This window comes from Scleropages formosus, chromosome 15 (genome assembly GCF_900964775.1).
Source record: "Scleropages formosus chromosome 15, fSclFor1.1, whole genome shotgun sequence".
NCBI classification, from domain to species: Eukaryota; Metazoa; Chordata; class Actinopteri; order Osteoglossiformes; family Osteoglossidae; genus Scleropages; species Scleropages formosus.
The window spans coordinates 10,071,533-10,215,711 of NC_041820.1; the positions used below are offsets into that span (position 1 = coordinate 10,071,533).

Genomic DNA, 144,179 nt, shown 5'->3' on the forward strand with positions numbered 1-144,179 from the left:
CATCTGCGTCGTTTTCAATATTTCATCTCGTCCTGCCCCGGCGTCGTTTCTACTTCGCAAACAGTTGGAAGTTTTTTGTTTTGTAAGTCGGCCATACATGTCGTGCCGGATGCTGAGACGCTCGTATTTCTTAAACCGAAGCATTAGAAATAGCATTGAAATGGGGAAACCTCCCTAGGTGGCTGAAATGAGTGACTTCATTTGCAGGGCAAACCCTCTTTAATATGCACCTTTTGTCCTCGTAGCCCTTTGACATTAGCAAAGGCCTACCAAGATGTCGCGCATAAATAGCGGCGTACTTGTGTCTTTTTGTTAAATTTCACCTTTGTCTCCTGTTTCCTTGCCATTTTACATATTTACATCTCGCGCGTGTCAAGGCAAAATTAGCATGCAGCGGCGCGATAGCCTCCGTCGGAGGACAAGGCCGGACAGACGGCTAACAGCGGGGTGCTAAATGAGCTAGTGACACCTAGCGGCGGAAGTAGGGCCGCAGCCCGGGTGCCCAGCTAATCCTCATTTAAACCGCATTGGGGGGCGGTTAGACCACAAGCCTTCCTTTAATTAACAGCCCAGTAAGACCATTAAAAACAGTCAATAGAGCCTTTCTAGTGTGCGAGGGCTTGTGAGGGGAAAACAGCCTTGAGCACTTCCCTTTCAACTGGCTTCTGTTGTACTTCCACGTCCTTTCAAATTTGCATTTTCAAAACAGCACAGCGGGATTTTTTTTTATTCCCCCTGCGCCACACCTACTCTATTTATTTGTATTTATATATTGATTTGTGAGGTACTTGTCTTGATGCGAGTGTGCAAGGAAGACGTGCTCGTGTAAAGCGCGGCGTTAAATATCTCAGCATTTTTTCCATGCATGTTTGCAACAATAAAGGAAACAGGAATATCTATCAAAGTGGTTTAACTCAGGCTTATACTTCTGCTTTCCTTCTGAATTTGTTTCTTTTTTTTTTACTATGTTTGTTTTTTTACTATGAAGTATGCTCAGTAACAGCCAAATACCCGAATATTTAAGAAACATAGGGACTGCTCATTGTTCAGTTATGTAAAATTAAAATCAAGCCGTTAAGTGGCGATGACCATTAAGTTACATATACATGTACATTTATTCATTTAGCAGACGCTTTTCTCCAACTCGAAGTACATCTCATAGAAAATACAATGTGTGCATTACATTAGGAGAAAGAGAGACACAGATGCCGGTGAGTCATTCTAAAGTACAGTTAGTTTGTTATTTTACACCATATGACGTTATATGTGTTTATGAGTATTAAAAACAAAGGGAAACAGAATCACAAAAAAACCTGTTAGACCTCATTTTCAAAAAGCAGAAGAGTGACACCAACATGCAGGCATATTGACTTAAGAAATCGATATGCATTTTTTTGTAAGGTAAATACATTAAAAAAGCGTTATTTAAAAACCAGCCCACCATTTCTTTGAAACAACCTGTACTCATGCTTCTTTCAAGCACAAAATATCAGTGACTAATTTTCTGAGTGTTAAGTTGAAGTCGGCTATCATTATAAATCAGATGATTTTTTTTCTACAAAAAAAATCATTCAGACTGTCAATGAAGGCATGTTCGCTATCCTTCATGTCAATGAGTTTCTTTTTTCATCCAGCAAAGAAATGTATGAACGGATCTTCAGGCTAGGTGTCTAGATTTTTAAAATGTGTTTTAGACCTATGAAAAGGTAAAGAGGATCATAGTCTTAGCTTTTCATCATATCACTGCCCAGAGTAATTTCAGATCAGATGAGGATTTATATATTTAAAGTGAAATGGGCAAAGAGTACTCGCAGGGGGCATTTCATTACAGGAATATAACGTTTAGCTCAAGCTGACATTAATGGGTTAGTGGGCCTTTGGTAACAACTAAAGTGAGGTGAACCTCGTCGCCCAGGTTAAGTAACATAATAAGATTACGTAAGCGGATTAAGGTGGCAGCCTGTCTCCCTGAAGGGCTGCTCATTTCTTTGTTAATGTCTCCTGATGATCCGCTCATTGAGTTGCTCAGTCCCCCATCTGAGGATTATCAATCACTGTAATTGTGTCTCCTTTAAAAACACATCTCTTTACAAACATATACGCCTGTCTCACCAGTTATGTCATATCTGGTTTTTCAATTATCAGCTTGCAAGTTTTGTACCACAGTACCTTTCTCCGTGAACATAAAGCCAATATCTGTTGGAGAAATGCACTTTTGTTTGCGCCGAATTGCATCGCTTTGGATAAAAGCGTCGGCTAAATTAATAAATGTAAAGGTAAATATTTCACCTATTTAACGCTGGTGCCGTGGAAGATGCTTTTAAAATATTAAAACGTTTTTGCTTTTTAGCTTTTGATTTTTTTAAATAAATAAAATGTATTCACAGATGGTAAAGGAGGAGAAGAAGAGAGAAATCACTGCATAGTTCATTTAGATTTTTTGTCATTTATTTACTTTTAGCCAAATGTAGTTTTTTTTTTCACCTTCCAACAGGCCCCACAAGTGTATATGTTAACATAATGCCTACATGCTCAGAGTGTCTTTAGGGACTGCTGTGACATGTCATCAACGTCATTAGTGTCATAGCTGTAACCTCTATGTCAAAGTAAAGTGTTGACAGTTGTCACACCATATTCCCTCTGCTTCTGATGCTTGCTGCCATTTTTTCTCCCATGATACATGACATAATATGCAGTTACACCACCAATTGTATAAACCCCACGTGCTGGGTTTAAAGCTGACATTTTACGTGGGAAAAGTTATATTACCCTTCCATAAAATTCAATCAAGATTTTGGATTTTCAGTGCGGTTTTCCGATTTGGTAAATGCGATGGGTGTGACATGTTCCTACCACACCCACTTCTGCTAAATGATTACAAATAATGAAGCTGTGACTGAAGAACACTAGAAGGAATTAAAAATGAACAGAATGTGGGTTGGTGGAAATGTTGGCCTGTTACACGCAACAGTGTTCTGCAGAAAAGTCCAACTGATTTCCCATAAGCTCCCAGTCCACAGGTGCTTGCTGGCAGTGAAAGCTGCTGTCATAGGCGACACAAATCCTCCATGGAGCTGAGCTCCAGAGGGCATCACCTCCAATACATGACATTGTCCAATGACATATTAGTATTCCCCTGAACTTGACCATGGAAGCAGCTGCCAAATGCATAACAAAGTCTTCCTGCAGTCATAATGCCTCATAATCCAAGGCAAGGACTTAATAGAAGTTTGTACGCTAGTAAGAAGTCTAAGTAAAGCATAAAATTACTACAATATGTTTATCTCAGTTCATAAAAACAAATCAGTTGCAACAGCCTTTGATCAATTGCATATCCAGTGTAGGGTTAAGGTGGTCTGGAGCCAATCCCTGAAGCAAAGGGCACATGGCAGGGAACACCCTAGATGGAGCCCCACTCCATTACAGACAAATAACAACAGCCATGAAATTCAAATGAGCTGTTATAACATGTTTTTGTATTTTGAAGGTCTGTTTTTCAGGGTTCTTATGACATAAAAAGTAGTTGTATTATGCACTGCATTGCACTGTTCAGTAAATCTCAATTTGATTAACACTAAAACCCATTATTGAAAAGGAAATGCAACATTAACATTATAATTATGTAGTTACATACTCTCACAGATCTCATAAAGGTAACTTCCGCTTTGTCCTGTGTGAAGACTTCCACATAAGAGGCAGGAATATTTCTCTATTTCATCACTCCGGGTTTCACTGCCAGTCTTGATATTCCCACACCTGAATCAAATCAACATAAAATCTCCTTATTACCTGAATAAAAAAGATGAATTTCCTTTAATCTGTCTTTATATTGCTGGCTGTACACAGTCTGGATTTACACACAGTTCCATCTCTACAGACTGAATTCTATAACTTAAATTGACTAAACTGTATAATTTTCCAATTTACAGTCAAATACGGAAAGGCTTCTGCTGAAGAACATGATAAAACCTATCCACTCTGATCAGTATTTGCACTCTTCTTCTTCCAAGGACCTGCTGGTCCCCATCACAAGAACCCCAAAATAAAAAGCCCATCAGTTCTGTCTTTGCCCTGCTGTGGTGGAAAGAACTCCCTCTGCCCCTCAGAACTGCTGATTCCCTTCCAGCATTCAAGTGTCTCAAAACACATCTCTCTGTGAATTTTCCACCTGTGTCTGTGAAACTTTGTTAGTCCTTCTCCACCTGGCACTCTTTATCTACATATTTTCATATTCATGTCACTTCAATAGGTAGCTACATCACTGTTACAGTAGGTAGCAATACTGTATGTGTGTTATGACAACAGCTGTATACAAACAAGCTGTGCTTCAATAATTCAGATTTTTTTTCTTTGAGCCCTCTATCCCTCGCGAAAAGCACTTTTGTTTACTGCGAGCTGTGTGTTGCCTTGGAGAAAGGCATCCGCCAAATGCATTACTGTAAATCTTCCTGTAAATCTGCATAACTATTACAATTGAAATGTCTAAACCTCAGTCTAGTTAAGCACTCTACTTACATGGCTGAACAATTTCTATTATTACTTCTACCGAATGAGTGATCTAGCTTTAAGCACAGTCACAGTATAAATAAGTATAACCCCTTGCTACCGTGCACATGCATCTGTAATTGGAAATAATAGAACAAATTATTAAACAAACTTTTAATATCAGTAACAGTTTGTTTCTTAGACCTGGCACACATACATATATTTTCTGAACCGCTTGCCCCATTTGGGGCCGCAGGGAGCCACAGCCTAACCTGGCAACACAGGGCATAAGGCTAGAGGGGGAGGGGACACACCCAGGACAGGATGCCAGTCTGTTGCAAGGCACCCCAAGGGGGGCTTGAACCCCAGACCCACTGGAGAGCAGGACCCAGTCCAACCCACTGTGCCACTGCACCCCCCCTTCTTAGACCTGGCAGTATAATCAAAATGGTAACTGCTGATACAGAAACACATCGCAATGTGTCACCTGGTTCTTAAGAAAGGACAATAATGCAGATTCATTTAAAGAGTTGCGATGTTTAGGTCACAGGTGTGACTGACACTTCATCGACACAATCGGTTAAAGGAAACCAGCTTGGGAGTGTGTGTGTGTGTTTGGATGGGGGTGTTGACACATGGAACTGGGCCTGTGGGAACTCAGGTAGATTTGGCTTCTGTGAGGCATGACAGATGCTCCACAATGAAAGGTGGCTCTATGTACCTCTGTCTCCCCTCCACAGACACGCGTGCGCGCACACACACACACACACAGACACAGACACACACACACACACACACACCCTTCAAGCTCATTTGAAGAGATAAGCCCTGACAGTTCCGCTGGACAGCCGGCCACTCTTCCGTATAAAAATTTTCCCACGTTTCCCCTCTCGCTCTTGTGGGTTGGAAGACGTCTGCTTGACAAGTTGTAAGCGTGAAGATTTGTATTCACCATGAGTGCTCAGCGCTTACTGCAGACAGTTGTTAATTTCTTTTATAAAGCGCTTGTTGTCATTACATCAGTTTATACTACCAGCCTGTTGTTCTGTCTCACAAGGTTGCGCAAGAGTTGGAGCGGTGCGGGGGCGGGTGTGTGTGTGTGTGTGTGTGTGTGTGTGTGTGTGTGTGTGTGTGGGGGGGGGGGGGGGGGGGGGGCAGTTTAAGCGCTGTTGTTCAACACACGCTCGCCACACGTAGTCCCCGCACCTTTCCTGCTGTCAACACACTCCTTTCCTGCCACATCACACCCTCTCTCTCTCGCTCGCTCTCTCCATCCAAAGTCCACACCTTGCCGCAGCTGATCCCGGCGGACTAGGTCCGAAATACATGCTTGCACCCAACAGTCTCGGCAATACATCTCATGACTGTAGTGCAATTAAACTGAATTTACCGGGATTATAAATCCTTTAAACAATCCAGCCATCATGTTTCCCCTTCTGCTTTACGGTATGTCTCATGCACCGATGCTGCTCACACTGAAAGCCTCTGAAGCTGAAAGATGCAGAAGACAATGACAGCAAGTCAAAATTAATCAAAAGTGAATATTTTACGCCATTATCGATTTTGAAAAGCGACACCCCGGTCGAAGCAGGATAAACTCTTGCTGACCTATTTCACCATGACACCGTGTACAGGTGAAGGCTTAGTACCAAATCACCCTATAATCTAATGATGTAATTCCAGTTTAATTATTTAAATGAAAATGGAGCATTTAGCAAATTCCCCTTAACAGTAAAATATTGCAATTGCAATATATCTACATGAAACCCCTGTTTCTTATACAGTACTGTACAGTATAACAAGTATATTATAACCTCCCTCTCACCTCCACATGGGGTGGTGTGCATGTGCCTTCCTCAAGCTCGGGTCCTCTACCAGACAACTTGGAGTTTGAGGGTTCTGCGCAATATCTTAGCTGTTCCTAGGGCTTCACTCTTCTAAACAGAGACTTTATATGCTGTTCAAGGAAACTACTGGAGCCACTCTCCCAGTTTGGGGGTCACAGCTCCGAGTGCTCCTGTTACCACTGGGACCACCCTGGACTTCACCTTCCACATCCGTTCCAGCTCTTCCTTCAGCCCTTGGTACTTCTCGATCTTCTCATGTTTCCTTCTTTCCGATATTGCTGTCACTTGGGATTGCCACGTCTATCACAACTGCCCTCCTCTCCTCCTGGTTGACCACCGCTATGTCTGGTTGGTCGGTCAGCAACTGCTTGTCACTCCGGAACTTGAACTCCCACAAGACATTAGCTCTGCTGTTTTCAACCACCTTTGGTGGTGTCTCCCATTTAGACTTCCAGTCCATATTCTGCACAGATGTTCCTGTACACTATCCCAGCCATTTGGTTATGCCTCTCAGTGTACGCTGTCCCAGCTTGCATCTTACACCCTACTACTAGGTGCTGAACTGTTCCAGGGGATCTTTACACAGCCATATGTATAATATGTGGGTGTGTGTACATATATATATATATATATATATATATACAGTATATGTATATACACACACACACACAGTGTCTGAAACTGCTTGTCCCAAGCAGGGTCAGGGCGAACCAGAGCGCAACCCGGAAGCATAGGGCTGGAGCAGGGGGGGAGACACACCCAGGGCGGGACATCCGTCCTTCAAACCCCAGACCCACCAGAAAGCAGGACCTGGCCATACCAGCTGCGCCACCATGCCCCCATGCCAAAAAAAAACAAAAAGGTCTTATTCTTACTAGACATTGTGTCTACAAGAGTTCCTTTTCACAATAATGGTGACAATGCTATGTGATCAATGTGAGAAAGTATTACAGCCGTATTAAAAATGAAAACAAAAATATGGGCTTTACAACTTTTTTTTTTTTTTCCTGGGGGAAGAAATGAGCTGATTGAACAAAAAAGAAACAAATGTGATCAACAAAAGCTAATCCTGCTAAAAAATCCCACCTTGTGCCAATCAAGTTCACAGCAGTCATGGATGCGAGGCTCTACTAAAGGCATCACACTGTGACTTTCAGAGTTTAAGTTATGAGCAGTGTTGGGCCAAAGTGGGCTGCATGGTGCTGAAGCAGTAAGACCGTGAATATTTACCCTGACAGCTGCTTGCAGCAATGTGCCTGTATAAAGACCTCTTACCCCCACAACCCATTGTAGCCAGGCCGGTTTGTGCCAAGGGATTTCATTCGTCATAAAGCGAATACCAGCCACCAAACCTGCCTCTTCGGTCGTCACTATTAATAACTAGGCTTTTTCTACTGCATAGTACAAGACGGTGGCTGTCACGTAAATGGAGCTGAACAATGTTGGTCGTGTTGGAGAGAAGTGTCAAAAAAAGTGCTAAATAAATCAAAGTAAATGTTCAAGCAAGCCTAATTCCAACCCCCAGCATACTGTGTGTAACTGCTCTGCTACTATCGGTAGTATTTTCGGTCCTCCCCAATGGCTGAAAACTTATTACGACCCGAACTAGACACCTCTTAGAAAAGTCTGACGTGTCTAAACCCGGAGCAGGCTACTTCCAGGAGTTTCTTCATCAAAAGACTTACGTTGTCAATAATGTGAGCGAGTGCAATGATTCATTGAAACGTGTTTGGTTTTGCCTGCTTGGCTGTCTGGGATGCCACATCGGTTTTGCCTGAATCACATGACACTTGAGTCATCTGCAAGAATGGATCTTTTCTGGGATCTATATTAGGCTGAACTGACAGATAGGTTGAACACACAATGCCTCCGATGCCTGGCACACGGAGGTTGCCGGGTAACGGTGAAAACACTGAATCATTCATGGAAGAGGCTCAATACTGTTTAGTTGGTATCGCACAGCTGTTCCTCTGGCTATTTTCATAAGTCAGGGGTATAACAGCTTGTCAGGTGTTGGGGGAGCAAAAAAATGTACGTTAGTACTCAGTGGAGTTATATACGAATTCTGAGTTGCTGGGACGTTACACCAGCCCCCCCCCAATATCTATGTCATAAGTAAAATTTGGCCAAGTGAGGAATTCTGGAAAATCGTAGTAATTTGACATATGGTTCCTGTGCCTGGGCAAGACAACGTCTAGTATATGAAAATATATTTTTTTTAAATTTAAATTAATGTGCTTGCTTGTCGGGGGGGGGGGGTGTGGTAGCGCAGTGGGTTGAACGGGGTCCTGCTCTCTGGAGGGTCTGGGGTTCAAGTCCTGCTTGGGGTGCCTTGTGACGGACTGGCGTCCCATCCTGGGTGTGTCCCCTCCCACTCCAGCCTTATGCCCTGTGTTGCCAGGTTAGGCTCTGGCTACCCGCGACCCCGTATGGGACAAGTGGTTCAGACAAGGTGTATGTGTTGTTGGGGGGCACAGTGGTGCAGCAGGTTTGGCCAGGTTGTGCTCTCTGGTGGGTCCTGGGTTCAAGTCCTACTTGGGGTGCCTTGCGATGGACTGGCATCCTGTCCAGGGTTTTGTCCCCTCCTCCTCCAGCCTTGCACGCTGTGTTGCCGGGTTAGGCTCTGGCTCGTTGCAACCCTCCTTGGAACAAGCAGCTTCAGACGGTGTTTGTTTACCTGCCTGGAAGTTAAGAAGGATGCATTAAAATGAAGCAATGAGCCTTGCAGGACAAAAAAAAAAAATACAATAAAATCATAGGCAGCAATTAGCATCGAGACTGGCGCTGCGTCCTCCTGTAGATCACAGGATCAAATCCCACCTCCTGCTGCTGTGGCCTTGATCAAGGTAATACCCAGAATTGACACAGTAAAAGTTACCCAGTTTTACAAATGGGCAAATAATAATAAGTAGCTAAGCACTGTTACTTGCCTTGAAAAAAGTATCAGCTAAATGAATAAATGTAAAATACCTGGTATTGATCATGATACTGAAGATTACATGCAGGGATGTATTTGAGCCTAAAACCTTCTGGAATTGTGCCCACGTTTCATGTACTACTCTGAGGACACGAGTCAACTAGTCAACAGTGGATGGTTGTCAAACGTGAGTTTATGATGTACAGAGACCTCATTCTGTGGTTAACAGTGCGCGTGAGAGACGGGAAACTGACGCTTCCTCCTGGTCACAATGTGCCTCCGCGGCATGTTCAGAGGGCATTCGCTGGAGCCGTTTTCAGCGAAATTACGAATCTGTTCAGGAAAGCCTCATTAGGATATTAAACAAGATTTAATAAGTGAAAGTGATTTGCCACCAATGATTTTCATGCCCATTAATCAAGCAGGTCTGTGTCTCCACAGTGTGTTCCCTGTTTTATCATTAAAGCCTCTTAAGTTCTTGAGCTTCTTAAAAAGCAGATGCCACTCTGTATCATGCTATATATCAAGCATGTTATTTTTGTCGGTATGTATACTTCTCTTATCTAATTTGTTCAGGACATAGTCCTGAATGTTTACTGTTTTGAGCAATCAGCTCATTAAGACTGTTCACAAGAGAAGCTTCCTTTGGAATTACCGCAAGAGTCTAGGTACCATAAAAAGAATTAAATGAACATACTGTCATAGTGAGGGGTGCAGTGGTGCAGCAGGTTTGGCCTATGCCTGCTCTCTGGTGGGTCTGGGGGTTGAGTCCTGCTTGGGGTGCCCTGTGATGGACTGGCATCCTCTTCTGGGTGTGTCCCTTCCCCCTCCCAGCCCTACACTCTGTGTTGCTGGGTTAGGCTTTGGCTCGCCATAACCCTGCTTGGGACAAGTGGTGTGTGTGTGTCATAGTGATTGTGTCACAGAGGGTGAAGACATTTCGCTCATGGGTGTTTATGATATAATCATATACATAATACAGGTGGCACGATGGCATAGCAAGTGGAACTGCTGTCTCAGAGTGCCTGAGTGGTGCGACAGGTTGTTGGTTTGATCCCCACTCAGTCTGTGTGGAGTTTGCATGTTCTCCCCATTTCCGTGTGGGTTTCCTCCGGGTGCTCTGGTTTCCTCCCATAGTCCAAAGACATGCTGTTCAGGTTCCCCCATAGTGTGCGAGCAACACAGAGAGAGTGTGTTTCACTGATGTACGGATGAGTGACTCATTGTAAGTAGTGTATCTAGCAGTGTAAGTCACCTTGGTGAATAAGATGTGTGGGCCCATAATACTACATGGAGCTCATTGGAAGTCACTTTGGACAAAGTGTCTGCTAAATAAAGAAATAAAGTTTACCATTATTAGCAAATGTCTGATCATACTTAAATGTGTACACCTTATGTATAAAAGATAGTAATAAAAGCCATCAGGTGAGGTTGTGGTTAGAGTCTTGTACTGAAAGGACCTGGGTTTGAGTTCCGAAATGTTTAACCTAAATTGCCCCAGTAAAAATGACCCGGCTGTTTAAATGGGTACATAATTGTAAGAAACTTAACATTATAGGTATATCTTATAGAAAAGTGTCAGCTAAATTAATTGATGAGAATAATAGTATTTGAGCTCAGGATTTGTCTATTCTGAGTTTTATGCAGCTACTCCGGCGATGAACATTGGTGCATATAGCAGAACTAAATAAACTAAGTTTACTTAAGAACCACACGTCTGCAACTATGTCTCTCTTTCTCCTAATGTAATGCGCAAATTGTATTTTCTGAGACGTACATTGCTTTGAAGAAAAGCATCTGCTAAATGAATAAATGTAACGTAAATGTAATGATCTCCTAAATCAGTGAGGATTTATTTTTACCTTAATTGATGATCATGATTGGTTGAGAATTTTAATGTGACACAGAGAAAGTAGGAAGTACATACAGTAGTAGGTTTTGTTACAGAAAAATTGTGACCACGTTAAAATGATTGAAATATATTAAGGACCCTAATTTCAGGGTAATTTATAAGTTTTTACACTAAATTTTTCCAGATAATAAGAAGATAGCTGCAGCTGAGGGACAGACCCATTGGATTTATGGCACACCTGTGCATCACTGCTCCAAAATTCCTGACACAAGCCTGTACGCTGAACAAAATACCTACTATGGAAGAAAAATGACCATGTAAAGGAAATGTCTTTGGTGGTGGGAACCAAAAAAATATACCCAGTATTATTCATTGGATCTATATACAAATATATGGGGACATATTAGGCTTGTTTGAATACTAGGGGGATATATTCCGGTTACCCAGTTGTTGCACCTATGGAGTGTCCTGTGCATATTTCAGTGCCCAATCATTGTATAGAGAAAAAGTAATATTTTATCAAATAATTCAGGATGAATGCAATCCCCAAAATAGTGAAATACAATTCAAAGCTCAACCAATTCATACATAAAACAAGCTATTTCTCTATATTAAAATATGCTTTGGAGCTTCTCAGATTGATGTATGAAAAAAAATGAATGTTTTTAAAAGCCCAAGTCAAATTACTGTATAAGGATTACCTTGGAAAGTCTAGCAGGAGCAGCTCTCTGTGTAATAGCAAAAAGCAGAAATTCAATAAGCACACAGAAATAATAAGATATTTCATAAAACTTAATCCTTAGTGACAAGCTTCCCTTGACCTATGTTTTAATCCCAAGAAAGTTTTCAGTTTTTCATCAAGCACTTCACTGGACATGCACAATATAATCATAGCTATTGAATCAAAAGAAAGACCGTGTTGTCATTATGCCTAATGTACATATTATTTTCGTTAATATACATAAAATACTTTGAATTAAGCTTCACTAAGCAATACATGTTATTATACGGTAGAATTTTCCTTGCTCTATTATTTTTGCCATGTCAGAGAAGAATACATCTGATGCATTTAAAGCTCTCCCTTTAACAAACACTAATTAAGTTAAAAAAAGGAATGTAGTAAAATCTTGTTGACACATCTTGGCAAGGGGACGAAAAAACAATTTGCACAGGAGAAGAACCCATTTCCAAAAACACTTGTCCCTTCCTTTTTACCATTCAGTTATCAAGTCCAACGAAGTTTTCTAAAGAACATCTGTACAACAGGTCTTATCTTGAACATGGCTGACGAGAGATTAGATGGACTCACCAACACAATATCAGTATAGCTCTATGAGATCCTTAAAATAAGGACTTAAATTAAGTTCTCAATGCCGTACTGACGTGCAGCCACCTCCGAGGAGGCCAGCCGAAAGCCGTGATGAATCGGACTTGTAATTTTTGGGTGTTCAAACCCCAGTTTGTTAGAAATGTGCTTGGAAATGATGAAATCTTTTTATGAAAATATACATTATTTTCCCTGTTTTCTGTGATTGGGTAGTGCAGCCAGTATTGCTGGTACTCATAAATCATGTAGTGGGCAGAAAACAAAGAAGAGTCAATTTATTAGAGCAAATGGAGCACATCTGTTCCTACTGGATTTACCGGCAGAATCAATCAGCAAACTGCTGTCAACTTAGCGGTGCACTTCAGCAGCTGTTTCCGTGTAAACAGGCCTGTGGATAAGTGCTAAGCCCCACAGTGAAAGGAACAATTACTGGAGGGGATCTGGGCAAAGCGCTGACATTCTCCCCTTTCCAACTTAAAGAGGAAAAGCAGAATGAAAAAGGGCGTCTTTCCAAGCTGCCGACACAGTGTCCTACTGAGGAGGCTGTCCTAGAAAAAAAAACTGCATTGCACTGGGTCCCATGTTTAGTGCTGCCTGCAGGTCCAGTGAAAATCCCACTGTCACGTATCCCTCCAGAAAAGACCACATGCTGAGATTGAAGTACAAGCTAATCTGTTCTCCAGCACCTACAGGACCTGATCGTTTGCTATGCCCCAACCAGACTGCTACAGTCCTGTTCCTTTGGAGGGTCCCACAGACAACAACTTCAAAATTAAAACCAAAAAAAGTCCTTGGTTCTGGTGGTGGTGGAATGACGCCCCTCTGTCCCTCAGAACTGCTGAATCCTCCCCAACTTTCAAGAAGAGTCTCAAATCACATGTCTTTCAGACTCACTCTGCTGCAGATCTCCTATCTACTCCATAAATTTTCATCAGATTATATGTAACAATTACCTCTGTATTTTCCTATCAGCTCTTTGCTGCTACTCATGTCATGTTGTTAACATTAGAAAATCTGAAAAAATGTTGTTCTCCCAGGGGGTGCGGTGGCGCAGTGGGTTGGACCACAGTCCTGCTCTCCAGTGGGTCTGGGGTTCAAGTCCCGCTTGGGGTGCCTTGCGGCGGACTGGCGTCCCGTCCTGGGTGTGTCCCCTTCCCCCTCCGGCCTTACGCCCTGTGTTGCCGGGTAGGCTCCGGTTCCCCGTGACCCCGTAAGGGATGAGCGGTTCTGAAAATGTGTGTGTGTGTGTGTTGTTCTCCCTACCAATTCTATCTACCAATACTAATGTAATGTTTGATGTTTTAAACAATGACATCAAACAAACTGTTGAGAATCAGCAATAACCTATGATTACTACCTAAGTTCTGTTCTGGACACAAGAAGGTAGAAGATTTAATGAAATAAGTATATCACCATTAGAACTAAACTGTTATCCCCTGGTCTCAGTGTAACGAACTAACTCAAGAGTCTATTAGAACATGTCCTGGAATGGAAGGGCCCCTTGGAAACACTGGACATTATAGGACTGGCTAACTTGAAGTCATGCATAGAAGCCATGTGAGAGGTCTGGAGACCATCTGAAATTAGATTCAGAGGTCAAATATGATGCATGTAGTACTCTATGATGTCAGAGGACAGCACCACATTTGGTGTGAAGAAAAAGAGTATTACCCAGTAACTCCATCCATTTTTACCAAGCGTGGTGGTGGCAGCATCATGTTATGGAGAACTTTTTCAACAAGACACACAGTGGCACTCATTGTCATTATCTACAGGATGGACACAGCGAGATGCTGGCAATTTTCTATCCATTTTCACCCTGGAAGAGATACTGTATCTGTGAAGCGTAAAGAGTCCTGTTCCAAAAAAAAAAAAGAATAATCTGGACCGGCCCAGCCAAAACTCAGAGTTGAATCCTAATGCAACCTTTGGTATGACCTGAAAATTGCTGTGCACCAATACCCTCCTTCAAACCTGGCAGAAGCGAAACAAATTTTAAAGGAGGAATGGACAAAAATGTCAAAATGTCACTGTACAAATTTCATACAAAAGTACTGATGATGACTCAGAGTTGCAAATGTTGAACTAACTCAGCGCTAAGCACTAACTCACAGGGGAGGGGCTGTTAAAAATGTAAATATTTCATTATTAGAAAGAAAAACATATATTTTTGTATCCCAGTATTGAAATGAACCGAATACCGTTCCCATGAATACAAAGTTTATGTTTAGGGGGTTATTGCTTTCTGACGATTCGGCATGCACAATGCAACGGCAAGGGTATCTAGTGGCTTATATTGTACTCATGCAATGAAAGTAATATTTTAAATGTTGCAATCTGTCAGTCAGTTTAAAGGAAGTTCAGAGAAGCGAGATGTCAGACGTCTGAATTGAACGGGATCAGGGCAATGTTAAGGTGAACATGCTTGTCCTAAGGAGATTTAAAATATAAAAATACACCCGATGCCCGAGTTCTCGGCACAGATTACAATGTTTTTACTTAACCATGTCTCTTAGAGAACTAATCTACTTATGATTTTTGATTCCTTACCCCTGTCTTCCTTCCACAATGTCAGTCCAGAACACCTAATCCATCTTCTATTTATTTATATACTTATATATTCAAAACAATATATCTCAAATCCTTTGTACTTTCGACAGAAAATTGATATGGGATTTGAGCAGGAGCTCTAGAGAAATCCCAAACGGCAGTGAATCATTTTGAAAAAATTCTCTTATTAATCAACACAAGACATATTAGTAATAGCAATTCTCAGAAATGAAAATGCCCTCCACCTTTGCCTTGATAGCATTAAAAACGAGAAATACATCTTTAGAGTGGAAAGATCGAAAAACAAAATTGAAATAAAAGCACATCTGGGACAAGTGGTTGGATAAACCCTTTTAGACGCAGATGTGAATCTAATCTTTGCATTCATATGGAGATGTATTGTGAAATATAATATTTGGAGGAAACGAGGACATAAGAAACACAGGTCAGTGCTGTGTCCTTCACAAACGGAGCACTATTTCTTATAATGAAATCACTCAGGTTAAATTAAACCCACATGGGTAAATTTAAAAATCTTTATATGTTCACCGATATAAGAATACACACATTGTTGTAATGCTAAATTGCCTCCCTGTAACAGAACATGGATCGAGCTGCTCGGATAAATTTAATTTCAGCATTCTCAGGGGTATGTTTGTCACCGATGGGGACACGCAAACTCTGGTTTTCTTTCCCTCATTTTTGTCCAGTATGTCTGTCTGATCTGGGGGGTGTGGTGGCGCAGTGGTGCAGTGGTGCAGTGGGTTGTACCAGGTTTTGCTCTCTGGTGGGGCTGGGGTTCAGGCGTCCCATCCTGGGTGTCCCCCCCCCCACTTCCAGCCCTTCGCCCTGTGTTGCCGGGTTAGGCTCCGGCTCCCCGTGACCCCGTGTGGGACAAGCGCTTTCCTTTAGGAGAGGTTTCAGATGATATGTGTTTGTGTGTGTGTGTGTGTCTGTCTGCTTATATTACTTTTATTAATTGCATTTTGTTCACTTACCCATACGCTAAAACTTAAAAAGTTTGGAGCAGAAGGCACAGAATGAGCGCTTACCCAAGGACACCATATTTACGTCACCAGTCATCGCTCTATACTTCAAAGTGTGTGTATACACTGCTGCTGGCTGTACTTTGAGAATGAAAAGGCACTCTGCAGTAAACCTGCTCAATGCCTCTGTGTCCAAACATCTGACTGTGATTCCAACGTGCAGTTCACTTCCATACACTCACTATTCCTCCTAAGGATCAGCCTCACACACCTTGCTTGCATGTACAGTATGGGGGGGACAATTTTTTGTGTTTCGTACAGTGAAACTTCCATTAAGGCCACTAGATGGCAGTACAACAACATTAACTCTAGCAATGTACGTACTGTACTTCCATTGAAAACGTTTGGGTTTAACTCATTAACATGTTTTACTAAAAGACTAAAATAATTAATACACCGATTAGAATTAAAAGAAAATACTGTAGGAAACTTTTCATAAATAACTATTTTTTGCTCCCTTTCTTGACTGGGGTATTCCAGGAAATAGTGCATACTGGTGAATAAATTATTTGCTCTTAGTTCAAAGCCTAAACTAAATACACTGAAGAAGCGAACTGGAAACTCATTAGAAAACTATTACTCGAACCACCGACCCAAAACCACAGTAAAGCGGTGTGAGCGCTCCGAAAATGCGAGCGTGAAGGTGCAGTTCCTAAACCTGGCCACAAGATGGCAGTGCAGGCAAATTATAGTTTAAAAAATTTTTTTTTTTTTTTTCTCTAAGATTTATTTCATTTCATAATTAAGAGCAGACCAATTCATCGCATAAATATGAATATTGTTATTAAACAGGGACACTCCAAAGCAGTAGACACAGACTGTAAACACTGTGGAAGGAAGCTGAAAGCAGTCAGTCACAGACTTATTTTCTGTTTGGGTGCCTGTTACTCCAAACAGTTTAAACTTTAAAATACGGATAAGTGAATAAAATGTAATTAACTGCATAACCTGGGAAAATCTTATTTTTCAGCATACTCAAGTTTTACTTTTCCAGGTGGATTTATGTCACCTGTTATCAGTGACACAGGAAATATGGATAAATATGAAATAGTATTTTACTTTTCCTCCAGGAGCACTAGTATGTCATAACGTAGAGTATTTGCTATAATAAATGGATAGTTAGGTCCCAACTGGCAGTTTGCATTCTACTTGTGGTTTTTATTGTGAGATTTTTTTTTTAATGTGTTATTCATCTGTCATTTTTGTAAAACCAGCTGCAGTCTTGACATTTGTGCTTAAGGACAACTTTTGAATTTGTGCCAGATTCTTTGTACAGATTGAACTTTCAACACATTGTCAAAAAAAAGGCACCGCGTAAATGATATTTTGTGACTGCGTGTTGTGAATTTTATTTGGTACGAACGTCTACTTTCCCTCTTCAGGAACAGCAACGAAAACAGCATTTCGGTATTGAGATGGTGCCCTGCCAGACTCTCAGTACCCTCCAGTGTTAAAGCATGTAGGAGTTTTTCATGTGTTTTCTGTTCTTTTGTTTTTTTTTTTTTTTTTTTTACTGGCTAACATGAAGAGAAACAGGAGAAAAACTATAAAATAGTAAACCTGTAGAATATTCTAATATCGCATATACATGTACCATGTGCCTCTTATAGTTCTGTACCATTAAACCTGCATATGAAATATCCATAATCCCAAAAACAACGTGCACTTCAGTCCAGTGCAGTTAAAGATTTTTCAAGCACTCTAGTCGAGGGGTAACGTGCATAAGAGGAGAAAGATTTGCTCGCACACTGTATAACACAGGGCCTTTAGCTCTTGCAGCCTGCATGTAATACTGCTGAGTAACATTGGTTTAATACTCAGTCTTGACCTGGTGAAGCAACCTGCATGAGTCCAGCATCTCTCATTGACATTGTGCACGTCAGCGCTTAGAGCGGCACCGGGGCTCAGAGCGTAGCACCGGCTGGGTTGCGGGTTCGAATTCGGCTCAGTCGGCGCGGAGCTTGCGTGCTCTCCCCATTTTCACTGCGAGGGAAGCACACAAGCACTTTATTAATAAAGAATTATTGTCAGCACAAGGGGGGCGTGGTGGCGCAGTGGGTTGGACCGGGTCCTGCTCTTCAGTGGGTCTGGGGTTTGAGTCCTGCTTGGGGTGCCTTGCGACGGACTGGCGTTCCATCCTGGGTGTGTCCCCTCCACCTCCAGCCTTACGCCCTGTGTTGCCGGGTAGGCTCCGGTTCCCCGTGATCCCGTATGGGACAAGCGGTTCAAAAAGTGTGTGTGTATTGTCAGCACTTATTACGTGCCGTGGGGAATCCATGGTAATGATTTCTCTCCTCTGATGTTTCGCATGTGGCTCGACAGCACAGTGACGGCCTGGAAGAAAACCGCGGCCTGGGCCCGGAACACCTTTGTGGCCTCCTTTTGTTTCATCGCTGAGGCGTCACACTGGCCAGTAGCGCCAGGATCACAGCCACAAGGATGGCTGATTGTGCTGAGTTCACACATCATGCCACTAATGCAGCCATGGGTGGGTCAACTTGCCAAGCACAACCCCTCCCTCTCTCTCTCTCTCTCTCTCTCTCTCTCTCTCTCTCTCTCTCTTTCTTTCTCTCTTCCATGGCATCTCAACTGCACATGCAGGACCTTTTGCATGCTCTGTTGTCCCACATTTCACTTGAATGCACGCAGCAGGAGGACACGTTGAAAACTTCACGCGGTAGCGCCCAGGAACGTGCTCCACGCGCAAACAATGCGGCAGAGCCACGCTGCAGAAGAGTGCGCAGTGCCGCGGTGCCCGGTGAGCGGCGGGCTCTAGGACCGCGCGGACCCCGCCGCCCTGCCGTACTACAGCGCACCGGCCGAAGCGACCATTTATGTAGTTTACAATGAAGGGGAAGCGGCTTCCTCCGGCGCTCCAAGGATCCAACTAACTGAGCGAACGCAAGAGAGACGCCTTTTCTCCCGCTCTCCTGGCCTGTGCGCTGTCGGGGCGCTCAGTCGGGCGACTGTTGTGCTGCTGAAGGCAGCCGCCGGAGATGAAGACGGACGGGATCGAGGGGACGGAGCGCTTCCTGAGCCCCGGAAAGGGGAGAGGGCTGCGCGCTCTCAAGCACTTCAAAGTTGGAGAGCTCGTGTTCACGTGCCCGGCCTACGCGTACGTGCTGACGGTGAACGAGCGGGGCAGCCACTGCGAGTTCTGCTTCACCAGGTCAGTGTGGCCGGCGGCGGCGGCGGCCGGGCAGGCGGGCGGGCTCCTCGACCCCACACACCCGCTTCCAGGCAGTCAGTGCGCTGCGTCTTCGGGTTTCTATCCCGAGGGGCTCGGGCTCAGGCTCAGGTTCAGGGGAGCAGCGAGTTCGCACGCGGCGCACGACAGCAGCATTGCAAAGCGCCGCCCGGTCGGCACGTGCGTACTTTCCCGAGCGCTCGAGTCGCGCTTATTCGCGGGGTTAACTTGGCGGGAGTGGGGTGTGAGGTGCGCGCGCGGGTACGGTGACGTTAAGTTCGTGCGGTGGATGAGGTGAACCGGCAGTGCACGTGAGCGCGCGGGCTGTACAAGAGGTCAGAGGTCATCACGTCTTTAGTTTTATTTAGGATCATTTCTTCTTGTGAGGTTTGCTTGGTCGATGAAAAGAGAACAGTAGTAATAATTATTATTACTTTTTACAAAGTGTAACTTAATACCAATAGGAGTTAATCGGAAAAGTATTATAATTCTTAATGGAACACAAGTGAAAGAAAAAGTGTTCCCTGAGTAAACGTACGTGAAAATATTTTAAAAAAATCGCTTTCTTAAAGACTTAATATGAACTACTGTGTGTGTTACAAAATGTTGCAGCGTCGGGTGTGTGATTGTTGTTCAGTTCGAACTGTGTGTTCCCACTTGACTTGTGTGTGTTACTTGCTCCTGAGCAGCTGAACACACAACACGTGGGCTGAGTGTGTGTGTGTGTGTGTGTGTGTGTGTGGTGAAACCCTCTCCAACCACCTGGACTCGGCACCAAAATGGAGCCAAGGCAACCTAGTAGAGTGTTAGTAACTTTACACTGATTTACTGTGTACATGCGTATCGGTTCGGCGTAAGTATCTTGAACAAGGGCACGTCCGGAGCGGGATTCGAACCCGGGACCCTTCGGCAGGCATGACTAGGACTCTCCTTGCTGTCCCTTTACACATCATGTACGTGTATTCATGTAGCTGATGCTTTTCTCCAAGTGCAGCGATGATTATGTAGTATTCGTCTGACGCCTTTTACCAGGATGATTTACACTGCTGGATACACTGCAGTAAACCCCCTAAAGAACATGCAGCCAGACTGAGCAAGGATCAAACCCGTGTCCAACGGCACTGTCCCGTTGCTGTGCGAAACCAATAACCGACTAGTTGGATTAGTCAGCGGAATAAATGTGCGGGTATAGGTGACGCAACATAGAGGCTCTTTTTGTCTAACCAGTCCCCTTAGTCCCCTAATGTAACATGACTAAAAGGAGAATGAAATGAACGCCACCATCTCTACCAAACGGGATTTAAAAGCACCGCTCCAAATGCGCCACGGCAGGGTGAGGAGGTCAGCGTCACCTGGTCTCCGAGCACAAGGCATTCTGGGAAAGGCGCCGTGCGTTTTTTGGGTCGTTGCCGAGGACGGTATAATGAAGCAGTCCGGGTTTGTGTGTCGTTCACCTTCAGCAGGACTGCACTTCACCGCAGTGTGGAATATAGGGGGGGGCGGACCCTAGCCTGGCAACACAGGAGGGCATAAGGCAGGAGGAGGAGGGGACACACCCAGGACGGGACGCCAGTCCATCGCAAGGCAACCCAAGTGGGACTCGAACCCCAGACCCACCGGAGAGCAGGACCCGATCCAACCCGCTGCGCCACCGCACCCATATTAAACGGAGGTTTACGACTGATCTTTAACCGTTTTTGTCAGTGAGCCCTAAATCGTACCAAGGCCTACTTTCCACCCACCTTTCTCTCTCGCTCTGTTTTATAAGGTGCGTTTCCTGGAGTTCTTATGCAGAACATCACCAAGGGTATCAATGGACACCTGAACCGATCAACTGATAGCAGAACGAGGATGGAGATGAGCTCGTGCCGTGCGAATGTGCGAGTTCTCCCCTTGAGTAACCCGTAACGGTGGGGTTTCGAGAAACAAACATTCTCTGGAACACTGCAGAGGAATCATCAAAAGCGGTGTGTCAGAGACTTGATAACCGGCAGAGAAATCGAACAGAAGGCTTGACTGCCCGAACGTAAAATCTTATCAGCAGACTTCCTGGTCATCAAAATTATGATGAAAATCTATTAACGTCTACAGATGGTGACTCAAGTCCTCGGTTCTGTGTTCATACATGGGTTTGAATCCCCTCTACATCTCTGTGGTGTTTGCATGTTCTTTGTTTTCATGTGGGTTTCCTCCAGGTGCTCTGGTTTCCTCGCACAGCTCAAAGACTGTTTCAGCCTTCTGTATTGTGTGTGTGTGTGTGTGTGTGTGTGTGTGTGTGTGTGTGTGTGTGTGTGTGTGTGTGAGAGAGTGATTGCCCTGTGATATAATGGCAGGGTAAACACAGCCTCACGCCCTCTGCTTCTGGGATAGGCTCCAGGACACCGTGACCCTGCATTGGTCCAAGTAGTTACTATTGATAATGAATTAATTAAATGTGTATTTATTTCTTGAGTAGATAATGGCATGTTTGCAGCAAGTGTCATTTACTCTAAATGTAACAAGGAAATGCGGTACAGTTGTTCATAAAATAACGTGTGATGTCACCAGTTAGTGGGAGCAATCTGTTGTGCTAAAGGAAATCTCTCCTCAGCACGTGTTGAACGAGGGACAGGACGCGTTTGCGTCTCATCGGGGTTCGAGACAGCTGCATTGCAGAGGCTCCGTCCTTCCTCGAGGAGCATCTTGCGCCACACAGAAGCAGCGCTTCTTTCGTTAGGCGCGGTCGTGACGTAGAATTTCCGCTCTTGGCTGAGAAGAATTCCGTCTGTGGAATATGAATATTTATTAGGGCAGCTAAAGGTATATTTAAAGGTGCTTTGTGAAAGAATCTGAAGACGATTAATAGCAGCGACTTTCACGTGACGGCGTTGCAGGGAGCAAACGAGTAGCTCCTCGGTTGGTCAGAAGGATGCTGCAGTGGCGCATCTCTGCCTCCCTGTCCTCCAAGGTGTGCGAGGACTTCGGAGCGGAAGCGCTCGGGGGTGGGCTGATCCAAAAAAGTGTGGGGTGAAGGTGCGTTTGCCAAGCAGAGTCGAGTCGAGGCCTTTACTCTGCTGAACCTTCAGCGTTTCTTCGGCGCCTGACTTCCTTTCTCCTTTCATCTCTGTGCCACGGAAGTGTTTTGTCGCTTTTTTGTCACAGTTGAAGTTACAGTCAGTAGCACTGGTGCCTCAGCTTCTGGACCGCGGGTTCGAATCTGGCTGCCTGTAGAGTTTACGTGTTCTGTTTGCGTTACTTTCCTCCGGGTGCTCTGGTTTCCTCCCACAGTCCAAAGACACGTGTTTCAGGTGAACTCGTGACTTTAAATGACCCGTGGTGTGAGTATCTGTGTGTGAGTGTGAATGAGTGTGTGTGGTTGCCAGTTCATCACAGGGCAGTCTGTTCAAGGTATGTTCTGCCTCACCCCCTTCGCTTCTAGAATAGGCTCTGGACCACCACAACCCTGGAGTGGACAAGCGGTGAAAGATAATGGACGTTGAAGAGGCAGTATTTTTTTTTTTTTTTTGTGATTTCATGAAACACTCCTTGCTGAACTGTCAGGAAATACCTCATAAATAGTGTAAAGCAATTTATTTATCATCCAGTGTAATTTGCTAAATTATTATAGCTGTGTTCTGGTGTCAAAAGTTGCAAAGCACTTATTTTCAGATGGCGTCAGGTCTTACTTTTGACCTCTTGGTTAAACCATGAACGGGTAGGTGCTCATATTTTCCACCCCATCCTGCATTTGAGTGCGGTGCCTTATTCACTGAACTTACTCGGTGTCATCCATCTACCAAAAATTACATTAATTTCTGCAGACCCGTCGTTTCTTAGGCTGCTGCTGTAAAATATGTTCTCATTGATATTATTAAACATCTCAGTCCAGGTTCAAGCCCTTGATATTTATTGATTGTTTTATGCAACCTTGTTTATTGCACAGTGTAATATTTGCTGTTGAGAGCTCTCTTCTTATGAATGATGATGGTGGGGAAATTGAAGAAAATGATCTCTTCTGAATTAGTTTACAATTTGTGTCTCCGGGGCAATTTCTGGGATCTTTATATATGAAACGCATCGAAAACGATAGGAGTAAATTGATACAGATATCATCTTTCGTTGCGTATCTCGTAAAAGGTGCGTCTCCGACTCTCATTCCGACTCATTTGCGTTTAACGGGCCTTGCGACAGAGGAGGCAGGAAAGGTGAGGCGCTCGGCTCTCGGCATCTTTTTTTAGGGTCGTGCAGGGGGAATAACAGCGGGGGAAAGAGGGGAACCGGGAACTGGTAGAGTGGGACGGTGCTTTGGGGTTGTGGTCGGGGCTGGGGTCATGGCTGGGACCAGGGTCATGGCTGTCTCAGGTTGTTCTCTCTCTCTCTCTCTCTCTCTCTCTCTCTCTCTCTCTCTCTCTCTCTCTCTCTCTCTCTCTGTCTCTGTCTCTGTCTCTGTCTCGTCTCTGTCTCGTCTCGTCTCGTCTCCCCACTGGCGGGTCCGGGATGGGAGAAATAGAGGTTGCAACTAGCCCCGGCTGCGACTGGCTTACCCCGGACTCCGCCCCCCTCCCTGCCCTCCTCGGCCTATTTTAACATAACCTGGTGTTGATCATCTTTGAGATGTGCGATCTGCCACATCGGGTGGATTTGAAAAGAAATTCAATACCTCGCCACCCCGCTGCCGACGAGAGGATCACGTTACGAACAGGCCAGCGGCTCGCTCGGTGCCTGCCTACATTGTGTGCTGTTCGTGCGGGTAAAAATACCAGGTTTTCCAGAGTACGAGTACCCCTTTTCTCACCGACTGGTTCAAACTTGTTTTTCTTTGTAAGCGCTCAGAGTGCCATTGCTCACTTTCTGCAGAATTCTGCTTTGGTTGCATTCGGGAAATGGCATAAAATATCACTTGCATTTCTCTCCAACCCGGGGTCATTAAATGAGTAATTAACGGTGACCTTGACGGGATGCTGAAGCTCTCGCTGGAAACCCTGGGGCAGCTGCTAGCCCAGTGGTTGCGGTTAGAGCTGCTGCCTTGGACCCAAAGGTCACAGGTTTGAATCCCACGTTCAGCTGTAGTGCCCTGGAGCAAGGTATTTACCCTGAATTGCTCCAGGTAAATTACCCAGCTGCATAAATGGGTGAATAATTGTAAGCAGTTTAATATTGCAAGTCACTTTTTTGCTTTTCTCCAAAGAAACATGATTTTCCAGTTTATACAGTTGGGTAGTTTTTGTACCTTGATCAAGGGTACTGCAGCAGGAGGTGGGATTTAAACCTGTGTTCTTCGAGCGCAGGGCAGCAGCAGTTTGCTGTATTGCTGACAGTATGTTTGTTAATTTTCCCTATTTTTATTAACCACTTCTCACATACAGGGATTCGGTGGTCTGAAGCCTATTCTGGAAGCGTAGGGCATGAGGTAGGGTACACCCTGGATGGGATGCCAGTCCGTCACAAGGCGGTCACACACACTCATTCACTCATCCATGGACACACGCACTAAGGGCAACTTGGAGCTTCCAGTTCACCTGAAACACAGACTTTGAACAGCGGGAGGAAACCAGAGCACTTGGAGGAAATTCTGCACGGACCAAGTGAGATTTGAGCAAAGCGCCCCTGCCACAGCCCAGAAGCTGCCTTATTTCTGTTACATGTATAACTCAGAATTTAGGCTCTGTGATGGCTTGTGCGTCTACATTTTGACTTCAGTTCACCAAACCCAAATTGGACAAGTAGTTGTGGAAAATAGATGCATGAACAGTACTGCATATCAAAATGATGTGCTACTCTTTACCCTTTTAAATTTAAGGGCATTTAAACAATTTTTCAGGTTAATGGAAATTATGGTTCTGGTTGCTTAATACATTTTTTTTTTTTTTTTTTTTTTTTTTTTTTTTTTTTTAAATGAATAGACTGCAGCAAATCTCCTTAAAGCATTTTTTTTGGGTTGATTGAAGTCATCGAGCGGAATTAACCTGAATTAATGTAGCGCAGCGATGATTATAAATGTAAGTAAAAGTGACATTGTTAAGTAAGAGTGACATCTTCTGTAATTTCCTTGTAGGTAAGAATGTGTCCATCCTCAGGAGTTTCATAAATTAGATTAAGATTTAAAGAATTATTATTGGAATTGGAAGTGTACTTAAGCAGGATCTGCTGAAGTAGGACATAATTAAAGACGCCTTGTATTGCCCTCAATATCCTGGCTTAGCTCGTTTCATTTGGGTTCGTTTCACCTCGGCAGACGGGATGTCGAATGCGCTCGCTCACACACACACACACACCATGGCTCCCTTTTTAAACGCAGTATGTAGGACAAAGTGCCGGTGCCTTCGGTACGTGGCCTACCTGCAGAGAAGTTCTCCTAAGGAGTGTACCTGCATCAGCGTTCTCTTGACATCCTTCACATTTGGTTTTGTGGTACTTTTGCCCCTTATAATTTCCAGTCCTACTTCTCGTACTGTATGGTTTGTTCGGGATGTGTCTCATAGTAATTACTATTTCCTCGTGTGGCTCTTAAAGATGTTTCTGTGCGCTGGTCCAGGTGGCGAAGTGGTTAGCGTTGCTGCGTTGCTGCTTTGCAGTTGAAAGATCCGCTTTTCGAATCTCATCTTCTGCTGTAATAAACAAGGTATTTAGCCTCAATCCATATAATAACAAAAATTACCCGGCTGTATACCATCATAAGTTACTTTGGCGAATGTTGTTGTCTAGATTAGTAAATGATTGTTTTTAGATTAGTTTTTTAAAATACTGTCCAAAGAACAAGAACGCAAACAAATACTGTATTTATTAATGCAGGTTAAATAAAACATACAATCTGAGGATTTGGTCTGAATCACTTTATATGCTGGACCCTAGAGATCTTGTTAACTGGACACTCAACCAGCAGAATGTCCCATTTGGTGCTAAACCGCTAAAGTAAAACTATTCTTTTCAATGTACCCTTTAGAGGCAGAAATATGTTTTTCCTCTTAACATCCCAAAGTACATTTGGTACAAAAGAGACAGGGTGGCTCAGCCTGGGCCGCGTTTTCAAATGTGGGTTTGAATTGTGCTCATGCTGTCCCTGTGTTCTCCTGGTGCTCTGGTTTCCTCCCACAGGCCGAATAAATGTGCTTCAGGGGAATTGTTGACTTTAAATTGCCTTTATTTTGTGTGTGTGTGTGTGTGTGTGTGTGTGTGTGTGTGTGTGTGTGTGTGTGTGAGAGAGAGAGAGAGGGAGAAAGACTGCCTGCCCACCCACCCTGCAATGAACTGGCATCCCCTCCAGGGTATATCCAGCCTCACGCCCTATGCATCCAGGATTGGCTTCAGACCACTGTGATGCTGCACCGAACAAGTGATTCTTAATAAAAGATTAATTAAATGTCCAACTTAATTGATCGAGTGCACTGTTTTCCCACAATGCTTTTCCTCTGGTGCCCCACAGGAAGGAGGGCCTTTCCAAGTGTGGCAAGTGTAAGCAAGCGTTCTACTGTAATGTCGACTGCCAGGTAAGAGGGCCGATGCTCGCAAAAGGGCCGCTGGGAAATGGTACGCGGAAAACAGTCCAGAGTAAACATGACACTGATTTTACATCCTATAGCAGGTTCAAATCTTAAGTGGGCAGCCATTCCCATAAGAGCTGCTTCTCTAAAGCACAGCAGCGAGCACAGTTTATCTTTAGCACAACAAACATAAACAAATGTAAAACAGTCAAATTTTTCTGCTGTTACACTATAAAGGTGTGAGAAATTCAAAGTGTCCAGTCTGGATTTATTCCGTTTGTGGAGCCGTGCTAAGTACGTTTTCTACTCCTGTAATTTCTGTGATATAAATAAGATTATATATTTATATAGTGTTTTTTTTTAAATGGGAAAACAAATACAAGTTGTCTTGCTTGAAAGGCTCTGAACTACAGAACTGAATCGTCCAGCTTGGTCTCTCCCCCCCCCCCCCCCCCCCCAGCTCCAGGTTGTCCTGTATTCAGAGTTGGGAGGGGTTTTTGTGTAGGAGGACAAAGGCAGGGTAGCCACATCTGGGATTTGGGACTGTTGCATTTATGAATTAAAATATAACAAACACGGAGCGGGGGAGGGAGGGGCACAAATGAAACAAATCACTGCTGTTCAAAATGCTTCTGTAACCGGAAAAAATATTTTTCACTGAAAGTCAATTTTGACAAGCAAACAAAGTTCTAACGTGATGCTGAACTTAAAATGATTTGTATGAAGTTCTGTATAATTCTCTTGCACACAGTAAATTAACATTAGGCTGTTCTGTATGTTTGTCCCCAGCAGGACCCAGTTCTGAACTGTTCTGTCATGGGGGGTAGTGGTTCGTAAACTCATAATAGGTGGGCCCGCCTACTGTTTTGTCCCTGTCAGGGACAGCTGGTAGCACAGTGGTTAGAGCTGCTGCCTTTGGACCCAAATGTCGCTGGTTCGATTCCCACCTTCGGCTGTAGTGCCCTTGAGCAAGGTACTTGCCCTAAATTGGTCCAGTAAAATTACCCATCTGTATAAATGGGTAAATAATTGTGAGCATCTTATCATTCTAAGTCGCTTTATGAATAAGTGTAGGTAGTCACATTATGAAAGATTGTACTGGGGGGTGAGAAGGACAGTCGGAGAGGGGGGTAATGCCAACCCCAGCCCCCCATAGCGCCGGCCCTGATCCGCAGCCAGAATCGCTGCTGTGATGGACCCTGGCACACTTAGAAGACTTGCATGGATTAGAGAGGCACTAATGCACTTTCGATATGCCAGTAAATGTCACAGGTAAACGATCCCGCAAGCGGCCGAAGGGGCAAATCCACATACAGCTCAATAAAATAATATTTCACTGTAACATATTCACGTATCCTTTTCCACGCTGGCATTTGGAGTCGAGCAACAAACCCTGCAATGGTGAGAATATCCACTGTGGCACAGGCTTTAGGTGCTATCCTGTGCTAAAAATTGAGCTCGATGCATCTTGTGGTCTCTTGCTGTTGCTATGACGATCCATTGTATAGCGCTGGGGATAAATTTCTGTCTCCTTGCCAAGATGCAGGATTTTGTATGTTATCTTATTTTCTGTTGCCAGCAAGGCAGCACCGATACGCTCGCGGCGCTACTTGCGTCCGTACCCCAGCGGCCTCGATGGCATGCGAGAGTTAATCGCGTCAGCCGCCAAGAAGGGGATAGTGTACTTGTGGGCAGCCCGTCTGAGTGGAACCGACGTTGTGCCCCTTTCGGTGCGGATGACTCCATCACGTGCTCCCTTCCTTTCTTCCACAGAAGGGAGACTGGCCCATGCACAAGCTGGAATGCTCGGCTATGTGTGCCTTCAGGGAAGACTGGAGCCCGTCGGAGACCGTCAGGCTGGCCGCCAGAATCATTACGAAGCAGGTGGGGATGGGGGCGATGGAGGTGGGGATGGGGGCGATGGGGGTGATGGGGGTGGGCGAGGCAACTCGATGACTTGGCGGACGGCTGGCTCGCTGGCTGGTTGGCCAGCTTGGCCATTGCCAGATGAGATCAATGAAATGGAAAGTATCTTAGCAGGTGGCAGGGTGCGAAACTTCTGTGTATATAATATCAAGTCTCCAAAAAGGATTTTGTGTGTGTGTGTGTGTGTGTGTGTGTGTGTGTGTGCGCTCTGGTGAGTTGGTGCCCATCCCTACCGGTGCTTACTTTCCCTTCACTCCAAAGGCAGTGACTTTTTTTTTTTTTTTTGTTCCATCATCCATTAAAATTAGCAGCGAGTCACAAGAACTGAGAGTGGAACATAGATGTTATTTTTATTTAATTTTTTTTTTTTTTTTTTAAAAAAAAACCTTGTTGATGTATCACATTACGTTGTTTGGATGATGTGCTCAAAGTTAAGTGGAAAAAGCTCATTACATCAGAGGAAGTCAGATTATTTCCTGCAATTTCAAAAAAGCTGCAAAGCAGGCTGGGAACGCAGGTACGACGCTTGTAGCGAGTCCGTCGCACAGCGAGGCTGCATTAGCGGTGGAAATGTACTAGTCAGTAGGGTTTGTTGCATGGCCCCCCCCTCGACAAGTTCTATTGCTGATGCTCAGGGTTACAGTAAAACTGGCGCCTCCTTGTACACCAGGGTGCAGAACAAATGCACACTATGGTACACTACGGTACGCTACAGTACCGGTCGGAAGCGTGAGGACACCTGGGCTACCTGGACAATACCTGCACGGGACAAACCGGACAGAAGAGCGAAAGCAAGTCGACCCACGAGCGTCCTGCATCTCTGGGAATTACTGCTGCAGAAGAGCTGGCGGGACATGTGGCCTCATTTACATTTATGTAGCGGTTAGAGCTGCTGCCTTTGGATCCAAAGGTCGCAGGTTCGAATCCCACCTCCGGCTGTAGTACCCTTGAGCAAGGTGCTCGCCCTAAATTGCTCCAGTAGAATTACCCAGCTGTATAAACGAGTAAATAATTGTAAGTGGCTTGGAAGGGATTAATGTAAATGTAATGTTGTCTTTAAGAGCCTTGCTGCGTAGTTACAGCGACGTTCGCAGGCTTTGTTTGCTCGCTAAGGGGTACGACATCCGTCCACCCCGTGAGCAAACTGCCGCTTTGATGTTCTATTTTTACAGTTGTTATAACAGCACGTGTGTATGTACTCCTGCATTTATTCGCTTTTTTTTTTTTTTTTTTTTTTTTTTTTTTTTTTTACAGTTGGTGAATGTAGTTTTTTTTTTAATGATGGCAAAATCGAAAATGTCCCCTTAAGAAGAATACAGAAGCAGAAATGGAGTTCAGTTGGATGAAATAACAGAGCTGTTGTTTATTCCTTCCTGGTAATTTAATGCTGGACAGCGCGAGTGGAGAAATGAGAAAGAAAACTGCTCCTCTAATCATTTTATTACATATTTATCCGAGCCACAGTTCTGACCTGCTTTTGACCTTCTTGCGTTTCGTTTAATTATGCATTTATTTTCCTGCTTTTTGCATGAAACCGCTTTGCGAACTTAATTCCTGCGAATTTTCCAGGGGGGGAGACGATAACCTTGCAGGTTACGGCCAGCATTGATGCCTTGGGCGGCACCTTCGGCGGCTCTGCTTCGCCCGGAAAACGCAAAGGCGCAGAGCGGAGAAAGCGGGCAGAGTTCTTTGTGTTTGCGAAATGTAAGTTAATAAACATATTGCGTGTGTCTTTCCAGAAAACGCAGACGGAGCGGACCGCGTCGGAAAGGTTGCTGGCCTTGAGGGAGTTTGAAGCGCGTAAGTGTGGTACCGGCGGAGCGCGGCGCAGGGCCAGCGCCGTGCACGGGGGACTCGCCGTGAGTCATTCCTCTGCCTCGGGGCTCTGAGTCAGCGGTCCAAATGCGTCTTTTTGGCTCCGCTCAATCCATTACACACAACAGATAAACAAAAGGAGTAATTTGACTATAAACAATGATATGTGATTTGAGTGATACGCCCTCGCCGGTAGGTTTAAATTTATCTCCGTAGGCAGAAAGTCAACGTGGCAGCGCGGTGCTCATTTTGTCCGTGTTCAGTAGAAGGGGGAAGAGCTGTCGGGGAATTTTTCCAGGCCACGCGTGGCTGGTGTCGGGTCCTGCGCTCGGGAAGGTGTGGGATCCGCTAATAAACCGATTTTAAAGGAAAGGCTCAAGATGTTGGGGGGAGGAGGAGGGAGGGAGGGAGGGAGGGATCGTATGCAGCAGATGCCGTTTGCCAACCTGCAGACAACGGGAGAAAAGTGCAACTGAAAACCAGACACAAGAGGCGCTGTGTGAATAATGACAGCTTTGACCCACATGTGTCCAGTGGAAGCTGCAGAAAACACATCTCCAGTCAGAAGTTTGAGTGCACCTTTGCAATGCCTGTATGGGAGTAACTGGACAGAAGAGTGAAAGCAAAGCAACATCAAGCGCGCTACGTTCGGGCCGTGGTTGCCCAGTGGGTACAGCCGGTGTCTCACGGTGCCCTCGGTAGTACGGTTGGTTGTGGGTTTCATCCCCGTTCGGTCCGCGTGCGGTTTTCCTGTGCGTGTGTTGGCTTCCTCTGGGTGCTCTGGCTTCCTCCCACGGTCCTAAGACGTGTTTCAGGTGAACCAAAGACTCTAAAGCACCCCTAGTGTGTGTGTGTGTGTTAGATTGCTGTGCTGTAGAAATGGATTCGAAACTAGGGAGTTTAGCAGGCCTAGCTTTTCATTTGGGTGGGGTGGACATGCTAAATTAATAACTGCAAATGCACATCTCTGGGAATCGATGCAGAAGCGCTGAGAAGACATGACACCTCATTTCCTGCTCAGACTCGTTCACCTAATATCTCATTACTTGTTTCTCGTAAGTGAAGTCACAATTGTTATGGGAATTTTTGTCATTTTCTTTTCTAGGCCCATGGGCCTAAGGTTAAGAACCCTGGACCTAGATGTTAGTTTGGCGAGTGAGAAGTGAAACGAAATGCGTTCAGTATGTAAGGGGACGTAGCACACGATCCCCGTGCAAGTAACGCGAAGCAGGGAAACGCTTAGTTTGCTCGTCTTGTGCACGGTGAGAACCGCAGGAGGCGGCGCTGCGGCGTCACTCGTCTTGTGTGCCCGGCGAGGAAGCTCGCTTCACACTGCTCGACAGTGCAGAGACTTCTGCCTTTGTTTTATATACACACACACACACACACACACACACACACACACACACACACACACACACACAGAGCTGCGGTCACCTCGCATTGCTCTGCAAACGGGCTCTGATCACGTCAGGCTGTCAGGAGAGGCGGACGGAGGCACAGCTACTTTTCGAATTTAGTGTCAGTCCCTTTCGAGGTTCACTAGCGCAACGCCTGCCAGCAGCTTGCGGGTTCGAAAGAAATGGCACTCGACGGACACCATTCCCTCGTGTGCCCCTCCGCCAACTCGTACCGTTGTGGGGCGCAGCAGGTGGCGTAGTAGTTAGGAGTGTCGCCTTAAAATCAGAGGACCGGGGGGTTCAAATCCCTGCCTCTTGTAATACCTTTGAGCTGGGTACTTAAAACTGATTTGATACAGTAAAAATTACAATTGTATAAATGAGTAAGTCTGTATAAGTAGCTTAATACTGTAAATCATTTGAGTAAAACCATTAAGTAAGTAAATGTAAAGAAATGAATGTAAATGAATGTGCACGTGCAGTTAGTCCCCCCTTATCCATGGGGGATATGTTCAAGACCCCCAGCAGATGCCTGAAACAGTGGATAGTACCGAACCCTATATATACTACGTTTTTTACTATACGGAAGAAGAAATAAAACTAAGGACCAATGCCCAGGTCCTCATAAGTATAGATTTTTTTTTTTTTTTTTTTTTAAGAAAAAAATGATTACTTGAACACAGCCACGACACCCCGACAGCTGACCTGATAACCCAGACAACTACTAAGTGACAAACAGGTGGGTAGCATATACAGCGTGGATACTCTGGACAAAAGGATGATGCACGTCCCGGTCGGGTTGGCGTGAGATTTCATCACGGCGCTCAGAACAGCGCACAATTTAAATCTTACGACCGCTAGTAACTGAAATCACGGAAATCGAACCCGCGGATAAGGGGGGACCGCTGTATCCGTTTTTCCACTTCTACTCTGACATTCTTCCCATTTTTTCGTTGTATTTTATAATTTTTAATTGCACTACTTCTGGTACTGTACATATCCTAAGCACTTATTATAAGACTTGGACCCCTACACAGTATATTTCCACGTGGCTGTTAATATTGATGTTTCTGTACACTGACAGCAGGTGCTGTAGTGGCTAAAAGTTGCTAAACCAGGTTTGAATCCCACCTCGATGCATTAAAAGTTACCCAGCTGTGTAAACAGGTAAATCGCTGTATGTGGCTTAGCACTGCAAGTCTCTTAGGAGGAACGTGTCGGCTAAACGGACGGAGACTAGCACTAGCTGTAATTGTACTGAAAGCTGCGTGGTAGGCTCACCCCGCAGGCTGTGGGAGTGGGCTGATGCCACTCAGACGTGTCATTTGGGCCCAGATGAGACCAGCTCGAGCGAAGCGTGTAGGAACCTCCAGCCTTTCGCTCTCCGGGGCACAGTGTTACAGCAGATGGACTTCAGCGTCCTTCCCTCGAACTGCCAGGTGGCTTAACATAAAGACATGCAATAACTAGCCCTGGAAGATGGTTTTTAACTCCAGTCCAGAGTGATGTTTCCACACAAGTAAATATGGGTTATTAATAAGTTTACACCAAAAAAAAGCAGTTTTTGCGCATTTTGGCTTTGCTGCCCCTGCTCGTGCCTCCTTCAGAGTTCAAGTGCTGTTCTGCGACGGGTAGCCACGTTACACGCGTGGGATGCTGCGCCAGCCGGCATCCTCTCCACGGGGGGTCGGCTTGACCGCGCCGGTCCACCATTTGCCCTCACAGATCTCGACAAGCTGGACAATGAGAAAAAGGAGATGAACCAGACGGACATAGCGGCTCTCCACCACTTCTACTCCAAGCACCTGGACTTCCCCGACAACGAGGCCCTCACCGTGCTCTTCGCCCAGGTGAGGAGCAGCCACGGTCATTCCCGTCTTCAGTTATACGGGGCTTTTTCTCATCACGTCTTACTCGGAGTCTGGACTGAAAGGCTGGACGCTGTGGAACAGACTGCTTTAAGAGCAGTTTTTGACCAAAGCACAGCGTATTACGACGACATGAATGTGGACGTGTCACGATGTTCAACGTACAAAATATTGAATGCGGAAATGTGGGACGTAGGCCATAACAAGCACTGCAGATTTAAATGGAATTAAAAAGCTGAATAAATGGAAAGAAGAGGCCAGGAACTGGATTTTGAATATGAAAGATTGATTTAAGTATCCTTGAAAATACAATTTTAATACATGCATTAGTATGTACTGATAAATTACACTTTTTTAAAAAAAATATAAAGTATTTGCTTGGGATGGCATTTTACCTGATAATCATAAATGGCCACATGATAAATATATCTTGGAATTTTTAGCTAAATCCACAATTTTGTTACATGGCTCAAAACCTGTAAAATATGTCCTCTTTAAATATTATGTTTCTGGAAAGTTTGTAAAATTATGCAAATTGAAAATAATGAAATCTAATTTTATATTTGACTGTTCTAGACAGATTAATTGGAACAAGCACCGCCAAAAGCAAAACGTCGTGACTGTAATTATTCTAATAATATACTGCTTTTCAGAGTAATTTAACTAACATGGTGCGTTAACAAAATTTCTATAATGTAATATGAAACGGGGCAATATGATGGTGCAGAGGGTAGCAATAGTGCCTCAAAGCTCCTGGGCTGTGGGTTCAGATCGGTCTTTGTGGAGATTGCATGTTGTTCTCGTCTTCATATAGGGTTCCTCCAGGTGCTCTGGTTTCCTCCCACAGTCCAAAGATGGGCGTTTCAGTTGTGTTGGTAAATCTAAATAGTTCTCTGTGTTTGAGACAGAGAGATTACCTTCTGATGGATTGGTAACCTCTTCAGGGTGTACCTGCTATGCTTCTGGGATAGGCTCCAGACCACTGTGAGTCTGTCCTGGCCAAGCATTTGCATTACATTTATTAATGGGGTGGCCCAGGTGGCACAGCCAGTAGCGCTGCTGTCGTGCGAGAGAATGTGGGTTCAATCCCCGCTCAGCCTGTGTGGAGTTTACGTATTCTCTCTGTGTCTGCATGGGTTTCCTCCGGGTGCTCCGGTTTCTTCCCACACTCCAAAGACATACTGTTCAGGTTCACCCATAGTGTGTGAGTGACAGAGAGAGTGTGTGTTTTCCACTGATACATGGATGAGTGACCCAGTGTAAGTAGTGTATCTAGCAGTGTAAGTCACCACGGTGAATAAGGTGTGTGGGCTCATAACACTACATAGAGTTCATTGGAAGTTGCTTTGGAGAAAAGTGTCTGCTAAATAAATGTAAATGTAATTTAGCTGATGCATTTTTCGAAAGCGACTTACAATGCTAAGGTATTTATAATTAATTAACCATTTATACAGCTGGGTAATTTTACTGAAGTAATTCAGGGTAAGTACCTTGCTCAGGGCTACTACACGTGGAGGTGGGAATCAAACCCACAACCTTTGGGTCTAGATACGGAATGTGATTGAAGGTTTCTTCCGATAGACAGCAGGGCAAGTAATATTACAGAGTCTGTACTAAAGTATGAACGTATAAAGGACACAAAGGACACTGAGCTGTTTCTTCACTTTCTATGTATAATAATGTCTGTGGGAAGAAAGGATTGGTCCAAATTAGTTTGCATGCCAAATAGTCACATCTTTGTTTGAAGAGTCTCTCTCTGGAATTTGAGCGATGAGGACACACCATTTCTTACAATAAAGGCCTTTCTTCCCTTGAAAACTCCCCTCTGGAGTGCGAAGTGGAAGCAACCGGTGTTACGTGCGCTGTGGTTCCTTCCCCCTCTCCTGCGTCACGCTGCCGCCGTTACGTCCCGGTGCTCCACGTGGAACCACGCACGCACTTTTTGCCGAAGTGACGCAAAAGTCACCGGAGGGGTCGGCGGATGTCCTCCAGCTGCTCCTGTTAAACGACTTGGCAGCAGGTTAGAAGTGCTGTCTTGCACTCAAAGGACCAAGGTTAGAGTAAAAGTGCTTCCCCTGAACTGATGTAGTAAAAATTACCCAGCTCTGTCGACGGATAAATCAGCGCAATACATATATATAAATGCATTGCCTACATAAAGAACAATAATGAATTGCAAATGTGCCTGTGAATATTTGTCTATGGTTTCTACTGGATTACACACTGAGCACTGTATGATCTGTTTGGTTCTCCTCAGGTCAACTGCAATGGGTTCACCATCGAAGACGAGGAGCTCTCTCACCTGGGTTCTGCCGTCTTCCCAGAGTAAGGAGGACGTCCGGCAAAGATTCCAGTCGCCCCACATGTTTCAGGGACTAGGTTCGCTGCTCAGATACCCATGTTCTCTTCTCTTCATACTTCACGCACGGGACTGGATCACACAACGAGACCTGTGATTTTGATTTCATATCTCAATGAGGTGGCGGTGACTGAATTTCATTAATTTCAGTCATATATTATACACGCTCGTTTTGTAATAAAGTACATACTGAAAAGCTAAGGGTATGAATGTGGTTTAAACTAAAATCCAATCCACTGAACATGATAATTCAAAAATGATATGATACCAAATATTAAAACACTTCAAATGGGTTATTAATGTTTCACATTTCTGTTCTTTCATGAGAATGAGAAACCTAATTAAGTGGCACCTGGAGAGGAAAAATTAAATAAGGTAACCGCATAGAAGGAAAGAAAAAATTGTCTTGTAAAAGAAGTTTTATGATTTTATGCAGCTGTGGTCCTTTAGTCAGAATGATCAGTTTGTAAACTGGGGGAAGTGCATATTTCTTTGTTTTATATTATTCATATGGAATTCATAACTAGTTGCGATATGCTGCGATACCCATTTTCAGATTTGCATCCAGCCGCCTCTGAGACAATAAAATATAATTAATTTTTTTTCGTTTATTCTACATGAAAGCACTAGCAAGCATTCTTGATGCAATTCAAATTGATTCCCCCTTCCCTGTATACTTTCTGGAAGTGAGCGGACTGCTGGCAAAGCCATTTTTGAAGGTAATTTCCAGTGTGGAAGCGCATAATGGAGGGGTAGTAATCGATGTTGTGGTTAGAAGCTGACACAAGCTCTTCCACACACTCTCTGACCTCTGGCAGCTCCTTTCTTTTTCTCTTGACTGCCTTCTGACAAAGTACGAGAAGGTTACTGTGTGTGTGTGTGTGTGTGTGTGTGTGTGTGTGTGTGTGTGTGTGTGTGTGTGTGAGAGAGAGACATGCTGGCTGTGAGATGATGCTGCCGTGTTTACGGAGATGGGCTCCCGTTGTGGGTGATCTGCTGACACCGAGCTCATGCTCACTTGTTCAGCTGTTATGAGTGCACAGGTTTGTTTGTGATGAGCGAGCATCGCTGCGAGGGAACATATTGCTCCTGCCAAGTGTTCTGGAGGCATATGTGCTTTTGACTGATAGTGAGATGTCCCTTCATGGTGCAGCTGTGTTGACAGTGATGCAGCTCTCTGCTAGGAGGAGTAATGTGGCCTGACACACGTTTCCCTCCGCAGCGTCGCCCTGATGAACCACAGCTGTAACCCCAACGTCATCGTTACGTACAAGGGCACCGTGGCCGAGGTGAGGGCCGTCCAGGAGATCAAGCCAGGAGAAGAGGTGAGATGCGCGTTTAGCGGATGACGGCTCTTCCCTCTGACTTTGAGCACATTTGGGCGCGCTGTCCTTTAGCAACGACTCACTGCGCTGCTGCTGTTCTGGTGCCAGTTTCTGTGGGCCGAGTGGGAGGCGTCACACTGACAGAATGAAATAAACATCTCCCACTATGCGTGAGCATTTAAGACATGGGACAGCTGGTAGCGTAATGGTTAAAGCTACTGTCCTTGAATTTAAAGGTCGCAGGTTTGATTCCCACCTCCAGCTGAAGTCCCCTTGAGCAAGGTACTTGCCCTAAATTGCTCCGGTAAAATTACCCAGCTGTATAAATTTTGGTAAATAATTGTAAGTAACTTAACATTATAAGTCGCTTTGGAGAAAAGCATCAGCTAAATGAATAAATGTAACGTAATGCCCCACACACACAGTTCCTCACCCATCCTCATACTAAGACCAGAGTCACCAGTTGACCTGAACTGCATGTCTTTGGACTGTGGGAGGAAACCAGAGCTACCGGGAGAAACCCACACAGACATAGGTAGAACATGCAAACTCCACAGATATTGAGCAGGGACTGAACCCATGTTCTCTCGTACCTCCCAGGTGCTGTGAGGCGGCAGTGCTACTCGCTGCGCCATCGTGCCACACTTATTCGCTTATTACCTGTTGCATTTCAGCATCTTTTGCTTTTAAACTTCGTTTTGCCTTTTTTAGTTCCATAATTTGTATTTAATTTAAAAGAAAAAGCCTTAATGTGGTGACATTTTGAAAGATCTGTGAAGTAACCTGTCAAAGCATGTCCACTGTGCCTCCCACAGATCTTCACAAGTTACATAGACCTCCTGTACCCAACGGAGGACCGGAATGAAAGGTTGACAGACTCGTACTTCTTCACGTGCGAATGTAAGGAGTGCGTCACCAAGTCCAAAGTAAGGAGCTGTGCTGTGAGGTGTGGGAAATACATGGTGAACAACAACACGCAAAGCGATGTGCAGGGGAATATTTAGTCCATTGAACAGTAGTTGAGTGTAGCATGGCGCATACAGGGTTTGTGGTTCCACTGCGGAGGGAGGGTTACCAGCCGCCTTTCCTCTGCTTTCCCCAAGGATAAGGCCAAAATGGAAATTCGGAAACTGAGCACCCCCCCAAAGCCGGAGGAAATCCGAGACATGGTGAAATACGCCAGGAATATCATCGAGGAGTTCCGCAGAGCCAAGCACTACAAGAATATCCTTGTCTGTTCCGAGTTCTCGGTAACATTGAGCTCTTGACCCGAGGCCTGCGCCTTTGTGGAAAAAGCGGCTCGTTACTGGTTGCAAAAGGCAGCATGTCAGATGCCACTGTGGCATTTAACGTTTTAGCTGTACTTCTATCAGCGTCACTTTTCATCCACTCCATCCAATGTGTCTGAGCGTGTGCACTTTGCTGCGGTATTTGTTGATTGTCAGCAGGGTAGAAGGGAGTTTTAGAATTTGTGCTCAGCGGCGAGGCGAAATCCTCTTGTCAAGCCCGTCACACCAAATCCTGCACGATGAGCAGGGTATAAAAGCTGCGATGTGACTCACTCTGCTCATGTCTGGCAGAAATGAAGGTGGGCAAGGTGCGGCGGAAGCACACGATCGCAGCATGATTATGCCAAGTCCGTTCAGATTTTTTTTTGGCTTGCCCTTAAAACAAAAGGACATTTTGGATCTCAGCCTAGGGGCTACATTGATCTTTTCTATTCTTCTGCTTCAAGTTACGAGGCACAAGATGCAGATTTTTTTTTTTTTTTTTTTTTGCTGATTGCGTGAGAGGATCTGTAGGCATGGGCCATAACGAGAGCTTTTGAGCAGTGGGTTCATGTTTGTTCCTTGACTCCGTAGCACCACCTACCGAACTGTTAGAGATCTGTGAGCTGAGCCTGGAGAAGATGGGCACGATTTTCGAGGTGACCAACGTGTACATGCTGCACATGATGTACCAGGCCATGGGCGTGTGCCTCTACATGCAGGACTGGGAAGGAGCCATGAGCTATGGAGAGAAGATCATCAAGCCTTACAGGTGATGTATAGTACGTGTAAAACACTGGTACAATAAGATGGGGAAGAAGTTTTAATTTTAACTGTACTGTTAGGTCTAAAACTTGGATTATTGTTCAAGCATATATACTGAATAAAACAGAAGACATATGCCACTTAGTGTAAGAATCCAGTTCTGATATTAGGTGCTTAGAACCCCACTGGTGTATAACTAAAAATGTGGAAGCTAAATAAAGCGCACGAGTTTATCACAATAGTTATATTTCTTGTAACGTGAGAAATGTGTTTTAGCAGGATGCTTTCATCAGTGTCCATAATAATTTACCCCCCCCCCCCCCCCGTGGAAATTTGCTTAACGATTTCATGAGATATTTCACCAATCCCTTACCTAATGGGGTTATATAAAGGTATAAATCCACATAAATTGTTCAATGAACCATGCACTGGAGGGAATGATTGCATTAATATATGTTAGATTGAGTACACAAATAAGAGCTGCAGTTTCTCTGACGGAGCACAGGCACAATGGGTTATCTGGTTTTGATAGAGAAGTTGCTTTTGAACTGGGAAAACAAGGTGTGTTCTCATATTACTAGATTTACAAATGTCTATGCTGTGTGAATGCAGAATGGTAGATTGCTCTTAAACTGTATGTAAAGCCCCTTTAATTAGAGTGAAGCAGTGTAAAATTAAAGTTTGACAGAATGGACAGTACAGACCACATGAGCTGGGACTGGATGTATAATCGTGTACTTTATAATGGTATTCATCTTTTCCAATCGGTTCAGCATGCACTACCCCGCCTACTCGCTCAACGTGGCTTCAATGTATCTCAAGCTGGGCAGGCTATATTTAGGACTGGGGAAGACATCGCTCGGAGTCAAAGCACTAAAGCAGGTATAAAAAAAAAAAAAAAAAAAAACCTTATGCAATTTGGGGTTGCCTCATGCCAACTCTTGGTGCTGCAAGTAGAAATGCACACACTTGACAGCACTACCTTGGTCTCACTCCCCCCAGGCATTAGCCATTATGGAGGTGGCACATGGGAAGGACCACCATTACCTGGCTGAGATCAAGAGGGAGATCGAGGAACAGAAGTGAGACGTCTAGGAGATTCCCCACCTTAAATGCTTGGTCAAAACACAAAAGCATTAACTTGTCTGTTGAACTCAACTTTTATCTTAGGTGCATTATTTTTACTGTTATGAAAGTGGGTGCAATGAGAAATGAGTAAAGCATGTTTTCATACTTTCTGCAAACTGTATGCTAATGTTAAGGAAACTATTGCTTAAAGTTGTCCTACAGTGGCAACAAATAGGCATGAGCTTTGACCAAGTCTGCTTTTTAATTGATGCATCAACATCCAGCACAAGACCAGTTTACCAGCCTCTATTTTACTGAAGTTTAAGCCTTCCAGCAGCTGTTTACTGTACATGTTTATAATACAGGAATTTGCATGTTGATTTTGTAAAAGGGTAAACTGGTTTGAAATCATGCAAGTTAAGCTTGCTCCAGCTGAGCAGTGGCAAGTGACTTGTCCATACTGCTTATAGCACTATAGAGGGTCTGCTTACACTGCTTACTTACAGAAGGGGAGGTGGTAAACTGCCTCACTGTCCTGTGTTTTGCTTTGTTGCAGTTTTTGTGGTATACAGGGTACTAAGATGGAGTAGCTGTTAATTGTGCATTTAAAGCTCAAGTATTCATGGTGCAGTAATAAAGTAAATAAAAATTTAGATATTTTCTCAATCTTTGTGTAAAGGTGTAGTTACATCATGACTAGCTTCATTAAACCATTCTTCTAGAGTGCTCTGGAAAAGTATTTCCCCCATCCTGATATTTCTGAAAATTTAATATACAAAAGAACTAACAAAAAGGCAACTTGGGTAAACAAGCTTTTAAATCAGTTATTGAAGCAGAAAAGTTACAGTACCAATTGAGCCTGTTAATTTGCCTCTACATTTCCCCAAATCTATGAAACTGCATTCATAAACAGGTTCAGGTGGACTAGATGCAACTGGGCAGCCCTGTTCAAAACACAAAACTACTTAAACTGGGTAGTTCTTAACCAGCAAGGAGGTAGATTTTTTTTTTTTTAAATTAAAAAAAAAAAAAAAAAAAAAAAAAAAAAAAAAAAAAAAACCCTGCTAACCCAGAACATTAAGGCATATCTGAATTTTGCCAGAACACACCTTGATGATCCTGAAACCTTTTAGGAAAATGTTCTGTAGACAGTTGAAATTGGAACTGTTTGGAAGATAGTGGTCCTTTTATATCTGGTGTCAACATGGAATTCTACAAAAAGATCTTACCTATAGTCTAGCATGGTGGTGGCAATGCTTTGCTACTTCAGGGCCTGGGAAACTTGCAATAATTGAGGGAAATATGAATTCTGCTTTCTACCAGAAAATCCTTAAAGGATTATGTTCAGTCTTTAGTCTGGAAGTTGAAACTCAAGCACAACTGGATTATGCAACAAGACTGATCCAAAGCATGGGATCAAGGCCACCTCTGAATGGCTCAAAAAGACAGACATCTGAGGGGCCTAGTTGAAGTCCTGACTAGACCCCAATTGAGATGCTGTGGCAGAATGTTAAAACAGGCAGTTCAGCCACACTGGAGGGTTTTCCCCCCCCCCTCAGCATGAACTAAAGCAGTAGTGCTAAATTCCACTGCTGTGAAACTGATCCAGTTATCAGAAGCATTTGGTTCGTTATTGCTGCAAAAAGTGGCACAACCAGATTAAGTTTAAGGGTGCAATTAGTTTTTCCACATTAGTGAAAAGCATAATTTGCTTCAATAAAAATAAATTCTAAACTTGTTTATGCAGTTTCCTTTTTTGTTTGAAGCTGTAGAAGTATTTAGTATGAGATACACAAAGTAATCAGGATGGGGCAAATCTTTTACAGCACTAAATATGTATTCCAACTTTTCATAAAGTGAATTTGACAAGACATGACTAAAAATCAGTTTATTTACAAAATTTCAGCATTACATAGCTAAAAATCCATCATCTCCCCCCTTAAGTTTCCAAAGTATAAAATCTCAGAAGTGGGTGTTCACAGAATTATTTCAAATACATTCAGTATGGTATAAAGTCCAGTTTAAAACAAAGTTAAGCAATTGCATTGCAAAGTTGAAGGTGGGGTGGCCACTTGTCTTATGCATGCAAGTATCGTGCCATTGGGTGTGATTTGATGTTTACTAAATGGCTGAGCACTGGGACCTGAGTGCATCTTTCCATTGGTCATTCCCAACCAGCCAGAAAGTTAAGTTACTGAAGATGTGACAGTAAGAGTCAACAGGGCTAGTCTGACTCAGCACATTAAGCTTAAGTTACAACAGTACAGCTTTGCCTCTTCCCCTAATCATGGCTTTCATATCATTAAATGGAGGTTTGTCAGAAAATTGTCCCTGAGATCCTGTCAACTCAAATGCACATACGAATAGGTTTTGTGGCTGTATGAGACATGTTGCATGTACAAGCATGTCTACATTTCACCTCATACTATTGAGTTACCATATAAAGTACTGGTGAAAGACATGGGAAAACTATGGAATTTAAACTAGATCTGATTGGAGGAGAATGAAAAGTAAATTCACTTCTGCACTTGTGTGATTCTAATCCTGCAGGAAGAAAGAATTTGAACTATTACATGCTGCTAGTACAACCTGCCCTGAATATACTATATGCATAGTCCTAATGAAAGGGATGTAAATTTTCTGGAAAACAGAAGCTAGCTGTCCCTTGTGTTAAAGAAATCAAGGCCATGACTTTAGGCCTTGGGTGTGCTATATTTAAAGTCATATGGGGGAAGGATGTTGAGGGGAAACTTATGAAATGTCTGGACTATTGTATTTCAGTTGTCCCTGAGCACCATGTTTCCTGGATTCACTACATCATTGTATGAGAAGTACAAAGCCAGTACCATCTCATACTGTCCCAGCTGATGAATTTGTACATTAGCCATAAACATTTGAAGCAAGAGTAGTTGACTACCAGGCTCATGGTATATGGAGGGTGTGTAATTTTTCCATTCTACCCATTAAATCATTTTAGTTTTGACTGGGATTTTGTTTGAAAGTGTCACTCAGTTTCAGTCACCAACAGCAATAATTCACAGCTAACACTTAAACGTGCTAAACCACACATCCATAAAATCATTAGGTGCACTTATGCCAATAAAATGTGAAATTAAAGTGTCAAGTCAATAATAAAGTTAGCCAGATAACAGGTGATATTTCCCCATTTGCATTAATGAAATTGACATACATTTTAAAGACTACTACTTGAACATTAATTGGGAAAGAAAAACCACTAACTGGTTTACTAGCATTTGAACCATGTAATTTAAACAAAATCCTAGTCAAGGCTTAAGCTCAAGTGGGATGAAGCTCAGCAAAGCCCTAGAGACAACTTGAGTTCCCCCCCTCTGTGTGGAAAAACTACCATTTGCTGTGACACTTAATACTTGAGGGGAAAGGGAGGAGAGAAACCATAGAACTCCAAGCTCATATTAGGCGGGAGTTCTTGAGGAAGTAAATCAGGACCTTGTAGACAAATTTGTACTGCATGAAGGTCTGTACCATCAGCATGCGCTGCTGTCGCAGCCGGGCCAGCATTACAGGGATGTTGATGTTCTTTTTGGGGGAGGGGGGAAAAAAAAAAAAAAAAAAAAAAAAAGTAAGTTCATGACCCCATGTTCTATACATGTCATATGTAAACTAATGATAGATGTAAGGCTAGCAGCTCACCTGACTTTGCTCCAGGGCACTGATTATGAGCTCTGTGAGGATGACTATGCCCGTCTGGCCTGCCCCAGTGCTGCAGTGCACCACAACTGGGGGGGTCTGGCTTCTAGAAGTGCCCAGCACCCTGTTGGCATCACGTCGCACTGACCGAATTTCTTCCAGGTAGGCTGGGAGGAAGGGGGGGGGGTGTCACACTCCCATATACACTTGAGGATCAGCATGGTACTGGCCTCTTGAGTGGTACTGAGCTGTCAGCAATACTGTAATTACTGATACACTTATACCTGATTTGTGTCCTTTGTTACTGCTTTATTATGAGTGTGCCAACTGTAGCTCCTAATTACCTTCAGGATTAGAAAAGACTAGTTTAACCAGCCACACAGACGGCTCTTTTTAGATATGTTTCAAATAAAATTATCCATCTTGCTTCATTCCATTTCACCCCCCCCCCCCCCATTATTTATACTGGGAATATTTAACTGGTGTCTAATATTGGCAGTAAAGAGCTTATATAATAGTTCAAATGCCTAAGATGCATCTTGTGTCGTGTGATAAGGCCATGCTTACAGAGGAAGTCCTGGGGGTCTTCTGGACACCCATTGCTTGCCCACTCAGTGTACTGCAGGTGCCACAGAGGCCTCTCCTGCCCAGAGATCAGGTTCTTAACAGTCAGTCCAGTGGTGGTGTAGCATCCAAAGTCTGTGCAGAACTTAGTGGTCACTTTGAAGCAACCATGGATCGTAAGGCTCTGCTTCAGCTGAGGCCAGTAGCGCTTGCTCTGTGGCCTGCTGCCCTCCTGCAACAGAGCCATAGCAGAGGTTCTTGGGACCTGGATCATTTTCAAAAAAAAAAAAAAAAGTTAGCACTGTTAAAAACCAACCCTGACAACCAAGCAACTGAATAAAACATAAGCTAGTGCAGCCATCCGGGGAGCCATTCCATCAGAACAGATTTTGCCACCAACATGGGCTCACATCCAGGCCTAATCCTGATTGTAGCACACAGTTATAAATGGAAATTACAACACCAACGCTAACAATCAAGACACCATTAAGAGTGAGAACAGTTGTTCCTTCTATAAAAGTAATTTTAAAAACACCCCACAAAAATGCTAGGAATCTTCCCTGAAAAATCCAAATATTACATCCAGCTAATTTCAAATGGTAGACAATTACCAGTCACTGAACAGTTAACTAAAAATGTCTGAACATGTATTCTAATATAGGAACCTTAACATTCAGTAATTACAAAACCCTTCATTGTTTGAGCAAGGATATGCATTCAGAAAAGATGTTTTAAGATTAATCATTTTATTGAACAAAACTACTCAAGTCAGTGTCCACTTGTACAGCTGCAAAGGTCTGTTCAAATAATTTAAAAACAAAAGCTACTCAGTATGAATAGAAATCCTTTAAAGCCACAAGTTAGTGGAAATATCACAACCTTACTGAACACTGAAGTTCAGGGCTAAACATATTACAACCAAAATGTAAATGGAGAAATTACAAGCAAGCATCTCATGCTTATACAAGTAAATTTACCCATTCTCATGCATCTCTTGCAACTGATGTTTCCAGAAAGTTAGGGATATTGGGCAATAAGGGGAAGTTCATTTGTAAAATGTAAGAAAGCCTTCAAGAAAGGTGAAATGGTATCCTGACGGGGGGGGCAGGGCAGTTATATGTTATGAGGAAAACCAATTCAATACTGGTGTTTTTCCAACATTGACATACCATCTTAGTTTCTCATGGCATAGAAGCAGAACATGTAATAAAGTACAATTTTGTCATCTGCCCTCCTCCCCCCCCCCCCATCCCTTTCCCACCCTTCAAAGAACTGTGGGGCTTGTCAGAAAGGGCCTCACGAACCTCCTCTGCTGTAACCATGGCGATGATATTCACTCCCTGCTCCCAGACCATCTGCCAGAAGTCCTGGAATGTGTTTGGCAGGGGTCCTTGTGCAGCAATGTAGTGCCATTCTTGTCCAGCATTGGAAACCTGGGCACAGACACAGGGTGGGGGGGAGGAGAGAGAGAGAGAGGAAAAAAAAAAAAAGCACACAAAAACAGACCTATAGTGGGACAGCATCCACAAACTTACTATACAGCACAAAAATGTGAACTGACAGTGATAAAAATTAAGCCACCCTAGTTTATTGCAGAAAAGTAATTGTAAGCCATTTTGAGTTTAATGTACTGAAGTGAGACACTGGCTTTTTGAAGTCACTCTACAGATCAAGGACATGAACCAATAACCTAAAGGAAAGGCACACTGTTCTTTGCTGTGAAAAGTGAGATGCATGCTTTCCCCACCCCACCTGTGTACACTGTTTCCCATCTACAGCTTAAGATAGTAGAGTGAGATGTTTCAGGATTCTATATGGACAGAGGCATTAACATGTGATCAAAGCTGCCTCGTTTAATTTTTTTGTGGTGGGGGGTATGCTTTACAGCAATTCCTGCCCTTCTTTTGAAGGTGGAAGTGAAAGGACATGTAATCTGGTTCAGACAGACTAGCTTCCACACCATAGCACATTTCTCAACATCCACTATCCCTTGTTCACTGGAGCAGGATGTGTGTGGTGACCCTACACCTCTCCCTGAACACAGCTCTTGTGCACACAGACTGCTGTCATTGGGCACAGGGCCTACCCTGCTGCAGCCAGAATAGTAATCACTGCATGTAACCCTGCAGAGATGCCCGTAGCTTCAGGGTCTGGTTTGTGTGCGAGTCACTGTGCATCTAGCAGGAGGGCAAGAGTATGTGTGACAGGTAGAGGTGCGTTTGAGAAGTGTGATGTGTCCAAGAACAACTTTACCACATATAACCGGTACACCCCAGCCAGGCCCCTTCTCATCTACTTCTGCTTACTTGGTGGTCCTGCGCACAAAAGTCAAAGCTTGGAGGTTCTCAGCTCTGGGTCAGTTGTGGTGGAATGACCTTTCCCCATCACTCAGAACTGCAGAAACTATTTTGAAGGGTCTGAAAACCCACCTTTTCCAGATCCACTTCGCCCAAGATCTCTCCAGCTCATTTATGGTGTAACTGAGCACACAACTCCATAAGCATCCCCAGATACAACCTTTATTCAGCCATTACTCTGGTATTGTACTTACTTGTGTAAGTTATACTACTTTTTTAAAAAAAAAAAAAAAAAAAAAAAAAAAAAAAAAAAAAAAAGGGGGGGGGGGGATATTGGGATTTGTCTATCCTGTGTCTTATGCACCTACTTTAACAATGAACCTCAGTGCAGCAAGTGGTAGGGAACAAACTAGGTTTGCTTGAGACTCATGTCTGCAGCTATGTCTCCTCTTAATGTCATGCATAAGTTGTACTTTTGCTGAGATGTATGTCACTTTGGACAAAAGCATCTGCTAAATGGATAAATGTAAACTGGCAACAGACCATGCTGTTCCCATTGGTTCTTGGCGTACATATCAGAATGGAGAAAAGTTTAAACCAAGATTCTCTACCACCTACCTTTTGTATAGTTATGGTTATAAAGCAGGAGTAGAAGTAGGGTGATAAAAGATAAGCAGGCTAAAGCAAGACATTACAAAACTCTGGCCTTCTGCATTACATTGTATTTTTAAATTTTCTAAATACGACCCACTCCTGTAAATCTGCACAACAACTGAACAGTAAGGCAAAATTTCTTCCAGATCAAACAAAAAATGGTGAGGGGAAATTGGACTGCCAAGGACAATTTTGGTGACCATGGAAACAGAATCCAAGCCATTCCAAAATAGTACCATTGTGATTAGCATTATTGTGGTTGCTTTGAAACTGGTTATAAATTGTGCCAACATCTATAAAAATTGTCAAATGAATTTTGACCATTAATCACTGAATTATAGCTAGTCTATAGCTTAAGAGTCTCTTCCTAAAGGCCATTGCATGCATTTTCAGTCAAGCATCTTTAAATGCATTTGTTCATACATCTGATTATGTATCCATCAGCATTATTACATTAAGTTCTTGCTGCACTGTTATCAAACCTTAATGTGCGATGCATTGATATATCCAGTGTGGTTCTCCTTGGTGGGCATCAGCATCACCCGGTTCTCCTCATATGGCACCACGTCAGGGAGTTGATTCCCCTCTGTGCTGCTGGGCAGCAAGGCAGCGGCAGCTGCTATCCTGTCATTTGCTTTCCATGGGATCTGCACAAACTCAGCAGCCACCTGTTCCTCTTCTGCCAGCTTCCACTCCAGGAGCTTACACTGCAGGACCCATAGAGATAAACAGTTAAACATGTCCTTAAAGCTGAGGGAACATCATTCCACAAGTCACCCAATTATGTAGCCTGGGCACAACAATCTGAAGCAAGTATTTCCCTTAAATTATATTGTAGTGTCAAATATTTTGCATTTACAAATACTGTAAACACTTGCTTCATGAGCTGCTTGTTACAGGGGAAGTTTGAATCTCAGTATGTGGCATTTAGATCATAATTATGGGACAAATAAGCAAAGATGTATTTAGAAAAAGGCAACTAAACAATTCCCTTGACAGGCAGTACTTCCACAGCCTAGCAGTCTGATGCCACTAAGGCTGTGCGATTGGTGTGCTCCAAAAGCAAAATGTAGGCAGCCACACAGTCAGTAAATGTTAAAACACACCATTAAAATCTTTACTGTAGCCTGTTGTCCTGCTCAATCTCAAATGCTTCATTCTGAATTCATTCCCATGGTGTCACATTCCTGCCCTGTCTTGCAGGAGCAAGAGCAGTTTCCTACCAAATGCCTTGGATCCTACAAGTGACAGTTCCTTTGCATCACCCTTTACTTAAAGCCAAGCTCAGTCACAGCAGACCAGTTTAGGCCACTTACCTGTTCAATGTTATGATGCCCAAAAGGACCATGGGGTTGACTCTCCAAGATAGGGGGCCTAGCTGTATAGGGTCTGTTCTGGCCAAATGTCCAGATGAGCCTCCTTGGAGAGTCTTTCTCCATTTCTTGCTTTTTCTGCATTTTGAGAAAAGGGTATAAGGCACCCTATCAACTACAGGAAGTTATGCAAAATTATTTCCCATTTTTCCAAAAAAATTCCTAAAAAAACCTTCAAACAGCTAGGCTGAGAAATGTACAATATCCACTAATGTGTCATATTCTCAGCCCAAACTGTAGTGATAGGGAACAAATGCAGATTATATTGCTTTGTGCAGAAAAGACAGGGATTAACAGGTAAAATTGAACCTAAAAAAAAGACATTGATCTGTCTGCACTGTACTTAATTGTAGTTTTATTATCATAGGGACAGCACCATGTGGTCTTCCAGTCCTTGTAAGAAAGTGTTCTTACCCTCTGCATAATCTCTCTCTCCACAAAGCTATCAGCTGCAGAGAACATCTCCGACGAGGGCCGCTCTTTGACCACTTTAACTTTTTCCTTCACACGTGTCAGGACTGGTTCTGAGACTGATGGTGCAAGCATGCTTCCACTGAGCTGGTATTGCTGTGCACATGCAACTGTGCTGTCCTGGCTCTGAGCCTTGCCTTTCAAACTAGCTGGAGCCACCTCAGCAGCCTGCGGAAGGCCAGGATGGGCCATGCCCCTAGGGGCCGTGTACACAGGTGGAGGCCTGTTTGAGATGCTGGCCAGCGCAGCCTGTAGCTGAGGGCTAATCGAGCACTGGTTGAATGACTGGGTTTGGTGGCAGAGGACTGGGGTCTCTTCAATTTCCTTTTCACTCTCACTGCTGCGGATGAGCACTGCAGCATCAGACAGGGACCTTGTGTGCTGGGGTGAAGAGGGACACACCTCTTCCCTGAGGGTGTTTCTTCTCACAGTAGAGGCACTGAGCGACCTGAGGGCCATGGCCTCAATGTTCCGTACCATGCTGCTCATTGTTTCCAGGCTAGAGTGCTCACCGAGGGCTGCCCGTGTCAGGGGCTCAGTCTGCTGAAAGGCGTGACGAATTACTGAGCTCTCTGGTTGGAAGCGCCCCACCGACTGCCGGACCCTCCTTGCTCCCAGCTCCAGGCTGCTGCTTCTGGGGCACCCATATGGTGGAGCAGCCAGGTCAGGTGTGCTGGCAGTAGGTCGGAAGACAGGGTAAGGGAGTGGTGGGCTCTTCAGCATATGTGCAGTACTGTAACCAGCAGCACCAGGCTGCTCACCAGTCAACTCTGGTGTGCTGACTGTGTGAGCGATGATACCAGTGGGCTTGTTGGTGGGGCCTGAAGAATGAGTAAAAGGTGTGGTGGTTGCAGGCATGCTGTATCTCATCTGAGATCCCCAGGGGCCAGGCAAACGTGAAGACTGCTCCAGCATTTCAGGTTGGCTATACACTAGTGCCGCCTGCTGCCTGTTGGCAAAGGAGCTACTGAGGTTAAGGCTGCTCTGCCGAACAGCCATCTCGTAATCGGGTGTGGGCTGGTATGATGGTGCGATGATTGCACTGCGACTATAGTCAAGCTGCATGATGTCATTACTCCCTGGAATGCTAATGTTGGAGGAGACTGGCGAGGCTTGCACAACTGCCTGCAAGCGGCTCAGTGGGCTTGTGCTGGGGGTGTTACACACACTTCCCCTGTGGGCCAAGCAATTCAGGAAGCTGTACTCCATTGAACTTTGGTCTGGACTCATCTCAGACAAGTAATAGGGGCCCTCCTGAGGAATGTCTTTTGGGAAGGGGACAATGAAAATTGGGGGGGGAGGGAAAAAAAAAAAAAAAAAAACCCACACAAAAGTGTTACATGTACCTTACACCTTTTGTTTTGGAACAAATACATCAGTAAATTTGTGTTTTTCCATTCACATTTTCAGATATTTCCAATTCCATTTATGCATATTTAGCTATTCTGTCAATTTGGGTTTAAATAGGAGGAACAGGCCAATTAAAGAAATTCTAAAATATCACAGCACTATTTTAACGCTTTCTAAAATTATAGGAAGTTGACCACCTTTCCCTGCAAACTGACCTGAAGCCAGACATAATGGAAGAGGTTACACAAAAATTAACAGCAGCTTTGTTGGTACCTTGAGAGCTTTGCTGGTCCTGTTCTCCATACTGGGCAGGAAGGGACTTGAGAATGTAGGATGGAGGTCTTGTCTAAGAGGACAGGCATGGCACATCACTGTACTGCTGAGACATGTCTGGCAGCAGATGAGCTGGCTATGAGATGTCACCAACAGATATAGGAATCTGGTACCATGAGAAGCTAGCCATGCAAGTGCCAAGACCCAGCATCTTGTATAATCATGGCAATTAAACAATGTAACCTGACTGCAGCCAGTGCTGCACACTGGACCAAAAAGATACCTAAATTTATAGTTTATTTTTAATCCATACAGGTTAATTTAGGCATCTTATTTTGTACCTTTTCCTTAGAAGCATGTGTCTAATCACTGATCCACATCACAGCAAAAGGACCATTGTTGATTCGAATCCTAGCTTACTCTTACTGAAGACCATCCTGTATGTACACTCCAGAGTAAACAGTGTTGTAATCAATACACTGATGGCTGCCATGAAAGACATCTGCTGCATCAAGAGACTGGTATTCGTTTTATGAAAAAAGCCCTCCTGGCATCCTATGATCCACAAGACAGATGCATTGGCTGGTGAACCCATGGGAGGGTCTTACCGTGGTTGAACCACTCCATGTAGTTCGTCTCTCTATTGAGACTGGTGAGCACTCAAACCTGCAGACACCACAAGCAAGTGTAAAAATATTGTGAAAAATGGGGGGAGTTCTGTTTCAATGGGGAAACAAATAGAACACACACACACACACACACACACACACACACACACACACACACACACACACACACACACACACACCTCAGAAGGCTAGTAGTGTAGCAATTTGAGCTGCTGCCTTTGGACAAAGGTTGAAGATTCAAATCTCACCTCCAGCTGTAGTACCCTGGAATAAGGTACTGACCCTAAATTGCTTGAGTAAAACTACCCAGCTGTATAGATGAGTAAATTTAAAAAACTACACACATTAAACTGCTTTGGAGACATGTCAGCTAATGACTAGTCTATCACCTCAATAGACAGTTATTTAAAAAGGGATACATATGCAGGCTGTACAGTTGAGCCCATCTTGCTGGCCAAGAATCCAAGATCAAAGCAACCTTGCAGTACCCTTCAAGAAGGTACCTGACCTAAATTTCTTAGGTTTTCAAAAAATGAAGGCTGCCAGGTTAAAACTAGGTAAATAAGCCAAGTTATATCTACAATGTGAGCTGCAAACTGAGGCAGTGTGAACTAGAAAGTTGTTTGGCTTTGGGCACTGCCACATAAACATGGCAATGTTTAAAGTTAAGTGGAGCCATGTAAACTTAGAAAACATCCTACTTACTTTGCACTTATATTCTGTTTGTAGAATTTCTGCTTGGAAGTCAACAGCCTTGCAATGTACTTGGCTGTTTCCATATCATCCTACAAACACATTGAAACAGCATCTTTATAAAAATGATCATATGAGAAAAGTTGCATGGAAATAAAGATGTAAAGATAGCTGTGACTGGATTATTTCTTAAATGGGTGTGCAACATCACACAAGCTCTTTAAATTCATTTTGAAGAAATAGTGCTCGCTTCCATTTAACATTTAATTCCAGAGAGTAACCATGGTGTCTCCATCTGTGACCTCTGCACACACTGAACTCACAGTTTGGAATGCAATAGTGTTTCCTTTGCTCAGAATCTCCACAGTGACTGTGGATCGGCTGTGAGTGATGTTCCCCACATCATTCCATCTAAAAGATAGATAGGTCACTAACCTTTAAAAAAGGTTAGTAGTGATGACAACCAAGGTGGCATCATAACCATGGTGAACAACCTATGCCCTCTATTCTCCCCTTTCAAGTGACTTATGAAAGGCTTAAGCCACAAGACATGGAATCTGTTCATAATATTCCATTTTGTTGCTCATGAAGATGCAGGAAATATTCTTAATTGGACTTTCCCTTTGTGCCAGTCATCTTATGTCACATCTTTCAATTTAAGGGGGGGAACCCTTTAAAACTTTGTGGCAATTTTAATCCAAACCCATTGAAACCTATAAGTTGTACATTTACACTTCTGAATCACAAAGTCCTTTTGTCACATGTCTGAGATTTTGCACAAGAATGTTTTGACTTACATGGTTTCAGAGATCAGGATACAGTATACTGACTATTAAGAGAGTTTTAAAAACCAATACAAAGTAAGTTTATTTTCACCTGTGCAGTACAATTGGCCTCCCATTCCTGTGTCTAACAAACAGGCCGATGAAGGAGGCACCCAGGTAGACATCATTGGCGTAACCATCCTGTATAATATACAGCCAAACTCCTTTTTTTAAAATGGAAACTCCACACATTCATGGGCTTCAAATTCAAGAAAAGATTGCTTTCCAGAACAGGGATGAACTTAAGCAGAACATTTTTTTCCTGGAGAGGCCTGGTCATTAGTGATACTATGCATGTCAGGCTGTTCAATTCATTGCACCTTGCTTTCAGGCCAGTTTACTTACACCTTGCTCACATTACCTTAGCAGGAATGCTTTCCTCCCCAAAGTTATCCAGCTTCTCCACGTCCCTAATGTAGAGTAGCTCAGCTGCAGCAGCTGTCATTCCACTTGGCAACAGACAAAGAGGTGAGAGGTCCTACAGACCTGAGTTTATGGGCATATTTAAAGCAACCACCAATCAAGCCTAGCAAAAACAAAGTTTCTTTACACACACACACACACACACACACACACACACACACACACACGATTTGGGCTGCAGTTGCTCCTATTGTACAAAGAACTTAAAGCATGATACCTGTCCCAATGACCTACCAAAGACGTTTATGCTCTTCAGCTACTTTTTGAGTCCACTTCTCCAACACCTCTTTATCAGCACAAGTCCAACCCTGAGCCAAACAGTACAAATAAATCCAGGCTCCTCATACTCATATGGAGTGACAACAGCAACAGGAGAGTCAAGACAAGCATGAACTTGTGCATGCAGTAAAATGAATATCCTGCTGTGTTCTGCTCAGGAAGTTCAGGTTTTTTTTTTTTAACCTGAAGCTTTTGGCAAGATGGTTTCACACATGTGTAAAGCTGAATATTTTACTGAAGACTTAGTCCAGGTTTAGTCCTTTCAAAACTAAGGACCAAGTAGAAACTTATGCTACAACTATGTAGTCAGGCAATTTTCTGTCCCCAGTTTTATCACTAAAAAGCTTAATACTGGGAAAATAAAGCACTACCCTAAAGCATTTGTGGTCTCCACCCAGTAACATACACTATTTGTTTGTCAGGGAAGCATGCACAAGGCCTGCTGGAATAAGGGAAGCAGGAATGCTGGCCTGCAGGTTATTGCATACATACACCTGAGCTTCTGCAAGCTCTCAGAGAGCAGCATCACATATTCTTAAGACTACCATTTGGACAATCATTTACCTCCATTCCCTCAGTTTATATGGCCATAAAGGTGGTCCCTTAAAGAAAAGAAATATGTTGCAAACCAAGGGATGTTAAAGGATGAATTTGAGTCAGTTTTGTTCATGTATAGGTCTGTAGTGAACTTGTTTTACTGTAAAGGAGGCAACCAGTTAGTCATAAGTATGGCAGTGTAGTAACTCAACTTGAATACAAAAACATCTAAATACTGGCAGCAACACAGTGCCACAGAAAGTAGTGTTGCCATCTCAGTGCCTGGGTGGTGCAAGGACATGGGTTTGAGCCCCACTTGATGGGTGTGGAGTTTGCATGTTCGCCGTATGTCTGGAGGTTTCCACCCTCCAAAGACATGCTGTTCAGGTTCACCCATAGCATGCAAATTATAGTGTTCCACTGGTTTATGAAAAAGTAACTCATTGCAAGTACAGTACTAGCATTGTAAGTCACCTTGGTGAATAATGTGTGGGTTGATAAGGGTTCATTGGAAGTTGCTTTGGAGAAGAGTAAATGCAGTGTAAACACCAAAAAGACTTTTCCCTGAGCAAGAGTAGTGATACCTTACCACTGGAAAGAGTGCATACTCCTGAAGGAAATCCTGGGACTCAAACTGACTGACATCTCCAAAATCAGCTGTATGGCCACAAGATAAAGTCAATGTTAAACCTTGACACCGAGGCCACTGCTGCACAACATTCACCATTTCAGTTCCAAAATCTTGTTCCACACCTTAACTATTCCCAAAGGAAAAAGTAGAATCAAGATTCCCCCACCCTTCTTTCAGCAAACAGCACTAGAGCCCAAGTAGATTAGCATCACTGCAAGTCATTTTTCTTGAGAAATTTTGAGGGGTACAAAAAGTTATAACAATGCTTTTGTAACTGCTCAAGTCTTGTCTGAAAACTTGCTTGCTGTAACTGTTAATGACTTATTCAGTACCATCACCTGGTCTAACAGCCCACCCCACCCAATACAGAACAGCTGGCTGCTTCACAGAGAAGCCTTTAGAATGCATTTTAATTTGATTAAATTATTCATGCAAAAGATCTTACACTAAATACCACCCATCAACACAATAGCCATGTAATTAATCTAACCAGCTACCTTAAGGGTAGAAGAGAAAGATGTCTCATAGGATTATGACCCAGCTCTACAAATGGTAGATCACTATACAAACCAACCTTAAGTTCTCAGAAGGAGAAAAATAATGCCCTTAATATCTCTGCCAATATACTGTTGCCAACACTACTGTACAAGTTGTGCCTCTTTGGCATATTCCTAGGTTCATAATTACATTTTTTTTTTTGCACCTTAACAGGGATAAAGTCTGAAGTAATGGACTGCCCTTTTGCTTACCTTGCACAGCAAAGCCAGCCAGCTTGATTCCCTGTTCAAAACTGCACCGCAGCCGTCCTTCAAGAATTTCCTTTTTCACCTGAAGGTAGTACTGATACCTACACACCAAACACATTAGACTGCAATTAAACACTATAAAAATGCCAGCTTTGACACTTCCCCCATAATTTCATAGGGAATACTGCAATGCAACAGGTACCTGTGAATTCTTCCTTCATAGTACAAGTATATAGAAACATTTCATATCTATCCAGTCAATATTGTTATGACGACAAGTAAAGCCAAAGATTGTTTGGAAGGAATCCTAACACTTTTTATACCTGTTAAACAGAAGGACTGAAGTAGTTCTTTAATCCATGGAGCATCCTCTGGACAAAACCAGGTTATACTTGTCAGGTGAAACCACAATCTACAGTCTACTACAGTGGGGACCCATGATCAGGAAAAAGGCAGATGTTACACTTGATCATTGCATCCTAACCCTATGAGACAGCAGAAATCTGAGAATTGGATTTCTGAACCACAAAACCTGACAAGACAAAAATCTTCACTCTATAGAATGATTTTTTTTTTTTTGTACTGCCCCTTCACAAATGTACCTTGCTATATGTTCTGAGTAACTATGAGGTGGAGGTATCAGCTAGGGTATCAAGACCCACTTTCTCAGCAGCTTCCAACAGCGTTGGAATCAGACGACACTACAGTCTCCGGAAGCATGACCAACGGCAGGCTGATTGGAACCAGGAGAACAGACACTGTGTTCCTGCTGTGTTCGACAGCTCACACAGAAGCTATAATCACACCCTGCCTTCTCCAACAAGAGTGCAATTACTGCACCTCTTCAGTTGTATCTAAGAAGGCTATTTCAGGACATTTGATCTCTTGTAACCCTTTTGTAAAAGATAGTGAAAAGGCTTGAATTCCAGCCCTGTGGCTGATCATGGTCTTTGGATGTCAACTGCACCTGTAGGACAGGCCTCTACCCTTTTATTCAGGAAATGAAGACCAAATACAAATGGATTATCACTGCTTCCCATGGAGTTATATCTGTGTGCAAATTCAAAACACCCACTTTGTAAACTGCAGGCTGCCAGGAGTGCCCCCTAACGGCAACTACAAGCTTTGACACAAACTCGAAGACCCTGGATACATCAATGCTGAGAGCATGCACTTAAACACACTCACAGCTAGATGACTGCACCATCACCTCTGACCCCTACCTCAATGGAAAAGGAATTCCCAGACTCCTGGGAAACAGCTCATCTCACATGGAAAGGCGTTTCTCTCTCTCTCTCACACACACACACACACACACCTCTTGTCATCCTGTACAATTGTCACATATGGTAAGATGTTTGTTTAATAAACTTGAAGCCCTGACATTTTAAAACAGCTAATTACTGTCCAGAAAGTCAAAAGGTTAAAGATACTGAAATTATGCATTTTACACATTGAATATTAGTGTTCCAGCCACATTATTCTATTAATCTCATTAATACCAGTAGATTTGATTTCCCCCCAAATGACCTAACCTTTAAGTGCATCTTACACAAGATGTAATTTTTTTTGCACTATTCTAGCTCAGAAAACTGATTACAGTGGGGTTCTTGTGGTGTTGACCCTGGGTACCTTGTCACCTCCTGCTCCAGGCTCAAGACACTGGGCATGTAGAACATCACTCCAAAGTAAAGCAAGTGGTCAGTGGCAAACTTGTCCAGCTGCTTCTTGAGGGCTTTTTCCAGTACTACCCAACGCTGGAACTGGGATTTGCTCTGGAACCACAGGCCAAAGTACTGTGTCTGGAGAGTAGACAGAGCAAAGACACTGGTCTTACAAAACATGACATGTTGAAGGTCTTCAGTTTCTCCCCAAATGCCATGCTTGGCAAAAGATTTTTTTTTTTATTAAAATAACCTAGCTTGTCACCAACATGACAAGGTGACAAAGAATCAACACGAAACCAATATGACTAAGTCCAACCTGTGTTCTACTCCCTCTTTACAATTAACCCCAACTACAACTTAATTCCACATATTACCTCACCCCCACTCCTGTGGCAAAAACCCAAACCACAGACTGATCCAATTATCCAGAATCAGAAGCCAATTGATTACTTTAGCATCTGAACACAAGGTATGAATGGTGAGCCCAGGTTTGTTTAGTCGGTCTCCAATCATGTTTTTAGGTCATTTTGTGTCAGGGGACATTAGTCCAGAAGTATATTTTGGCAAAGAAGATTTTACCCTTAATCTTTGCAATATTAAACTGAATTACTGTTTTACCCTAATACAATTATGCATCTGAAACTGACATATACCCAACAACATTGAGAGGTTATGCACTAGAGAGCAGCCCATTTACAACGTTTATGCCGATTTTCTCAGGATCAGCGATCAAATCTGATTAATCCGAAAAATTACAAAACAGCAATCCCTTCACACATATGGGAGGAAGTTGATGGTGCACAGAATTTCAGTAGTCTAGCTTTTTTGATGAGCAACAAAAGGTCTTCATTACATGAAGATCATGAACCAGGCCAGGATTTGCTCTGTAACCATCTCCAAGTTCCAGGGATTGCAAAGATAGGAACACAGGTCAATGATTACACATAGGTTCTGAAGCAGTTTGTGCAATCTTTCCCCATTCAGTTTCATAGTAAACAGGTAGGTTACACCTGTATCTACTGTGAAGCTGTATCACTGGAAGAGTGTACTTGTACTTCAACCACAAAGCAAAACACTAAGACAAGTGAGTGCTTTGTTTCACACCCCCTCCCCAAACTTAGATGAGCAACATATTAGGTTTCCCCAATGTGTGTAAAATCATTGGCTGCCCATCTGAGCTTTTCAGATCAAGCCCTGACCTGCTTGATTTAAGAATGTCACTGATGTTTACAGGCAATTGTAAAAGCAGAATTTTGAAAATGAAATACTTCCTTCTGTAAATGTTATTGGAACTGAAATTAAAGTCAAGACTAGTTTTTCCAAGTCACAAAACCAGTTCTTAGCTCACTCAAAAGTATTCAAGTACTCAGAACAGCATTTACACAGCTAAATGCATAAGTTACATTAACTGTAGTATACTGTAGATGTAACCTTAAGACCCCAAAATTATTGTATGTCCATAGGGGTATAGTTTTGTGGGAGCAGCAGGTAGAATATGGTGACTGCTTCAGCCACTAAAGACTCAGGACTGAGTCTTATCATTGTATCATTACTCTGGATTGCAAGCAAGGAAGGTGGGAGTGGAAAAAGGGAACATTTAGCTTTACAGACATCTAATTGTCAGTCTTGGGGAGGGTCTGCTAGATTAATGAAACCAACAGCACTATTGGACAAATGCCTATTGAAAATTACATTATGCACCACCCCCGCATGTCTTCCAATAATGGGAATGGAGAATTTTGCTAAAGTACCAAATCAGAAAGCTACACAAGTACAGTTATCCCAATGTATAGTGGTGACTCATGGCATCACTCACTGCATTCCTCTGCTGGCATCAGTGCTGGGTAACATCCTAAGTTTGTACTGTAAAAGTAACTTTATAATGTTACTAAGTTAACCTTGACACCAATTAAAGAGTCTTGCACTGACTTTGAGCCATTGTTCAATGTTACAAATTGAGTAGATGCTGATATTCAGACTGCTTTTGACTATGCATCAAAACTGCATATCAGCATAAGCAAAGGGAGACATTTCTAAGTGTAAATTGGAGACATTTCAGTCCACTTTGCATAGTTCTGCATGTTAGTTTCTTAACCCTTTATCCCAAGACATTGACTACTTTATACATAGGGGTTTTTCCCCACTGGTACAGAGCCAAGTCAATTCACTGCTCTATAGTACTACAGGAGGGTTCCACCCAGGACATGCACTAGTAGATTTCAGGTTCAGCATTATGCCCCCAACTGTACTAAGCTCTGAGTCCTTACTGGGGGGGGGGGGGCCTAAAAAGGCCACTAGGTAACTAATGATACTTGCTACAACAATGAATAGCATCAACTGTACTCAGTACTAATTGGACAAAAAGTACCAGATGATGTAACTATCCTCTGGTGAAGCAGGCAGTGGGGTGCATTAAGATTGAGCCTATTAGAAGGGGCTCTAAGGAGAATGGCAGAATTGGTTACTAGGCACCTGAGTATTTGAATGACTGCCCTCACTCTGGCAATTACTACCATCATTATCACAAAGACATTTTTAGAACTAGACTTCTACAGCATAAATGGCTGAACAAGCCTCATACATATATGAATATGGTCAGATGACAGTTATATGCATTCAGCAATATATTAGTATTGTCATTTACAACATGTAACAGTGGAAACAATTTAAACACATTCAGGCCAGAAAAGTATCAGAAAGGGTGAAAACTTTTGTTCAGCTGAAGGGTTTGATTAAAATGGTAGTCTTAAAAACTAGATTCTTCAGAGGGAACAAACTTAAGCACTCCAACTTGTTTGATATTGAGGATCGAGTTACCACCCTGCACTCTGGATCCAAATTCAAATCCCCTCCTCCTACTGTACCCCTAGTAATGCATTTACCCTGTATTGACACAATAAGTTATCCACCTATGTAAATGTTAGTAAGTTGGGCTTTACTTGCAGTGTAACTTACTAACTTACACTTACAATTACACTGCAAGTGCTTTCAAAGGCAGTCACCAGTGCAACAATGTTCTTATTTAATGACTTGATGTGTCACACATCTCACAACATTGTGAAAAACAAGAATTCTGCATTGGAGGCTCCTAGTGAATTGTTCACTGAACAGCAGGGGAGTAAGAACCCATCTGCACAGGTTTTGATTACACATCTTACATTCAATGTAGGGTATATTGCAAGATAATCACATTCCTTCAGTGTGAAGTGACCAATTCACTTGAAACAACTTGAGCTTCTATACTGTTAATAGAACAGCAAGACAAGTTAAGTTGGATTTGCACCTTACCTCGGTGAGCTGAAGTTTCTGACCAACTGTTTCTAGGCACTCCTGTCCCGTGCTCTCTACAGGCTGCGTGCACTCGATGACAGTGTTGTCCAGGAGCCGAACCCGGACCAGAAAGGAGTTTTTGCTCGAGAAGCTGTACAGCCGGCGGATCTTAAAAGGGAACGGCATGTCTACCCTTTTGGCTGACAAAAAGTTGGCCCTGTGTTAGACAGCAGTGTTTTCTGCTTTTCCTGTTCTCTAAATTCTCTGTACACAGCAGTCACTCCACAGGAGAGAACCGATAATCCATTTCCAGGAACAGCCAAGTGTCCACCAATCTGGGGGAAAACAGGAGATATTGTGATGACTGAGTTTGGGCTCCTCTGCAAGCTTGAAGGTGCAGTTGTACAACTTAAGCAACCAATAAAGTGCAGGAAAAAAAAAAACTCTGTGTATAAGATCAATATACAGTACAAAATGGATTAAGGGCATTTAAGACTTTGGCAAATGACTATTGGAAAACAGCCAATGTAATTTCAAGCAAGCTAGTTATCAAAACATGGTTTGCCACATTATCCTGCACACAGACATCTATTCATTTAGCTGATGCTTTTCTCCAAAGCAGCTAACAACCATTTACACAGCTGGGTAGTTTTTACTAGGCCAATTTCCAGTAAGTGCCATTTCAAGGGTACTATAGCTGGAGGTGGGATCTAAACCTGCAACCTTTGGGTCCAAAGGCAGGAGCTCTTATGACAAGACCATCAGCTGCATACACATCATAAGCTAACCAACACCAAATACTCCCATTAGTAACCTCAGATCAAATATTTAGAATTCCATGTGTCAAAAGCAGTGCAGTAACAGGACTACAGAGGGCGATAGGCATCAAGTTCAACGGAGGGACTGCAAAGTGGTGAACCAGACAATCCAAGCAATTCATGCATTTCAATGACCACAAACAGGTGGTAAGCCATGCTACTGCTAAACAGCAAGGGGCTGTGTTTGCCAAGTCATGTGAAGCCCAGAGTTTCAAAAGAAAAGGAGGAATCACTAAACGGGTTGTGCCATTTAGTAGCAGGAAGGACTAGAGGGGAAATGGGGAATGTGCCACTTCTTGTTTGGGGACAGCCACATCATGTTGGTTGCTAGCCCTGACCCACCTGTGGGATGAGGAAAAAGAAAGCACACCCAATCAAAGGTATGCTGTGGAATGAGTGAAGGAAAGGGAATGAATACATTTTCCTGCCCTGGCATTTGGCAAGGGTTGGCTGACCACACCTCTGCAAAACCCAAATTTATGGAAGAAAATTGCTCCAGGCACATTTCACAACATGACGGGGAAATGCACCAAGAAAACATGAACAACCCAACTGCTGCACTGCAGATAACAGAATTACTGTTAAGGTTCACTTTATGTAAACAGATCTGGGCACCATTAAGCGCAGCTAAAAATGCATCAACCCTCACAGAAAAGTCAAGACATCAGCAAATTTAAATGTATGTAATTATGTCTGTACTTAAAGAGTAAGCTACTTTACATACATGCCCAATTTTATTAGTCATGATAAAAAGTCCAGAGCAGGTATGTTCAACAAGGGTACTGGAGAGGAAACAGATTCAAATCTAGGTCCTTGATTCCAAGGAGACCAACAGCATGCTACTGCTGCCCCATTCAAACCTACAACTTCCTCAGCAGTTGAGATGACATTTCTCATCAGTAACGTTACCATTTTAAGTGTTGTAACAGGCATGCAACAAGAACCAGTTTTGCCCTTTAGACATAAGCAACTGTTGACATGAGATCAAACAGCAGACATCACATAAGATGCCCAAAAGAATCTCACATCGGGGGGGGGGGCCACACAAGACCTTCATACCATAAGACAGCATTAAAAAAAAAACTAAGCTTGGCCATATGCCCAATCAAGTAGGAAATGTTAATTTGTTCTTGCCTTTACCTTTAATGATTCAAGATACTTGAATCTTGAAATGCAGTTTTAGTGTATAAACACACAACTTGATTCCAGCATTTTCAAGTTGTCTTGCTGTTCTTTGCAATGGAATTCAAGATTTTGGCAAACTTTTCAAAAACTGAGTCTGTTGAACTGACCCCTCCCACCCCACTTCCCCATCTTTTGTCTTGTGTTATTTTTCAGGTGCCACCAATTGAGAGACTGATGCCAAGTGACATCCATGCTTGCAATTGCACATGGTCACTGACTGATAAGTGAGTTACTTCACAATTGGTCCTGAATTACTACCTTACACACAAGTTTTACATATGCACTGTTGTAGACATGAACACATGTTAAGCTTTACCAAGCTCGTTACACTTATCCTTTTGACAATGTGCTTAGTTTACTATAAGCAAGGAACAACTGAATAGGAAACAATGAAAACAGCCAAAAAACAGCTATGATCCCACTGGTGCTTGTTTGCTTCTTTTCTGGATCTGTTATTTAGGGTATAACTGGAATCAAGACAAAATCCCCAACTAGCTTGCCTCCTAATGGTCTAATATAACTAAATCAGAAAACTTGTGAATTTGTCCTAGGAATTCAAATAAATTCCCAAAAGATACTGAAAACCAACACCATCACCTAAACCCCTTCCCCTGCCAACTTTTAATTAGTGCCCAGAAGCTACCAAAGAGAAAATAAGTCAGGGGGGAAAAAGTAGACCATTCTCTTTTAAAAGTGACCAAGTTGGCAGTGAGTGAACAGAGGACTTGTTCAAGAAATGTCCTTAGAGAAAGAGCAAAAGAATTACTGAGACAAGATGAACGCTCAGTGTGACACTGTACTCATTCAGTGCTGGTCCCTGGGATACAAGGCACCAAGACTTCCACTAGCACATCTTTTCTTCTGGGTCACATTGCTCCTTCCTTGAGAATTCCTAGTTACCTCCAGGTATGAAGAACCCTCCAGCCCTAAGCACACACATGCAAGTGGAAAAATTCCTTGAGAAAGTGGGTAACACTTAATCTAGATCTATTAAGATATCCAGCTGCTTAAGCCTAGAAAGCAACAGTAGCATATGGGTTAATGCTTTCCATTTCCAGTCAAGACCCAGGTCTGATTCCTAGTCAGGGTTGCATTATCTTTGATCAATACATTTAACTTTTTGCAGGAGGAAGTCAGTTATTTACCTGTACAGAGGTAAATAAGTTATTTATAACTGTATACTACATCAATTTAGATGAATCTCTCAGCTAAATTAAATGTAAACTGATATAACTAAAAAGTTAACTAAATATAACCAAAGCAATAGTAAAATATGGACAACGTCAACATATTTTAGCCTGAGCGGTGAGCCCATGTCTGGTTTGCCTGAAGCTACAAAGAGCTGACAGCAGTCATGGGGGGGTCTAAGAACCTTCCCCCTTCCACCCCATCAAATCTGACACCATCTGTATCACGGGTGCACAAATCTTGAGTGAGTAGAGGTGGAATGCTGCCTACATGGCAGGTATGAGCATTTCTACAAATGGTGGCAATACAGTCCTCTTCCCATCACTCTGCTCCAAGACCAAGTTCACCATTTGTAGATTTGTTTGGGTTACACACCAGCCAATTCCCAGATGTCACACTGCACAGATTAGAACTTCAACCATTTCCTTGGTACAGTACAGTACCTAGTGCATCTAGATTGTATCAGTGGTGATCATTCTCTGAACACTGAGACCCCTTTCACCATAAATTCATGGTTTTAACTCATGCATAACAGTACAACATCTTGGAGGAAGGAGCATTTAACAATGACTGAGCATCTGCTCATCACCATCTTAAAGGGAAAAAAAGAAATGCTATGATTTTCAAAAAATTCCTGCTTGCTCATCCCCTCCACAAATGTTTCAAAAATCTAGAGCCTGTCAGTTCAGTCTTGACCCTAATTTGCCAGAACAAACTCCCTCAGAACTGCTAAATCCCTGACAGTTCTAGATGGGCCTTAACTGAACTAAAACTCCCCCCAAAAAGCTCTAAAGTTGTCCAGCACCATCTACTGTAACTATACAGCATCTATAGTTACTGTATCTAAATTGATTTTAAGGAAGCCAGAACAATTTGTAGCAAAAATGTTGAAATCAAAGAAGCTACGCATAGATAATCATGTATATCTCAAGAATCTGCCAAACACACAAGTCATGCAGTCAGCTAGCTGACACTTTCCCCACTGTTAATTTTTGAACATTCTCTGGTTGCCTTCACTGTTCACAAAAAATGAATCCTAAACATTGCATAATGTAGCCACATGAAAAATCACTGCAGCTGGCTATTAAAAACATGAGGTAAGGGGGGGGGGACCAGTAGCAGAATACTAGTCATTGAACAGCAGCACAATATAGAGAACAGAGTGGGCTGAGCTCAGCCATCTAAAATCACAGCATCATCAACATAGTAGCCTCATGATCCAGGAACTCAGCCAAGAACACATACTACAGAAGATTGGGCCACTGACACATTCTACAACACATCCCTTGATTTCCATTACTCATGTTGTCACTTTTGCTGACTACACCTCAGTAAAAGGTTGTAACAAACACAGGCTTTAATCAGAGTAAACAATGCTTATGACTGCAGGCAGCTGAGCAAGTCAAACCACAAATATTCCCATCCAATAATTAAATAAACTAAATATACTAGCAGCCTACTGCATTATTTGAGTTGTTTTGCCTACAGACGTAAGGGAACAAGGTATGCAGAAAATCAGAGACACTGTACATGTCTTCAGGTTAGTTTCAGTAGTACACTGGAATCTACAAGTGACATGTCCAACAGTCATTCCAGAAGATGACTACTGGGTCTGCTGTAAAAACTAAAGAGCATAGAAGCAAGCATATATTCAAAGCATTAATCACTCATCTTTTTTGGAAGAAAGAAAAATTGCTATTGTAGTTGAATAAAGACAGAACTCAATATTTTCAGCGCTATAGCGACCATCATCATACTTTAACACTGCATAGCAATACTTTGAATAAAAGTACAAATGTCAAAGAGGTGCAAAAACATGCACAAGTGAAGTGGAGGCTTTTGGTTGTGTGGCAGAACCCAGACACCTGCTTTGGTTAAAACAAGGACCATTTTTAATTAGAGGCCTGTGTAAAGAGGGCTTAATTGTGAAGGAGCAAACAAAAAACCCCACCCCAAGATACTCATTCAAATTTTAAGAACTTACATTACTACCCATTCCCAGCAAGGTTTGAAAAGCAATTCACATTAACTTCAGACATGATTTCCTCCCTCCCCCAGAAATAGACATTGAATGACTACACTGGGATACTCCAAGGCCACAATGCTGAACATTTTTAATAATTCTGAACTAAAACCTCATAAGGTACAAAACAAGCTATAAACTTGTATTAACCCAGTTTATACCATACAGAGCTCTGATGTGTGTGGGTGGATGTACAACAACAGTATTAATTAAAATCAAACCATTTTAGATTTGTCAGAGCACTTGTAAAATAAGTAATTCTAGTAATAATAAAGAATGCGCTAGTAACATACGAATTCTTACTCGAACAAGGGACGTGTGCGGGCTCCCGCATTCAGTGCCTTAACCATCCCGGCTCGTCATCGCTGCTGCGTCGCGTTTGGAAAAGCGTGAACATTTGTTTACAACGTGGCCATACGCCGGTCTGCGCTTTGCGGTTTATTTTCCTTCAATGAAAGATCATATTGCCAATAAGAAGCCGGGAATAGGTGAGTAAAAACACTTGCTTTTTCCTCAACTCGCCTCTTCGACTTTATAGTTTATTATTGGCAATTATAATTATGTTCCTTCAAGAGCCGGACGGTCGCATCCCTGCTGACAGCTGAGGAACCAGCAACGTAACGTTTATCCCGCTCAATGATTCAATGCGCAGAAAGAAACGGGAGCGACACCCGGAGAACCGAACTCCTATAACTTTTAAACTTCTATATTCGATCATTAACAATACTTTGGTTCGTTGCGCCTTTCAGACAGTTTGGTAGCGCAGAGTCATAGCAAGTAGTACCGCGCAAACGAGAGAAGGGCGCCGTGGTTGTGGGATAAACGAGAGTTAAACTAAAAGAACGGAACGCTGAGGTAAAACAGACTAGACACTTTCACTCACTCACGAATGGAAAGTCACCACCATCATGCTGGTGGTCCAGCTGAATTTTCCCAAAACCCGACGGTGTCTCCGGTGAAATCCTCAGCGTCGCTGCCTGCTCCAGAAACCATGTAAAAAGTACTTAAGTTAAAACTGAAGCCATGCCAGAGACACATGTGCACCTGGAGCAGAAAAGAAAGCGTTCAGGCCCCCTCCCTCCTATTTGAAGCCCGTCCCCACAGGTTGTATTGGCATCCGCCGCGCGCGTGACACGCGGCCCCGCGAAACAGCACCTCCCCGCAAATTGGCGCATCCTCGTCGTCGCGCGCCGAACCGCGTGCACGCGCCCAGATTCACAGGGACGCGATTTCCTGCGATCGCGCTGTCTTCGTGTCATGTCGAAAAATACATTATCGTGTCCCCTTCCTGGGTCGTTAGCAGAAGTTACTAACCCTCATATTTCTCCCGTGTGCTCTTTCTATTTAATGAAATGTCATTTGGTACTTAAGTACTTTGCACTTTTTAATTCCACCATTATCACAATCACTTCTAATTCACCATCTCATATGTATTGTTAAATTAATTTAATCCTTATCTTCTGCTCCTGGAGGTATCCACTGGAAGTATTTTTATGTTTAATACAACAAAATAATACTGGGTTTATTTTGGACTGGAGTCTGTCTTCCCTTAAAGAACAACTTTAATTCGTTTATTCATACAAGTAACATTTGTGGTGAATAGGTATTTTATGTCTGTTATTATCATTCATTCATTTTCATTAACCGCTTGTCTTGGTCAGGGTCGCGGAGGTACGGACCCTATATATCCTACCCTGGACGGGATGTTCATCACGGAGTAATTATTATTGGTTTTTCTTCTTCTTCTTCTTCTTCTTCTTCTTTATTTCAAAATATTACCTACCAAAGAAGAAAAATGCTCAACTCTCATTATGAGAAATTTCACATCCAAACTACGCCCTCCCCTGGTACACAGAGATATCAACGTGAAACTAGATCAAACACCTTTCCAACCGGTTCACGTGTGCCGCGCATATCCCATCTAGATTATAAATGCAAAATTACTTTACTTGGCAGTCTGTGATTTTACATGAGAACCACGGACCTCTTCCTAGCGTGCTTGAATACAACTCATCTTGTTAGAACTTGTTTACTGCACTGCTTATCTTTGTACCCACGCTCCTCAGAGGAATGCTTGAAAATGTTCGCTTCATGATTTATGATCATGGAAAGTTTGCTTTAAATAAAACTGAAAGTTCACATCCAGCTGAAGCAGCAGAAAATTCTGCAGTCTCAGTGATACCGCGGGAGCGGTTGTGCAGTTCTCAAACAGGGTCATAAATGTCAGCCTTCTAGTTTTACTGTGCCATCTGAGACTTTTTTGATGAAACCTTCTCATGACATTTGGGTGCAAGTCCTCTCACGCTAATATGTAACAAACTACCTGGGAGTATCCAAGACCCAACTTGGTCGGCTCTGGTATAGTTCATTATCTGCATGTTGAAAAATCTTTGAGATAAATTCCAAACTCTGCACCACAGTGTCTGACAGGAAGCATGTAAAATGTGAAAATACAAAGGAATTTTCCACCTAACCAGGACATTTACTGCAGCCTTTATACATTAACAAAATTTCAGATTGAAAATGTGGAGAAACGGAATACGTGTGAAGATGGCCTTCTAGAACTTGCAATAGCAATAGGTCATTTTGAACTTTAGGTATTTAAAAACATTAATTTAGAAACTAAATGGCAAGATGTTTACCACTGGTAAATAACGGAAGTGTAGTGCATTTTATTTTATTTTGGAAATGGGAATACTTCAATAAAATGTAGAAAAAAAGTGGCATAACTTACTTACTCTTACTCAGATTCCCTTGCATTTGTATAGAACATACATATATGTCTAGTGACTATTTTTGTTTATATTATTGCATACTTTATATTTTTCATATATTTTTTATCCCTTATTCACATATTCTATCTTCTCATCTGTGTCTTGTCACTGCCATTCTGTTTGTGCTGTGGAAGTTTCTGTCGCCGAGACAAATTCCTTGTATGTGTGAACATACTTGGCAATAAAGTTCGTTCTGATTCTGATCCTAACAAGTTACACGTTGTACTGACACTAAAGCAACAGCTTAGTAAATAAAAAATGAACTACACTTCCCAAGAGCCACCACAGTATATGGTCGTCAGTGGCACAGTTTGACCAATAAAAATAAGCCTTACTTAACCTCACCAATGAGCTTGGATTTTTTTTTCAAGGAAAGCGCAACATGGCCCACGGCGGGCTTCCCTCTTCAAATTCGTTCGTCGCTTTCCCAGCCAATGTTGCCCATTGGCTTCGGTCATAAAATATTATCCAATCGCAAGAACGTGTTGCGGCGATGACCAATGGTAACACGCAAAGTGGGCGTATTTCACAAAAAGTTGATATTTTGAATTTCTGTTCTATGTTTCAATACCAGTAGCGGAACACGTTGAAAAGATTGCTGTTGTTCTTGGTTATAAGCATTTTACAAAAGCGTGAGTTACGTGAAATATCAGAATTTTAAAGTTTAGTTCCTGTGATGTATATGTAAAGTAAAGTGTTAATTTTCCGTGCAAAATGTTGTATTCTTGATTCTTATGTTAATGGAATGCGTCTTGTGTAAGAGTTGTTTGGACGCGGGTGGTTATACTAATACTTCTGATGGCACACAAGCATACGCCGTTAAGAGTTAACTTATAGTAATTTTGTTTTAATTTTGTTTTAATATTATTAGGTAATAGGATTAGGCCCTCTGTTGTAGTATTGTTAGCGTTAACTTGCTAATCTCGTTTTACGAGAGTAGCAGTGATTAATTTAAGGCTTATTTTAGCGTTGTTGAGGACGTAATGCCAATGGGCGTATTTTCAAAATCATGACATTAATTTGATTTGGCTTCTTTTACGTCCCGATGACTGTGTCGTTTCAACGTTTACACGTGGTGTGCAGACAGTGGGCTGCCTGGTGGCTTATATTATAATAATATTATTTGTAACTGTGTCTGTTGCAAGTGACCACTTTTTTTTAAAAAAATTCTAGCTAGCCAAACTGAAACTGCTGTGTGTAAGCTTTGTTGTTTCCTGAACTGTTTATGGTTTTGAAATGTCCTGATCCTCCAAAATCATGTTCTGATCTGAGTGAGTTTTATATGCAGTTATAATAATATTGATGCTGAAAAGTGTGAACTGAAGGCAATCTACTGCAAAATGTGGCTTCTATTCAGTATTGCCAGCACTATTGGGACTGTTTTATGTGTTCTTTTTCATATTCTGTTCATGTGTTAATTGCAAGAATAGGATACCAGTTGCTTTAAAATCCAGGGTGTGGTTAATAATAGTAGCCCATAAGGGAGCAAAAGTTGTATTTTTTTTTTTTTTTTCCCCTCTCCATCAAAGTTTTTAATCTCAAAAGAAAAGTAGGTTCATACCACACTTGCATGTGATTTTCATCTTGGTGTGATGTTTTCGATTTCAGGCAATGCAAAAGGTTTCCTGAGTAAGGACAGCGAAGGAAAGCAACAATGAGTTGGGCAGTTGAAGAGTGGAAGGAGGGCCTTCCTGGAAGAGCCCTGCAGAAGATCCAGGATATTGAAGGGCAGCTGGACAAGCTGAAGAAGGAGAGGCAACAGAAACAGTTTCAGATGGACTCTCTTGAAGCTGCTCTGCAGAAACAGAAGCAGAAGGTATTTGCAAATATCTACAGCTCACATTTGAATTGTCGTTCAACTGACGCGTCTCCAAACTGACTTGTAACGTTAAGCTACTTGCAGTATTATTTTCTAATTTATACAGCTGTGTAATTTTACTTGAGCGATTTAGATTAAGTGCCTTGCTCAGGGGTACTGTAACTGGAGGTGGGAATCGATCCTGTGACCTTTGGGTCTAAAGACAGAGACTCTAAGCACTATGCTACTGGTTACTATACTTTTCCTTTGACTAACAGTCCTCTCTGAGCTATCTTCTTTTCCCAATCTGCAAAAATTGTTTTAATTTTATTTTCACTAATTTGCTCTTTCGTTTTTCTCATCAGTTTGATATGGAGAAGAATGAAGCAGCTGTTCTGAAGAGAGAAAATCAGTCTCTGGTGGAGTCCTGTGAAAGCTTGGAGAAAACCAGACAGAAGATTTCCCATGAGCTGCAGGTCAAAGACCAGCAGTTGAACTACATGGAGGGTCAGCTCAGTTCCAGCAAGAAGCAGATTGAAAAACTGGAGCAAGAAATAAGAAGGTTTGTTTGTTTGTTTGTTTGTTTGTTTTGATGGTGATGTTTTTGAGTGTGGTTTTGGTTTTTTTTTTTTTTTCCCTTTTCTGGAATCAGTTTCCTCTGTTTTATGTGATATTTGTGCTGATTTTACTGTCTTGTACAGTAATTTACAAAAAATACACTGTTAACAGACTGAAAATTTGATGTATTGTGTATGTATTTTATAAATAATACATTAAATTGTCATATTGTAACACTTTTCTCCAAGGTACAAGAATGAGCTCGATAGGAACCAGTTGTCCCATCCTTTAGACCCACAGATCACTAGCACACCACAAAAAACTTTTGCAATGCCAGCCACTCCAACTTGCAAGCAACCTGGTAAAGAATCCATTTTTCATTATTTTGACTTTACGGGACACAGATGTATTGCAGTCTAGAGTGCATATGCTGTATTTCATAAAATATTAAAATACGCCCTGTGTTGCCGGGTTAGGCTCCGGTTCCCCGTGACCCTGTATGGGACAAGCGGTTCTGAAAATGTGTGTGTGTGTGTGTGTATTTGTTAGATTCAAAGTTCGAAGAGCTGCAGGAAAAGTACAGCAAAGAAGCTGAAGAACGAAAAAGGCTGGAATCGGAGTTGAGAATTATGCAAGTCAAAGTGAGTTTTACTTTTGGCCCTTTTTTGTGTCTGGCAAATTCATTTTAATGATCCAGTCCCTCCCCACTTTGTATGCATTTTTAACATTGATTTTCTTTTAATAGCTGCTAAACCAGACTTCTGTGAGCCACAAGGACATTGCTAGACAGCAGACACAGTCATCGATTTTTCCATGGCAACAAGAGCAAACGTCAAGTAGTCACTCGAGCTATACAGAGACACCACTGAAGAGGAAAATGGGTACCTCAAGCTTCTTGTGGGATTCAGAAGAAACTCCACTGAAGCAGCATTCCAGAAACTCATCAACTTCTCTGAGCGAATCAGCCAGCTCTCAAGCCAATGAATTTCTGCGGGCAACAAATCAAGGTTTGCTCCTCATGAAAGACAGAAGTCCTCTCTGCTTGCAGTGTGTGTGTGTGTGTGTGTGTGTGTGTGTGTGTGTGTGTGTGTGTGTGTGTGTGTGTGTGTGTGTGTGTTTTAAAAGTCTAAACAGTGGGAGCAATCTAGGTTTTCATTATAAAGTTAGTACTACAGTCACCTGCTGTGCACTTAGATCCTTCCAGCTGTTCAGTTCATTGCCTCAGTACTTCAGCAGATTTTTTTTTAAATGACTACACTAGGTTCTCAACTTACAGTAAATAAAGTTGCATATTTGCACTGTACCACAAATCCAGTAATTCAGTAACAATGGCAACAGCTTGATTTCAGTTAAAACTCCTTAGTTTTTTTTCCTCATTACAGTTCTGTTGAACAGGTAGTTATTTTCTATTCATAAAGTCAAATATATATTGAGGCATGTACCTTACGGGTACAACAAGAGCCATATTTGGAAATAAACTTGCTCTTTTTATTCTTGCAGTCTCATTAACCTCCATGTACCTGTGATTGCTTGGCTCTGCTCCTTTCTTGCAGAACTGAAGGCTAAAGTGTCAGAGCTGGAACTTCGCCTTCAGTCCCAGGAAAAGGAAATGAAGAACCAGATGAATAAGTTTCAGGAGCTACAGACCCAACTTGAGAAAGCCAGAAAGGAGCTGAACGAGAAAGATAGAACCCTGGCCAAGTCCAGAGATGAGTTCAGCAAGGTGTCAGGGCAGTTTGACCAAGCTGTTACCAAGGTAATGTAGGAAAACAAGGGCTCAAAGTATATTTTATAAGTAAAATCACAGGTGCACATCTTGAAGGTTTATCATATGCATATATGCATTGGGTATAACATTTCGTCCTGTGTATCTTGAATGTTAGTTACCCATTTGTCTTGGACATTTAAAATATATGGGTATTTTCAATGTTTATGACAAACCAATACTACTATTCCAGGTTGTTTAAATGTACATATAAATGAACAGAAGAGTGCATGAGAAATATTCAGCAACACTTAAACCAATAACAAAATATTTATTGTATAAAATATAATTTTTATTCAGACATGGTTCTTAAAGGATTGAATCCATAATTACATAAATTTACTGTATAAAATTTAAATTTCTATTTTTCTGATTTAAGACTTTGATGGGTTGAATGATGGTATTAAATATTTCTGTTCAGTGTTCATCGGTTGAGCAGAAGCTGAAACAGATAACTGAAGAAATGAATTGTCAGAGGCACAATGCAGAGAGCTTGCGGCATGCTCTTGAACAGAAGATTAAGGACCAGGAGAAGGAGCACCAAAAGGTGTGTATCTGAAGTACATCACTTTAAATCAGAGGTTCCATTCTGAGGCCTGCAGTACTGTAAGACACAAATTCAGCTGTGAATTTTTTATTTTAGAATGTACATTTACATTACATTTATTCATTTGATTGATGTTAAACTGTGTTAAACTATTTACAATTATTTACCTATTTATACAGCTAGGTAATTTTACTGAAGCAATTTTGGGCAATTACCTTGCCCAAGGGTACTACAGCTGGAGGTGGGATTTCAACCTATGGTCTTTGGGTCCAAAGGCAGTAACTCTAACCACTGTGCTACCAGCTACCAACTCATAAGAGTATATGTGTGTATATTATATAATCAGTATGTATGTTGTATTATATATTGCCATGTAAGATTATATGTACATGTCATATAATTAGACATCCCCGAGAGACTCATTCCAGTTAAGGGAATTCAGCTTTACGAGGAGTTGCATTTAATACCCCTACTTGGGCTTATGGAGTGTTTACAAGGGCTTAATTTGTATTTCACATACCTCCTGATTGTTGGGGATTTGAGATATTAGCATTTACTGATTAAGCAGACGGGGGCACGGTGGTGCAGCAGGCTTGGCCGGGTCCCGCTCTCTGGTGGGTCTGGGGTTCGAGTCCCCCTTGGCGTGCCTTGTGACGGACTGGCATCTCGTCCTGGGTGTGTCCCCTCCCCCTCCAGCCTTACACCCAGTGTTCCTGGGTTAGACTGCGGTTCTCTGCGATCCCGCTCGCAACAAGCGGTTTCAGCCCGTGTGTGTGTGTGTGTGTGTGTGTGTGTGTGTGTGTGTGTGATTAAGCAGACAGTTTTCTCCAAAGTGACTGCCAGTGATTATTATGTAGCGTGCATATATATATATATATATGTTGACATATATATATATATATATATATATATATATATTATTATTATTATATATATATATATTATATATATAATATATATATATTAGTTGACATCTTCATCCAGGGTGACCTGGTGTTTGATACACTGCACTGAACTCCTAGTCATTCAGCTCTCTGTAACAAAGCAGTCCATTGAAATGTATATTACGGGCCATTTAGTTAGCTGTTAACCTGAAGTGCAAGTTTTTTGGGCTGTGGGAAAAAATACAGGGAGATGTAGAGGGACATTTTGATGTATATTTGTTGTGTTGATGATGAAGTTTCTTTTTGTGTCAGTGCAAGTTCTATGTAGTATCTCATGAGGTTTATGTGATGCCAGGGTGGCACAAGATTTTTATCCTTATGAATCAGCAGAGCAATGTAACACACCTGCATGTATGGTCACATGCTGTGATTTAGAGTTACCAATCCACCAGAAATTTAAAAAAAAAAAAAAAAAAGGCACCTGGAGGAAATCCACACTTTGCTAAATGTATGGTATGTAATAGCTTAGAAAGAGCATTGGTAGAGAGCTACACAGTATTATAGAATAATTAATCAACAGGAGACTTGTATCGCTTACTTCAACTGTTAACTTTAGTTATTGTGTCCATTTGGATGGGATTGGGTGATATTTTAGCATAAATGGATGTCACTTTTGTGGTTCTGGAGCACATATTTTTACCAGTGATTTGAGAGTTCACTTTTCAAAGATTTTTTTTTTTTAGGAACTCTTTACCTTTGATTGGTGGTATAAGACTAGTTTATGTAATGAAACTGTCACTGTGGACTGCATGATCAATTTTTTTTTTTTTTTTCTTTTTGTAGGAACTTGCACGTCAGCAGAATTCACAGGTTGCACTTGAGCAACAGTTAAACCAGGTGAAAACAAAGATGAGTCAGGAGCTTCAACAAGCCAAAAAGGACAATAGTTTGCTGCAATCTGATATTGACAAGGTGATGATGGTGAACATGAAAGGGGGGTGGATGTTTGAATGTGCATTCATACCAATACAAAACAATAAATTAGGTCGTATAAAATGAAGGTAATATAATCGTGTGTATTGTTCCTCAGACTACCTTTCATCAAGAAGTATGAATGATTTTTCTGTCTCTCTCTCTCTCTCTGGTTTGTTATATAGGTAACAGCACAGAAGAGTCACCTGGAGAGGGATTTAGAGGAGCTAAAACATAAACTGTGCAGGTCAGAGCAAGCCCTCCAAGCCAGCCAGACTAAAGAGCTCAATTGGAAGAAGACATCTGAGGTACTTGGACTTCCATTTTTGCATCCTGTTTCATCATATAGACTCTTGTAAGACCCTAGAATTATGTAGGTGTATTAAAATCAAATGAATTTTGGATTTTTTTTTTTTTTTTTTTTACAGGAAATGCAGAAAGAGAAAAATAGCATCAGCTCTCAATTTGAACAGGCCAAAAAGAAGCTGTCAGAAGCTGAAGAAGAACTAAAAACTGTCACACACAACCTTAAACACAACAATAACTTGATGGAGGACCTCAAAGGTAAAAGTGGTTTTTGACGATCTGAATTTACATTTATTCATTTAGCAGATGCTTTTGTCCAAAGTGACATACATCTCAGCAAAGAATGACTGAATGAATACAGAATGTCTTTTCTAGTACAGGATGTATTTGCATAGATCTTCATCTATGCATACACATCATGGATACTTTAGTTGTAAATGTTTAATGGCAACTGTTTAAAATGGTATCTTTTTGTTGGTGGTATTACTGTATGTTAAATTTATTTACACAAGACTTAGTTTCACTGAATGGATTTTTTAGCTACGTCATATACCCTGTAGAAGTTAAGCCAAGTGTGTGTGTGTTTCTGTATGTTTAACCAATGCAGTTTTTTTTTTTTTTTTTTTTTTTCCCCTTCAGTTAAAACTCAAGGTCAAAGTGAAGAACTGAAAGTAATTCAAATGAAACTTGAAAGTCAAAGCAAATCTTCTGCACAAGATTTGGAAAACCTGAAGAAAACATTAGCTGACTTAGAAATAAAAAAGGAGACCACTGAAAAGGAAGTTGAGAAACAAAGGAATGAAATTGAGCAGGTGACCAACAAGAACACTTTTCTAGAAAAGGAATGTCAGGATTTAAATTTGACTCTTAGTTCAAAACAGAACGAATCTGCAGAATTAAAACAGCAGACAGAGTGTCTAATGGAATGGAAAAGAGAAAAGGAAAGTCTCATCAACAACATAGAGACAGAACGGAATGCCATGCTCAACAGAATCAGTGAACTAGAAAAAGACATATCCTCTTTGAATGATACACACAATGGGGTAATTGAGAAAATGAAAGATCTAGAAAAAGAAAAGGGAACATTGACAGGGCAGGTTGATTCTCTGAAGGGTGAATTACTCAATAAATGCATGCAACTGGAAGAAAAAGAGCACATTTGTAATGAACTTCAGAAAAAATTTGAGGAGGCTGGTCAAAAGTACAATAAGGATTTCGAGAACACAATGGCCACGGTTGTTATTCTGCAAGGGCAAGTGACAGAGTTGGAAGCTAGACTGCAACAGGAGAAAAGTAAGGCAGAAGCAATGGCGGTGTCTCACAGTGAACTATTGGCACAGTATGAAAGTGTATGTGACCTAGCAAAGTCAAAGGATTCTGTGGCTGAAATAAACCAGAAAGAGATCTTGCATCTTCAGGAGAGCCTAGCTCAGGCATTGGCTGAGCAGGAGCAACACCTGGCCAGGTTCAATGAGGACAAGTCAAGCTTGATGGAGAGGTATGAGAACAACATTTCAAATAAAACCGCAGAGGCTGAGCAGGCAAACCTCAACTTTGCAAAAAGCCAGCTGGAGGTATCGTCCCTAAATGAGCAGGTTGTTTCACTGGATTCTGCCCTCAAATTGCAGAAACATCTCGGCACAGAGCTGCAGAGCAGGTGTGTCAGTCTCTCCAATGAAAATGATGATCTTAAAGAAAAAATTTCAAGAGCTGAGAAGAATGAAGAAAGACTTCTTCATGAAATAAACATCCTTTCTGAGCAGACAAAGACTTCTAGTTCTCTCCAAGAGCAGTTAAATGCTTTATGTGCTGCAGAGGAGGAGAGCAAAGATGCCTTACAGAAAGTTTCAGAGATGCTAAATGAGAAAGTTCTGGAGCTGCAGCATCTTAGTGACAATATAAAGGAACTCAAGCAGCAGTTAATGGATGCGGAAGCTAAAGCAACCAGTTTTGAAAATGAAAATTTGCAAATGGTTAAAACACTGAAACTGCTTGAGCAAGATATTGAGATATTGTTTTCAAAGAATCAGTCGCTACAGGAGGCTAATGCTACCTTATGTGAGGAAAGAACTGTTTTGTTAAAAGAAAAAGCAGCTATGGAGAGCACGACACTTATATTAGAGGAGAAGTTGGAAGCTTTAAGTCAGAGTTGTGCAGAGCTGAAAAATTCGGTGGAGGTTCTCCAAAGCAAATATGCTTCTGCTCTAGAATTAAATTCAAAGTTGGAGAGTAATTTGAATGACCAAATGTCTTTGTACCAAGAGGAAATGAAGGCAGTTGCTGACAAACACAGAGTGGAGTTAGAACAGTATTCTTCAGAAATGAAAAAGTGCCATGAGAAGCATAAATCTCTGGCAGAGGACCTGAATACAACAAATTTGCAGCTTCAAAACAAAAGTGATGAGGTTTTTGAGGTGGACAAACTAGGAAATAGTCAAGCTGAAATATCCAATTTAAAAATGAATATTGCTAGTGTAAATGATGAGCTTCTTAAAGTAAATGATTCCTACAAAACAGTTTGTCAAGAAAGAGAATTTTGGATTGAAAAAGCAGCATCTCAGCAGCCTGAAATCGAATCGTTGAAAGCGGCTTTATTAGCTGCTGAAAATGGCACCACTAAGAAGGAGAGTGTAATCCAGTCACTTAAAATTAAGCTGTGCAATGCTGAGTTGGATCAGATTAAAGCAGATGATGCATTAAAAGAAAAAGAGCTCACTATGAGCAAAATTAAGGTCCAGCTTGAAATGCTTCAAATGGATCTTGAGGACAACGAAGTTTACGTGAACTCTCTTAATTCACAGATTGAAGCACTTCAGTCTAAAGTTAATGAATTGGAGGCAAAATTAAAAGAGAGTGAGTCACAAAGATCTACCATAGAAGGTGAACTCTCATTTCTTAAGGAGGAGCTTGCACTGAAAAATGCTGAAGGCTTGCTAGCAAAATCAACTTCAGAGGATGCCAGCAAGCATGCTGAAGCCCTCAGTATGCTTGCTTTGGAAATGGAATCTCTCCAGGCAGCAAAGTCAAAACTCCAGGATGATGTAGAGGAGCAGATTCAGAAACATGCCAACTTGGAAAAAATGTTCAGTGAAGTCTCAGAAGAAAACTCAAGGTTGCAGACTAAAGCTGAGGATTTGCGAAATCAATGTTGCACAATTCAAGAACAGAATGATGGGTTAAAGCTGGAAAATGGTGGCCTTAAGGAGTTGCTGCAGATACAGAAAGAAGAGTGTGAGTCTCTCAGGACCATCTTTGAGAAAACTGTAGAACAGAACAATAAAACTGACATGAAAAATAAACACTTTGAAAAGGAACAAATAGAACTGCATCAGCAATTTGCTTTGCTGAATAGTGAACATTCTGTGTTGAAAGACCAGTACAGCAGTTTGCTCTCCCAGGTGACAGAACAAAAATCTTTCATTGAGCAGCTTCATTCGGAGGCAAGCTGCATGACGAGTTCATTTGAGAACATAATTTTAACTAATGAGAATGACTGCAACAAATTTGAACCTACATGTGCTCAAAAATGCAATGTAATGCACAGTAGTGCTATTATTGATGAAGTGGACAAAGAATCCTGTGCTGTGTCCTGTGTCATTGATACAGGGTTATCAGATGCTAAGCGATCTGATTTTGAGATTGAAACCATTTCAAGGTCTCCATCTTCTGACTTAAATGTCAGTGATAAGCAGTTGCAAACAGGTAGCACTTCTTTCTCTCTAGAGAATGAGCTACAGCGGAAGTCAGAAGAGTTGGAATTGCTCTCTCGCTCCTTCGATGAAGCTATTAAAAGTTTTGACAACCAGATGGAGGCTCAGCAACAGGTTTCAAAAACTGATATTAGAGAGATGAAAGGTTCTTTGTGTGTTGTACAAAAAGACCTGGAGCAGCTCCAGAAGCAACATTCGTCAGAGGTATACAGCTTGAAACAGAAACTAATGAGCCTGAGTCTGGAGATGGAGGAAAAACTGGCTGCTGAGAGACAACACGCAGAAGTCTTATCGGCTGAGCTGGAGGCTGCAAGGCTACAGATGCAGGGCCTGGATCTTGGTTCCCAGTCTCTGCTTGCGGCTGACAGTGCAGAATGTACATTGCAGGTGAGCTACTGTGGCATCTTTTTTTTTTTTTTTCTTTACCTATATGAAACTAGAGATGTATTTTTGTTGAGGTAACTCATTTCTCTTTTACTTTATAGCATCCTGCTAAAGTAGGCTCTGCAGCTGCCCAAGATGTAGAAGACCAACAGAAGCCTGAGGATTGTGCTGTAGGCACAACTGATGAAAATCCAACTGGTACCACCAGTCACAGTTCACAAGATAACCAGGAGGAAAAATGTGAGGATTTGGAACAAAATGAGGAAAATGTCCAAAAATTAAAGAGTGAACTTCAGACCTTATACATACAGCTGGAACACTGTGCTGCTGAGATTACTTCAAGGACAAAGTTGTGCACTGAGCTGGAGATTAAATTGCACAGAATGGAGGAAGAAAAATTAGATGCTGTTAATAAATTAAATTCTGCAACTGAGGAAAAACGGAGTCTTAGTGACCAAGTAGAGAAACTAGAGACAGAAGTCAGTAGCTTAAAACTGCAGCTGGAGACATCCAGGTGTCAGCTGGCAGATGTTATGGAAATGCTAGAAAGTTTAGAAGTTGCTAAGGGTGATTGGAGAGAGGGGCTTTTTCAGATTGAAAGTGACCTGAAAAAGGTGCAGTCTGAGAAGGCAAACCTTGAAAAACATATCTTATCAATGGAGACAGACATTGAGGAAATGCAAAAAGAGAAGCAGAAACTGGAGGAGGAACTGTATGCAAGTAGGAAAGCTAATGCCAGTCTTGAAAAAAATCTTGATATAGTGACAAGTGAAGGAGTTCAGCTAAAACAAGAGCTTCTGTCATGTACTGAGAAGAAAGAGGAGGTGGATCAGTCTTTGCTGAAATGGAAGGAAAAGGCTGAAAAATTGGAGAAAGATAGCAATGACACGAAAGAACTTAATAAAATGCTTGAGGAAGATATCCGAACCCAAAAAAATAGGACTGAAACGGCTTGTGGTAACATTGATAATTTACAGGCTGAGAAACAACAGCTTTTGTCTCAGCTTGAAATTTTGGAGCAAACAATATCCTTGCTCAGTGGTGAAAAGGAAGACTTGGAGAAAGAGCTAAATCAGGTGAAAGCAAAGCAATGGAAAGCATCTCAGAACTCTGAAAGTGCAGTTTTGAAAATGCAATCATTGGAGGCTGAGAATGTAAGACTGTCACTATCACTGGAATCCTCCCTCCTGGAGAAGGGAGAAATAGTATCAAGGCTGAATTCCACCCAAGAAGAGGTGACCCAGATGAAAGAAGGCATCGAGAAGCTTCGTGTCAAGATCGAAGCTGACGAAAGGAAGAAGCGGCATATGAGTGAACTGCTCAAGGAAGCCCAAAGGAAGGCAGATGCACTCCAAGACAGTCTGGAGAAGCTGGAGAGGGAGAAAGAGTTGACTGAACAGAATCTAGAAGATGTTGTCCTTCAGGCTGAAACTGCTAAAACAGAGTATGAAGAATTGGAGGCTGAAAAGATAAACCTTGTCAAACAACTTGAACAAGTGACAACGGAAAAGAATAAGATCCTCAATGAGAAGGAGAGACTCGAAAAAGAACTTGCTGAAAAAACAGAACAACTGCAGCGGCTGGAAAATGAAGCCAAGGATGCTGTGGCGAAGTCCGATATAGTTGCAGAAAAACTCCAGTCCAAATTGAACGCAGTGGTTGGTCAGCTAGAGGCTTGTCAAAGGAAGCTTGAATGTGCACAGTTAAAAGAGCAGGATGTGACATGCCAATTATCTGCTCTTGAAACAGAAAATGAGCTTCTGTCCCAACAGTTACAGGAGTTCCAGAAACACGAGTCCGATATGCAGTCCAGAAACCAGTTGCTCACTGAAGGCCTTGAGACAAAGCAGCATGAATTGAGCAAGTGCAACAAAGAAAATGAGCAGCTAAAGCAACGCGTGATTGAGCTTCAGTTGTTCAGAGAGCAAAAAGTACCCTTGCTTGAGTCTGAGAAGGAGCAGCTGCTGAGTGAGAAGGTGCGTTTAGAAGCTGCAGTAGCAGATTGCGAGCAAAAAGCGCAATTGGTTTCAGCAAAGTGTGAGGTCTTGCAGATTACGATTACCTCACTGGAGACCGAAGTCCAGGAAAAGGAGGATTACTTACACTCTGCACAATTACTGAATACAGAACTTGCCAAGAAGGTACAAGTGCTATGCTTAATTATACCATATACACAAATGAAACGGTGACTTCTGCAGTTGCTGCCTGATTTTTTTTAATTTTTTTTTTAATTTTTTTTTTTTTTTTTTTTGCTCAAATAACATTTGAGTTTCTCTCTTTGAAAATTAGGTTAATGCATTAAATGAAAGTAACATGAAGCTGCAGAGTGACATCAAGGAAGCTTTAAGCAGTGCAGAAGCAGAACGTGAAGCCTTGCAGAAGGAACGACTTGCTGTTAAAGCTCTGCAGCAGACCTCACAACAGGAGTCCGAGAATTACAAGGTACATGCCCAGTGATCTAAGCTCCTGCTGCATTGGTACTGTATGCAATTGTTATTTTGTGCACAGTGGAACTCTTGTTCTCTGTTAATTTTACGTTTTGTCTGACTAGTACTCTGTTGCGCACAGGAACACAATAATGTATAATAATGTATGATGGTTATAACTGGTGAATGGGCTTCTGCTTTAAGTGTAGCATTTGTTTAAATAATGTTTTTACTGCGTGTACAGTGTAATGCCATTGTTTGATCCTTTTTCCCAGTTATCTTTGGACATGGTGATATCAGAAAAGGAGGAACTGAAGAGAAGCCTCGAATGCACAAAGCAGAGTCTTGCACATGAGACCAAGGACAGGGAGATGGTCAGTCAGGAGCTTCTGAACCAAACTCGCCAGGCAAGCTGATGGCAATTTCTATATGAATTGAGCACTCATGGTTCTTAACATACAGCCTCTACACATTTAATACAGTTCTATGAACTTTAAAGAAATTACACGGCATTATCTTTTCTCCAGCATGAAAATGAAGTACAAGCCTTGAAGAAAGAAATTGCTACAATTGAGGAGAAGGCTTCTCTGTATTTGGTTGAGATTGGCAGCCTGAAATCCAGTAAAGAGCAGTTAAATTCTGCTCTAAGGGAGATGGAAAACAAACTGGTTCAGTTTGAGAAATTAAAGGTAACTAAGTTAAAGATCCTCTAAGTTGGTTTAAGTTCCACTTGTGTGTTGCTTTGGAGATGTGTGCCAAATGCATAAATGTAAAGCTGTACAATTTACAAAACCTGTAATTTTCTTATACATCTTCCAGCTTAGTGACTGTTGAACAAAAGTTGTTTTTTTTTTTTTCTTTTTTTCCCCCTTCATGTCTTTATTCTCATACTGTTTATATTGCCAACTTCTAAATTTAGGTTGATGAACTGATGATGAAGGTTGCCCAGCTTTCCAAGGAGAAGGACTCTGTTATTGCTAAGATGAACCTATGGATGAAGTCTTGCAAGCAGCTGGAGAAAGAAAAACTTTCTCTGATTGAGAAACTGGAAGAGCAAGCGATGCTGGTCGCCAGCCTTGAAGCCAGCCAGAAACAAGGTAAAACCATTGTTATGAAATGTAATTTAACAATAGTACTAATTGAAATGGTTACTTTTGATTAAGGTGTGTATTAGACATTGTTTTTAACGGAAGTTTCTCTGTAATCCGCAAACGTCCACTTTGCTCTTGAAAACTGACAGAATAATGAAAAACTGAATAATGAAATGTCCAACATTATAAAGAAATGTAATATAACACTAAATTAGAAGTAAGTTTTACTTTGTTCCTAGAATATTGATTATGTCCCGTAAAGCTTTTTTTTTTTTGTGTGTGTGTGTAGCATGGTTATAGTAGCAAACAAGGGTCTTTATATAAAACACTTTTTCACTTTGTTTAGCTTGGTGTAGTTTTCAAATATGGTTGAACCAAGACCACATTTGAAAACTACAAAATGTGGACTGATTAACAACAAATTCTGGTATTTTCATCATCCAGATGCATGAAAAATTGGATATTGAGAGACTAACAAGGGATGAAAATGCAAATTTTTTTTCCTAAAAGAGATAGTCATGAGTATGGTTTACTGCAGGTTTTTGTTTAACTTGTTTAACCATTCAGTTTACCTTAACTCTTCACAGGGACCAAAACCTCTAGCACTGAAGATCTGCAGAAAGAGATTGAGAAGCTCAAGGAGGCCTTGGAAGAGAAAAGCAAAGAAGCAGATGAGAGCATGGACAAGTACTGTAGCCTCTTGGTCACCTTGCATAAGCTGGAGGAGACCAATGAGACCTTGCGGGACCAGGTATCACATCTCTCCAGCCAGGTGACGGCCTCAAAGGGTAGGCGGTCTGCCTCCAAGGCCTTACAGAGGTCACCGGTCCAAGTCAACAATGAGCATGAGATGCTAAAGAAAGATGAGGGGAGCTCTCAAATGTCGGGAAAGCGACAGAGGCCTGTTGGCCCAGATGGTGAACACACCCCCAGCAAGGTACAGGAGACTCTCCACGGCATCACTAAGAGGATCCGTGCTGGTGCAACACCTCAGTCGGCCCGGTGTCTCTCTGCCCAGAATCAGCATGACGAAGAGTTTAGACCAGAGGGTTTGCCTGAACTGGTGAAAAAAGGTAAGTCAGATTTGTTTTTGTTTTTTTTTTTAGTGCTGGGAGGAGGTGGACTATTACAGAGGGAAAAGTCATGTCAAAGGAACTGCATGAGGTCAATTAAAAATCATAGCTCATTTGAACCACAATAGATCCAGCCAGTAGATTGAAAATTGAGAAGTACTTGTGTGCATGTAGTCAAATCAACGATAAGTGCTTTTATTGTTTCTACTCAGGTTTTGCAAACATCCCAGTAGGGGAAAACAGCCCCTTCATTTTGCGGAGGACCACCGTACGAAGGTGCAGTCCTCGTCTGGCTGCCAAGAAGTCTCCGTTATCTCAGCAGGTGTCAGTACCAGAGATCCCTGTGCACAGTCACCATGCAGCAGCAGAGGGCAGCACACCACAGACTGTAAGTGTTTTACTATTCATCTACACTCTTTCTGCAAGCCATTAACTTTTAACTTTAAAAAATTCATTCTCACTTAACATCAGATTAAACTGTCTGTGTACCACATTGTATGGATGTCAGCAACTTGGTGAAAGCACACAGTTGCATGAGCTCTGTATCTACTGTCTTATGGTCAAAATTCAAGAAGTTGGTCTAAAATCTGAATCACGCTGTTATTTCAGTAGATTATTACAGTTGGTATCTGACTTAATTTCTGACTATAAGGTCATCCTATGTTTTGTTATGTTGAAAATGCTTTTTAAATCACATGAAGGCTAAGAAATAGCAACAATTGGGAAATAGCTGAAACTCCTGGAAGTATATAGACTTTCAGTATAAATTTTGGCTTCCAGTGTTTGTTATAGATGAGTCCGATAAGCATAGTTATCACAGGTGTAACTTCATTGCTGTAAAATTAACTTCAAGGTTCATGTTTTTGAACACTTGACTGCCAGTTCAAGATTTCAGATCGAAATGATCTTAGGAGAAACCCAACTGGGTTAAGTGAAAATTAACTTAAGTATTTTTCTTGTTAAGCTGATTGATCAATATGATTCTGTCAAATACTACTGGAGCAAGTCGGGCTGTTATGTTCTGTAGGTGGCATGAAGAAGCTGTTAGTTTTACAGGCAGCATTCCTGAAGGGTAAATAATGTTAAATACCGTATATGTTGGCATTGTAAGCAATGGGAACTGCTCTCTTATAATATAACCTGTTTTAATTCAAGAGCAGCTTCTTGATACCTGAGGCCTTAAGAACTACTAGTGATGTGTGCAAATGGGTCCATCTTCTTATTTGGTTAGCACAATTAGAGAGAGAGAAAAGGCCTCCTTCTCAACTGATAATACCCTTTTTGCTCAAGTAAGATTTAATGCATTTGGAGATTTAATAGTTAAAATCTTGGTTTGCATTCTGCCTGGCTATTTTGCCTTCTAGCTCCATGCGATAAAGCTTCTTCTGTTTTACAAATGATGTGGTCTCTTAGAAGTGTTCAGTTTCTAATTAAACATTTTTGCGTGGAACCCAGGTTCTGCTCTTAATGGGGCAGAATGTACTCTGGTTTTAGATTTCTGAACTGAAACAAAATGGATTTGTTCTGTAATAAAACATTACAAATCTCCACTCCACTTCCAAACATACATGTAAGCGGGCTTTGTATTTTCTTTTGTTTTACAGTAATGGAAACTTTAATAAAGAAAAGAGCCGTTGTATTAACTCCAGTGTTGCGGAAACCAAAAAGTAAACCACTTTGCATTCCCCTTTCACACACTTACTGACACAGACAATGGCTTAATCTCTTAGGATTTACAGTTTTCTGGGAGAGCACAACCTAATGGGGGTGCTTAGATGAGACTGTATTTTTTTCCCCTCCCTTTCCTAATTGACTCGGGTCCACCAGGGACTCGTTTCGACCCGCGGTGTTGTGTCGGCCCAAGTCAGGCTAATCCTGTAGACTGGAGAAGGGGGTTAGCCTTGGTCAGACACATCGGACTCCTGTTGGTTCAGGTTAATGCTGATTTCATCTGCCAAATGTCGGTTTCCATTTGAGACACCCAAATTCATTCACCAATCACAATGTTCAGAGTGAGAACCAACTTCCAGATGAAACCTGCAAAGAAATGTAGAGCAGTAAGATCTTTTTGTTACAGAATTGTGGCATGGCATTGCAGCGCTTCATCCGGAGTTTTTAGTAACTGTTACTCATTAACCATTACATACTGGTCTGTGCACACTGGCAGATCTCAGGTTATGAAGAGTGGCGCTCTAGTCAGGAATAGACGCTCCGGTGGTCTGTGTTCCAGCCAGGTTCCCCACCTGCTGGATCAAACAACTGACCTTTCAGGCTTTCTGTGGTATCCAACACTGCGCCAATCATTATTACTTCTGCTTTACAGGCACAGGTGATCTGTTCACTCAAAAGTCCGGGAAAATGCACTTCTGGGAACGTGGACCCTGTGATGAACAGCGTGAGAGCTGCAGAGTTTGAGAGTCCTAAAGCCAACATGGAGGACCGCAGGGGCAGGAGGTCTCTGAGCATCAGGAAGACCCCCGAGCAAATAGAGAAACGCAGGCAGAACTTGGTCTCAGCAACGCAGGAGGATAACTGTCAGGTTCAATAATCGTATTTTTACAGTGTACATATTTTCTTTTAGTTTGCTTTTAAATCCTTTTTATTATTATTTTTGTAAAGGGCACAACACTATTTTACAGAGTAAAATTGCAGTTAACACTTGCTGTACATAATGTTTTTGTTTATAACGTAGTTGTGCGATCCTTTTAATTTTTGTCTGATTTGCTTTGGTAAAATTTCAGTATTCTGATTATTTGCTTCTCTTGTCTTCTATTTTCACAGTCCTTTTTTTTTTTTTTTTTTAATTTCATCAACGAATTTTTGAAACAAATAACATAGGTGAACCAGTCCTGAAAAAAATTAACAGAGTAAATGTGGTCTTGTTCCTATTGAAGTTTACAAAATTAATCTGCATTTTCCTACCAACGCCTTAATCAAATCTGACTTGATGGTATTTACGTTCACCTTAATCAGTCCCAATTCATTTACATACATTACATTTACATTTATTCATTCAGCAAACGCTTTTCTCCAAAGCGACGTACATCTCAGAGAAATACAAAGTGTGCATTACATTAGGAGAAAGAATCATAGTTGCAGACATGTGATTCTTAAGTAAACTTAGTTTCTTTCCACTTTATGCACCAATGTTCATATTCATTGAGATGAGTCATAGAATATCTGAGAATTTCTCAGTTTAATTTTGGTAGTAAGTTAATTTCTTAATGTAATAAATATTTACATGTAAGAAGCTCCTTCAGGTGAGTCTCTATGAGGATTTCGCAGGTCAGTTGCACATTCTTGCCGTTTGAATTGTGTATAAATCATGTGGTTAAGCATGGTGTAAGTCATGTTAATTTCACAACAAAAATAACAATTTGGAGCTTTTCAAGGTGATTCTCACCTTTCATTGCTTTTACAAACACATAAATGGAGTGACTTTAAGTCACTTTGGAGAAAAGTGTCAGCTAAATGAATAAATGTAAATAAGTAGCACGCAGCTTGAGATTACCTTGGGAGTGGTGAAAGGAAGTAATCGACTTGGTGACTAAGAACATCTAAGTGACAAGTTTTGTACACAGCCTGCTTGCACCTCACATTCCAAACATAGACAAGTTTAATTTTTATTATTATTATTATTATTATTATTATTATTATATGCGGTTGCCCTTCTGTCATCTTACTTATCACAAGCTGTAACTTGTTTGCAAAACCACAAACTGTCTTGTGCTGCATAACTAGTTCCCCTTTGATTTGACCCACCCTTTATTTTGTCTTTCCCGAAATATGTCACAAAAACTGGAAGTGCAGTATTTAAACAGTAATTGGAAAATAACATCTTGTCACAACTGGTTGTATTTCATTGGCAACACTTAACAACTGAGTTGTGAAAGTTAAAACCATTGTCTAGAATCCTTCAAATACAGCCTTTGAAACTGACTATGGTATAATATTAGTTGACTGACTGATTTGTTTTGTGTGATAATGGGTAAATGCTGTATGTCATCAGTGTTAGGTAGATTTCCTGGAATCATTCATTGTATTATTAGACTCTTATAAGTGCTTCCTTCTTCTGATCTTCTGAAAACCACAGTGGCTATTACACTTTTAGAGATGCCATTTGTATCCCAATCCTAGCCTCTTTGGCTTCGGTGTTAAAAATGGCTTTGAAGCATCATTCCTCTTGCATGACTTATTAAAATGTTCACAAGACTGCATATGTATTGTTTAATGACCACTGTTGATATGGATCAAGAGATTCGACACATCCCCACACATGCTGGACAATGACCATTGGGGCAGAGTACATCGGGGTGATTTGTCATTTCCCACTTGCGTATAATATTTGACAGTATTTTTTTCTTAATTTGTCTGGCATGATAGCGAGCAGTACTTTTTTTCACAACAACTGGTCATACCCAGTTTTTAAAGTTCAAAGGTTTCAGGGGGTCTTTCCACCTGGAATGACCTCCAGATAACTTAAAATACTTAACCATGTTGCCTAATAAAAATGACAACTGGAAATTCCCATCACTGAGGGTTCTTCTACAGTAGTTGGGTGGGAAAATGTAAGAGGAGAAAAAATCCAAGCAGAAGCTCAGCAAATTCCATAAAAGCTTAGTCCGGGTACAGGAATGGTTCCCCATCCATTGTCTGAATTCTACAGCTGCAGTATCAATCAAGTATTTATAAGCTTTGGCACGGGTCTCATTGCCCAAGAAAAACAAAAGCTAATTCATTATATGTAGGAGACTTCACATTTTAGCTATGAATTTTCTTTAACAAGAGGTTTTACATGTGAGAAGTTCCTTCCAAGAGTTATCTCGATGCAATGCTAAGCACACAGCACCACAGTAAAAATAAGAATAATATGGCAAAAGGCAAAAACTGTTAGAAAATAGTTTGTAATAAGTGTCTATTTTGCTGGTTACTGTTTACATGAATTATATAACAGCTGTGCGCTTGACTTATTTGGATGTGGTTCAAGGAAACGGAAAGCATGACTAACCTAGCACTGGAAGCCCCTATATGTAAATAATGTTACTCATTAAATTTATATTTGTTTTTATCCAGGTCTGTTTCAGCATCCCCATTTGGAGCTTTTGTAGAATATCAGCTCTCCACTGAATACTGTCGTACAAGCCGTCTACTTGTTAGCAACAGTCTTTCCATAATGAGCCAAAATCCCCAGACAAAAGGGTTGTGCCCAATTTATTCAGAAGAGTGCTGTAATGATTTTGGAAGCTCCTTCCAGCTATTATACAGAAAACCTAAACCAAGAGTGATCAGCATCTCCTTTACTAAAATCCAATTATGAAATGTCACAACAGCTGCCACTGGGGTTATTGTTTCGGGACAGAAACACATGCAATATAGCAGCAATAAAATTAAAGCATTATTTTTATTAGCAGGATCCAAAATGAAATACCTCTGTTAAATAATGTTTTCTCATTACATTAACTAGTAGCTCTTTCTCAGTATCTAAACATTTGGCCTCATTCGCTTTTCTCATTTGCTGCTTGAGTAAATAATTGATAACTGTACCACACCCTGAACAGAGGAATTAGTTTCTGGGAAATTATTCTCAAGGAATTTATGCATCAAATTATTGCTGTCCTAGGGGACTGAATATTGTAAAAAAAACAGTTCTGCAAGAAAAATTTTTAGCTATCAGTTAGTTTTGACCTGCTGTGACAGCCATCTACAGAAAGAGTTTGAATTCTTTGATTATCCATGTAAAAAGTCTGTGTCATAAATAAAAGACCCAGATGTCTTTAAGATGCTTGTAACATACTGCATGTCTGAAAAGTATAAAATTTATAACTATAATGCCAATAGCGCATGAATAAATTAAACTTTAAATGCACAAATGTAGGAAGGGTATGAAAACAGAATGGGGCCCTAAAATTTCACCTAATTTTGAGAGATTATGTGTAAATTATGTCCTGTTGAAAACATTAAATGGCATACCTTATAAAACTATGCTATTACATAATTTTTAAATGTCAAAGATACATGTAGTCTTTTTCGGTTCTGGGTATTTTTTAGATGCCCAGCAATTATGTGGAAGTAGTCCATTTATTTCTTTCTTATAAAAATTGATTCAGCAACTCACATGCTGAAATAGCACATTGATCTCCTTAGAAGGTTAAAATTAAAGTGTGATGGAACAAAGGCTTAAAACTAAAATCAAGTTCCTTCCTGCTGAACATTTACACACAAATTTGTTTGCTGTATTCTACTAAGATTGTACCAGTTTATGAGAACTACATTTCTAATCACACAATCTGAATACAACAACTGACTTGAGCAGCAGGTAGAAGATCCTGAACAATTCTCTCAAAAAACATGGTGACATTATATAGGAAGTACACACTGGAAAAAATGAAAAGTAGCTCTACTGAAAATACTAAAACAATACATTTACAATCAACTTAATAAATGTATGTTTGAGAGGAGAACATAATTATTGCATAAACATAAAGTCCAAGTGAAATTCAACACAGTCATCAAAAAGTGATAATGATCGCGCTGCAATAAAATGTTCCAATCTATTTAGACTTCTAACAGACAATATAAACTCAACGTGATTTTTACTGCTTGTTCAATTTACTTAATTAAAATTAGTTAATGCAACACAATTCTTTTGCATTTTGTCTCAACTTAATTTCATTGTAGGGGGTGCGGTGGCGCAGTGGGTTGGACCACAGTCCTGCTGTCCAGTGGGTCTGGGGTTCAAGTCCCGCTTGGGGTGCCTTGCAACGGACTGGCGTCCCGTCCTGGGTGTGTTCCCTCCCCCTCTGGCCTTACGCCCCTGTGTTCCCGGGTAGGCTCCGGTTCCCCGTGACCCCGTATGGGACAAGCGGTTCTGAAAATGTGTGTGTGTGTGTGTGTGTGTGTGTGTGTAATTTCATTGTGTGCAATCCATCTACGTTTACTTAAGCCGGTTGTGCTGGGACTACGTGAATAATATTTGTTGGGTCAGAGTATTGCTGAAACTGAACTGAAAAGGGAGGCTCTATTAAAAATGTATATCTATTTATATAATATATTGTATTATTTATAGTTACAATGTATTATATCGTTTAACATTCTATCACTTTATTAAATATAGATGAATGACACATAATTAATAATACACATACACACACATTTTCAGAACCGCTTGTCCCATACGGGGTCGCAGGGAACCAGAGCCAACCCGGTAACACAGGGAGTAAGGCTGGAGGGGGAGGGGACACACCCAGGACGGGACGCCAGTCCGTCGCAAGGCACCCCAAGCGGGACTCGAACCCCAGACCCACCGGAAAGCAGGACTGTGGTCCAACCCACTGCGCTACCGCACCCCTCTAATTAATAATAAATATAATTAATGTTATGCAGATGACATAGGGATGCATGTTTTTTTCTGTCTTGTTTTCTTGATAAAAGGAGAAAACCTCAAGCTTCTTTTCGAGATGATAAAAACAAGACAGAAAATGTTGGCTTCAGTATCATGTTCCGAGTCTCAACTGTTTGTGAATACATGTTTCCACTAAAGTTTATCACAGCTTCATTTCTATGGAAAAAAAAAGTAGATGGACTTCTGTTGAAACGCTGCCTATGTATTTAGGTTGTATTCAAGAAATATCAAGTTTATTCTTCACATATTTTTGTCTCTTCCTTCTGCGAGTTTTTTTGTTTGTTTGTTTCGTTTGTTCACTTCAAAGTGAGCGCGCGCGCGTGCGCTTTGCAAAGCACGACTGTTGATCTGGAGAGCGACACCTGAGGGGACCTGGTAATTCAGTAGAAGGTAAGAATCGCAATAAAAATCTGATAGTATTCTGATAATAGCTGTCCACCTAACGTTAAATACAAGAAATTGTGCTTTAAGAAAACCCTACAGTTTTTTTAAAATCATGTCAACCATTAACAGATTAGGCCTATATAGTGTCGCCAAGTGTCGTCGCGACAGCGATCGTGATAATCGCGACAGTCGCTTGATAGTCCCGACAGTCGATCACGATAGTCACGACAGTGGTCGTCGCGGGAGTGGCCTCTCGCTGTGTGCCAGTGTTCCAATGACTCTTTGTACAGAGTTGGGTTGAGCCAGAGTTCAAACTCACAGTGTACTCTCTAATGATCTATCAAGAAATGTGCGAAAAAATGTTGTTCTTTGATAGTAATCCTCATCAAAATCAAACATTTGCATGGAATGTGATTCAAAACAAAACTGGCTATTAAAAAAAAAAAAATCTGAAAAAGGATTTCTCAACAAACTACAAAGTAAGTCGATGAAAACAAAATGTAAATCACAGCTTACAGAAAATGTTAATTGCTAATTTGCTAACGTGCTGATCAAAGCCTAGGATTCTTCTAGGGAAAAGAAACTCTTTAATTTCATTAAGATTTTTATCTTACAAGATCCAGTTGACGCTTAACACATATTGGCCCAAAACATGAAAATTCAATTATATATACATATATATGTATATAAATAGAAATCACAGACCCAGCTTTCATGCGAATACATTTACATAAAAGACTGAAGAAAGAAAAGAAAAAAGTGAACAATGATACTTCTGTTTTCAGTAGCAGTGTTGTTTTGATGTGAGAATGAGTTATTGTTATCAACAAGACTGTGTATCACTGGAGTAAGTCTACTGTACTCAAGCCCTGGCTGCTGCCTGTTGGCTGTAGCTGCTTTATGTCACTCGTCTTTGTACTGGCAAAGGACAAAACAATGGCACTCTGGCATTTCATCCAATTTATCCCAACTAAATTGAATTGATCTTGAAAGCTGCTTCTTTCAGAAACAACATCTTTTCCCGCTACCCCAGGCAGTTTACCGTGAATCGTGCATTTCTGTTCACCCTGAACATGCTTATTTGAACCATGACCCCTGTGCTGTGACTGGGCTGTTTCACTGTTCTTTTCAATCAATGTGTCAGGGGACTGATCATCATTTAGATCTTTTGCAGAAAGTGATGATGTTTCTGAGGAACAAAAATCTTAGGCTAAACATACCATCTTAGACCCAGTTTGGACCTTAAAGACCTCTTATGCTCTTTCCTTACATTCCATCTACATCATTTCTCACACCTCCTGTGTAGTGTCCCTATGTTCTTCTTTCTGTTCTTCCTTTCACACATTTTTTCTTTTACAAGCATATTACATGACATTTAATTTGTTTTTTCCCAGATTGCACTTTGAATGTGCGGGATGTTATGACGGCTGCTGTGTACTGCTGGGACTTGACCTTGTGCAGATGTGTGAGTGAGCTGTTTTTGCAGAACAGGCTGGAACTGCTGAGGGTTTGGGTCAGGGTGTGTGCAAGGGCTAATCCCACAAAGGCTTGGGCCTGCGAGGAGGAATAATATAAATAGCGCACTGCGGCCACAGTGTGAGAGGGTGGTATGATTCATAACGGAAGGAAGAACATTTGGAAGAAGTACAATAAACCTCTTGAACCCAAGGCTCCTCATCTCACCATCGACCGTTTCCAAAGAACCAGGATTCGCCGGCATGAACAAACACCTGCATCCAACAACTCTTATCAAAGCTTATTTAAATTTGTAGCCAAATAAAGTCAAGAATGAATAACAGCCCAATAATACCAGAAGACTGTATTATGGTCTCTTGCATCATACATTTTGCAGATGGTGTTCTCCAAAGCAACTTACTCATTTATACAAGGGGGTAGCTTTACTGGAGCAAAGTAAAGTAAGTACCTTACTCAACAGTATCACCAACTGTTGGGGGGGGATTCAAACCTGCAACCTTTGGGCTCAAAGACAACAGCACTAACCATTATGCTACCAGCTGTCCTCCTAGACATACTCTCTGTGATTTTCAGTAATGCAGTTCTCAGATGCTAATTTAACAGGGGAACATAAGTGAAATTTCCATATTCAGCATATGTGTGTTCTGGAATCACATGTTTATTTCAATTTCATCTCTTCATCTCTTACCACCTTTCACTACCCTTGAGCAATGATTAAATCAGCTCTGTGCTTTTTTTCATACATCCAAGTTAATGTTTTCTTCTTCCGTGGAAGCTCGTCACTCTACAAAGATATGCCCTGTTTTGAGCTTCTGAGATGAAAGTGGGAATTTATGAATGTCTGAGGTTCTTCACTCCAGTATGAGAAAGGGCAACAGAGTGAGGCATGCTGCCCACTGACCAAAACTGCGTCTAATCTCTCGAGACTCATTATCCTCCTTTGTGTGTGAACTGTGAAAATATTTCGCAAAATATTTTACTTATTTAAGATGGAAAGCTGGTTGTGTTGTGGTTAAGGATATAGATCCTGATGACTTTGGGTTCCCAAGAAAATCCCAGGAAGAACTTTGTCGCAGTGCACTGGCAAGAAAAAGCAATGACGAACTCATTCAAGCCAGCATTTACTGTGTGCTTCGTGTACAAGTGATGGTATGGTGTTGACAGTTGGGTTTGCAGGACACAAACAAGACAAGGGTTGGGAAACTGGTGTTTGGAGAAACCCAGTCCTTGCATTTTTATCTTGTTTTGGAAAAAGAAGCCTAAATTTGAGTTGGGTTGTATTGAATGCAATGTTGTGTGAAAGACTCCAGAGTAAAGTGATTAAACTGACTAAAAATAGCAAGTCCATATAGTTAACAGCTGCAATGGATACCTGGGTCATACAATAAATAAAATAATAAACAAAAAAATAAGCCAAATATTTGGCCTCTCCAGTGGCGACCAGTCTCAGTTAAGCTTTTATAACCAAAAGGGTCCCTTTCTAAGTGCAACGTTTTCTAACTGAGCCCAACTGCTCTTCTATTTCACAGATCATTGAGCGATAAACTTGCTCTCTTTGTTGTCGGAAGCCGTTTTAGATGAAAGTGCATCTCACAGTAATTGTTAACATGAATGTCTTGCTGCAACGCTGCAGCACCAGGATGGAATCCGAGCAACTCTGCCCTCCTGCTGTCAGGATGAGAAGCAATATGGCCTGGACGAGCGACCGGCTGCAGAATGCTGTGTTTGTCTCCTCTACATGAAGATATAGAAACATGTTAACGATTAACATTATGAATTGACTGATACAGTGGTTTAAAATGATGCATACGCTGGTCAGGTGTTTTTACATGTTTGTATAAAGAGACGTGCAAATACCGCTTGGGTATTTGTAACTTTTTACATACTCGCAATCCCTTACCTTTATTTTTCAGTATAATATTATAAAATATAGTGACTGAGGTTTGGACTGCTGGCACAGCATCATTTAATGCAAAGGTAGGGTAGAGGGAAATATTACGTGCCTTTTTTGGGAAAAAACAAACAGTAAGGGTGAGGGTGATGTTTTTAGTGTGCTTGTTCGATAATTATTATAAATTACTTGCAGGCTCAGGATTCTATTGTTAGTTAATACAAATATGAAATATGTCCAGCAGCTGGATTTGGAAAAATGGAAACATTCCTGATGTTCATTTTATACTATTTTTAACCAGACCAAATTGTTTCTCTTCTCTCATTTGGCTTTTATTATATGAGTAGTCATATGTGCAGTGGAGTATCACAGACAAAAAGAGAGCGAAAGGAGGCATCATCGTTTTCATCCACTCATCCTCCAGCACTTCTTGTCCTTGTCTTCTTCTTGACATCCATCATTTCTCTGTTTCTAAGGCGATGATATAACTTTATCTCACTTATAATTTCATCCGGTGTTGGAGGGTTACTTCCTCAGCAGTTATACACTTCAAGTTTATTCTGAAAGGCTGGAACAGTGTATCTAATCATTGATCAGTTACATATCTAGCTGATTCACATTTACATTTATTCATTTGGCAGATGCTTTTTTCCAAAGCGACATACACACACACACATTTTCAGAACCGCTTGTCCCGTACGGGGTCACGGGGAACCGGAGCCAACCCGGCAACACAGGGCGTAAGGCCGGAGGGGGAGGGGACACACCCAGGACAGGACGCCAGTCTGCCGCAAGGCACCCCAAGCGGGACTTGAACCCCAGACCCACCGAAGAACAGGACTGCGGTCCAACCCACTGCGCCACCGCACCCCCAACAAGCAACATACATCTCGTAGAAAACTGATGATTGAGTTACTACTAATAAATGATTTACTGCATTGAGGCAACCCTGTGGTGGACTGGCATCCTGTCTAGTGTGTATCCCCCTTGCCTTGCGCCCATTGATTCCAGGGTGGGCCGCAGACCGCCGTGGCCCTGACCAGGACAAGCGGTTAATGAAACGAGCGAGAGAGAGTGAGATTTGTTCCGTTGAAAACATAACCTTCTGAAGCGAACATATTTTAAGTGGGATTATCTTCTGCTCATGAGTGAGCTATTTTGCATCATTCCTACGTGTTTGCTGGCCAGGAGCAACTAGGGAGATTTGTTATTCCCAGAGCACGTCGTGAAGAATGAAGTTCTGCGCAAACACAATGACTTCAAATGTACAAGTTTCATCCGTCTTCCAAAAAGCACAGAGAATTCTGATGTGTTCGGACGTTTTCATTTTGAATTTCGTTTTCTCTGCTTTTAGCCCGGCGGAATCGGAGAGTTGTTTTCGCCCCATTCAATACCGCTGTGTTGGAGAGCGAAATGGTTGTCTGGAGCAACAGAGCAAACCTGTGGCACTCCACACCTCTTCATCTGTGGGTTTTTCAAGCACTAATATCCAATAACTGTACTTTGGAACATGGTACAAATGGAATAAATGGCTTCATTTCCATCTGTCCCACAAAGGATGTTAAAAAAAGATGGTTGACAACCATCCTCTTGCACTTCCCTACAAATAAATGCAAGGGTGAGTGAGTGTGATCTCTGCTTTTCTAAAGTAACTATTTTTACCTTCTAGAACAGGACATTTACTTCAAAACAACCGGAAATGGCATGAAGTTAATGTCTGCTTCAGATTCATATCTGTTATATTTGGCTCCATATAATTTTTAATATATCAACACATATGCAAAGTATATCTTTCTTCAATATGTGTTTTAAAATGTAATCTTTTTGCCTTCCTGTTGTTTGTCCAGTGTCAGCTCTGCTTTGGGTATATTCAATGACACCCACAGAAACGTGCACCGTGCCTCAGAATGCTTGGCAAAACTGATGTCATGATATTGTGATTCAGACATATTGTGAGAAATCTATGGTAGCAGCTATATTGTGCCAATGTGTGCTCGTGTCAACATTTGAACACAGTGGAAACCTAGCCAGAACTGCAGATGGTCTATTGTGATTGTTTTCCATCTTTCATGTAGCACTCTAGATTTCAGTATATTTGAGAGAAATATACTGCAAATACATGTTGAGACATTGTTCATATATTTTGACATTTGCTTTCTTGGTTTCTACATTTCTGGTGACAATTGACAAGATGTAAACGCCACTATATGACAGAAGTTTACCAGTTTTATTCAAAGAATCACTAAAGTAAATATCTGCTGTGGTCAGATGAGGAAATGTCTTGTCTCATCTGGTCTGGCCTTCCTGCTACTGCCATCAAACCTCTACAGCTGATACAGAATGCTGTTGCCCGAGTTGCGTTTGACTTGCCAAAGCGTTTGCATGTCTCTCCTCTACTCGTTTCTCTGCACTGGCTTCCCATAGCTGCCTGGATCAAATTTAAGACCCTGGTTATGGCCTACAAATGCATCAACAGAACTGCTCCCAGCTATCTACAAGACTTGATCATATGCTACACCCTAACCAGACCTCTAAGCTCTTCCACATCCGCCCACTTGGTGGTCCCACGCACGAAAGGAAAAGCACAGAGGTTCTCGGTTCCGGTTCCGTTGTGGTGGAACGACCTCCCCCTCTCGCTCAGAACTGCTGAATCTCTGTCCACATTTAAAAACGGTCTTAAAACTCATCTCTTCCGGACTCATTTCACCCATGATCTCTTAAGTTCATGTAAGTTATAAATGTTCATGATCTTGCTCAGATCAATCCTTTACAGAGCCACTCCTGCAATGTAATGTAAATGTTTATATGCATCTCAAAAAAAAGAAAAACTACTTGGAAGGTGATTAGAAATTGGCAATATTCTAGTAAAGTTTTATGCAGCTATTTGTGTGATGAATGTCGGTGCATATTGTGAAGGAAACTAACTGTACTTGAGAGTCACATCTGCAGCCATGTCTCTTTCTCCTAATGTAATGTACACACTGTATTTTCTATGAGATGTACATTGCTTTGGAGAAAAGCGACTGCTAAATGGATAAATGTAAATTTAAATGTAAATGTTTTGTAGTTGCTAGCATAATAATAATAATAATAATAATAATAATACAAAGAAGAAGAAGTTACATGATAATAAATTACAAGCACTTGCCTGTAAAATTTATTCTCCCATGCTTGCTAAATTGTTAAAGGTTAACCATCCATACAGAAACATAGATATTTACATTTCTGGAATGTTTCATGTAGCCCTCGTCATGTGACAGGTCCATCCAGGATGCTTTCACAGATGACAATGTGATCTTTTGTCATCCCACGAGTGACCCAAGTGTTTTCACGTGCGTAGTAATGGCAAATCAAACAGTTTTACACTGAGGTGACCATCAGTTCCATCATCAGTTATGTAACATGGATTAAGATCAAGTGTCCTTAGTATGTAAAGAAAACTATTCTATTGATATGTAGACCCAGGCCCACTTCCCCGCAAAAAGATGAATTTGGGTTGACTTATATATAGACTAAATAGACAAGGCAACCCTCTCAGACAATGAGATGGAAATCTCCGCCCCGCCGGGATTATCTCATTTGACAATCCATCCCAGGACTCCCAACCGGCCATTGGACACGTGTCGTGTGTGTGTTCATAGGACCATGACAAAGTTAACTGCTATTGACTCAGGGCCTTGTGAACAGTGCTGTAACCTCATGAAAGCAAATGCTTTTGGTGTCTTGTTGATTTAATCTGCATGACTGTTTTGGTCTGCATGGATGTTTTGGTCTGTCACCTCACTGACATCAACACGCACACGCATTCCATGTACTGCGGCTTTTTTCCGTCAGTCCTACTTAGATGACAAGTGCGTTTAATTTACAAACTAAAAATGTGTTCATTCAAGGCCATGTTATAGGCACCTTTAATTTAGGTATATTTTTTAATCACGGATGCCGAAAAGAGAAGAGAAAATCCTTGTATTGAATTTTTGCCCCTACAGCCATGTTTATTCTGGATGAAGATAACGATGAAGAAGTGCTGCAATAGCAAAGCGTTTATAATTAAAATTTCTAGGTTCAGCAAAGAACTGGATGTATGAACTTTTATTAAAATGGTGTAAATGGTTCATGTTCCCAGCTGATATGTTCTGGCATTATTAACATGAGGCTAATATGTTTATGCGGGAGAGTGTATAAGAAAGACTTAAACCGTGGCAATGAGGGCAAACAGCACACAGATATTTCACGCTGAAAGGAGAGTTCGGGGGGGTATCTGACAGGAGTGGTGGGAACAAGAGGCCCAGCTTCCCTCTCACGCACAGCCTTTGCACTGCCAGTGACAGCTGTTTATTCTGGGATGGAATGTGGGAGCCGCAGTTTGCCCATAGCCAGGCCCGATGCGCCCTGAGCCGATGGAAGAGAGAAAGAAAAGGAAAGTGAGAACATTACAGCTGATGCTGCTCCATGCTAAAGCACAAAAGTTTTTTCAACAACTCCTTTTCTTTATGAAGTGCAAAAGTTAAAATGTAATCAGTTCTTATTAACTGTCTTATGTGATCAATGGATTTAGTGTTTTTTTACAGTCAGTTTTATTACTGGTCAATAGTCTGATGGCCGATGACATAACTGTGAGAAGGTCCTTATATACTGATTGATAAGCATAGCATATTACTTACAGGTATCTCTCTGTGGGGCAGCTGGTAGTGTAGTGGTTGGAACTGCTGCCTTTTGATCCACAGGTAATAGGTTTGAGCCTCACCTCCAGCTGTAGTACACTTGAGCAAGGTGCTTACCCTAGATTGCACCACTAAAATTACCCAGCAGTATAAATGGGTAAATAATTGTAAATTCTTGTGGGTTTCTTCAAGGTGATCTGGTTTCCTTCCCCAGTCCAAAGACTTGTGTTTCCGGTGAAATGGTGACACTGATTTGCCCTTTCGGTGTGTATGTGTCAGTGAAAATCCCTTATAATGGACTAGAGTCTCATCCAGAGTGTACCCTCTTTCATACCCTATGCTTCCGGGATAGGCTCTGGATTACCATGACCCTGCATTGGACAAGAAGTGACCGGCACTGAATGGATGGATGCCCATAATAGATTAAAAAAAATCTTCAATTCTTACGTGCAATGTCCAAAATACATTGCACAGCACACTGTATATGTGTTTTTACGGGAATCGTTTCATAATAGACTGTAGAGGTGAGCATTTAACGTAAAACATGCGACTTCACTCCGTGTTATTTCCAGCTGAGGAAATAGGTTCACCTCCATTCCAGTCTCCAAAATCATTTTTTATCGGTCACCGGTCACAGGACTCCCATGCTGCGAGGGATCACAATCAGGTACTTTCCTTAAATTGCCTTCTAATAACGTATCCTGTTCAGGAGGCTGCGATAATTTCCCGCAGGGGGTGGATGCGGCCTTCCTGTGATTGCAGCGATGAAGGCCTCGGGAGGTCGGAGGTCAAAGTTGTTTTCCTCCCTCCCTCTCGTTCGGCTCTGCGGTGCGCACGGATTATGGGGATTTTTTCAAAAATATACACAAGCACGTCTCTGCCTCACCAGAGGAAACGTGCTCGGAGGTGGCTGGGGTTTTCATGGAGACAAAACAGAGGGATTAATCTCTGATGTTTCTGCTGCTTTTCAAACCTGCAGCGCTCACTGAGTAGGGCAAGGATCACTTTGGGTTTGTGTGGTTTTCCAAGTGGGTAACGAAAATTATTTTGGAATATTTATTGAACAGTGCAAGAAAATTTACCTTTATTACCAAAACGTAAAACTTATTTTTCTCAATTACAATTTCAAAATTACACATCTTTCCATATATTTACTGAAGAGGTCTTGTTTTCAACAGTGTTTGACAACATTCCACATATTAAATGTAATAGCGCATCATTTAGAGAAAATAAACAATATATAATGCATGCATTCTGGCATCTGAGACACATTAAAAGTGTTTAAAGTTATAGGACTTTAAATATTTGAAGTACATTTTGAGTTATTTACTTTAATTCTGCTATATTCATACTAAGTTGTGTATTCCTACAAAGCCTCCTGAAAGGCATTTCATTAAAAATCGTGCTTAATGTATACTGTGAGTGAATGCATATGATTTTTTAAATTAAATTATATACTATGCCTGCCTTGAGGTAACAGTCCTTTTTGAGAGAATTACATGTTACAAACAAGGTGTCACGTTCACTCTTGAGTAGCTAATGTGTTAAATGCTGCCGTAATACCCCTGAAATCTGTATGAATGATAGCTCTATTATCGTCTCATGATGTTCAAAGACAAGGGCTCTTGTTTGCTCTGGGTGTATTTCAAAGGGCATCTAAAATATCACTGAATGTCACTCTTGTCGGGCTGATTATTTCATAATAAATATCAAGTTAATTATCGGCCTAATAAGCTGTGAAGCACTCCTGGTCACAACTCAAGATGAATAAGGAGAAGAGGATCTTATTTGCTGTGTGTGTGGTTTGAAGTGTCTGCGCGTCCCTCGAACGTCCCCCGTCCTCGGCGATTAGCGCACAGGGAGGAATCGAGCAGCCAGCCACCTGCGCCCCAGCTACCTGGAGTACAGCGCGGATCGAGCAGAAGCTCACAGCCCCGGCGCAAGGAGAAGTCACCGGAAAAAGAGCCGGCCTTCTGATTGGTGTTGTGCTCAGTCGCGGAGTCACCACGTGAGATCAGTTCCTCTCTGTCCAACAAACATCAACCACTGCAGGGAACCAGAAATTCCATGAAATACATAGTACTTATTGGCACAGTTATTTCCAGAAACGGTTTCTCTACCCATCTTTAGTGTTTTACTTTGAAAGTTTCATCTATCTATCTATCTATCTATCTATCTATCTATCTATCTATCTATCTATCTGTCTATCTATCTATCTATCTATCTATCTGTCTATCTATTCACATGCTTGTATGTATTTATTAAATTGGGTGTATTCATTATGTTTCAGAAAAAATATTTCGGATATTTTCCGACGAACGTAAAGAGTCGTACCAACTGTTGGCAATATTTTCGAGATGCCTTTTGCAGCAACGTATGCAGTGTGTTTTGTGTGGTCCTCCTGTCATCCGTGTATGCTGTAATTAATTATAAACATCAGGAGTTGTGTATTTAGCATCTCTATTTTTAGATAGAAAATTAACATCTAAATTAAGGTATTGGCCTTTCAGGTCTCCTTCAACATGTCTGATCAGGTTGATTTATCTGCCAACAACAGATGGACAGATGAAGTTTTTCCCTCCGAAACCGCACTTTGTTCTAACAACCCAAACATGCAGCTGCCAAAGGCAACACTAAATTTCCCAGCAACCAACGTAAGCTTATTTGCAGTTTGCAATAATTATCCTGAGGCCACATGAAACAGAAGTCACAAGAATGTTCTGAAACATGTACTTCACCTGAATAAATTTAGAATCTTTTTCTAGCACTGTAAAAATGATCATTTGTCCTCGAATTAGTGAGCACATTATTGCTTGAGACTTCAAATAATCACCTTAATAGGAACGTTAAGATACATGAATAGAGACACACAAAACTGCAGATAAAAATGTTGTGGTAAGCGTTTTCTTAAAAAAATGGAAAGAAGTAAATGGTTTGCTAAAACAAACAAACAAACAAACACACACACACACATTTTCAGAACCGCTCGTCCCTTACGGGGTCACGGGGAACCGGAGCCTACCCGGCAACACAGGGCATAAGGCCGGAGGGGGAAGGGGACGCACCCAGGACGGGACGGGACGCCAGTCCGCCGCAAGGCACCCCAAGCGGGACTCGAACCCCAGACTCACTGGAGAGCAGGACTGCGGTCCAACCCACTGCGCCACCGCACCCCCGGTTTGCTAAAACAGTTGTAGTAAATATTTGTGGGACTTGCAAGCTTATACAAGTGACTCAATCACTGCAGCTGGGTTCTTTTTACCAGGAATGTGAACCTGTGCAAGGTGATAGCTCGACCTGCTATAACTCCATGGGTTTGGAAGACATTGTCCTTTGTGTCCAAATGTTCATTCATTAGCATAATTAAACTTACCAGACAACAAATTGACAGGTGCACCTGAAGAACCTATGTTTTCCCATCTACATTGTAAACGGAAATAAAAAGTTACAATGCACCATGTGTTTTTATTACTCATAGGATTAATAAAAACACATTTTCTAACCTGTCACCTGCCTTTATGGTAAAATAGTCAAGCAATTTTTGCTAAATGCTTCAAAGGAAATATTTGATTACAAAAATTAAGAATTCTTTGCGAAAGAACCAGTCTAGAGTCTATGCGTTTTTATTTACATTACATTTATTCATTTAGCAGACGCTTTTCTCCAAAGCAACGTACATCTCAGAGAAAAAACAATTTCTGCATTACATTAGGAGAAAGAGACATAGTTGCAGACATGTGATTCTTAAGTAAACTTAGTTTGTTTCTTTCCTCTATATGTGGAAGTAGAGGTTTCATCAAAGGAGTAGATGCATAAAACTTAGAATAGACAATACATGCAACATATCATGTCATAAAACTGAATTTCAACAAATATTTTCCTTTTTAATTAACCACACATTTTTTTTTCAATTTCACTGTTGCAGTTAAGGCTCGTCTTACTATGTCATTTATTTTGATTTCAGAATGTCTATTGTTTTACATCAGTAAACATTTCTCATCAATAACAGTTATTCTTTCATGGAAACAGTGTGTCTTTCTTTCAAAGATTAAAAAATACACAATTTTATAGTTCTGAAGGATTTGCCAAATTAAATGTTATTGATTCACTGATACAGCTGGTAAAGGTCATTGCATTATTCATCCTCTTACACAGAGTCAGACCTGAACTCAAAAGCTACTATCTGCATAATTATGTGTATTGTGATAAGGTATAATACACTAACTCTTTGTCGCAGATTATCTTGAGAAAGAAAGATGATAGGAGAAAACTTTGATGGGACCATCTTATGGACAAAGGTCTATGTAAGTAACCTATTTCTGGGACATCTTAATATCTCACCTACTGCAGCCAGCATTTTATTATCTGCCATTCGAGATGCTCCTCAGCGATGGAGTATTAAAAAGCTAATTCACTGATGTCTTTATTAAAATCCTATTTTTGATCCCATTTCTCTGACCTTCAGCACCATACCCAAGCTTTCCAGAGGAACCTCTGATGAAACATCCCACCCTGAAATGAAGCTGGCCTTAAATAGATTTTGCCTGGGAGGCAATGCTTCGAGGAAATCTTAATGTTCCAGGTGAAACCTGAAGAAACGGGACACCTTGTTTGCCATAGCCCAGGTAGAGTTTACACGTGAAGCTGTATACATAAAGTCCCCAATGTACCAGTTAATTTCGCTGCCGTGGGTCGGTATTAAGGGACTGATAAGTGCAAACATGTTGTATTTGTATGTTGTTTCTCTACGCATCAGGCACGTTGTCTTACTCAGTCTCTAGGCTATTGTAGAGATTTGATTTGTCCAGGTACAAAGTACAATTCGATGTTCACTTCACATGGGAAGCACAATTGTGTTACCTGATGCCATGTGAAGCTGTTTGTCACGTTATTTTGCGGCAGTGTTTCTAATTAACATCAGTGCAAGAACAAGCCCTGGTGAACGGTAGGCCTATGTGTGCACACGTAGTCGAGGTTAATGTACTTTCAAGGTATTTGAAATTGGATATGTTTGAATTTACTTTCTAAAATTTCATATCTGGACAATGCAGATTATTATTTTAAAATCCACAAAGCTGTTTGCTACAGCTATTTCCGTGCTTAATAACCCGTGTGTTATGATAGATTTAGATGTGCACGGATGAGGGCCACATTACACTGAAAACTAGATTGACTCTTTATTTTGAATCGTTCCTGACCTCTTCACTGATGCTTTGTGTCAGTTTGACCCGTCCCTCTTAATGAAGTTTATTGTAGTATTTTCCACTGAGTCCTGTCTCATAGTGGATTTATTTTTAATTTGTTTTCCACAAAGGCAATTTTGCCCTTTGAGGTCCATCTGAGTTATAGGTCAAGATGCACCCCATTGTACTCACCCCCGTGGTTATGTTTGCAAATAACAGAGCAGACTGTATATAAAGAATAGATTTTTCCATGGAAATCATGGCATTTGACAAGATCTTACATGTTAACATGCCATCTTGGCATATTTCAATGATCAGATCCTGTGAGTGCTTCAACTCCATGCCAGATGAAACCCAAAAAAGTATGGGATGAGAACCTTTACACCGAAGATAATTAATAAAATCTGGAAATGTAAATCTTCCGGTAGATCACTGATTCCAAAGTGAACAATGAATGCCCAAAAGGTGCAAATAACGGCACAATAAATTAGATCTCTCATTCCAATAAACATGTTTTTATATTCTTCATTTTAAACGATGCCTTGATGCAAGGTGACTAAAAATGTTAGGAAATGAACTTTTACATCGATTTACCCATTTATATAGCAGGGGGTTTTCACTGCATCCTTTCAAGGTGAGTATCTCGGCGCGGTTACTGCAGCAGGAGTGAGATTATGACACGGAGTCTCCAGATTGTAAGGAACAGCCCTTAACCACTGCGCACCTGCTGCATCGCACCCAGAACCCGAGGGCGTCGATCCTTCTGCCCGACTGATGCTCGTGCCTAAGGAGGAATTTTCTGAGTTACCAGAAAGAGGTCTGCCCCCGAAGACCCCCCCCCCCCCGACCCCACCACCCCGCCCGATGTGCGCGCTCGGGGTGGGACGAGAACAAGGTGTTCTCACAAAGTGTGCGCTCGCTCAAAAGCAGGCTGTGCCGGTGCTCGCCGCCCGAGTCGCTGCGCAGACCGCAGATCGGAGCTGCCGCGCGGCCATGTGCACGCGCCCGCCCGCGAGCGCCCGCTGCTGAGAGTGCCGGTCGAGCTCGCGATCCCCATCCGGAAGCTGATCCACACAGCGACGCGGTCTCGGCCACAGGCTGCCGATGAGGGAGCGCGAGGAAGAGGAGCTCGGCACTGAAGAAGTAAGTGCAGCGCGAGCGGCTGCGCGCGCGCGGCACGTGCTGCCAGTGCCACGGTGCAGTTTTTAGACTACGGCAGTTACGGCGGAGTCCGAGCGCGGCTCGTCGATGCGAGCGCTCTGCGTCGGGCTTTGGGTGGGGAAGTTCCTGAAGGGGGTCCCGTTTGCGGAGAGATCAGGGGGGAAGACCTGGATGTGAAAGGATGATGTTCTCCAGAAGTCGTGGAGCAGGAAGGATGCTGAGGAGCAGCATCACTTACAGTCTACAGTGTGGATGGATGTGTCTTTATTAGCAGAATGTACCAGAAGTAGTGGGCTACCTGTGTGCTTCATCTCCCACTGTGACTCTGAGCCTCATTTGTTATTTGATGAGAAATTCTTACTTTGATGCTTCACAGATATCACCGTTTTATTTCTTTTCAGCCTTCATTTAGCGGCGGCAGCGTGTCAGTTATTAGGTCAGTTCTTACAGAAGTGCAAGCTTCCTTTATATATTTTCAAGCCTTACCCACAATATTATGATGACCTTTGTCAGTGGACGTGTGTCTAGACTAACAAATCACTCATGCAAAAAAGAATCTGGAGTTTGTCTCTTTATCCTCACAGCTGTCTGCAGACCTATAAATGATAAAGAACTGTGAGACAAACTAACCTTTGGCAGCAGCCTTGAAGTTTACATTATTCAGTGTCTTAGTTATTTTACCAGCGTATATTAAAACACTCACGAGGACCCAGCTGTGACCAGCACGCATTTCAGGATCATATTCTTCTCCTGCCAAAAGACAATCTTTACCCTTTATGCATCATTTCGCCATCTAGATCTGGTATCGTCATCGTGTGTTTTAGTATAGTGGAAACCTGTGTCTGCCAGAAAAAAAATACAGTTTGTTTTTTTTATTTATTTATTTATTTAGTTATTTATTTATTTATTTATTTTTGATTAAGCACTGTGTACAGTATGTGTCATTTTTGCATGTCTTTCATGCATCAGAAAGAGCAGATGGACACCAACAGTACACAATTTATTAGTTCAAAAATAACGGCCCTTGATGAGAATATATTTACAGTGAATCAGTCGAAAATGAAAATAAACTGCATAAGTCTAAAGCCACTAATCTGAGCAGTCATGTTAACAATTTATACAATATAGTTTTTAAACCAATCTGACAATGTATCTGTTGTCTTACGTTTATTTGTTTGTTGACAAGTGTACAATGAAGTGAAAACTGAAAAACCATACAGAGAGACTGAGTTCCACACTGTGATACACTACTAAAACAACAACTGCAATTTATGACTACACCAAAACAAATTAATATTAATGTCGTTTATTCATAGCAGCATTGAGGCAAAACAGTGCAATTCATTTAATCAATATCTGACATCAAGAAATTATATATGCAGATGAGGGCTATTAATTTGATTATTCTGCAGTTCTTCTCAATACTGCAAGATTTTCTCATGTTAAGGATCAGCTGCAATAAATTTTGGATTAAATGTGTACCCAGTTTCAATTTGATTAACGCATTTCAAATCTGAAATGAATAACATGTTCGCTTTATATTTCTTCAGCTCTCAGATGTCCTAAGAGTTTTAAAATAACAAATGCCATTTTAATCCAAGCTAACAAAGGTGTTCCTTTGAACCTGAACAATAATTACATATCACTGTGATTACCAAACATTTCTTTACTGAATGTCCTTTTGTCAAAGTAGGGGTTGAACTTCTGAAATCAGACAGATCTGTGAGCTGTAACAGTTGCTGGCTGAGAGGTATGTTCTCTGTACTCCAGTGGCTGCACCTGATCTCCTGGACCCCAAATCAGCTGCACAGAACTCCAAGCCTCGCCTGTCCTTCTCAGCAAAAGCCATTGTCTTGAATCGCGGCGATGAGTGCGATGCCATTGGCACCGTCATGAAGTGGAAGACGGTCTCAGGCATCTTCTTCCTGCTGGTGGTGCTCTACCTGATCGTGGGAGCCACTGTATTCATGGCCCTTGAACAGCCCCATGAGAGCTCCCAGAAGTACAACATCCTGACCGAGAAGCTCAAGTTCCTGGACAGCCACTCGTGTGTCAACTCCTCTGAGCTGGAGGACCTTATGAAGGTAGACTTGTCAACTAAACCACAGAGGCTCTTGAGTTCTCATTGTTCAACAATGATACATTCTCATCTGATAGACTGGAGCACAAATCTGTTTCACAACATATCTACTATACTCACCTGACATGTGACAGGTGGTCGCGAGTTACATTAGATACCCAGGACAGCAGGAGCACAGCCTTAGAGTAGAAGGAAACCTGAAAACATCACAGAGCATTGTTTTTGTAGAGCACTGCTTTTGACGCATCACTAAAATCTTAGAGTCATAACAGGCTGCCTATAAGTGATGAAGGAGAGCCTAAACTAAAACCGACACTGGGTTTTCTGCACTCGCATACATCACAGAGGCTCGGTTATAGCCCCATATCTTTGGCAATTAGAAGCTCTTATGCAGTAAGTCAGGTTTCTCTCCTGTACGCACGGCGAATATGAACAAATTTGCTTAGGGAGTTAATTAGAATCCCACCTGTCATACGATATGTATAGAACATTTAGAGCTGACAACACATCTAATGTAGAGGGAGAATTGATGCGCTGTTGCGCTTCATGCAATGTCCTTTGTCATCTAACCATCAGCGAAAAGAGAGGCAGAAAGCAGGCTGTATTTTATGCGTGCACCGCACTGAATTCAATACTATATTAGATACAAGCAGAATTATTATTATTATTAATAATAGTAATAAATTGAATAAAGGTACAGCTACAGCAATTCTCTTCAACAACAAAGCCTTGGGCTCAAAGTGTGTGTAGAAACCCATACAACATGACATGAGCTGAACTGCTAATTAGGAATGACTGATGGAGGACAATGGTAGATACTCAGTGTGGACAGTGGTGGATCACAGGATCATTTTACTACCTCACTGTTTACACTGCATTTACGTTTATCCGTTTATCTTGACGCCTTTCTTCCAGAGCTACTTACGATGTTAAGCTACTTTAAATTATTGATCCCAGTCACACAACTGGGTGATTTTTTTTACTTGGTACGATTCAGACTAAGTACCTGGCGAAAGGGTACTACAGCAGGAGGTGGGATTCAAACCTGCTACCTCCAAGTACCACTGTTAGCTGCTCTAATTGCTATACTACCTACTGCCCTCACAAACATGGCAAGCAGTGCTCTCGACTACCATTACAAGGCAAACTCAGTAGCTGCACACTGAACAACTGCTTCACTTAAATATTTTATTGTTCCGGGTGGTTGGAGTTTTTTGGGGCCATATGGCAACCTTTGATTGTCGTGACTTGCTATTGACCACATGGGAACATCATACTTCGTGTACTTTAGACAAGTTTTTGAGACTACAAGTATTTTTTTATGACTGCAGTAATTGTTGATCTGAAAGCCTATAAAGAAAGGACTGTGATTTTCTCCAAGTACCATGGACAGCTCATTCCCACTGCTTTTGTAAATACAGTATCCTGCTGTAATACTCATACTATGTGATTTTCAGCGGTTCATACTAAACCTCAGTATTATCATCATCTTTTGTCTTGTACTCCGGAAACCATTGATATGTTGCAACAATCTCGACTTAATCTTTGACATGGACATCAACTAAATGAAAGAGAATAATTGATTTCACTTATAAGAGCTACTCAAAATACAGCTTCAGGTTAGTATCGTACATATACATCAGATGATTACAGCATAAGTGCCACATTTATATTGTACCTATTAATTGTACGGAATGCCAGCTCACTTTGACTTTTGTAGGCATAATTACAATAGTGTAACAGCTGCTGTAGGAACATTTTTAATCCAGCTAGTTAAAAGGATAGCAGCCCATGAGCTCTGTGCTGAGCGTGACGTGATATTTGTTTGCTGACGAATGCAATTGCTGCATCTCCAGCTGGAGGTCTGCTCCTTTTGTGCTGGAGAGTCGAGAAAGGCTGCTCAAACATGAGATGAAATCAACCCTGACAGTCATGAGAGCCTTGTTGTTTGCATCATTTAAAGAGCGCAGCAATAACTGTAATAATGTTACAAAGTGCAATAATTATATATGGTCAGTTGCGAGATCCAACAAACATGAACCAACACAAATCGCTACCTGAATTTTTACAGAAGAAAAATTTGACATTTCATCACACAGCTTTGTGCTTCCCTGTCTTTGCCTCTGGTAATCCCAGAGGGAACAGCCTGAATTTCCTTCATTGCATTAGGTGTGTAGGCTGGTTGCCATGACAACAGGAGCAACCAGTAAAGCAGTGGTCTTCCTCATCAGGTACCAGTGCAATGGACCCTGGAGGACATGTTGTGGTGTGCATTTGGTTGGACACGTACAGATAGATACTTATTGGCATGAACTTTAGGATTGCTTGCCTATACGCTGAAATGGGGCAAGTAATCCTATGGGAGGTCATACGTACCGTAGTAATGAGAGCCACCACCTTGCATTTAAAGAACACAGGTTTGAATCCAGCCTCCTGCTGTAGTATCCTTGAGCAAGCTTGTTGTCCTGCATGGCTCCAGTAAAAATGACCCTCCTTCTAGTATAAATGGATAAATCATTTTAAGTCAGTTGGGAGAGAAGCATCAGCTAAGTTGAATAACAAACTAAATGTATCTCAGCAGGATCAGTCTTGAAGGGACAACATCTGACTGAACAAAGTAAAGCGTCACCTGAGATTTTTTGTGCTGGATTTGAACTAATGGTCAATACTACAAAAGACAGCCATATAGCACTCATCTTTTGGAATGGGCGAGTGCTGAATGACACCTCTCTGAAAATGTGGTTATATCTCCTCCACCATTCCAACATTGATGTCAAGGAGAAGTATAGGCTCACATCTGTGTCAAAATACAGATGTGCTGAGTTTCCTTTTCTCACCTTGACTTCTATGCAATGATGAGAGATTGGGGTCTGTGTTTGGGAACTTGTGCTTTGGATGGAGCCCAGCTCTCTGTTGTCCAGAGAGAGCCTTGAAGATCACTTTCATCTGCCTCAGTTGTCTGTGATGAGTCTCCTAATGTGAGCAGGATTGATAGAAACGGAAAACACAGATGGGTCAGACTGCTTTCCAGGCTAGAGGTCTGCTTGCAACAATCAATACTGAATTCTTTCCCTTCAGTACAGCATCATCATTCGGGACCTGACAACTGTAGTAAGGAGACAGTTCAGTTACCATTGATCGGGTGTCTCATTACATCTTAGCAGGAAAGATCCACAATGACGACAAGGAGACGTACTCCAGAGCTGCACCTCGATATAAGAAGAAGGGGATTGAAACCCACTGAATTTCAGATGTAAAATATCTCCCTTCTTGACTGAAGTTCTCAGCCATGAGACAGATTTTTTCGTTGTTATGAGATTTAAGGTTTCTGCCGGTGTTCCATAGCTGTATGTTAACTGTCTGTATATCCCTGTTCAAACCCACAGCAGGTGGTGGCTGCAATGAGAGCTGGTGTGAACCCATCAGACAACTTATCCAACGAGACCAGCCTGTGGGACCTCAGCAGCTCATTCTTCTTCGCTGGAACTGTCATCACCACCATAGGTGAGACTGGGGGTCTCTTTACACTTTTTTTTTAAACTTTATTTGCATGAGATGGGTTGCTTCTCAGTTCATACACTCTTAGAATAGACTCACCACATGAGCACCGGGTTTGGAACGTTATGTTTTCCCGGAACGAATATTGAAAAGCTTGTCACAAGAATGGTGTTCATAAAGTTCCTTTGCATTTAAAGAGGACTGCCGTTTTTTTTGGGCGACTGCCCTTCTTTAATTGATAAACGGTAAGTTAAATGACGTTGCTGAAATTCCACACAGTCTTACATAAGCTGTAATCAGTGCTCATTCATTTCAGTTATGTTTTCCAGTGAGGCCACTAAAGGCTTTTCTTCTGAGGGCTGTTGCTGTTACTGAATGTGTAATTTTGTTAATCTGGGACTCTCGAGATGGTGTCAGACCTGTGCTGTAACAAACATTATTTCTCTGTAAGTAATATCATAATAGATCGGATGAACAGGTGGGACATGGTACATGCAGGGTCCCTTCATTCTGAAAAGCACTCATGTTTCATGTTAATTGTTAGTCATAAGGCATTTATTCAATTATGGATATAGCTCAATTATAGTTCATAGTTTGCATATATTTTTAAAATGTTAATATAGACAAATAGTTATACATAGTATATAAATTTATTGATTTTTGTAAAGTACCTCTTTAAAAAGTTAAATAAATCTGATCACTTAGGTCACTGAAGACTGGTTTCATGCTCCGAATAATTTGCTTTCTACATGGCTTATCATATAGAATACCATATAGAATGACATTTAGAAAAACAACATTATTATTCCCTTACTGTATAAACTGAACAGTGTGAGGTGGGGTCAGTTTAACCAATCTACCAGTGTTCTCATCACTATGGATGAGTCATTCAGCCAAAACATCTTAGCTTTTCTGCACAGTAATATTCGTTTTTCCTTTAAAATCCTTACTGCATTTCTGAATTATACAAAAAAAAATAAATAAAAAATTCAAGTCATTGGCTGTACTATAGTGTATAATTCACTGCATTTTGAAGCAGCAGGTAGCACAGTGGACACAAACATGGACTTGCAACTTGAAGGTGGTGTAATAGTATGTGTAAATGCGAGTGAGTAAATGTGGATGAAAGCCTGAGCTACGCAAAGAAGTAACAATAATTATAATTATTCGAACTGGCAGCTGTTAGACCATCTTCCACATTGTTGTCAACGTGCGTCCTGACTGCACACAGGAGGTGATTTTCCCATGCTAACTTCATATTGTGTGCTGATGGAACAGCAGACAGGCCAAAGCGCTCGCATGCAGGACCAGTGGGTGTTATATTGTGCCCTCGGTCCCGAACAATCAAAAGCAAAGTTAGATTAAACAGTGCGCCTGGATGAAGACACATAAGCTGCACATCAGGAGTGATTTACATGGATGAAGAACATGCAGATGCTGAACAATAAACAGACACTCTCTGCTCTACCGTGGCATCTTTCATGTGCCCCTCCTCCGCTGTCGCGTGGGTGCTTAACGAATTAAGACACTGCTAATAGTCAGCATCTGCTTGAGAAATGAAGAGGGATGCCATTGCTGAGTCAGTGCGATGCACGCAAGAGGCTCTAAAGTCCATGTTATGAAATATGAATAATAAAATACTAGCAAAGAGCAGCCACCCTCACTGCTGGACTTCCTTACTGTAGGGAGACTGATATCCTCCAGTGTGTGAATTATAGAGTTCATCAGGTGTGTGTGCAGAGTCTTGCTGTGTTTGTGTGAGTGTGAGCATATTAGATATCTTTGCGTTATCACCATTTACTAGAATCTTCAGTCATAAAGATTTCTGTAATGCCCTATGACTTATATTTTCCTTTTATCACCGGACTTTGTATTCTTTTTTTTCTCAATGGAAGACAACGAATGACTAATCGATTCTCTTATGTCGAAACACACACTTGCAATGTACATAAACGCATAATCAGAGATACAGTAGTCTGTGGGGAGCAGACTCAGATTTACTAAGATACCATCAGATTTAAATTGATCGATACTGTGAGAAACAGACTGGAAGCTCTGAAACAATCGTACAACCGTTCAAGGAAAAAATCAATTTTAATTTAATGGAATAACAACATCCAAAATGGCAACAAGTGGCAGCAATTTGTTACAAATGGAAATATTATGTTTTTCTATGGGACACTGCTGACTGGTCAATCATTTCAAGGGAAATCATTTTCCTTAACATTAGATACCAATTTTTTATGCAGCTTTTACTGAAATGTTAAGAAATGTTTTGTGCTCATGAGTTATAATTTATTGTTGGGTTTGCTGAGGGTGCTGTGGGGGCATGGTGGTACAGTGTTGCAGTGATTTTGGCTGTGTCCCGCATTCTTGTGGGTCTGGGGTTTGAGTCCTGCTTGGGGTGCCTTGTGGTGGATTAGCATCCCATCCTGGGTGTGTCCCCTCCCCCTCCAGCCTTGCACCCCGTGTTGCGGGGTTAGGCTCCGGCTTGCCGGGACAAGTGGTTAGTATGTGGGTTTGTTCACAAAACAACTTACAATGATCAATCCATTTATACAGCAGGGTATTCTTTCTGAATCAGTTAAGGGTAAATATCATGACCAAGGTCTCTGAGATGTATGTGGCTTTGAGAAAAGCATCTGCAAAATGAAAGAAATGTAAATGTGAAAGTGGGTACTACTGCAGGAGTAGGATTTCAAACTGGAGACTTCAGGCTACGAAGTGACAGCCCCAAACACTGTGCTTCCTGCTCTCCGCTCTACTTATCAAGCAGCTTTCCGTTGGCTTTCCGTGGATCTGTTGAGTTATATTGAAATAGGCAGTGAAGGATAATAAAGAAAGGATGCAGAACAAGGCTTTTATGTTTGTCCCAAAAACACAAACAATGTATTCATGCTGTTCCTTCATTTAAAGTCATTCTGTGCACTACAAATTTCTTTAATATGTCAGATTTCATAATTCCTTATAGCAAAACAAGAAGCTGAAGCATGTTCTGGTAGCTTCTGGGAACTCAGGAAGGTGAGCATAATTTGTTGGACAGCACAAAATGAGCCTTTCATACTGAACTATGCTTTCAAAGTCAGCAGCAGCCTTGATCGTATAGGACTTCCACTTTGAGCCTTAAGAAACATATTATCAATGATACTTATAATGAAGGATTGCTAATAATAATGCTTTGCTCATTCTGCAAATGGATTGCAGTAATAGCTGCAGAGGGTTGAGTCTTTGAGTCTCTCTTTCATCAGGATCTGCAATTAATATAATTATTTACAACTAACCTCTTGCAAGAAATGGGACAAAACTGAGCAAAGCAGTTCTAATCCATATAATCAAAAGTGTGTCTGCTCGAGTGTTCATCTTTTCTTTATATTTGAAGAGGGGTGGAGCATGCAAACCCAACACAACTTGGTGCATGGTGTCCTTACAAGTTTTGACTCTGCCTTAACCTAACCCTGACCTTTTCTGCAGCTCGAAGTTGCTGGCGTTGTGGAACATTGAAAACCCTGGAGCTTCTTTAAGAAAAGCCTTGTGGACAGAGAGTGATTATAACAGCTACGAGTCCGGTTGCAGCGCCTATCTATTATTCACAAGTCATCATTTATTCATTATAAGCACCCTCTTCCAGGCATTATTGTATATTTTGAAGGCTTCCCTTCTGTGTACTGTCTCTCTGAGCAAACCAGATGTCACACAAAGTGCGCTGACAAGAGCATATATTCTACTGTACGTTTATAGTGAAAACATGGTCATTCACAGTACCTCATAACAGTTAGTGAATACCTTAAATTTTTTACTGATTTTAAAGATTAAATGTAAACTTCAGTCCAATTTCAATGCATGCAGTGTGGTAAAATTTGTCTATGCTTTAGTGTGGATGTTGTGACCTTAGAAAGTGGTTATAATACTAATTAATCAGAGGCTTCTGCCTATGGCCTTCACTCAGGGGGACAGTTTGCGCAGGAAAATCTGAAAATGCAACACTAAATCAGAAGATATCGAACATTGCTCTGTTGTCTTGTCGTAGGCTTTGGGAATATATCCCCACACACAGAAGGAGGGAAGATATTCTGCATCATCTAGGCCCTGCTGGGGATCCCCCTCTTCGGGTTCCTGCTGGCAGGGTTGGAGACCAACTTGGGACGATTTTCGGAAAAGGGATCACTAAAGTTGAGAAGGTGTTTGTGGTGAGCTGCGGAAATCTTTTTTTTTTAAATATCAGCCTTTACAAATTGTGAAGTCTTCTGCTATTATTGCCAAAGCTGAGAGTCCAACGCCAAATTATCATTCTTAATTTTCCAGATGATATTTTATTCTAGAAAAACTTTTCAAACATGAAATCATGCAGACCACAGTCGCATTTTAAAGACAGGACCAATTTGCATTTTGGTCTATTTTCATACTGCTGTTTCATATTCAGAAAACGGATAGGTTTAAATGTTTCTGAGGATCCAAATTCTTCTGCACAAAATACATCTTGCATGTGAGCTGACATGTCTTCTAAAAACCATATTTAACCACCCATAAATGTCATCAAATTTCCCTATTTTGCATTTCTTAGTATTGCATCATGCTCAAAATTGTTGAAGATCCAAAGCAGCCATACGACATTTTCTCGAATATGTTACCGCACATAAACTTCTTTGACTCATTATATTAAACAAGTTAGAGCTCCTTCCATCCTGAACTTCTGAAGATCCCTCCCTTACATAAAACCTGACATCAGCATGTGGACCAGCACTTCAGCGGTGGTAGTTCTGCACTCTGATCTACTGCCTAGTACAGCACCCAGGCATCCACGGAATATAAATGTGTTCCCTAATTATTCTCGTCAAACAAGTGTTCAAGTGTTGCTTGAGCACCAGCAGCTTCTGCAGCAAGAGCCAGACAGTTTGCTGACAGCACCGTGCTCTTCGGAGAATTAATAAAGTTATGCAAGTGTTTCCATAGCAACAAAAAAGGTTGTCAAAAAGTATTAGGAATTGTTGAAGTCGCCGTCTATTTTGTTTTTTTGCACGCCAGTGTAAAAACGTCAGAAGGAAAAGCCACAAGTAGTGGCGATGATGGAACACAGTTAAGCAAGAACACGAAAATGTTATGCAGTGTAAGGGTAGGAGGCAAAAAAATAAAAATAATTTAGAAAACTTTAGAGGAAAAGGGTTAGAAAGGCTTTGTAAATGAAAAGTGTCTCTAAAAATGTACCATTTTATGGTTAAAAAAACACTTTACACTTGACACCTGTGATGTGTTTATGCCAATCTGTGAAGCAAATGTGTTCTGGAACAATGCAGAGAAGTACATCACAAGACCTGGACATGAAGATGGTGTGTCTGCTCCATTGTTTGGCCAGACAGTGAACACAGTTCTTCCTCCTTTTAGTGACCCTTTGCTAAAAGCCAAAAGTCCCTGTGTCCACAATGGCCATAGGCAAAGAGATCGAGTGCACCATTTGGGTCGGATTTAATGATTCATCCTTTTGTTTTCCTCCCAGCCTCAGTTAAGGCTTCTTGTCACACCTGAGATTTCTTGGGCCAGCATTTGCAGGAGATGTAGAGTCCTTGAGTAATGTGGGGAAGGGGGGAAGAAGTACCTTAGTGTCCAGGGGTATCTTCTTCATTAGAAATAAGGACAAAAAAGTTTGATTCTAGGTGTATCACGAGCTGTAAAATAGACACAAATCAAAAGCAAATTAATTTATTTTAATCTAATATAGTATCCTTCCCAACAAGTATTCAAGGTTCCAGGTTGCATGTTGTTTTTGTAATCACTTGTTCTTGTGTGCTCTCCCCATGTCTTTGTGGGTTTTACTCTGATTTCCTCCCACACTCCAAAGACATGCTGTTCACTCAATAGTGTGTGAGTGACAGAGAAAGTGTGTTCCACTGATGTATGGATGAGTGACCCAGTGTAAGTAGTGTATCTAGCAGTGTAAGTCACTGCGGTGAATAAGGTGTGTGGGCTGATGACACTACATAGAGTTCACTGGAAGTCACTTTGGACAAAAAAAAGTGTCTGCTAAATAAATAAATGTAAATGCTGTAAATGAGCGATTAAAAGTTTGCAGGACTAGTTTTTGTTTACACCAGACAGAAATAAATCTTATTTTTCATTATTCTTACTGTAGAAAACTAATCCTCAGCAAAGGACACATATATTCAGGGATAAATCCTGGTCAAAAGTTATTCTCCATTTCCTTCAATATTCTACAAAGATTAAGTTTAAACATTTCAAGCAAGTAGCTGAAAACAAGAAAAAACGAATGTACTTTTCTTCCAAGTTCTAGGATTTCTTTACAGAGCATAAAGACAGATAGTTCTTAGTCATCCAGTTTTTTTTTTAATCCGAAGAGACAGTTCGCTGTGACACCTGCGAGAGATGATGTGATCCTGCCATATTTATAGATTTGCATGTCATCAGAATAGGTGGCACATCTAATTGCATGCCTCTGAATAATCCTACCCAGCAGTAGGACAGAGGGAACAAAAAAAAAACCAGAGGCAACACTGAACACTGTAATTTGGATATTGGAATATATTATACATGTCACTCAATGCGACTATGATGCTGTTGGGTATAATTGCAATTATTGAACTATTTAGGAAAAAATAAATATGACAGAGCACGAAAGGAATATATAATGTCACATCGGCTGCATTTCCTGTGTGCAGAAACGCAATGTGAGCCAAACAAAGATCCGCGTAACGTCCACAGTTCTGTTCATCCTCTTCGGGTGCCTGCTGTTTGTGACCATCCCTGCCTTTGTGTTCAAACACATCGAAGGCTGGAGCACACTGGAGTCCATCTACTTCGTTGTCATCACTTTAACTACTATTGGGTTTGGTGACTTTGTCGCTGGTAAGTGAGAACTTCCTGCTGCCGGTCAACTGTACAAAAATGCCGGTCATCACGTTTTTTTTGTGTGTGAAGCTTCATTATACCTGTCAGTGGCTTTATTCCATAAAGTAGGGTTCAGTCTCAGAGAACAGCAGTGGGGCATTAAAATAATAATAATATATAATAATAATGATAATAATAATACAAGATGATTCCAATGTCTCCTAGCTGTAACCTGTCTATTTATATTATACCTTCTTGCCAAAGGTGTGATCATGTTTAAGGGAGTTTGTAGAGCTTGCTACATCTTCTAGGAGACATTTTCTCTGCATTCACAGGTGGCTCTGAGGTTGAGTACCTGGACTATTACAAACCAGTGGTGTGGTTCTGGATTCTGGTCGGTCTGGCCTACTTCGCTGCGGTGCTCAGCATGATCGGGGACTGGCTGAGGGTGCTTTCCAAAAAAACAAAAGAGGAGGTAAGAGTATAAATGTGGAAGTCTGATATCAAATGTTTCATATTTAGCTGAAATTTCCTCTCCAAAGCAACTTATAGGGTTAAGATACTTACAATTACTTACCTGTTTATACAGCAGGGTAATTCAAGGTAAGTACCTTGGTCAAGGGTACTACAGCTGGAGGTTAGACTCAAACCTTCAATGTTTGAACCCAAGGCAGCAGCTCTAACCACTACACTGGCAGCTGCCCCAACTATCTGCCATCAGTGAATAAAAGAGAAAGTACCATCAAGTCATGTCAACCACTTACCTGTTTTTCATGGTGAGGGAAGTTTTGGAAGTGGTTTCCCCATTGCTTTCTTCCACACTTGTGGACCAAGGGAGGAAACCCATGGAAAGAAGGGGATGAACATGCCAACTCTACACAGATTTGAACGCAGCTCCTAAACCACAGCCAGGGAACTGAAAGACACCAGTGTTCCCAGTGTTCCACTCTTCTGCTAGGGAATGGGTACTAGTCACTTCCTGGAAAAAATACTGTGCTTGGAAGAATGGCGCAAATTTCAATGGTTGATTTGTCACCGAGTGCCACTTGCAGCTGAGTAAAAGGCCGAACTCTGATAAAAGTTTATTCTGAATCTGCTCGAGTTTATTTGGTTGTGCTTGAATTGCTGACTGTGTCGGCAGGGAACTTGTCACCTTTGCCGTTCTGTTTCATCCTCTGTTTCTGCGGGCTCTCACTCTCTGACTCCTTGACTTGCTCCCAGGTCGGTGAGTTCCGCGCCCACGCCGCGGAGTGGACAGCCAACGTGTCGGCCGAGTTCAAGGAGACGCGCCGGCGTCTCAGCGTGGAGATTTATGACAAGTTCCAGCGAGCCGCTTCCATCAAGCGAAGCTGTCGTCCGAGCTGGGCCTGAGCCCCGGACAAGAGGCGGCCGCCACCCCAGGAAAGAGGGCCCTGTCTGTCAACTTCCCTGACGAACGCGAGCGCGATGCCGGCAACGGCATCCCCTCCCTGGGCGGCCTCGGGCCGGACTCCGTGGAACGCGGGGACATAGCCGTCATTGAGCACCTTAAATGAGAGAACCGACCGCGCGGCTTTCCGACATCTCGGCAACTTATCAGCACGTGCGCTGTCGCCGGCACCAAATCACAACTCCGCTAACGACCAGTTGGACATGGATACGTTTATGGCCTAAGCTGACTCACTTTTTGTACTTGCCAGCATCTGAACACTGAAGGGCCACTTAATGCCTTGCGCCAGTCCAGTCTGTCTGCGGTCCTAACAAGACTATCCAGCAACTACCGCTGTCTCCTGACCGAACGACACCAGTGCCTTAAATGCCCAAAGTCATTTTTTACTGTCCATTTAATGTACGCCGCAAAGGACACATGATCAAGCAAAAGAGTTTGCCTTCTCCAATTCCAGCGCATGGCTTGACTCATCGGGACTGACAAATGTATTAATTTATTCCGTTTTTTTAATTACCATGTCACAATTTTTTTATTAGTTCCGCCAGGGCTCCAGATTGCTTTAACGGATTGCTATTAATCTAATTTAAAACAGCTTCGCTGTAAAATCAGAAATGTGCTTTAAATACCATGCCGATTTTGCCCTTCGATTGCCTGCACTCTTCATACTGCACATCTTCGAGTCTCACACTGTACAGCTTGTACATCCCGCACTTCTCTCCTTTTATTGAGGGCAATTCTGCCAGTGCTCTCTCCTCATAGTCTGACCCTTTTTTCAGGTAATCCTTTACCGAATTAAATTGTGGCATGCAAAGGGTAAATAAGGAACTAGCGCGCTCTCGCGTTTCCCAATAAGCGGTACGAATGAGCCGACAGCTTTTCCAAAACGGGGACTTCTCTGACAGTCGCACACGTTCGATTGAAACTGGATGACGATGCCTTTCGGTCCAGAAGTGTGTTCATTTTTTAACGATGAGAATTATTGATTTGTAAGTCCTGTATCGATGATTTTATGCAATTGTATTTTATCACATATATTATCTATTTTCATATTTATAGAGTTTACATTATACATTTGCATTATACAGCTCTTGCCTCATTTCTTCAAGAAAATATGTTGGTAAAATACAAAAGACACGAGTACAAGATGCACATGGATGCATTGAGGTGAAAAGGTGGCTGAAAACTGCCCTCCAAAAAACAAGCTGAATGCAACTGAAAATATAACAACAGGCTGTTGCTTTTACCCAGAATAAAAATGAACTTTAGTATCATATTTCAGAAATGCCAAGTCTGTCATCATTAAATGCACTTTTACATAATTTTCGGCTAACTACGTATGTCTCTTCTGTGTGTCACCATTATGCATTTTGGATGAACAAAATGTTAAAATTTGCAATGTAAGTGCTTTTCGTTATTTGTAAATCATCTTCCACGTCCTGTTTAACACAGCGTGTTTCTGAACACACCAGCACGATGACAAAAAGTCAAGCAATCAAAGTGAATAAATTCATTTTTGTTCATTTTGTTCATATTTCACATGAAGGAAGTGTATTACATTGGCCAAAGGATCCCCATTAAATTTAATAAAGGAGAGACAGCTGTATTCATTTCAGCATGTTTCAATGGTGAAAAAAATTAATATTGAATCAATAATCCAAAAGAATTTATTTCACATTTTTCATTAAAAAAAAGACCATCAACACAATATGGAACAGAATGGCTATTCGTAGGTATCCTAATTATTATGTAACTAGTACTGTTTTCTGCTTTTAAAATGAATGCCATTTCCATGTGCCAGTTTCTTTAAAGTTCCAGAGTCACTAGATTGTCTTATTCATCTGTGCCATACTGTCAGTGGCCTTTCTCATATATCTGTACCTAATGCATTTATGCTGCAGGCACGTATGACAATGTACTCAATTTTTTAGCAACGGTATAAACTATTAACTGTGTGTCTAGATTTTAGGGTAAGTATGTGTTTCACAAGGATTTTTTAGATGCATTGTTTTATCTATGGTTGTAAAATATGGTGCTGGGAATATTTTGACAATGACAGTAAGTTCAATTCATCTTGAATAATGAGCTGCATACAATGTGTTGAAAACTTAAACTATGTAAAGATTTAAAAATATACAAAAAATGCCTTCAGATCATTTATTGGTCTACTTCTTCCATATTAATGTTTCTGGTCTCTATATATTACCAAGACTTGAGGGGTTGTTAATTGTAGGTTTGCAGAAATAGGATTTAATAATGATACTAACATACTTTATTGCGGTATGTGTGCAGCTGAAACCCCAATCTATTGTACTACAAAAAGAGGCAGGTCGTTGAGTAAATACCTCCAAAAGGATGCATATTTTCCCATTTTTCTTTAATGCAGATGGGTATGTGCAGTGCTGAAGCAATTTAGTTTAATTCTAATTTCCATTTTCATCATTTTGTCAAACAGTACATTAAATTAATTTTCAGGACTGTATCTATTACTAACATGTTTTTAAAATACTCTGATCATTAAGCCATCTTCACTGTACTCAGAAATGATTCTTCTTTCCTTAACTCATTTGAGCAGATGGGTTTTCTTGTATTCGTTCAAGTTAAGTCCCTCAACTCAAGGGACCTACAGAAGGGCCTCTGCCTGGATTCGAAGCAGCATGCATCAAATTTTGAGACTGTTCTGATCACCATGCTACCTGCTGGCCTGAATTCCAATTTTAGTTAAAAGTTAAACTGTGGGCTTCCTCTGCAGCGCACTGAAAGAACTGCTGTGTGCGTGCAGCGTGGACCTAGGTTGAGTTTGGATACCTGCTGGGTCAGCCTTGTCACTATCTAAGCTGAAGAGGTAGGGCAACACAAATTGGCCCATGTTCTTTTGAGCGGGAGAGATGTTTGTGCTTCTCTCCACCTCTCTGCTCACAGCGACAGCTCTAGTCAGCCGGTCACCAATAGGTGTCGTAGCTGAAATCAAGGCACAGCTCAGAAGTGTGTGTTACCTAACCCCTGTTCACCCTTTCTCCCAATCCTTGAGTCAGCATGGATGTCATGCTCCAAGGAGGCAACATAAGAACTGGATAACATGCAACAGCAAAAAATTGGGAGAAAACAGAAGCACATTTTGAAAAAGTGAAACGATGGAAATCTATGCATAGTTGCTGTTGACGGTTATTTTCCATCCATCCCATGCTGGATGTGATATGCAAACTAGAGACACCATGTTTAAAGATGACTTGAGAAAGAATTTACATCTTGTAACTTATCATATTCCTATCAAATGGAAACTTTAAATTTAGACCTTTTAAAGTATCCTACAGGGACTCCCCATGGGCCATCGTAAGTCCAAGTTGCAGGTTATAAGATGTTTCTGTACTGCAGTAACTCCATTTTATCAGGTTAGCTAATTCCATTTTTATCCCTACAAAGAATATAATGGATTTGTATTTTGCACGCAGGGGGTGCGGTGGTGCAGTGGGTTGGACCGGGTCCTGCTCTCCAGTAGGTCTGGGGTTCGAGTCCTGCTTGGGGTGCCTTGCGGCGGACTGGCATCCCGTCCTGGGTGTGTCCCCTCCCCCTCCGGCCTTATGCCCTGTGTTGCCGGGTAGGCTCCGGTTCCCCACAACCCCGATTGGGACGAGCGGTTCTGAAAGTGCGTGTATTTTGCATTTGATTAATGGCTGCTCTGCAAAATACACCCATTTCTCACATAAAGGGGTTAATTTGTTCTGCAAAATCATCTATTTAGGTGAATTCCCATAGTGAAAGGGTCAAATTACCATTATTTCTTCAAGAAAAATAAATTCTTAAAGAAAAAGTATTAATGTTAACAACACTGCTCAACTGTTGCGGTTAAAACTTGGGTAGCACAGTGGCACAATGAGTAGTGCTGCTGTCTCACAGTGCCTGGGTGGTGTGAGAAGGTGTGGGTTTGACCCCCACTCAGTCTATGTGGTGTTTGTATGTTCTCCCAATGTCTCTGTGGATTTTCTCTGGGTGCTCTGGTTTCCTCCCACAGTCCAAAGACATGCTGTTCAGGTTCATCCATAGTGTGTGAGTGAGAGAGCGAGTGTGTTCCACTGATGTATGGATGAGTGACTCATTGTAAGTAGTGTATCTAGCAGTGTAAGTCATTGTGGTGAATAAGGTGTATGGGCTAATAACACTACATAGTATCCATTGTAAGTTGCTTTGGAGAAAAGTGTCTGCTAAAATAAATAAATGTAAAAGAAATGATCATGAAACCTTGATAATGGTGCAGAGTTGCAATTAGCTTCCAGGACCAGCTGGTTCATTGAAATTTGTAAAATATGTTTTCAAACCATTTTCTAGTATATTTCATGGCCCGTGTTTTTTTTTTTTTTTAAATTTCTGGGAAAAGTTCAATTTAGGGACAAAACATCGTTTACTACTGAGCTGCCCCCTTCTTTTAACAGTGTTATTGTAGAGGTGCATTTCATGGCCAAAAGGTAGGAGCAGTACACCTTGGTCCTGGACGCAGGTCTACCGGAAATGCAAATACAGCACAAGGCAGACCTGTTCAGGACCACGGACAGAGCCGAGCTGGGACACCACTCACCTTGTGAGTGAGCTCTCATATAGGACACCTTCGGGTCCCTTCTGCAAATTCCTCATCAGTGCCAGCCCTCTGATTTAACAATTTATTTCCAAACATAAAATGATAGAGAACTGTCAGTGTGTGATACTGCATCAACTCGAAATGCTGAAACCAAACATTTTTATCCTACTGCTCACTCGGTTTCGACGTGCACCTTAACGCAACGATTTTAAAGATCCGTGAAAGAGCTGTCGGAGGCTTAGACTTTCCATTTTTTTAACAGAGTTCAAGAATACGCTTGAAAATGGCACATCTGTGGGCAATTATTCTTGTTGGGGGCATCTGACGGCCACCACTGGAGACAAGGGACTCGCCTATGCTTCTGTAGAAGGAGAAAAGTGCGTGAGTAAATGCACCACAGACATGCAGAGCCTGGCCTTTCTGCTTTGTTTATTTACCCTGATGGCAGCTTCTTTAACTTTTCCGTGACCTGGGGGAAGAGCTGGACGTTAGCGGCCAAGTATGCATAAACTGAGCGCTACAACCACACCGGTTAACGGTGAGTTCCTCCAGGTCACGACACTCAGCTGTGCCCAAGTGCACTCATTTGGAGGAAGTCATGCGAACCTGCAGGGGTCGCTAATGATCTGTTAATTTGATAATGAGCCGGGGGAGGTCTAGGCCAGAAAAGTCTGGAAAATGCACAAATAAACGGAATTCCTTTTTTTTGTATCGACTCATTTTGGCACTATAGGCTTCCATTATTTCCAAAGCGACAATAATTCAAATTTGTTACTGAATCAGTTTTACTCCAGCACAAGCGGCATCTTTCACCTGTAGCACTGCTGATTAAATGCACTGATATAAACATTTACATTTACATTTATTCATTTAGCAGACGCTTTTGTCCAAAGCGACGTACATCTCAGCAAAAGTACAATTTACGCATTAGAACGTTTGTTACAGTTTTGCAATTAGAAATCGTCTTTTCATGGATGAACTTTTAGGATGGATCACTGCTCATGTGATGTGCCTTGGTTCATACGGTGGCAAGTGACAAATTCTCTCTTTCTGCTGATATGATGCACTCTCTCAAAAGCATCCGCTAAATGAATACATATAAATGTAAATATAAGAAAGGAATGACTTCATCTGAAATTCATAATACATTTTCCTTGCAATGATCAGATTTTAAAGCACCACCAGATACAACTCACTTTGAATTTTGACCTTTAGTGCCCTACGGCAGGATTTATTAAAGCTACCCTGTATTCTTTCATGTAAGTATGCCACCTCTTGTGCTGATAAATGCTACATTGACCTTTACACCTCCAAATAGACCCAGAATATTAGAAAAAACTGGAGTGGATGTACTTTTTTCTATTATTTTAAGTCAGTTCCACAGCTGTGCAAGGAACATTTAAGCATGAAAAAGCAATTAGTTTAATTAACAAAAAAACTATTTGCAATTTTACTTCTTGAAAAGTTAAGCAAATAGAAATAATTTTTTCTGGTGCGACAGAAATCATTGTCATTGCAAATTTTAACTTTTATACATGTTATTTTTAGTCTACTGAAGTAACCAAATGACATATAACCGAAATTACATGACACAATGGTTAAATTCATTATGCTACTCAAATGAGCAAATTTTCTATGCCTTTAAGCTGCAAGCAAGACTTCAGTGGAGGAAAAGGGCTAGATTACATCAAATCATGGTAACTTTGAAATGATCACAATGACAGGTACAGAATGAGGACTCCCAAGAGACTGGTCTACAGGAATACACCAGTTCCACTGTTAGGAGCCTCCAGAAATGCCAGTGGTCATCACATCAATCTCCACGACATAAACGTACTTTAGCGTGTTCTAGAACCATTGGAAAACAGTAGTTTTATATTTCAAAAGTATATTTTAAACACATCATGAATCCAAAACCACACTAGAAAACCCATCGCAGAAACAGCTTTGATTCTTGTTTAAAAATTGATGTCTTGTACTTTAAAAAATACTTTCTGAGAAATCCTGTTAGTAATGGCGTGATTTGATAGTTGTTAAGGCTCTAAGGATCATTTTTGTTTCTGATCTTTTCTAAGAATCCCATTTTATTTCATTCTCTAATATCTACCCATCCATTTTTTCATATTTCCATTCTCTTCAATGTATCGAGCAAGAAGAACTGAAGAGAAAGTAATCAGAGATTACATAAATGCAGCAAATGTATTAATTCAACCAATGTCACAAATCTCAGAAGGTTTTTGGCTCTGATTGACTCGGAACACACGTTATAGAATATCTAAGAAAATCTCATGGCTCCTTGGGGGTAACTTGGAGTATGGCTAAGTCTGTGCTGAGATTGTCCTTCCCATGTTCACGTGGGTTTCCTCTAAGTGCCAAAGATTCCAACCAATCCTGTGCTACAGGCGGACTGGTGATTGTGTGCATGTGTGAGCGCCCTGCAATGATCTGGCATCTCGTCCAGGGTGTACCTTGGTTTGCCTGGTGCCCTGTGCTTTAGGGGTAGACTCTGGACAAGTGGTTAACGAAAGTGAGTGAGTGAACAAGGCAGTAATAAAAATGTACATTTATGATGCTTTCCAGTCATACATTTTAATGAAGCTTATATCTGATCGGAGTTGTAAAAATCGGAATCAGTTCCTTGAAAGCATAATCTACTGATACCCAACAAAAAATGGTTTAGGATATTTTTCTAGGATTTCTAGAAAGCTGTTGAAACCCCACCCACATAAACTGTCCTCTGGAAGGAGCACTGAGACACAACCCATCCTCCATAACGAACAAAACCAAGTGCCTACGTCTCGGAAAGATACAGTATAAAGGAAGGTACAGTATACTTTGTGTGTGTTTTTAATGGGATGGCACTGGGTAAAGTGAACAAGTGAACAAGCCACTGGCCTACTGGGTGATGTCCTTCTGCCCCACCCCGAGAGCTGATGGACCAGTTTGAACCTGTCTGTCCTGTGGACCCTGCCTGAAAGCCACATTGTGACATTGACCTGGCCTTGTTTCCAGTTCCACTTCCTCTCGACCCCCCGTTACGTTCCGCCTCAGAGACACCGCTTAGATAGCAGGTCGCAGAGAGAAAAGATCATGTCATGCATAGAGTTTTGCCTACAGGCAAGCCTAAGTGGCAGTCATAACAGCGTGAGAGCGCCACCACCAGAACACAGCTTCCTGCTCCCTGCCGTTCCTCATGCTCCAGTTGGTCCTGGCAACTTTCGTTTTGCCCACTCTGGAGAAAGGCGCCCAACAAGGAAGGGTCAGTCCAGGTAGAAAGGAAAACAATTTTGCAGTCTGTATAGATTGCATAGTATAGTCAAAATCACCTGACACCTTTTTTATTATTCTTGATTCACTAAAGAGATGCCTTGTCAAATTTGAGTCGTGCTTCATGATGTTTTTTTTTTTCCGACGGTCTCTGCTCGGTTTTTTGAAATACATGGCAGCGAGGGGGATTTTGGATTGCTTTCTTGGTTCGTAATATTACCCTTTCTGTGTGCGAACAGAACAATCCAAAGCTCTCATTTACGTTCTCATTTTTGTACTTACTGAACTAATAAAAGAAAACATGCAAAAAATTATGCCAATTTTTGTGCCTTGGGAGTTTTCCCATTAAGCTCTCCAAACAGCAAGCTTGTGTTTATTATAAATTATATTATGTAGATAGCAGCTGAAACAAAGGGAAACTGTCCTTCTGGGGTAAAACACTGCTTGCCAAGCAGTTGGCACGTTAGCTTGGCCTGGTGTGTGAAAGAATAACAGAGATCTGCAGGGAACTTGCAGATCAAACCCTGTTTTCGCTTGTTCTCTATCAAGTCGAAAGAGGGGTTTTTTCAAAATAATTCTATCAGGTTCCCCCAGGGTGGACATCAGATAGTGCTTGAAAGCGCTGCTGGATATTCTCTTTAGTCTAAATTATTAAATAAGAAACTATTAGGAATAAAAATGTATTCTACTGTTAAGATTAAGATTTAAATATTTTATTCACTCATCAACAATGACACCTAATATCGTATTCAGCCCTATCAGAATTTATGCTCCCAGCTTAATATTTTCTCATATTAAACCATGAGGTAAGACAATAAAACTCTTTAACAGCGTGTGGAAATCAGTTTGGATTCACTGGGGATTAGAAATAATTTGCCAGGAAGTGTGGTACAACAAAGGGTCCGAGGGCCCAGCGGTGCTCACTTGAGGAGGCCCTTTTTTTGCATGATGAAAGGTAGCCTGGGCCTGTGATGTGGTGTCTATCTTCATGAATAGTGGGCTGTCGCTTACACTGGCATTCGGGGGCCTGTCTACCTGCAGATCTCTACCGTCGGGTGGTAGGACATCTTCTGGACTGGCGCTTCATCTTGTCTCGGCCCTGCCATCCTTCCTGTCGAGAGTTTTGCCTTCAAAGTCTAAATCATCTGGACATCTGGAGTGATCTTTTGTCTGCTGTCTCACCAGTGATGTACCTCCAATCCAGAGTTCTGAAGGCAGTTAAATCATGGTGCCAACCGCCACATTCAGATATTTCTGAAAGCAAAGGCTGGGAAGTTGTTCATTAGCATTTTATGAATTTGAAAACAGCATAACAATTGTTGGTGCTATGGGGGGTGCGGTGGCGCAGCGGGTTAGACCGGGTCCTGCTCTTCGGTAGGTCTGGGGTTCGAGTCCCGCTTGGGGTGCCTTGCGACGGACTGGTGTCCCGTCCTGGGTGTGTCCCCTCCCCCTCCGGCCTTACACCCTGTGTTAGCGGGTAGGCTCTGGTTCCCCGCGACCCTGTATGGGACAAGCGGTTGTGAAAATTGTTGGTGCTCTGAACTGCACCATTTTGTTAAGCTAAAATATAATACTTCAAACTCTGCTGTTTTCGATGGGAGTCCATACCTTCAAACTCCCATTATTATTATACTTCTGCATCCCATCCAAATAGCTACTATTGTACTGCAGTGCTTCAGGTGTAACAATAAAAATAAAACACTGAGATTTTTCAAGGGAAAACTGAGGAATCAGTACTATTTGTTTTATTCATCATTGTATTTATTTTGCCTCCATCCTCGTTTTAACAACCAAAATACCCAAGTAAGCAGAGCTCTTGAATATCGATGTCTTCATGTACCGGCATCCTGCCAATAAATATCACAACAAACGTGACTTGTGAAGTTTATATGAGAACTACTCACAAGCGAGAATGACTCATTAATGTGGAGTGCTGGAGACGGAGTGAGGCCAGAAAGACATATAATGATCAGGAGTTAATGACTTTATAGAATAAGCCATGTCAGTATTCCTTTGCAACAGCATAGTGATCCAAAAAAAAACTGAAAAGTTATATCTTTTATAGCAAATTTCAGCATATGGACATCTGGTCCTCATTTCAGTGCGATCAAAAGATTAAAGCACCATAATGTAACAAATAACAGAAACTTCCAATTAATATTTAAATACGCTCATTACGTGATGTTACACTTAAAATGAATAAGCACAAATCTGTATAAATACAATTTCTTAAGGTGGATAAAATAATTACACCATTAACGTCACCAATCGTTGTTAGCCCCTTTGGCAGCATTGTCTTTATATAAACATTGAATTCTGATTTCTGAACTGATTCAAAAGTGTGATGTTGGAAGTTTTCTTGTACAGCCTTCTTTAACATTTCATCAACAGTGTAACTGGATTTAGAAATGAGCGTTGACCCTGCCATTCCACAACGCAGTTTCTTGTTTTGGACTCATTTGCTGTACATTTTTCCGATTTTTCATTTGCTGTGGATTTTTTCCATTGAGGGATCAGCTTCAGCTTAGACACAGGTGGCTTCTTGTTCTGCTCAGTAATTTTCTGGTGCACTGTGGAGATCATGTTCATAACTGAGTGAAGCTCATATGTTCATGACTCAGTGGCACTAAGCTGCAAAGGCCCTAAAGCAGCAAATCAGTGCTAAACATTACACTTCCACCACCGTGTTTTGTACCTGTATGAGGTTCTGCTGTGACAAAGTGGTCATTGATTTGGTAACACATGTCACCTGGAACTCCAAACATCTCAACATCCAAAGCACATTGTTCCAGAAGACTCGATTTACGCACAGACAAGGTGGGAATTTCTGAATGGCGAAGGTGGTAAAGAACTTCCGGTCCAGAAGTCCCGAACGGGTTAACTCGGGACAATAAAACAATACGTGATAACAGCGCTCTCTAGTGGCAAAATATAGGAAACACGGATAGTGGCGATACTCCTTAGATTTAGACACCACTGAAAAGGGAGCGAAGAACCCGGAATACATATCTGAAAAAATTTTACAGTTTTTTTTGATCACTGATATAGAAATTTAAATACCTTGTTAAATGCATTGCTGGTTATAAAAATAGCAGACGTTCATAGGAGCTCTTGCATAAATTCAGTATGTACTATGTAATATTTTCATATGACATCCTTTAGAAAAGGATCCAATGTTTTTTTTTTTCTTTTAATATATGTTTCTAATAAATTTGCATCACGTCACTGTTGAATTGTAAGGCATTTTGTTATAGATCCTTGTTGGAAGTTGCTGCAGTCGTTCCAGACGTTGTTTTTATCCATTTTGGATTAACACGATTGCAAATATAATAGGTTCATTGATGCTATTTTTAATTTCCGTTAGAATAAATGAGATACGAAGAAGGCTGCGAGGCAACACACACACACACACACACACACACACACACACACACACACACACACACACAGAGTTCCTTGCTCTATGCGGTTGCGCCGCACCGACGGCTGTGCCTTAACCACTTAGAGGCGTGCCCTGTGGCCACGATGCCTCGTCATCTGCAGCAACGTGGCGCCGCGGACCCGCAGCGCGTGGTGCTCGGCGGTACCGCCGGGCGGTTTGGGGAGATACCGGACGCGTGTGGGCGGTACCGCTACCGGGCGGTTCCGGGACGGACTTGACACGTCGCGAGCTCCACGTGTACCCTGTCATTGATCACAACAGAGCGATGCGGCGCACTTAGTCACCGCGCTCGGCGTGGACGTGGAACGGGGACAGAGCCAGACACAGACAGAGAGAGAGACACACACAGCATGAGGACACCTGAGCGTGGACGTGGACACGAGTGTGCGAGGGGTGAGGGGCCGGCTTTTTACTCGCCTTCGTTCGTGGACATCTGGCGCCGCCGTGCTGTGCCGCGTCGCCGGGCGTGTGTTTCCGTGGCCGGTCGGAGCGCCGAGCGAGCAGGCCGTCTGTCCGTGGCGGAGAGCCGTGTGCCTTTTTACTGTACTCTTGTGATGTTATTCTGTATACAGTGTATATATATTTGTGTATTATACACTGTATATAGAGTGTATAATAGTATATACAGTCACAGTGAGTGTGTACAGTCAGTGTATAGATTATAGGGCGCGGGGTCGCCGCAGTGCACCGCTCTCCTGTCTCCACCCGCCGCACGCGAGGTTCTAAGTGGAAAATATCAATACTGTATCATCTGATCTATGCATTTTATTTAGCTGCTGCTGCTGACGTGAGTCAACTCGTCGTAATCCTATCCTGTACTTCTCGGTTTTTATTTCGTAGACAACAGAAATGTTTTGCTGCTACTAATAACAATAATAATAATATTAAATATGGTACGGGCGCCTTGTTTTCATTCTCGTGCTTCATCTTCACCTGCCCTCCGCCCCCGCTGTGCGCGCGCAGGTCCCCCGGCGGAGTCGCGCGCTCTGCCGGACCCAGGCACGCGGACCGCGCTCGTGCTCCTCCTCCTCCTGCTGTCCGAGAGCTGCGTGTGCGCGCCGCAGAACCCCGCATCTGACAGGTGAAAGTGGTCGGAGTGCGCGGCCGCACGCACGCACGCACACACACACACACACACACACACACACACACACACACATATCTTTTGCTTATGTGCGAATGCTTTGTTTGTGTACACGAGGATTATTATTTTGTCTTTTTCTCCCACGGGGCAAATTATTGAAATGCTGGAATTCACTAGTCGCAATAATGACATATCTTGTAGCGATGAATTGTTCTAAAATCCTTCTGTTCTTACATTTCAAATTTGTGTTCTGGTTTTACTGCGCTGACTCAGTAAGTCCCGCAGCAACATAAATCTTCACTAAAACCTTGTGCTTCTGCATGCAACAACTGTTGCGTTGCTTTGCAGCAAAAAAAGGTTTGCTTTGATTTTACTGTCTAGTTTCCCAAAATCCGCAATGGAACGTTTATGAATATTAAAGGAAAACTGATGTATCTTGCAAAATGCTCCTTCTGTGAGGGACACGTGTGTTCCTCTCTATGTAGACATACAGTGCAGAGAAAACACAATAACAGCTGTGATCATATTCTTCCAGGTCAGATGCAGCTGATGGGAGTCCACACCTTACCATGGTTAACCCTTTTGGTGCTGGGGAGGAGGAGCGCAGGTGGTTTTTCTCAAATGAATTCAATCACGACACAATGTCCGAAAAGCACCTGGCACACTAACACGTGCCATATTGCGCGTGGGCTTGTAAAGTGCTCTCGGCGCTGAGTGGATCTGTCGGTGGGCTGCGCCAGATTTAATCGCTGCCAGTTTGTCGATACTCCCTAGGAGCAAAACCTGTTTCGTTTTCAGATCACTCGCACGTGTAATTGTCTGCAGGCATCGCAGCAGCTCTTATGAATGAAACGTGAGGAAATACACTCATGCAAAAAGTCTTACTTGATTGAACACACGCTTCTCTGTTTGTACTCTTCATGCCAGCGTACATTTCCACATGTGCACTAGGAGTATTTTATGTACCTTTGCGTCACGGGGAGCGATGACCTTTGCGGAAGGGCAGTTCTGCCCCTGGAGTGTCTTGGCTCAAGGTGACACCGTTGACTAATGCCTAGCAAGAGCAACTCAACAGCTGTCGTGCTGGCAAAGGGGAGTGCTTCACGCTGTTATCTCCAGACACCCTCCTTCTGCTCCTGGTGGCCACCACTGATGGTGACGCTGCTGAGTGCAAGGTTAAGGTCCGCAGATTAGATTCTGCTCGTCCTTTTACCTACACGCATGAGATATGAGATGATGTAACAGAATCCCTCGGTATTCTCACACCATCAAGGTGCAAAAATACGCATTTGTTTATGGCGGGAATTTCATCTGCGTCACTCTTATTCATTTGGTTTTCTCCAAAGTACAGTGCACAGTGATTGCCGTAGTATTTAGCTGCCGCGTTTATCCGGTGTACCTACCATGCTGGGTACACTGCATTCATTTCCCTACAGTGACTAACAGTGTAATACACACACATACACAAATACAGGCAATTTAGAGTTACAGTTCACCAGAAGCACATGTTCCTGCACTGTGGGAGGAAACCAGAGCACAAACACAGAGAGAACGTGCAAACCCCACACAAACTGAACAGGAATGTATTCTTTAATGCATGTCTAATGTATTCCTTAAACAAGATTTGAGCTGGAGTGAAAAGACAGTGATTTCAGCTGCCAGGAAAAAACAGGTTTTCTGGATGCATCCACTGACTGTAGTAACGCTATCGATTTCTCACAGGTTACTTCAAAGGTACGTTAAAGAAAACCTGAAAGACGGACAGTTAAATCCCGACCTCACCACTTGGGAGCAGGGTAAATATGATAAACTGTATAACTTACATTTACATTTATTCATTCAGCAGACGCTTTTCTCCAAAGCGACGTACCTCTCATAAAAAATACAGTTTGTGCATTACATTAGGAGAAAGGGAGATATAGCTGCAGACATGTGATTCTTAAGTACAGTTAGTTTGTTTCTTTGAAATGAATTTCGAAGACTTCAAATAACCTGAAATAAATTTTGACTTTCTTTTGGTAGTTGTGATATGGTGAATGGACAAAAGATGGTACAGAATATAACAGGAAGACTTATAAAGACAAAGGACATCTGAAATAAACAAAATATCCCGTAGATGATCTAACAGCATCATCTTAATATTTGAAATTTGTGTAATTCTATAAGCATAATATAGAACTGAGCTGTGACACGTGTTTCTGCTCTTCTGTTTGTCACACGCACACAGAGATTTTCTTCCTGTTCTCTCTCCATGACTACGATAGAAGTAGTAATTTGGATGGCCTGGAGATGATGAAGCTGCTGTCTGACTTCCTGTCTCACCGCTCGATGGACCCGCAGTCCGGAGAGTCGGTGAGCTCGGATCGGAGAAAAGTCAAGTCCGCGGTTCCAATCCACACGTTTGCGTGTTAAATGTGTTTTTTCGGGCACTTGCTCTGGAGTAACTGAAGCATCGAAAAATAACAAATGGATAGAAGAATAACATATGGTGGATAGTTTATGCTTTGTAAAATGCACGTGGACTATGATTTCTTACTTGATATTTTCAAGTGGGGGTGCGGTAGCGCAGTGGGTTGGACCGGGTCCTGCTCTTCAGTGGGTCTGGGGTTCGAGTCCCGCTTAGGGTGCCTTGCGATGGACTGGCGTCCCGTCCTGGGTGTGTCCCCTTCCTCTCTGGCCTTACGCCCTCTGTTGCCGGGTAGGCTCTGGCTCCCTGCGACCCCATATAGGACAAGCTGTTCTGAAAATGTGTGTGTGTGTGTGTGTGTGTGTGTGTGTGTGTGTGTGTGTGTGTGTGTGTGTGTGTGTGTGTGTGTGTGTGTGTGTTTTCAAGTGATCCAAAAGTTTGATGCAGTTGTTAGAATGTAGAACAATTACACACATTGCCTGAAACCACTTTCCCAAGCAGGGTCATAGCTTAACCTGGCAACACAGAGTGCAGGGATGGAAGGGAGGGGACACACCCAGGGTGGGATGCCAGTCCGTCACAAGACACCCCAAGTGTGACTTGAACCGCAGACCTACCGGAGAACAGGACTGGGTCAAACCCGCTGTGCCACTGTGCCCCCATAGAATAATTACAGATGTTTTTCTTTGGTTCAGGTGTCTCCGTAGTGGATGGTCTACTGCAGACTCAGGACCAAAATCAGGACGGGCTGCTTGACCTGTCTGAGCTGTTGTCCCCCACCTATGCAGCCAAGCGATGCAGAGAAGAGGTTACCCCAGGAGGTGGTAAATGACTCCGTATCCCCCCGATGCCCCCGCACAGCCTGCCCAGACCAGCATCTCCGAGCAACACCAAGGAGACCGGACCCTTGGAGAGGAGGCTCACGGGGAGCAACTGCAACAACGTCTGCAGGTGGTGGAGCTGAACGAAGCGGAACGGGAGGTGACAGAGAGGCAGGAGGAAAGGAAGGTGCCGAGGCGGTTACGGCAACCTGGGGAACGGGTGCGAGGGCTCAGTAGGGGGAGCAGGAGGTGCGGGAGCACGAGCAGCAGCAGCAGGAGGTACGGGAGACCCAGCACGGAGAGGAGGACGCTCGGGGACATGTCTCTGTGCATGAGGGCAGCCGGAGATGTAACTCCACACCTGGGAGGTGCCTTCACCGCCGCGTGGCTCCAGGGAATGGGAGTGAGCTGTATGAGGAGGAGTAGGTGCACAAAACGGCGTTTGAACACACCGAGTTTCACAATAGCGCAAAGGCGGAAGGATTGAGCTGTCATTCTGGAGACTGTGTTTTTTTTTTTTTTTTATCTTATGGATTTTTCCACTGGGTTTGACTGAAAAAAGAAGAACCTTTACAACCTTCTGTGTTTTACTGTACAGCTTGACACTAAATCACAGTGCAGGGTTTCCCCAGCGCTATGCAGGGCCTGGCCTTGCGACCCGCGACAGTTCATAGCAAGTGGCGCTTAGTTACGAAAGAATGAAGGAGCAATAAGTAATGCGATCAAAATTTGACATTACAACTTGAAAGCGTCTGAAACAACCCTCTGTCATCATGAAATCTACCAAATAATCTTTCCAGCTCAAAGTCTTCTAAGGTTTCTGGGGGAAAAAAACATGGTGGGGGACTGGCTGACTGGTATAACAGTGGTAATATTGTTTGCTAATGAAATGTCATTTTTCTTATCTGCCTTTATGTTAAAAAAAGAAAATAATAGCTACTTTTTAAGTGTAATTTACACTGTAAATCTTCAGGCTTTCTCAAAGGTATGCAAGTATTTTCTGATTGCAGGTAGTCCTTCACTTATGATACAGGCGACTTAAAAAAAAGCCATCCCATCAACCTTATTGTACTGTTTTGGAGTCCTGACGTTTGGTTTTAACATCGAACGTGAATGATAACACCGGCAGGCAACGCTGCTGCCTGGCGCCATGTGTCTGATAGACCCAGTTACTGTGTCTGTTGCAAAAACATCACTACATTGGCTGGGCGGAAAAGAAAAAGCAAAAAACATATTTAGGAATGTAAGTGAAAATATGCGATACTGTATTATACACTAGTATTATTTTAACATAAATAATGTATGAAATTAGTGGGAAAAATGTGACAAAGAGCTATCGCACAATGTAGCATTAATGCATATGGTTTATATATGCTGTATAAGTGGATTTGCAACTTAAGACGACGAGGCCGTTGGCACGAAATCCATCGTAAGTCGAGGGCCGCCTGCACAGTTTGAACTAGGCCTCTACTAACCACTGAAATTTTCTTCTTATGGTCAATGTGGGGTAAGCTCTTTAACTTAAGGTCAACATTGACAATAAATAAGCTTAAGAGTCACAAAAAATTATAAATATTTCAAATTGATTTTTAGCTCTGGTTCCCTCCCACTGTCCAAAGCCATGTTTTGGGTGGGTGATTTGGTGAGTTTAAATTGTCCATAATGTGTTTATGTGTGAGTGAAGGAGTGTGTGTGATTCCTTTGCAGTGGACTGGCCTACCGTCCAGGGTGTATCGTATCTCCCGCTCTTTGCCACTAGGATAGGCTCTGGATTACTGCAACCCTGAGCTCAACCAAGATTGGTTATTGATCATGGAAGGATGGACATTTTAAACATTTCTTCAAGGTCATTAATCATCTTTTCATTATTATCATCTGACACCATCAAAGTTTGGTCATGGACTTTTAAATTGTTAATAATAAGCAGTAATAGAACAGTATTAGTATTTTGAAACTCATGTGATAACTTTAAAATATTTCACGTTACACCTACATTCATATCTGGAGGGCAATTGGTTCAGCTGTCAGTTACAGTACGCCTCCAGTTTGTCTGCATTTACCATGTTGGTCCCGTGTTTGGCTGTTTCTGGCCTTAATGTTGAGTAAAGTTGCCTTCTGTGAGCACCGTGTGGCATACTGGCATCTTGTCCAGAATGCAGTTAATCCTCTAACTGCTTTGTGGCATAGGCTAGGATATTACTGTAATCTTGATTACATAGTAGGTGTATTTGTAGCTGCAACACATGTACTGCCATCTATGAGTTATTTTTTGCAGTTGTTTTGTGCTTCAATGTGGTTATTACCATAAGGATATAAGTCATTATACACAAGAATAACGTTTACTAGGACTCATTTTTTCACACCTAACACCTCAGATTGTTCCCATACCTGTGGATCTTTTGAGAGATTCCACGTTAAATATGCGAACGTGCTGGAAACGCGCGAGGAAAATCAAGCGGTTCGAACCTGGTCCTCAAGGTATCGGGTCAAAGATTAGCGGAAAGTTTGGAACTGCCCAATTTGAAATGCTGCAGAGAACCCGCAACGGCTGCGATCGGCTACTTGGTGTTCCGATGACGTTACGAAACTACGACATGTAGAGAGGGTTAGCCGTGTCCTTAGCGTGTGCTGTCTGTCCGATCTCCAGCCACGACTCATTCGGGAGCAACTGTTGTGCAGCAAGAGTGCTTTTAGAACAGCTACATTTCAAAGGCATTTCCCCTGGCTCCTCATCTTATGAACGTAAACTCATAACTTGTTTATGCCGCCAAGGCCAAAGCGATTTTTACCACTAAGTCGCAAGCAATAAAGCGAAATAATACAGACAAGCCCTTGATTTTATGTATGGCTTAGGTGCTCGAAAAATGTCAGATATAGCTATGATAAATAGAAATACTCTGTAGAACGTTTATTACTTTAAGATGCAGTCAAGTCGAAATTTAAAAATTTGTGATGAAGTGTTCTAAAACGATTCGGTGACATCTTCAGAAAGTTGGGAAACATCACCGTTTATGACACGAGGAGCTAGTTTAGGTTTCCAAGTCGACGTATTTTTCTGCAACAGTAGAATGCAGAAGAAAATTTTAAGTTTTTTTTTGTCCATTTCTATGCTTGTCCAGTGTTGCACCAATTGTTTACTAAATAGCCAGCAACAGTTAACTGTTACGGAGCAGTATATTTCTCATGCGTCGCCATTCATATTCAGCACCTATATTTATGCATTGTTTGTATTTTGGATATTTTATGTATAATTTTAATATCAGTCAATATGAAACAGATAAGAACATTGTTTTAAATTATTGCTGTTTAAATTGATGTAACTGTCTTGTTTCCATATCACCTGAAAAAGTTTGTCCTAATGATTATGAGGATTATTAGGGATATTTTTCTCTTAAAATCTTTCTTAGCAACGAAAAAAAAAAAAAAACAAAGCATGTGTGTTTTGTTGTCAGATCTGTTTTTGTTGTTTTTTCCTCTGCACAGCCTGTAACAAAATACTTTACTAATATGCAAGTTATGGGGTTTAGGATAACAAGTGACTATTTCCCCAGATACAAATAACACTTGAAATCTGTGGTGCAAAGTAAAAAATTGTGAGAATGACACATGGGCATTGCAGTTGTAATTAGCTTTTTATTATTTTCTTTTTGGATCTTTAACTTGTATGCAAAATGTGTATAGAATGTGTACATTTTTATGCATTTGTGGCTAAAGATTTTATGCTTAACATTTTAATTGAATTGTTAACACCTTGAAAACTTCAAGGTCTGAAAATAAATTCACTAAGTCAACACGGCTGAAATAAGAATGTCCTCAAATGTGCTGTTAAAACACTGGGCGGTTCAGTGGAAGACAATTTATGGAGAGATTTTGATTAAATATATGTTGCCTGCAGGAACTGATAGTCACTGAACAGTATTCAGTTGCTTCACTTTGATTGTGCTGAGATTTACAATATCTGCAATAAGAGGCAATATAGCATTGGAAGAAGTGATATTATTGTTTACATTTTCCAGTGCTGATCGACATTGCGCTAAGAGGTGTAGAATAGGCATTCATTCAGTAGTCCAGAAAAAGTAAATGTCAAAAAGCCAATTAAATCTGTGGCAAGGGGTGGCTAATGTTGAACAGTGTAAGTTAGGAAACTTTACCGAGATTAAATTTAAACTTTACGTTTGAAAAAATTAAAAGAATAGGGAGACAAAAATGTAACCTAATAACAGTACCTTTTTCTAGTAACAGATGTACTCAAAAGTGAAAAGTATCAATGTCAGAATCTACTTGGAAAAGTACAATTTCTTCAGAAATTATTGAAGTACAGGTAACGGAGTAATTCTTTACCACTTCTGCTATTGAGGTTGACCACAGTCATTACAGCTCCTACCTAATGTCATGTTCTCCAATAGTGGACAGTCAGATTTATGGGATTTGACTTCTGCTTATTTAACAAGACCACTTCCATAAATATCACTCACACACACACAGGCTGAAGCAGCTTGTCCCGAGCAGGGTCACGGGGAGCTGGAGCCTAAGACAGGGCGTAAGGCCGGAGGGGGAGGGGACACAGGGAAAACACCCAGGACGGGACGCCAGTCCGTCACAAGGCACCCCAAGCGGGACTCGAACCCCAGACCCGCCAAACAGCAGGACCCCCCACACATATCAATTTAGCAAAATGTCACCTTAAAGGGTTTTTTTTTTTTTTTTTTATATACTTTCACAGATTATGATTAGAACATGGCAAATAAGACAACAGAATTAAAATACAAAATGTTGTTCACAGAAGTTTAAAAAAAAAGATATTAAGAATTTTTCTGGCCCTGAAATCACATCTCTAACTTACTGTCTTGTGTGCACAAACTCTGAAAAGTCAAGTCAAGCCACAATTCCATTGGAGAAAGGAAATATATAAAACATCTTTGTTTCAATAATTACAAAAGTATGATTGTTGGACAAGTACACAGCAGTAAGCAATTAGCACATAGATCAAATATGAAAAGTACACATAACACAGGCTACATACATGGAACACTTTACAGGAAGTCCCTTTTTAAAACACTACAGCTGAGCTTCATCCTCCTGGTACTCTTTTCAGCACACCTTCAGTTCTTGGGGATCCCAGCAACAATCATAGACTCAATCAAGCAGTGGTTCTGTCCCCTCAAAATCTTGAAGTATCCTGACATGGAAAGATAATGATAGTCAATAATGACCACTGATTGTTGGTAAGATTTGAACTCCATTAAGGATCCACCAAAAATCTGTCAAAATGTAAATCCTTGGAATTAAATTTTTACTAGTGTTAATTAAACCATGTGGAGCAGAAGCTCTAAAGGTCTCACAGCTTCATCACACACCCATATCTTACCGTTATCGCCCCAGTCTGTGTTCCAGGAGTTGGCAGCCAGCCAGTACGGAGTACCCTTCTCTGTTCCCCAACCCAAGATCTTAATGGCATGGCCACCAACAAGACCACCCGTAACAGTTGATACACACCTGGGAAGTTTGAGAAAGACAGGAAAGCATTAAGATCAGTCTCAGAGAGCTTCAAGTTAGAGAGTTTATCTGAGACCATAGCTACAGCCAAGGTAAATAACATATGTTCATCTATAGCCACTGTTTCCAAAGGGGTACTTAAATATTTAATTTCATGAACAAAAACTTTTCAGTAGCAGGTGACAAATTGCTTGTAGGACTATAACCTAGCTGATCGTTCAGATAGTCATTCTAAATAGACGTTTACATTCAAGTCCTCAGACACGGGCTCTTAAGTAAGGTCCTTAACCCAAACGACTAGAGTAAGAACGACCTTGTATATTAATATCCATTTGGCTGAACCAACTTGTTTTCCGAGCCAAAAATTTTCTGTTATCCCAAAAGAGAAAATGCATTATTGTGTGTATCCGCACCGCTCTTGTAGCTGAGGAAGTCTTCGTAGACGTAGAAGGCACCCTCCACTGGGCCGTTCTTGTACAGCTCGATCATAATTTGCTGCTCCGACGATGGAACGTGATAGGCTGTCATTCCTGCGTTTTACAGAACAAGTAGGATGCAGTTATACCATTCAGTGAAAGACGGCACAGAATTAATAATATTATACCCCAAGAAGTTCTCATTTCTGTACTGAGTAAATATCAGGTTGAAAGCTTTTTCAGTTTGCTTAGATTTACCAAAGTGTTTATCCTGGAAATAGGAGGGAGTGTATCCATCCTCACACTGGGACAGACACTTGGGCGTGTTCCCCTCCTCTCCAGTGCAGGGGGGCCGCGAGCCATTGACATGGTGTTCACATGGGGGAATGGTGTAGGGTCGGCAGCCTGCAGTTGAACCATGCAAACACACCATGGTTAAAAAAATGTTAAGAATAAATCAGTGTTATGCTGTTAGACCAGTGTGACAGGTCTGCAGTTCACATCCTTTCCGGGAAAAAGCACGCACGCACAGAGAGAGAGAGACACCCACCCACATGAGAACTGTAGAGCCCACCAGTCACCAGGCCTTCCCTCGTCCAGTAGTTCCAGGCAGAGGATGGGTATCCGCCGTTACACCTGCAGAGTACAACACACATATGAAACTGGTATAGCTCTTAACTTCTCTGAAATGAAAGCCTCACATGGCAGTTGGGGGTGGGGGATTCATTCTATTACTTTACAAGAGATTACTTTTAACAGAGTAGTGCATTTGCCACTCTAAGATAGCACATCCTGCAGATGTATTTTTGGTCTTACACTGCACAAATAAAACACTGCACCCTTTTTGCTACTATCTGCTGATTTCTAACTATGTTCAACGTGTACAATATGGCACGATCACCTCTTCTGCAGACCACCTTTCACCTCACCTACAGGTCACCTCTTTTGCTCTGGACGAGACACCCGCACGTTCACACACTCACCCAAAACCGCAGGTTGAACAGCATGTCAGCAGATCCTCAGATGAGATCTCTAAGCTCATCTTGCCGTTGCTGTGGATGCAGACTCGGTCAGAGATTGCCTCTGCAGCACCGAAGGCCTGGGGTGTGAGATGAAGTGGGGGGCATCAGAAACTGGCAATGTTACATGAAGCTAACCTCCATCATCCCTGTTGGAGGATGAACGACTGGCAACTCGCGCTGCACATAAATTCCACATCTTACCCAGCATGAACCACAGGACCCCTGGTCTCGGATCTCCTTCAGGGTGGGGCAATTGGGCCACTGGTCCCGGGGGTCAAAGCTTTCGGGAAGCTCAACGTCACCTGCATACTGCTCCCTTTGTTGAGACGTGAAGATACTCCATTAGTGGGTGGCCCCTGAACTGCTCAAAACTGAACATCCTCTTGCATCTTACACAGCTCAGTAACACATTGTTTTTAAATTTACATTCATTTACTTAGCAGACACTTTTCTCCAAAGCGACTTCCAATGAACTCTATGTAGTGTTATCAGCCCACACACCTTATTCACCGTGGTGACTTACACTGCTAGATACACTGCTTACACTGGGTCACTCATCCATACATAAATCTCTCCCATATCACAGATCAGCCTGTCCCACGAACATAGAGCAGCGCTTAATGAAATACTGCAACCTTATTGGGTGTCTTCATATCCCCAATGGGCCTGCTACTGCACCCTTGGGAAATGGTCCTTTACAAATTACCAAACTGTAAGCCGATTCAGATGAAGACGTGCAGTAACTGGGGTGAGGAAGCACCGCAGTGATGGAAATTGAGACAGTGGTTATAGGAGATTTTTGCATCTCCTCCTAAGGGGCAGTATGTGCCGCCCCAAAGAAAACCAAAGCCACTCACAAGACAGGGAGCTTGGGTCCATCCATGAGCGTTCCACACAGCTTCTTCACATAGCTGTAGTCAGCACTGTGGAAGTTGTGACCAGCCTAAGTAAAGCCAGATGGAGTATGATATCTTAACACCCTGGTTTAAGTACCCGAAAAGTGCTGGAAGTGCCAGCCAGTCGAGTCCAATTCTTTATGACCACTTGTGTGGTTTTTTTTTTTTTTTTTAGGCAAAGGAGGAACTGAAGGGTTCAACTCTTGACGGGAAGTTATTTAGGGAACTCAGATCGCTAAAAATATTTTTCTTCAGTTTATTTATAAAGACTACTTTATGATGAGAGAAATGTCAGCAATAAGGATAAAAGTATGTCCTCACCCTCCACGTAGAGTTGGCCTTGTTGATATGGGCCACCATCTCATGTGAGAGTGGAGATAACCGCGGTGCCGCCCAGCTGAGGGACACGGCCGAGAGCAAGCAGATAAAACAAAAGGTC

The 144,179-nt window shown here is 41.9% G+C and overlaps 6 protein-coding genes across 8 annotated transcripts in view; 4 read left to right on the forward strand and 2 right to left on the reverse strand.

Annotated features, from left to right (window-relative positions):
* Positions 1-19,020: 19,020 nt before the first annotated feature.
* Positions 19,021-41,131, forward strand: smyd2a (SET and MYND domain containing 2a). The gene is made up of 12 exons (XM_029258267.1): positions 19,021-19,193; positions 26,614-26,677; positions 28,445-28,555; positions 30,337-30,397; positions 33,538-33,662; positions 35,938-36,005; positions 37,262-37,364; positions 38,180-38,290; positions 38,468-38,588; positions 39,230-39,404; positions 40,171-40,279; positions 40,400-41,131. Exons 1-12 carry the CDS (start codon positions 19,021-19,023, stop codon positions 40,481-40,483), a joined length of 1,305 nt encoding a protein of 434 aa, XP_029114100.1. The 3' UTR covers positions 40,484-41,131.
* A 371-nt stretch (positions 41,132-41,502) lies between these two features.
* Positions 41,503-67,192, reverse strand: LOC108922047 (tyrosine-protein phosphatase non-receptor type 14-like). Of its 2 annotated transcripts, XM_018731913.2 has the most exons (19): positions 66,913-67,192; positions 60,834-61,150; positions 57,511-57,680; positions 55,882-55,979; positions 55,091-55,158; positions 53,920-53,993; positions 53,624-53,711; positions 53,315-53,403; positions 52,762-52,849; positions 52,451-52,530; positions 51,725-51,782; positions 51,117-51,189; positions 49,437-50,758; positions 48,966-49,100; positions 48,132-48,356; positions 46,003-46,131; positions 44,702-44,930; positions 44,138-44,301; positions 41,503-44,023 (listed from the first exon to the last, which is right to left on the reverse strand). In XM_018731913.2, exons 2-19 carry the CDS (start codon positions 60,999-61,001, stop codon positions 43,895-43,897), a joined length of 3,387 nt encoding a protein of 1,128 aa, XP_018587429.2. In that variant the 5' UTR covers positions 61,002-61,150; positions 66,913-67,192; the 3' UTR covers positions 41,503-43,894. The 2 variants fall into 2 exon arrangements, with proteins under 2 accessions (XP_018587429.2, XP_018587421.2); XM_018731905.2 differs by lacking the exons at positions 55,091-55,158; positions 55,882-55,979; positions 57,511-57,680; positions 60,834-61,150; positions 66,913-67,192 and having other exon boundaries at positions 44,702-44,963; positions 53,624-54,092.
* A 2,187-nt stretch (positions 67,193-69,379) lies between these two features.
* cenpf (centromere protein F) lies at positions 69,380-86,875 on the forward strand. The gene is made up of 20 exons (XM_018726275.2): positions 69,380-69,435; positions 70,412-70,619; positions 70,967-71,163; positions 71,408-71,520; positions 71,709-71,800; positions 71,905-72,166; positions 72,713-72,915; positions 73,346-73,471; positions 75,199-75,327; positions 75,513-75,635; positions 75,756-75,891; positions 76,273-79,730; positions 79,829-81,868; positions 82,017-82,169; positions 82,429-82,560; positions 82,681-82,842; positions 83,073-83,250; positions 83,832-84,317; positions 84,530-84,705; positions 86,641-86,875. The coding sequence occupies exons 2-20, from the start codon at positions 70,458-70,460 to the stop codon at positions 86,863-86,865; spliced, it is 8,553 nt and encodes a 2,850-aa protein (XP_018581791.2). The 5' UTR covers positions 69,380-69,435; positions 70,412-70,457; the 3' UTR covers positions 86,866-86,875.
* A 19,401-nt stretch (positions 86,876-106,276) lies between these two features.
* LOC108918802 (potassium channel subfamily K member 2) lies at positions 106,277-121,886 on the forward strand. Its single transcript, XM_074559719.1, is given in 9 exon segments — positions 106,277-106,457; positions 108,246-108,559; positions 111,942-112,059; positions 116,081-116,176; positions 116,179-116,240; positions 118,722-118,908; positions 119,226-119,365; positions 120,112-120,232; positions 120,235-121,886. Coding segments are annotated over 9 exon segments (1,230 nt in total). The 5' UTR covers positions 106,277-106,456; the 3' UTR covers positions 120,426-121,886.
* A 9,784-nt stretch (positions 121,887-131,670) lies between these two features.
* Positions 131,671-139,114, forward strand: cgref1 (cell growth regulator with EF-hand domain 1). 2 transcript variants are annotated; one of them, XM_029258473.1, is made up of 6 exons: positions 131,671-131,991; positions 132,562-132,679; positions 133,218-133,289; positions 134,405-134,478; positions 134,910-135,037; positions 135,787-139,114. In XM_029258473.1, the coding sequence occupies exons 1-6, from the start codon at positions 131,949-131,951 to the stop codon at positions 135,919-135,921; spliced, it is 570 nt and encodes a 189-aa protein (XP_029114306.1). In that variant the 5' UTR covers positions 131,671-131,948; the 3' UTR covers positions 135,922-139,114. The 2 variants fall into 2 exon arrangements, with proteins under 2 accessions (XP_029114306.1, XP_029114305.1); XM_029258472.1 differs by lacking the exon at positions 131,671-131,991 and having other exon boundaries at positions 132,186-132,679.
* A 1,667-nt stretch (positions 139,115-140,781) lies between these two features.
* LOC108923063 (cathepsin B-like) overlaps positions 140,782-144,179 on the reverse strand; it is a 6,225-nt gene continuing 2,827 nt past the window's right edge. The window contains 10 exon segments of the mRNA XM_018733524.2: positions 140,782-141,089; positions 141,279-141,395; positions 141,398-141,406; positions 141,820-141,936; positions 142,081-142,227; positions 142,373-142,458; positions 142,806-142,921; positions 143,046-143,160; positions 143,702-143,787; positions 144,062-144,179. The exon segment at positions 144,062-144,179 is cut by the window's right edge and continues 6 nt beyond it. Of these exon segments, the coding sequence (XP_018589040.2) occupies positions 141,013-141,089; positions 141,279-141,395; positions 141,398-141,406; positions 141,820-141,936; positions 142,081-142,227; positions 142,373-142,458; positions 142,806-142,921; positions 143,046-143,160; positions 143,702-143,787; positions 144,062-144,179 (988 nt within the window). The 3' untranslated portion in view covers positions 140,782-141,012.

Coding starts and splice junctions, on each gene's coding strand:
- smyd2a (XM_029258267.1), top strand. CDS start 19,021: ATGAAGACGGACGGGATCGAGGGGACGGAGCGCTTCCTGAGCCCCGGA. Junction 30,398..33,537: donor CTTGAGGGAGTTTGAAGCGC/GTAAGTGTGGTA, acceptor TTGCCCTCACAG/ATCTCGACAAGCTGGACAAT. Junction 37,365..38,179: donor AGATCAAGCCAGGAGAAGAG/GTGAGATGCGCG, acceptor TGCCTCCCACAG/ATCTTCACAAGTTACATAGA.
- LOC108922047 (XM_018731913.2), bottom strand. CDS start 61,001: ATGCCGTTCCCTTTTAAGATCCGCCGGCTGTACAGCTTCTCGAGCAAA. Junction 55,980..57,510: donor CTGGAGCAGGAGGTGACAAG/GTACCCAGGGTC, acceptor TTTGGTGTGTAG/GTATCAGTACTACCTTCAGG. Junction 53,712..53,919: donor GAAGAGCATAAACGTCTTTG/GTAGGTCATTGG, acceptor TCTGTTGCCAAG/TGGAATGACAGCTGCTGCAG.
- cenpf (XM_018726275.2), top strand. CDS start 70,458: ATGAGTTGGGCAGTTGAAGAGTGGAAGGAGGGCCTTCCTGGAAGAGCC. Junction 72,167..72,712: donor TCTGCGGGCAACAAATCAAG/GTTTGCTCCTCA, acceptor CCTTTCTTGCAG/AACTGAAGGCTAAAGTGTCA. Junction 82,170..82,428: donor AGGAGTCCGAGAATTACAAG/GTACATGCCCAG, acceptor CCTTTTTCCCAG/TTATCTTTGGACATGGTGAT.
- cgref1 (XM_029258472.1), top strand. CDS start 132,489: ATGGTACGGGCGCCTTGTTTTCATTCTCGTGCTTCATCTTCACCTGCC. Junction 132,680..133,217: donor CAGAACCCCGCATCTGACAG/GTGAAAGTGGTC, acceptor ATATTCTTCCAG/GTCAGATGCAGCTGATGGGA. Junction 133,290..134,404: donor GCTGGGGAGGAGGAGCGCAG/GTGGTTTTTCTC, acceptor GATTTCTCACAG/GTTACTTCAAAGGTACGTTA.